This window comes from Panthera leo, chromosome C2 (assembly GCF_018350215.1).
Source record: "Panthera leo isolate Ple1 chromosome C2, P.leo_Ple1_pat1.1, whole genome shotgun sequence".
Classification (NCBI taxonomy): domain Eukaryota; kingdom Metazoa; phylum Chordata; class Mammalia; order Carnivora; family Felidae; genus Panthera; species Panthera leo.
In genome coordinates, this window is record NC_056687.1 from 67780604 (window position 1) to 67924782 (window position 144179).

The window sequence follows — 144179 nt, forward strand, 5'->3', positions numbered from 1 at the left end:
AAGAAGACATTCAGATGGCCAACAGACACATGAAAAGATGCTCAACATCACTCATCAGGGAAATGAAAATCAAAACCACAATGAGATATCACCTCACATCTGTTAGAGTAGCTAAAATAAAAAAACACAAGAAACAATTAACTGGAATTTTAAAACTTCTTTAAAAATTAAAACACACACACACACACACACACACACACACACAACAACAACAAATGTTGGCAAGTATGTGGGGGAAAAGTTACCCTCATGCCCTGTTGGTGGTAATGCAAACTGGTGCAGCCACTGTGGAAGACAGTATGGAGATTCCTCAAAAAATTAAAAATAGAATTACCATATGATCCAGTAATTCCACTATTCCCAAAGAATACAAAAACACTAATTTGAAAAGATATATGCACCCCTATGTTTATTGCAGCATTATTTACAGTAGCCAAATTATGAAAGCAGCCCCTTGATAGATGAATCAATAAAGAAGATACGGTATAGATATACCCAATGGAATATTATTCATCCCCTCCCAAAATAATAAAATCTTGCCATTTACAACAACATGAATGGAGCTAGAGGATATAACGCTAAGTGAAATAAGCCAGGGAGAGAAAGACAAATACCATATGATTTCGCGGATATGTGGAATTTAAGAAACAAAACAAAGAAAAAAAAAAGAAACCAAGAAATATACTGTTAACTATAGAGAACAAACATTGTTACCAGAGGGGAGGTGGGTGGGGTTGGTGAAATAGGTGAAAGGGATTTAAAAAAAGAGGAAGAATGCTGGTTACAGTAAGAGGAGGAAGAAGTGTTCTGTGTAAGGATATGAGGGTGAGGAAATTTTGGAAGCATAGGGAAATACAGATTTCAGAATAGGCAAGAGATAAATGGTGAGATTAGCTGGCCTTTACATTACAGAACTCTGAAGTCAAATTTGGGCAAAGTCACAGTGGATTCAGCCTTTATAAGAGCTTTTCTCTCTGCATAAAGTATTCTTCCATCTCTGCTCCTGATTTGCTACATCCCTCTTTCACCTACCTCTTACAAATACTTCAGGTTTCATCTTGAGTTTCACTTTCTTTAGAAGGCCTTCCTCCCAACCCCTGATTAATTTATTCCTCTCCCTCTTAATTTTTTCCAAAGAATCTGTAAATCCTCTTTTATTATACTCAATCATATAGCTGCATTTCTGATTATTCAGGCTGCCAGCTGCCTGAAGATATTTGCCTTGTCTGGCATCATGTCCCCAGTATCCAGAAAAATGGAACACATCTGATGATCAAGAAATATTTGGTGAATTAATCATTTGGCCTCATGATGCTTGAATGGCATTGCTTGATATGGCTGAATCCAAATATGATATCAGTAGAATATCAGCCTTTTGATGTCCTTCCACTTCGAATAATGTCATTTTACATATAACTTTTCAAAGCCAGTTACTCAGACAAAGGTGATTTATTTTGATATCTAAAACACTATATAAGATTATCTGGAAAATCCAAAAGCATCCTGCTATTACACTATCCATTTTAGAAACTAAAAAGGCTTGGATTGTATGCTAGAAAAATCCCTTCATTACACGTAAAACATTTTTGCTGTTACCTATAGTAAAAGAGGTGAAAGGACAACTTGAAGGAGAGGGAATGGTCCTGAGAGTGTTTTAGTTGGGATCTATCCACCTCAATACCAAGAGATGAAGACAAAGATGAAAGAACTAAGATGTGAGGATGTGGTGGGTCCCTTGAATAACACAATCAGTCCACATGGACAACCCATTTGACATATTCAAGCCACTCTGACTTACTGATGGTCATTATTTGGATAGTTCCTCCAAAGTAAGGACATGCCAGTTGTCAAAATGATGTGGAGGTTAATCAACAGAGGTTAATCAACAGAGCTACCACTTGAGAATCTTTCCCAAGGCTGCTGTGAAGATAGCATCATTGGTCCTGCTGAGTCATTCTGTGGTTGTACATGATCCTGGGTGCAAGTCCACAAATATCGAGGCATAGCCTGTGTGCCACTAAAAATAACAAAGGTTTCAGGGTTGGAGACATTGTCAACCACGCTGTCATGGCTATCTATGTCTCCAGGACTCAACGGTGGGGGGAAAATATTTAAATGATGACCCTGACAGAAGGAGCCTGTGAGTACTTCAGCTTCAAACACATAGATCAGTTCATCTGTGGCAGATGTATTCTTGACTTGGTATGCTAGGTTTTTCAGATTCTTGGTGAAGTATATACCAACTCCATATTTTGGGTCTGATAAAAGAAAAAAAAAGATCATTATGATATGTTGAATCATATTGCCTATTTGGGTACTAACATGTATACTCTCTCTAGTCCTATTACATTTTCTAGTAGCCACATAAAAAGGTAAAAAGAAACAGGTAAAACTAATGTAATTATTTTTATTTAATCTGTTATATTCAGTATGGTATCATTTCAACATGTAATCAATATAAAAGTTATTAAGGAGATATTGTATATTCTTTTCTTTGGTAGTGGTCTTTAAAATCAGTATATATTGGGGTGCTTAGGTGGCTCAGTTGGTTAAGCGTCTGACTTCGGCTCAGGTCTTGATCTCATTGTTCATGAGTTCGAGCCCCAAATCAGGCTCTGTGCTGACAGTTCAGAGCCTGGAGCCTGGAGCTTGCTTCATATTCTTTCTGTGTCTCCCTCTCTCTCTACCCCTACACACCCCCAACTCAAAAATAAAAAAAACCATTAAAAAAATTAAAAATAAACAAATAAAATCAAGTGTAATTAATTTACACTTAGAGCATGTCTCAATTCAGATTAACCACATTTTAAGTGCACCATAGCCACATGTGGCTAGTGGCAACCATTTGGACAATGCAGCTCTAGGGCTTAAAAAAATGACTAAGACATGATCCCTGGTCTCAACAATTCACAAAGGGAACTCCCCACATGTAAACACAATTTTATGTGGAGAGCAAATATTTTGAGATAAAAATCAGAGATTTATTTCCCGGGAGTTTCTTCTTGCTCTTGATTCCTCCACCCATTGAGTTCTTCCTACTTATTACTCAGGGAAAAAAGGATAGAGCTTAGAATAAGGTCAGTTTGTGTGTGTGTGTGTGTGTGTGTGTGTGTGTGTGTGTGTGTTTGTGTGTGTGTGTGTGTTTGTGTGTGTATAATTATATCCTATGTAATTAATTTTAATCAAAGCAGAGACTGTGGTCTTGAAAGTTAGGTTTTATGAGAGAGAAAAGGGTTTTCTGAACCAAAATCTAAAAACCTAAAGAATTCAGGGCGCCTGGGTGGCTCAGTCAGTTAAGCATCCGACTCTCTGTTTTGGCTCAGGTCATGATTTCATGGTTTCGGGAGTTTGAGCCCTGCATCAGGCTCTGTGCTAGCAGTGTGGAGCCTGCTTGGATTTTCTCTTTTTCCCTCTCTCTCTACCCCTCCCTCATTCATGCTCTCTCTGTCTCTCTCAAAATAAATAAATAAACTTTAAAAATAAATAAAAATTAATAAAAACCTAAAGAATTCATAGCATGGTGTTTATGCCATATGTAACAGAGGAGAGAAGGATGAAAGATATTCTCAGAATAATTTTCTCACTTCAAAATAAATAAAAATTCTTCATTTCACCTGGTAGGAAGAGAAGAACCAGAGAGGACATGACTAGAACTCTTGGGGATTCTGAGAAGGGGCTCACTTCACTGCTCCATTCCCTCAAAAGAGCCCTGGGAGTCAAGATGGGGCAGAACAACAAGAATCTTGGAAAAACAGGGACGGGTACTTCTAAAGTAGAAGGAACCATTGCCTGACTCTACTGGGTACAGCCCCCTCCTCCAGTCTGGCATCTAAGTGAAAAGTAGCAATGGCTGGGGAAGATGTCCAGAACAGTTGAGGACTGCTATATAAGACCTTGCACTTCAGCTTGGAGGATGTGCACACTCAAAAATTTCCTGTGCTCTAGGACAGGCACAGACAGTGGCTTGGAAAGGAATTCCCTCAGCATGAAAAACAGAGTGCCCTGTGGAGACACTAAGAGCAAAGGGCACCATGAATTTAAGCACTGGAGGGTGCTAATGACTGATGCCCAGGATGGCTTATCTAGCAGAGGACATTGGGAGGCAGAGAACAGATAGATGCAGACCATGAACCAAACCACCTTCCTCACAAATGCCTGTCCCATAATCTAAAGCACTCTCAGAAGAGAAGAAGGAGAACACCTTGCGGGAACTGAGTTTAAACCCCAAAGGGACTAAGAAAACTCTGAAAATGACTGAGTTCATCTTGAACCATCAAGAGTTTTCCTCATCTGCAGACATAGGAGCATGAGATGTAGGTAAAGTTCCATTTTACAGCACTAAAGAAGACAAGACCCACACCCAGGTTTTGTGGAACTGTAAATTTTGATACTTTTTGGAGTTACAGATGTGGTAACAAAGGAATATCAGAAGTGCAGGAGGACAGAAGAGGAAGCAAGTTCCTGGGCCTGCAGGAGTTAGGGAAGGTGTCAACCAGGACATGCCATTTGAGCTATGTCTGGAAGAAAGAATGGGACTTTGCGGGCTAAAAAAGGATGAGAGAGGAAGGCATTCCACATGCAAAGGCATAAAGGCAGGAAATCTCCAGCACATTTAGGAAACTCTTAAGCAGTTCATGGCTGAAGTGTTGAGGAACATAGTGACAAGGTGGGTGAATAATGTGGGGCTAGGGCCTTACGTGCTTTGCTAAGGGGTTTGGGGTTTTACCTTGTAGGCGACTAGAAAAATAGATATTAAACAAGCATGTATTTTGATGAGCTCTGGTACTTGTTTAAAAAACATTGCTATTGGTTTAACCCTTCTAGAAAAAATCTTTTAAACCTTAATGGAGATTGATTATGAAAACACTTAGGCACGCTCATCAAAATGGAGATATCATTTCTTTAAAAGTTTGGTCTTTATGCTCTTGAATTGAGATGGCTTTATAGCCTTTACAGTCTGACTCAGAACAAAATATAAGTTCACCTAAATTAAAAACTCATCAAGAAGAAGGAGATGAGTCGGATTTTACATCTGATAGTTTTGAGGATGAATCTTCTTCTGAAGAAATCAAGGCTATAGCGCCTGAGGAAGATACTTCACCAGAATGGCCTCTACCGCCACTCACAAATGATAACTTGGAGGCTACTGCCCCTCCTTACAATAAAGTATACCCCCCTCCTTTACCTGAAAAATTACCACTCATGTTAAATGCAAGACTGCCTATCCAGTCACTTCCAATCCTTTTTCTAATGACCAGCCTCATTCCGACTCGAGTATGAGGACCTTCACTTAATGTTTGCAGGCTCATCTTTTGCAACTCCGGCCATACTCCCTGCAACACATGTACTTTTTTAGGATGATAATTCTGGTAGCAGAGTAAAGGATAGGTTGGATAGGGTTGGTTTTGAGGCAAGGAAAGGACCTGATGATTGCCCAGGCCCAGGGGAAGAACAACAAAGGCAGTAGGAATAGCAAGGTGAGACTGGGCTGCAAAGGTCACCGAGAGAGAACCAGTAGGGCTGTGTGACTGCCTGGACATAAGAATGAGAGGAAGGAAGGAGTGGAAGATGGTAGAGTTTCCAGCTTAGGAGACCCAGTAGATAGATGGTCATGGTATTAGTCAGGTTAGGGAGTACTGGGGGGCAGGGGGAAGCATATTTCTCAGGGTAAAGTATGGCCAAGAAAAGAGTTCAGTCTGAGGTAGCTCTGGAACATCTAGGCAGAAATGTTCAAAAGACAGTCAGAAATATGGACCTGCAGGTCAGGGGAGAGGTAGGGGGTCAGAGTTACAAATTCATAAGTCATCCATAGAGGTAGGAGTTTGAAGCCATAGGAATGGGTGCAATCACCCAGGGTGACACTGTAGGGTTACAAAAGAGAAGGATTCCTTTTGCACTCCAGAAAACACGAACATTTAAAGAATGGGCAACAGATGGACTCACTAGATTATAAATTTTAAGGGTAGGAACTCTGTGTGTTCTGTTTACTGTGGTATTCCTCTCACCTAGCACAGGGCCTGGCTTATAGAACCTGTTCAAGAAACACTTGTGGAATGAATGGATGAACCCAATAAAAAAAATCGCAAGCATGTATTCTTCTTCTTGCTACATTCAGCCAAGCCCTACAAGCAAGAGATGAACTGGCTGGAATACAAGGCAATATAGAAAATATATACATACAACTTCATTAATAGAAGCCCCTGTGCCTATAGGTAGCCATCTGCATTGACCAAGAGTCCCATAATTTGGAACCTTGCAGGGTAAAAAAGACTTTGTAGTCCAAATGAAAACTAGGTTAGGGGCACCTGGATGGCTTAGTCAGTTAAGCATCTCACTCTTGATTTCGGCTCAGGTCATGACCTCCTGGTTCGTGAGATCAAGCCCCACATCAGACTCTGTGCTAACAATGCAGAGCCTGCTTGGGATTCTCTTTCTCCCTCTCTCTTTGCCCCTTCCTCTGCCCATGCTCGCTCTCTCTCTCTGTCTCAGAATATATGTTCAAAAAAAAAAACTAGGTTTAAAAAAGAGTTGCAAAACAATTTCGGGGTAATAAAATATCTCCTGTGTTTCTCAAGCACCTTTGGTGAAGCATGCTCCCCACAGACATGTTGGTACAGTCACATTATGGGTATAATGACTCTAATCATCTGAACTGCCTCAGGCAGTGGGTGTTAAGCTGAGAGCTAGGGACATGGACAGAGCACAGAGGCCAGTAGGTAAAAGACAAGAATCTTAAGGCTTAAAGACTAGATGGAGACAAGACCTTTAGCTGGGTTATAAAGACACAAACTTGACCAGAAGCAAACAGGTTTCCTGCCTGCTGAGGTTTTAAAGGAACTGTATTGCTGAAGAAACTGCAAGCCTGGCTACAGTAGCCTGAGAGCATTCTAGTCCCTGAGGCAATCCACGGACCCCTGATAGGCAGAGGGCCTAGAAATGACCAAGGGTGGCAACACATAAGGAAGATTCTTCCCAGAGTGGAAAACAAGGGTCTTACCACTCCCAGAATAGAGAATCCTCTCTATGCCTATCCAGCAGTATGATTAGTGGTATGGACCAGTGACTTTCCTTCTACCATTTAGAAATGGGAGGGGTTTTATTTTTAAGTTTATTTATTTTGTTAGAGAGAGAGAGAGGCAAAGAGAGAGGAGAGAGAGAATCCCAAGCAGGCTCCACACTGTCAGTGCAGAGCCTGATGCGGGGATCGAACTCACGAAGTGAGATCATGACCTGAGCTGAAATCAAGAGTTAATGCTTAACTGACTGGGTCACCCAGACACCCCTAGAAATTGGAGTTTTTATTGCAATTTTCCTGCTCCTTCTCCTCTCATTATATAACAAGTGGGTTAGGGCAATTACTTTGCTTTTAAGCTTTAAGAGAGGACTTTCTGGATTTGAAGCTGATGATGAGACAAGATGAGATTTGGAGGCTGTCTTCCTTGGGAGGTGGTGTATGTGTCTTTTAGGGAAAAAGACATGTACAGATGTCAGGCAGGCAATTAGCAGTGTCTGCCACAGGATTGAAAAGAAGGCACTACTGGATTTGAAAAATAGGACAGTGATGGTCTTAGAATAGTTTAGGTAAGGGTAGGGAGGGGGAGTGCAGAGAAGGCCAGTTACAATGGGTTTAGGAGCAAATGGATGCTGTGAATTTTTAAGACTTTGCCAATATCACTTTTCTAGTTATAATCAAAGACTTCTTGGTGGGGATTCACTTGTGAGTTTTTACCCCCAGGAATTTTCCATGTTCAATTTTTACTCCAGGTATTGCTTATGTTCTCTCTGGGGCAAAGAGATGATTTCTAGACACTTTGCTTTCTAGAAATCAAGAGTTGGAGTTAGCTTCACAGCAAGGATCATGCTATATATTTTGAAAGATAAAGATCAAGAACATAGTCAATAGATCAGGCAAAATCAAGCCTCATCGTTAGGTATCCATCACGATCATCACTAAACTTCTTAGGCTCCTTTGGAGACATCTGAAGGGGATAAAACAGCAGTTAAATATGCAATATTTTCATACTACTGAAAAGAGACATGAGAGCTACACATAGAAGCCCCATAGCTGAAAAGGATCTTAAGATGTTATTTACTTCCCCTGCCAGATATCTAATTCATTCACTAGCAGCCTACAGGAAATGAAGAGCATGGAAGAGAAAAGAGCAACTTTATGAAGTTCAGGAAAGTGCTCTTTTGATTAAGGGATGAGGTTTGGTAATGTTGATAATAATTTTGTGGAAATAAGCCAAAAAAAAAAAAAAAGAGAGAGAGAGAGAGAGAGAGAGAAAAGCTTCAGGGTGCTCTCTGCAGATAAAACACATGACCACAGAAAAGAGAAAAACAGTGAACTGTAGTCTCACCGTTCACTTTTGTCAACATTAAACCCATCAGCAATAAAAAATATGAAGGAAAAATAAAAAATATGACCCTTTCCAAATGACTTTACCACAAAATCCCACTTACAAGCGATCCCCTCACCACAGCAACAAATACTATTAGTGGTGAGTCATCTGCTGATGTCTGCTTACCAGTTCCCACATATAGAGCCCCCCAGTGATGAGGGGCTAATACCTACCACAGGGCATCGAGTACATTCTTTGAAAGCCAACTCTGCATACTGCTTCACAGAACTGGTAAGGAACTTGCTGAAACAACCTGTGGCTCACAGGATCCCTATGTGTTCTTTCTTCCACCATTTTCTTCTTTCTTTGGAAGACAGCCATGAGAAACACATTGTCAATTTCCTCCACCTATGACCCAAGGATATGAAAAACAGAAAAAACTGAAAAAAAAGGGTGAGAACCCGTATTTCAAGTGCCTGATACTCCACTTCAAAGATAATGGTTCTTACGTGCATATTACTTTGCAAGCAATTTACTTTTTATATAAAGTTTTTAAAGAGTCTCTCCGAGCCCCAACCCTCTCCTACTTTGACTTCTGTCTCTTCAAAACTCCCTGTCCCTTCTTTGATAAATCCATTTAATAAAAATTCACTGAGCACTCACCATATGCCAAGAAGTGGTAACGAATTGGTCAACAGTGTATACACATTCTTGGCCTTCTTAAGAGCCCACAGTTTAATGAGAGGTAAAAATAGGTAAACAATTATAATACAGTGTGGTATATGCTATTCCATTTCTTTCACTTTGCTTCAAGATAGGCAGATAACTTTCCCCCAAATCTTCATCGGTGCTTCTGTATATCCTGACATCATTTCTACCTCCTGGTGCCCATCCCTGCCCCACTTTCAGTCTTAATCCCAGGGTTCCAGGTCAATGAGCAGCTGGCTTAGAGTCATCAGCAGGTGAATTCTTCTTTTGGTTATAGACCCACGACAGGTCAAACCCTTCCCTTAATTAAGTATACCTTTATAACCTGCAAACCACAGCTTTCAAACTGTTTCTTCTGATTCTGAATTTCCTCAGTTGAAAGCTTAAGGCATTTCAGAAATGTATTCCTTTTCATTTCATCCTGGTTTTTTGGTTGCCAATCAGTCCATTGTCCTAAAAACGAGTAACACAAAACTTGGTCTCAATACTCTGTGAGATGAAAAAGGTTTGTAAAGAAATGTACTGAAACAAATTATAGATGTTTAAAGGAATAGATTAGCCAGTTTACACTGTATGCCTTACATGTTTAGGCATGCAAGGAAAGTATCATATAATGAGAAGTCATAGGATAAGAGAGGGGGCTAATAAATTTGTCCTCACATGATTTGGATTATGAGGCTGAGGGGGTGAGAGAAAAAAGAGCATTAGTATATACTTCCCCCATCAATGTTGTAATGATGATATAGAATTGTGTTGCCAATAGGTAATGTTTATATTTCTTGCCAGGATGCTCATCAACAAAAAGATACAGGCATAACAAAACATTAAGGAATGATGAAAAACAGTATGACATTTACATAAAACTTCAAGATTCTCAAAAAGATTTCATATCTCAACGTCATTTGAGCATTTTAACACCACCACTGAAATAATTATAATTAACACACTTTTACAACGAAGGAAATTGAAACTCAGAGAAGTTAAGTGACTTGCCTGATATCACATAGCTAATAGGTACATACCCAGGAGTATAAACCTGGCTTTCATCAGTGCCTTCTGTAAGTGGCAAGGCAGAATATTTGGTACATGTATCACTCATATGCCACCCAACCACAAAGAGCAAAATTTGGAGATTCAGAGTCTATGGTGTCCTGTCTTTCCTCCCTTCCTTCCTTTTTTCCTTTTTTTCTTCCTTTGTTCCTTCTCCCTTAACTTTCCTTCCTTCCTTCCTTTTTAAATTCAAGGGACAACCTGTTATTGCCCAGCAACTCCTTATTGGACAAAATACACAGTGGACAAATGGACCCCACCACCACTATCAAAAAGACTTCTCTTCTTTCAGTTTATTTTCAGTTTGACGTAAACCCAAATATACAAAAATGACAAAATTCCCAGCACATTATTTAATTGAGTGGTCTCAATTTAACCACAAAAAAGCAGATAATAAATCCTAAGAAAGTCACTAGAGGGGCCAAGTTGTAAATCTGGAAAGCAGGAAGGACAAAATTTCATAGCAGAGAAACTCCAAACCCAGGAAATTTCTAAGGAAGAGACTGTAAATTAAATCTCAAGAGCAATAGCTGACCTTAATAAAGTACAGTAATAGAATTCAGTTCACTTGAGTTCAGCAACTCATTTACTGAGCTCCTATTATATGCCTGGCCCTGGGTTGGGCACCGAAGAAGCACTCACCAGGAAAGATTTAAAAAGCAGCATAAAAGAGGAAATCCCTAACTTCTATTACTTAAATTTTATTGTTCTGACGGATAGTTGATGTTTCTTGTAGTAATAACTCATTGAAAATGTATCCATTTTGTTAATGAAAGTCTTAATCTGATTAAGAGAGGGTGAGTCTGTAGGAAACTCTGAAACACTGCTGTGGGATAATATGCTTAGTCATCACCTATCAAAAATGCCACCTTGCACCAGAACATGGGACTCACATGACTAAATTGCCAACTGCTGGGAGAGTGGATCAACCTTATGAATGCAGTTAAAGTAATGCCACAAGTTTTATAGGCCAGTGGTTTTTTTGCCTCTTGTTCTCTTGGAAAGTATCAGAGTCAATTTAAATATCCACAGTCATTACAATTCAAACTAAGTAGAAATGAAAATCTTTGGTCTTATCCTTGTGTATTATTTTTGTGCATGTTCTTTGACACTGGTTTTTCTGGGGAATGTGGATAAAACACTTATTGTATACTCCCACTCACTTTGACCACAACTGCCTGAATTATTTTTACAAACACAAGTGAAAATAAGGTGCCCTTTAAAATTTCACATATGAATTTTTGTACCAAACCCATCAACATCACAGTGATCTTTCTACAATACAAGTCTGACCTTATCTTTGCTTAAAATCCTTCAAGGCTCCCCATTTGTTCAAGAAAAACTCTGAACTCTTCCATGTGATTTATAGTCTTTCATAATCTAGACCCTGCTATGGTCTGATTGCTTGAAAAGTTTCTTTACCTTACTAATTTCTACTTCTTCTTCTTTTTTTTTTTTAGAGAGAGAAAGAGAGAGAGAGACAGCAAGCAGAGAAGGGGCAGAGGCAGAAGAGAGAAAAATCTCAAGCACACTCCACGTCTAGTGCAGAGCCCAAAGCAGGGCTTGAACTCACGACCATGAGATCTTGGCCTGAGCCGAAATCAAGAGCAGCACACTCAATTGACTAAGACACCCAGGAACCTCTCTACTTATTCTTCATTCTCCATTTATGACACCTTCTCTGAGAAGCCTTCCCTTGACCTCCCAAGTCTGGGTTAAGTGCCTAAATTGGTATCCTGAGACCAATTTCAAAGTCTCTGTGTGTAGGAGGGTTTCCCATATGTACAACCAAGCAATTCCACTATTGTCTATCCAAAGATAGCATCAGATTCCACAGGTTAGGGGTTCAGTCCTACAAGACTGCTCTTCAACGCACACATACTTCAGACACCAGTCAAAAGCCAGGTTGTCACCTGTGCTTCTGACTGACTAGCTACAAACTGGAGATTCCAATGACCTTCTCTGTGGATTTCAGGCACTATTTGCAAGTCCAGGTTGTTACCTGTACTTTTGACCAGCTGGTCAAAACATCTCCTCCTCAGGTTCAATCAATTTGCTAGAGCAGCTCACAGAACTCAGAGGAACATTTTACGTACTAGATTACTGGTTTATTATACAGGGATATTATTCAGGAATAGCCAGACAGAAAAGATGCATAAGGCAAGGAAGGAATGGGGACAGGGTACAGAGCTTCCATCCTCTCTCCTAGCAAGCCACTCTCCCTACATGCAACTTTTATATGCACTAAAACTCTCCACGTGCTCGCTGACCTGGAAGTTCTCTGAACCTGTCCTTCTGGGTTTTTACTGAGGTCCATACATAGTCGTGGCTGATTAAATCATTGGTCAATGACAACTGATTCAACCTCTAGCCCCATCCCTGGAGGTTGGGTGGGGGAACACTGAAAGTTCCAATCTTCCAACCACAGGGTTTGGTGTCCTAGTGACCAGTCCTATTCTTAGGGGCTTTCCAGAGTCACCTCTTTAACATAACAAAAGACATCTTTATCACTCTCAACACTCAGGAAATCCAAGGGCTTTGAGAGTTGTAAGCCAGAAATGTTGACGAAGACCAAATGTATATGACCATATATTTTGGTCATCTGAATGACCAAACATATCTTATAAATCGCAATATCACAGTGCCTCTCCGAGGTGCTCCCAGAGCACTTTCACCCTCCTCTTTCATAACTAACCTGCTTGCTTCTCAGTATCCTTACTTGGATTTTGAGTGGAAACAACGTCCACCTTATCACTGTATCCCCAGCACCCAGCACAATGCTTGGCACATACCATAGACACAATATACATTAATCAAATAAATAAATGAAATAAGTCTCTGTTTCTCAAGGTGGCATTTTCAATGGTATAATTTCTTAGCTCTAGGGCTATGTTAAAAGGATATCTCCGAACCCAAATTCCCAGTCATCATGATGAATTTTGCCCCGCTGCATGGGAGATACTTGAGTGTACTTCACAGTAAGAATGAATAATTTACTTTGGTGAGAGAGCTCAAAGTAATTTTAGGGTTTCTAATGCTGCTAGCAACAAATACATAAATGCAATAGAACTCAAAGAAATTAATTAATCAAGTGTAATGTGTTTGTCTAAATTTGAACATTCCATTTGTAGAATTAAGGATGTACTTTTTTCCCCAGAGCCTGGGCTTATGTTATCCTAGGCTTTTAACTGCTAGGCATTTAACTGCTTCTTAGGCAATCCATTTCATCATAAGTAAATCCAATCACTCACGTACGTGTGTGTGTGTGTGTGTGTGTGTGTGTGTGTGTGTGTGTGTGTTGATTTTCTAATTAACCTTGCTGGTAGAAAGAGAGCCAAAAAACAGTTATAAAAGTTTATGGCTTAACACAGAACCAGCATGGTTTGTTCTCTCTCCCATGCTATATCTTACCCACATATATACATGTGCACTCACACCCATAAGAAGGAACAGTTGGGAGAGCCGACTTTTCAACTCAATTGGAAGTTACTCACCTGACAAGCTCCAAAGGGCTAGCTCCTTTTTTCTTGCCATTTCCTCTTGAACTTCACACAGCATATGTTCAATGTTCATAACCACCTCAACGAGGCTAGCCTGGGCTCCTTTAATCTCTAAAATTACCTTTTCCAGACTGATAATCTCTGAGATAGAGACCCTTAAATTATTCTGAAGCTGAGTCAAAATGTCATGTTCCCTTTTTCCAAGGTAGAGTATATGATAATTCTCAATGATGTGGTGGTCCTGGAGGGTCAGTATCCTTCGGATCCACGCTTGGGCCTCCTTCATCTTTTCCATGTTGCGTCCCATCAGGCTGATGGCAGGAGATTTACTTTTGAGCCCATTTTCTCTTTTCTCCTCTCTGGTCAACTGGGGGACTGAAAAGACTATCATGAACAACCACAGAAGGCAGGTGGGCCTTAAACCGGAGCAGAACAAAACACCAATGCCAATATTTGCCCCGAGGATATCGTGACCACTGCCAGCAGCAGCAACTTCAATTAAGTGCCTAGCTCTGAGAGCTGTGTTGGATACAAAGGAAATCTAAATGTGTGGTTTACAGTCTCCTTGAGAACGGTGGAGCCTGTAAGGGGTTGGCTCTCTCATGTCTTGCTGCTGCTCTGTTGCATTTGTCAATTCACAGGTGAGTTCACCTTGATATCACCCTGGATGTTAACCAACTATTATAGACATACATGCAGTTTGGATTCCATATCACCGCAATAAAATGAATACTGCAATAAAGTGAGTCGAATGAATTTTTTGGTTTCCCAGTGCAGAAAAAAGTTATGTTTACACTATACTTTAGTGTATTAAGTGTGCATTGTGTCTATAAACCAATGTAAATACCTTAATTAAAAAATACTTTGTTGTTAAAAAATGCTAACCATCATCTGAGCTTCCAGTGAGTCATAATCACTGATCACAGATGACCATAACAAACATAATAATAGTGAAAAAGTTTGAAATACTGTGGGAATCACCAAAATGTCATATAGAGACACAAAGTGAGCAAATGCTGTTGGAAAAATGGTACCAACTGACTTGCCCGATGCAGGGTTACCACAAATCTTCAATTTGTAAAAAAAAAAAAAAAAAAAAAGCAGTATCTGTGAAGCTCAATAAAATGAGGTAAGCCTTTATTTCCTGCTGACTGGGAGTTTCCTTAACCTCTTGCTACTACCGAGTTTGAAATCAAACATCTCTGAAAGCCATAGAACTTAAAGAGTAAAAATTCTTTTTGAACAATATGAGTATTTCTGATTGTAAAAATAGTACATTTATTTTTGAAAAATTAGAAAGTTACCCAAGTATAATGAAAGGAAGAACTACTCATAATTCTACTACCTGGGATTCCTCTTTATATATCACCTGTATGGAAAAGGACATGTTACACCTCCACAGAATCTGGAGCTTAGCACTTCCTATTGCTTGACATGGTATATCCCAGCAGAAAAGATAATGGAACTTTATTCCAACCCATGTGGAATAAAGGGGGTACCCATGTGTACCCCTCTCTAAACCCCCCCTCCATAACAAGCAAAGATATATATAAAGAAGAAGAATCTCTTAAATGGAGTAGAGTGACCCTGAACCCAAACTGAAAAAAAAAAAAAAAAAAAAAACTCAGGGGGCAATGTACTAACTGAGAGGAAATTGATAGGTGAGGCAGTATCTAGAATGCATAAAGAATTCTCTCAAATTATCAAGAAAAAGAAAGAACCTAGTAGCCAGCCAGGCAAAAGATTTCACAAAAAAGGAAACACAAAGGGCCCCTATATGTGTGAAAAGATGCTCATCTTCACTGGTAATCAGGCATATGAAAAATTACCCACCAGGTTGGCAAAAATTCGTAAGCCTGACAATACCAAGTTTGTGGAAGGATATAGAGCAGGGGCTCCTGTATATATTCATGATGGACATAAAACTGGAACAACCACTCCTATAATTATATCTTGTAAAGAAATTCTTGCATGTGTGTATCAGGAGATATGTACAAGAAAGTTCACATTCTCATTCATAACAGCAAAAAACTAGAAATGACTCAATTGCTCTTCAACAATGGAATATTATTATAGCAATAAAAAGGAGTGAACTTCAGCTATTCAGAAGAATCTCAAAAACGTATTTTGAAAGGTAAAAGTAAATTGAGCACTTACCATGTTCTAGGCATTGCTCTAAGTGCTTCACATAAATTATTTTGTTCACTCCTAACAACCCTACAGGATAGGGGAGGCTGCTATTAACAGCTCCCTCTTACAAATGAGGAAACTTATTCAGAGTTATTAAGTAACTTGCCCATGGTTATAGGACTAGTAAGTGGTGGTCATGGAGCTAGTAGGTGTGGGCAGTCTGCCTCCCCAGGAGTGATCCCAGGTTAGTAGCGGTAATTAGCTTCTTTTACCCTTACATAACAGTTGGGTGGTACCAGGAACTATGAAATAGTACCAAGATAGACCTAGAAGTAAGAGAGGGAGGGTGGCTTCCTTTGAATAAAAATAAAATCCAATGTTTTAGACTACAGAAGTAACAAGAGTTCTTAAATTGGAGGCATAAGAGCTTGTCTGTTTGTTTTTAACCCTTGTTCTGCTGGGAGCTTATATTACTTTTTAGGAGAAAATAGAAGCAATACATGGTGATATTTCATTTATTCATCACTACCAGAAAAAAAAGAATTGTTCTTCTGGGTAACTACTGGTTCAGATCACTAAGGGATACTCTTCTAGCATCAAAACACATTAGTTATTTATTAGCTAAATTATTTATTTAATTACTTAAATATTTCTAATGAAAACACATTTCCCTGCCTTTCTTGTTCAACTTTTCCTTGTTAACCTGAGATCATCACCATTAACCCATTTTAAATGTCAATTATTGTCCTGTGCTATCATAATTCTTTTATAGTTGCCCTCAAAAATTACTGAAATAACGGGTAACCTCTGGCCCTACTATTCAGGCTAACAACATAGAGACATTTGTATGTTCCTTTTCCATATTATCTTCATCTAAGACTCCTAGCTACCTTTCTTAGATTCAGTGAAGTTCCCCATATATGCACTGCATTTATTTGCTTCTGTGGGTTTTCTTCACCTCGGGTGCCCAACCCCACCAGCTCTTGCCATTGAAAATCTGCCATCCTCAAAGCCTAACTTAGATCCACCTGTCCAAGAAGTCATTCTTGATCCCTTCCGGTCAGAAGGAATCTCTCCCTCCTCTGGGCCACCTGGGTTGTTTGTCCATCCTCTTGCTCATTATTCCATGGCCTTTATTTAATGCTTTGCATTTACAGAACATTTTTCATACATGATCTCCAATTATCCTCACAAAAGTCTGTCATTATCGTTTTACAGATAAATAAGCAGGTTCCTAAGAGGCACAGCCACAGACCACAGCTCTCCAGCACTGCTGGACCACAGCATATCCATAAGCAAACTCTTCTGTTAAAGGGTGTAAGCAAACCATTGTGACCCTACTGGGAAATAGCCTGAGAGTTTCTATTGCTGGTTGAATGTCTAGTGTTTTTAAGATTTATAGAATACTGTAGATTAATACTATTTCTAGAATACTGTAGATGTGTACTATTTCCGAAGTATACATCCTAGCTGTCAGGAGGCAATTCTAACTCCATCAACTCAAACTCCACTAAAGAAAAGGAGTTATGAGACAAAGTTAATCTTTCTCTAACACCAACCAGGATTAGTTTAGTCCTGTGATCCCCAAACCTAGTTCAGCAGCAAAATTGACTAGGGGGCCATTGAAAAATATACATGCTTGGCCCAGACCCAGAGCTCCTGAATCAGAATCTACACAGTTGGGGCCTATACATATTTTTGTTTGTTTGTCTGTTTATTTGTTTAAAGTTTCTGTTATGATCCCAGTGATTACCCAAGTTTGGGTAGCATCAGCTTAATCCATTTATTACTATTTGGTATTACCTAGATGTGTTTTCTAGAATGACTAATGAGTATCTCCATTTAGATGTAACCCCATTCAGAGCAGAAAGAGTAATTGGCTTCGTCATCTTATGAAGGGCAGAACTTTTTCTTAGGGAAAAAGTATAGACAGCTATCTATTAATGGACTACCCACACTGTGGATTACCCACTGTGGCTTAGCTTCTCTCTATTCCTATCATGAAACTGGCCTGAGCAAAAATAGAATCATGATCAGATATAAAGCAGGTTGGTGTCCAAGCAGGAGCATAGCGAAATATATTTGGCTTATTTCTTCTTCTCCCTTCCATTAGTTCAGATGATAAAGAAGAGAATGAATTTCTGGTGGGTAGAGTCTACTTCTAAGGCTGTAAATTTTGTACTCACCACTGTAATTATTGAAACCCCGTAGCCTGGACTTACTCTTTGCCATTTCAGCACTGAAAGCCTGTAAGAAGAAAAACAGGAGAGTCATAAGTGGGGCTTTCAGCCATTGTCATCAAAATCCCTCCGTCTACCTGCACATACCACACCTGACCTCATCCACTCTGTCAATCCCCATTCCCACTGCCACAAATCTAAAGCAGCCTTTTGGTAAGTGCTAGAGAATAGCAATTCCAGCCCCAAATTATGCAGTACCACAATCTATTAGAATATCTTGGGGAAACAAGAATAGAAAAACTGGAAAAAAAAACCAAAATCTGGTATATAAAAAAAAAAAAAAGAATGTGTATTCCAAGGCAAAATATAATCATTCATTCCACAAACATTCATGCTCTGCTTCTTGCATGTTAGACACTGAACTAAAGCTGTGGATGTGTCACTCAAGAAGAGAAATATAGGTAAATGTTCTTATAATTAACAAAACATAAATTCATTTAAAAAAGTTATATGCACACACGTTGTCTGTAGACTGAACAGATGATCAATTCTTGTAAAGTGCTTAAAACTCTACCTGGCACACAGTAAGCGTTCAATGTATGTTAGCTATTGTTGTAATTATTATTACATAATTCTATAGACAAAAAATTGTGTGTGTTGCCACACAGATCCTTTAACAGAGTGTCTTTTTTAAAAACTAATTTCTGCAAGGGTTTGGAGCCACTACCCAGTGTCTTCCTTATCTAAAGTTGATTCAATTGGCAGTAATTACTTCATTGGAAAGACAGTAAATAATGAGGTAAAGACTAGATTTGGCTTTGCACCTGAACTTTAACAATGAAGTTTCTTAATCTGTAGGACATTTTCTTCATCAATTGTATTTGCAGCTGCTATATCCAGAGCAAAAAGCCCTCAGTCGTACCACATTTAGTACCTGGAGAGGTCATGACAGGGTATTTCTTTTGCATCCCTGTCCAAGGACTTGGAAATAAAACAAATGGGATAGCATTATCTGCTGATAAATATAACATCTGTCATATGTAAAATGAATAGAAAACATCTCTCTCTAGAAGTCATTTTCAATACCAGGATGTGGGGCACCTGGGTGGCTCAGTTGGTTGAGCGTCTGACTCTCAATATCAGCTCAGGTCATGATCCCAGGATCTTGGGATCAAGCCCCACGTCTAACTGCACTAAGCATGGAGCCTGCTTGAGTTTCTCTCCCTTTCTCTTTGCCCCTCTCCCCTGCTCTCTCTCTCTCTAAAGTTAAAAAAAAAAAAAGTAAGGATGTTTTACAGGGTTAGAAACAACTAGGCAAGGCTTTTGAACTAAATGTGAAAGAAAATTGTTACTAAGTCAATGTCAATAACATAGAAAGTATGAATAGCAAGCAGATGGTCTGCAAGTGGTTTGGAAAAGTGGACCCAGACAGCAGGTATCTGGCAGATTCAGGGCTGCAGCAACTGTCCATAGCACCTAACGTGAAGGATGTCAGCAGCATGTCCCTAGAGAAGGTATTCCTTACTCTGAGACATTGTGTCTGGCGCAAAGTAGATATGCTATAAATATTTGTTAAATAGCCAAAGGAACGATGATCCATTGACTTTTATAGATACTCTGTTCCATCCAGTAAACCTTATCATCATGAAATACTGGTAGATACGAGTATTTCAGTCAGCTTGGGAGTCATTTACTCACTGTCATTCATGAATTGGAAATTTCTTAAGTGTGTGAATGTAAGTCTCACTTTATTGGAAGTTTGGTATTGGTTGATCTTCTTGAGTCAGGTCAACTCTAAATGTCTGACAAATCCATTCTCTGGAATGCAGGGACCTTGCCAAAGTAATGCCTCCTATAAGAAACTGTGTAAGTTGCTCTCTGCTCTTTCTGAAAACATACCCCTCATTGAAAGGCTTACTTAGGAATAAAATAGGTGCTTATCAGAAGGCTAGAGGTTTATACATATGTGTATACACAAGTCATATTCCAACATGGTTATAATATTGATGAAAACCTGAAGGAATGATCAATGTTCAGGGTATAATATAAATTACTGTGTAAGATATTCCTCACATGAGTCACAAAACTGAAAGATGTATCATCTCGCACGTTATTTTGGTTTTTTTTTAACTTTTTAAATGTTTATTCATTTCCTGAGAGAAAAAGACAGAGTGCAATCAGGGGAGGGGCAGAGAGAGAGGGAGACACAGAATCTGAAGTAGACTCCAGGCTCTGAGCTGTCAGCACACAGCCCGATGCAGGGCTCGAACTCACAAACCGCGAGATGATGACCTGAGTGGAAGTTGGTTGCTTAACCAACTGAGCCACCCAGGTGCCCCTCTCTGTGTTTTTGTTTAGTGGTTAAGAACATACAGGCTTTGAGGTGAGACAGACCCAGGATGAATTCTTGGTTTGCCACTTGCCTAGCTGTGTGCCTATTAACCTCTTTGTATGTTTTCCCGTTTGTAAAATGGGGGTGACAATTGTGGCTTCATCACAGGATTGAAGAGAGGATAAAATGAGACAGCTTCTCCTTAGCATAATACCTGACTGATGCAATACATGGCAGCTATTTCTATTATTAATCCTTAGGAGAGCCCTCAAATTGTGGTTGACCTCTCTACTTCATTTGAACCGCCATGCACATTCTTGTTTGTGTATTGAAGAGAATGAACCTTCTTTTCTAGCTGCAGTTAATTCCCCTTGTAGGGCTATGATACTTAATGAGCAATTCAGGGATATGGTTGGGGCATTTATCTGGGCCCACTGATAGTGCTCTGCTTTTAGGGGGAATTTCATTTAAAAGACAGGATGATTCATTTTGTCTGGAAGGCAGGCTACTTGGCTGGGTAACTCTCCGTCACCTTGCAGGTCAGCTGTGGATGAGACACAGTGGTATACTAGAGCTGGCTGACATTGGCTCACAAGAGCTCACTGAACATTTCTTCTCAACTCCACCTTCAGTGATCTCACATTCAGAGCCTGAAGTCGGCAACGAATATCAGCAAATGCTACAAACCTCCCTGTGTCTAGTCAGGCAGCAAAAGAAATAAGAACATTTACATTTGTTCCAGGAAAGAGCAAGCTAGAATAAGAATAAGTTCGTTTTCTTGTAGGGAGAGATAAAATGGCAACCACCCACATGGAGACAGGCTGGGAGGTGGAAGAGTGAGCAGTCAGAGGACTAGTGTTCGGAGCCACTCTCCCTGCCAGAGCTGAGCAAGGCCCTTTCTACTCAAAACCCAGACACATGCCTGGGAAGTTGCACTAGCACTTGGATGTTGCTATTGGCAGAATCAAAAACATGTCTTGAAAACCTATTTTAAGTTTCTGTATCTTATTTCACTTCCTTTTTTATTCTTCCTTAACATCCTGACAGTGTCTTCTCAAAGTGCCAGCTAAGCAAAAATAAAGCACAGAGACGGTACTTTAAAGGCAGAACAGCACAGCACTATATACTAATTATGCTGACTATATCAGGGAACTTTTCACAGGTTAGAAACTCAGCTTAATCTGTCCACTCTAAAACAAAAAGCTGAGCTGAAGTGAAAACAAAGGAAGCTGGACACACAGATCTCTGCACTCAGACACATGGACACCCTCTCCTACACACACATCCCTCCCTTTTGCATCAGAACACAACCAACTTCCCTCTGAGGTCATCTACATAGAACTTAAGAAACAACAGATTGAATTTGGGGACAGTACCAAGGACATGGCAAAAGCTGCCAAATATATCTGTGCCGTGAAAGAATTTATAATCTAATTGGGGAAAAAAGATAGCAAATGAGTCATTTAATTTAGTATACAGTTCAGCATTCAGTGTGTCACAGCCCCTTACAGCTGATACAACAACAGCGGACCTTCATGAAGGGCTTATCTGTATGCCAAGTACCGTTCTAAGTGTCTTATGTGTATATGCTCATTTAATGCTCACAACAGCTCCCTACGAGGGTAGTTATTATTCCCACTTTATTTTACTTTTTTTTTTTTTTCAAATAAGCTCTACGCCCAGTTCTACAGACTCGAACTCATGACCCCAAGATCAAGAGTCACATGCTCTACCAACTAAGCCAGCCAGCTGCCCCTATTATCCCACTTTAAAGATAAGGAAATTGAGGCACAGAAAAGCAAATTAACTTGCCCAAAGAAGTTGATTGGAGAGAAGATAAAGAATTTGTTTTAAATATGTTGGATTTAAGATGACAATCAGATAACCAAATGGAAATGAGAGAGGGTTAGGTGTACAGGTCTGAAGGTGACTCAGAAGACAGGACTTTGCAGAAGTCATGGTAGAAGTTGTAAGAATACTTGTGTTCTTGTAGGGAGAGAGAAGAGAGAGGAGCAGAGGACCTCATACTAAAACTAGAAACTTGCTTACCGTTGAGGAGCAGAGGGAAGAATAAATGTCAACAAAGGAAAAGAGGGAAGTTAGGTAGCAGTGAAAAGATGGCTTCTATAATGACATTCTTTACTAGGTCAGAGATGGGCAATTTACAAAAATTAAATTCACCAAGTTAGAATATCACTGTGTTGTACAGGTGCTTAGCTCATGTCTTCACAGGAGATACTAAACAGATGTTACTGAGTGAATGAATGAATGAATGAACGAACTACAAGACGTTTCTAAGATATTAACTTACATTATAGACCTCCAGTTCTTCTGGAAAGATCACAAACTTTACGGTTAATTGTTTTTTCAAATGGCATTTGGCAAACTTTAAAACTTCATTAAACATAATCTTAGCTGCTATATTCATCCATATACCAATGCTTCCAGTCCCAAGGGCAGGAAAGGAAATGGAAGTGATATTTAATTCAAGGCATTTCTGCAAACATTCATTCACTGCCATTCCCAGTGTCTGTAGGAAAAACAGATCAGCCTTTGAGTCAAAATAAAATTTCACTTACCCCTTGATTCCCCCATATTTTATAATGCCAACCTCCCACTCTCCCTCAGGATCATGTCCATTCCTCCTCAGAGAGCAGGAAAGGCCCCCACTCCATGGGGAACCCATTGCAGCCATAAGGTTAGATGATGATGAGATGATGAGAGGTTAGATGATGAGAAATAATTGAGGGTCTGTTTTATCCTCTTCAGGACATTTGGGCACTGTGATTTCTCCCAGTTAATGTAGCCTTGCCCATCTCCCCAGGTCAGGTCAGAGACCCAAACATCAGTTTATCCCCACTTACCTGCCACTTCCAGGTCAAAACAAAGAGCTCTTGGAAGTTTAATAAAGGAGACAGAGGGTAAAATAAGCAAGCAGCTTTATCCAGGGTCTTTAAGATACGTCCTAATGTCCTATGTAATTTCTCCTCAAGAAGTGCTAATATATTTGGCACATTTAAACTTTCCATCAACATTTCAACATCCAGACTGAATACGAGTACAGGAAGGTTGTCTGTGGAAGAGCCTCAGAAAACTGAGGGGTAGAGAGTGACTGGAGGACCAGTTTGGGTTTAGAGGGCTCTTACTCAAAGGACCAGAAATGGTGACAAAATAAAGTCAGAGAAGGGGACTGTTTGCCTTTCTCCACATCTGAGGGGGTACCCCCTACTCTTTAAATTTTATTTATTTATTTATTTATTTATTTATTTAGAGAGCAGGGGAGGGGCAGAGAGAGAGATGGAGAGAAAGAATACCAAGTAGGTTCCACACTATCAGCACAGAGCCCAATGTGGGGTTCAAACCTACAAACCATGAGATCATGACCTGGGCTGAAATCAAGAGTTGGATGCTCTGGGGTGCCTGGGTGGCTCAGCCGGTTGAGCATCGGACTTGGGCTCAGATCATGATCTCGCAGTTCGTGAGTCCAGCCCTGCACTGGGCTCTGTGCTGACAGCTCAGAGCCTAGAGCCTGCTTCGGATTCTGTGTCTCCCTCTCTCTCTGTCCATTCCCTGCTCATACTCTGTCTCCCTCTGCCTCTCAAAAATGAATAAATGTTAAAAAAAATTTTTTTTTAATTAAAAAAAAAAAGAGTTGGATGCTCAACCAATTGAGCCACCCAGGCACCCCATCCCCCTACTCTTTAATGTGTACATTGTATGTGCCTCAGGTGAAGAGCTGGCCAGAAAGCCAATCTCTCTCTACCACAGGCATAGGTGGGAAGATACCTTAGGTAATAGATTTACCTGGAATAATGCTGGAAGGGAAATCCCAGATCCTTCTGGCATTTAACAGATGGAGGGAAATATGGAGAGGCTGAATTCCAGGCCCTCTTACGAAAAGGCTGACAGGGTCATGGTGTGGTGAGGTGAGTGGGTGTGTAGACTGAGGGAGCCCTGCTCTTTCCATGTCTCTTTGCTCACTTACAATCTAGACACGGGTTATGTAATATTTTAAATTAAACTTTTCTTTTAATTTTTTAAATGTTTATTTATTTTTGAGAGAGACAGAGACAGAGAGACAGAGCATGAGCAGGGGAGGGGCAGAGAGAGAAGGAGACACAGAATCCAAAGCAGGCTCCAGGCTCTGAGCTGTCAGCACAGAGCCCAAGGTGGGGCCCGAACCCATGAACCGTGAGATCATGACCTGGGCCAAAGTCGGACGCTTAACCAACTGAGCCACCCAGGCATCCCTTAAACTTCTTAAGATAACTTGTGACAACACCTTTTCCATATTTCAGGGTGGTAGAAAATGAGGACTATCCCACTTAACAACGTTTAATAAACGTAATGACATGATGGAAATCCAGAAAGACTACACAGACTATGGAACTATGTAAAGACAAACTTATTTTGCACTTACTGTTGTCAGTTTGGGGTATCTTAAATGCCATAACACATGGTATACATATTGACAGGACAATTTAAATCCTTTTGTGATCAGTACCAACTGAGACTCTTGAGGTATCTCAGTAATTTTTTGGTTAAATTCCAATTCTATTTCTTCTCCTGCTTGTTGTAGAATTGATGTCGACACGGGTCCGAACTTAAGACCATACAGTGGATTTACAGAATTAACAATTACATCTGTCTGAAAAGAAAAAAAAAATGGATAGGAATCTTTGTTAAATTACTCTTTCTTAAATTTTATTTTGCTGAGGAGCTTTTTAAAATACTGTTGAAGACCCTAAATTCACAAAATATCATTTGACAGTGGATAGAAACTCTTAAGTCCAAAGAATGACCATTTGATTGCCATGAGTCCATTTGTCCGATTCAGAAATTAGGTAAAATGTATAAATGATACAATTTTTATTGCAAACATCTGTCAGCTCCTTGCTGCCTTATACACCCTATATTCCAAAATTCTAAGCATCTCCTGTGATTTGCTTTAACCTTTATCAAGAAATGGTTTCATTCCCTGCCCCATTTTACTATTTTTGTGTGAATTCTGTTTTGTTTTACAGAGAGTAGAAATAAAATTTCTCAGCAAATTTCTACCTCCTGATGTTTTTATTTATATTTTTAAAATTTTTTTAATGTTTATTTATTTTTGAGAGAGACAGAGTGTGAGTGGGGGAGGGGCAGAGAGAGAGAGAGGGAGACACAGAATCTGAAGCAGGCTCCAGGCTAGCAGCAAAGCTGGAACTCACAAACCTGTGACATCATAATTTAAACCCAAATTGGCCACTTAACTGACTGAGCCACCCAGACGCCCCCTGATGTTTTTATTTTTAAGGTAAGCAGTACATGGTTAAAGAAAGTACAAATGAGTTGAAAAAAGTCTTCAGTGGAAATAGGCCTCCCTCGTGCTGGGTTCCCTGGATGCCTCACTCACCCACCTGTCCTACAGGCAACTGCTCTTACCAGTTCTTTGTCTGTCCTTTCAGCAATGAGCTGCACATACACATGGGCTGTATTTTCAGTAAAATCACCTCCTAGGCATCCCTGAGAGCTGTGTGACAGGGGGTGGTGGCCTTATTTCCCCTCATGCTCAAATCCTCCTAAATCATCCTGATGGCTTTGGCCCTCTTTGCGGGCAACCCAGGTACTTTTCATGGATGTTAATGAATGCTTCGTTTTGAAAGTGCGATCGGAATTTCCAATCTGGGGGCACTGGCACCCTTTAAAAATTTTATAGTTCTTGGGGCGCTTCGGTGGCTCAGTCAGTTAAGCGTCTGACTTCAGCTCAGGTCATGATCTCACAGCTTGTGGGTTCGATCCCCAAGTCAGGCTCTGTGCTGACAGCTCAGAACCTAGAGCCTGCTTCAGATTCTGTGTCTCCTTCTCTCTCTCTCTGCCCCTCCCCAACTCACACTCTGTCTCTCTCTCTCTCAAAAAATAAATAAAACATTAAAAAAAAATTTTTTTTTAATTTTATGGTTCTTAATGGTGGTGGCAATAAGTAAATAGAATAAAATTTTAAGGTCCTTAATGGTGCTGGCAGTAAGTAAATAGAATAAAATTTTACTTTTATAAAAATAAAAGTAAACTGAAAGGGGTAAGTTATTCAACTAGGATATCTCCATTTTAATTTTAAAAAAGTTTTTTTAATGTTTATTTATTTGTGAAAGAGAGAGAGACAGAGAGCGAGGGAGACACAGAATCCGAAGCAGGCTCCAGGCTCCCAGCTGTCAGCACAGAGCCTGACACAGGGCTTGAACTCATGAACCGTGAGATCATGACCTGAGCTGAAGTCAAATGCTTAACCGACTGAGCCACCCAGGTGCCCCTCCACTTTAATTTTAAAGTGGCATATTAATGGGGCACCTGGGTGGCTCAGTCGGTTAGGCATGTGACTCTCAGTTCCGGTTCAGGTCATGATCTCACTGTTTCATGAGTTCAAGCCCTGCGTTGGGCTCTGCATGATAATCGGAGCCTGCTTGGGTTTCTCTCTCTCTCTCTCTCTCTCTCTCCCCCTCGAACTCTCTGCCCCTCCCCTGCTCACACTGTCTCCGTCTCTCTCAAAATAAATAAACTTAAAAAATTTTTTTAAGTGGCATATTAATGACTTATTGAATAAATGTTTCATCTTGTGGGGTGGGTCCCCTCAGTCTTCTTCTCTAATTGTCTTGCTGGCGATTTGGGGTATTTTCTCACTTATGATTAAGTCTATTTGATTGTGGCCATAGGAGAAACTTAAGTGTGACATCACTGGTCAGAAATAAAAAGAATATAGCCTTATATTCTTTCTCTTCCTCTTCCCTGCTGCCCCTTAACTTTTTCATCAATAATTTGCTGAACACCTAGATGCATGCATGCCCAGACTGGGCCCTGGGGCCACAGAGATGAACAAGTCATGATCCCCATCCTTAAGGTGCTCTGCCCAACAGGGGAGCTTCACTAACCCAGAAATATCCAGGTTCATGTTACCCTGATTGTCTCTCCTCCTTGCCAGGGCCCTCACTTTTGTGCCCAATGAGCCCTGGCTAAATGCTAAGTTACCCTCTGTATTCTCCACAACCCCTGACACATAGCAGTATACTAAGTATACAACTTACAGCTTCACCAGATCTCCTGACTGGTCCTGACCAGTCCTGACTTGTCTCGTCCATTATTTTCAGTCTGTCACCACTTCTGCGTCTCTCTGATCAAGTCCTTCTAAGCAGCCAGGCTGCCACTCTCATCAGTTTATACCCATCATAACTTGAGATCAAATTCAAAACCCATGTCTCCTGAAGTAATCTTTCTTGGTCTACTACATTCTTGTCACAAATTTACATACTCTTAAATACTGCGAATTTATTTTGTATTGAGACTTTTTTGTTTAATAATGATAGGTTGCTTCAGAAATGTTCAGATGGTTTGTTTCCCCAATGGGATTTTTCAAATAGAGAATTTTTTTCTTACATAAAAAGAGGATAATAGGGGCGCCTGGGCGACTCAGTCTGTTAAGCATCTGACTCTCGATATGCGTTCAGGTCCTGATCTCACGGTCGTGAGATTGACCCCCACATCAGGCTCTGTGCTAAGTGTGGAGCCTGCTTATGATTCTCTCTCTCCCTCTCTCTCTGCCCCTTCCCCACTCACACTCTCTCCTCCTCAAAATAAATAAATAAACATTTTTAAAAAGTATAATAGATTTCAAGTTCCTTGGAATCAAAGATTGCTCTATTTCCTCATGCTACCTAAGAATAATGACAATAATAATCATAAATAGTTATCATGTGCCAAGCTCTATTCTAAACATTTTATGTGTATTGATTCATGCTCTAAGATATAAGTGCTATGATTATTCTCATTTTACAGGTGGGGAGACCCAGGACCGAAGACAAATGAACTCGATTCGGATCACCCAGTTAGCAAATGGCACAGCTGGCATTCAAATCCAGAGGGACTGTCTCTGAAGTTCATACTCTTAGCCTTAACAAGACGCTTTCTAAACAGCATCTGAAATAGTATGTATTAAGAAAAATACCTGAGTGGTTCGTTTGGTTAAGTGTCCAACTCTTGATTTGGACTTAGGTCATGAACTCATAGCCCATGAATTTGAGCCCGAGTCAGGCTCCACACTGACAGTGCAGAGGCTGCTCAGGATTCTCTCTCTCTCACTTTCTCTGCCCCTCTCCCATTTGTGCTCCCCATACCTGCCTGTCTCTTTCTCAAAATAAGTAAACAAACATTAAAAAAAAATACTTGGTAGGTAACCAGGGATCTCCTTTGGCAGTGCAAGAGATCAGAAACAAAGACTCACCTCCTGCTGTTCAATGTAGCCCTGGACAATCTGGAGAGTCAAATTGTTTACAATAATCGTGTTGACAGGTGGGGTGGCTTCTTGGTTCACCCGGGCTCCTGGCTTGTTCACCCCTAGGATTACTTCTGAAGCATTTTTAAAGGCAACAACAGTAGGGTACTCATTGCTTACCAGGTGAATTTCTTTCAAATTACCAGCCAGTTGCTTCCTTTGGAAATAAAAACTGATAGTTTCCACAATGGTCTGTGTACACAAGTCCAGAGGGAACTGGAAAATCCCAGAGCTCAGGGCTGGAATCGCTACTGTCTCAACGTCTGACTCGGTAAGGGTGACATAATTCAGAATATTTCTAATGGCCTTCTGCAGCTTACAGACACATCTCTGACGATCTTTTGCCACCCACCGGGGCCCGACAGCATGGATAATTAACTTGCAGGGAAGTCTCCCTGCTCTTGTGATAACTATGTTACCAGTTGGTATTTTACCAAATCTGGAAATAAACCTTCGGCTCTCCTCTTGGATTTCAGGGCCTCCAGCATTCACCAGGGCCTGGGCCAGGCCTCCTGCGTGAATAAGTTCTTCATTGGCTGCGTTCACCACAGCATCAACAGTGTGTCTGGTGAGGTCATCCCTCCAAACAGATAACTCCAACCCAGGAATGAGCATTTCTCTGAAGACTTGCAGAGACTCACTGTTACCTTCTGGGGATGGAGAGATGAGGGTACAGATACAGTCAAATTTATTCTGAAGGACTTCACACAGCTGACTCTCATTATTTTTTAAAATTGTGAAGACATTGTGATCAATGGGAATTTGCCAACCATAGCCTTCTTCAAGAGTGGCAGTCTCTGGAAAAGGAGAGAGAATAAAAAATAAATGAGCAAGGGTTCCTTTGCAAAGGATGTAATTCCATTTCACACCAGGACACTGAGCTTCCCACGTGCAAAAGAGATGAACTTCCTCTCGCCCCCTTCCTGGTTCTCTTTTTCAACCAGACATGTAACTAGACCACGTATATACAAGAGTTGTTCATGAGAGGTCACCTATAAAGTGCTTAGTTTTGTGTCTGGCACACAGTAAGTACTCAGTAAATGGTAGGTTACAGTGATGGTGGTGAGAAAACTATGTGTATGGGGACTCCCGAATTCCTAAAATCCATGTAAATACGGTGATTCTGGGAACCCATGCTTAAGGCCTATGTATGGGAAAGGACCTAATTATGAGTCAAATATATATGGAGGCTTTATTCCTAACTTGTTTGCTTTTGTCAGTGTCTCAGTTTGGGTTCTTTTAAAGCAGGCTCTGAAATAAGGATTTGAGTGTAAGTTTATTCGGGAGGTGACCCTAGAAAACACCAGGGGTGGGTGAGGATGAGGAGGGTGGAGTGAAAAGGAAGTAAGACCTGCAAGGAAGGAAATGAATACAGGGTGTGTTACAAAGCAAATGAAGTTTCACTTCACTAGGGGGCAGTGCAGATCATGTGTCTCAGTTCTACTACCAGAGGGGTAAAACCTGATATTTATTCAACTTCCATCAGTCACCGGTTGAGGATGCTTCTGTGGGGGCATGGTCCAGCAAGTGTGTGGAGCACTGATAGTGCTACAGTAAATGATTCTTCATCATACTCTACTTTCATGGCACAATTCTGGTGGAATTAAACCTAAGAAGTATTTTTATTGTATGTGGCAGATAAGATGTGCTGCTCGGACCCCCCTCCCCCAAACTTCAATGCAGTTATGAAGGGAGGAATAGGGTAAGGTAACAGCTTCCAGTTGTTAGTCGTCCCTCAGGGTCCATGTCAGCTTTCCAGCCAAGGTCACAGTATCCTCAGGGTGGCACCCATCAACGGCTGAGCCCGGTCATTCACGTTCAACATAGGGCTTCTGTAATGGGTACTTTCAGGCTGGCAGAGCTCTGCCAGGTTTTCATTATAGTCTCCACCACCCAGTCTGGTTTCTTTTCTTTTCCTTTCACAATAAACCTTGTGTACCCCTAACTCCATCTCAGTTTCTGCTTCCTGGAGAAACCAACCTGTGACACTGTATTTCATGAAGCCTAAGCCATCATTATCACATGCCACTGAGAGAGGAAACAACGATGCCAGTTAAGCCAAGGCACTCTACTGACCGTTAGGGAGTAACCCTATTTCAGAGATGTGAAAAAATGTGTGTCACAAAACAGATAAAATAGTAAGTAATTACATTTTACTTCAACTCCCATTTTTAATCTGAGCCACCTAGAAAGATCTCTGGTGGCCTCAGTCTCTGGTGGCAGCATATGAATAGTCAAATCAAGTTGGCCTGTGCTTTGTTCAAAAATCTCACATGGGCCACTCCTGTGATTAGGCAGGTTCCATTCGGCTCATAAAACTTGCTAAGCACAAGGACAATCAGTGGGTCACTTCTGGCCAATATCAGCTCTGGGGCTGTGGTCAGTAGAGTCTCACATCTGGTGGGCAAAGCAAAAGATCAATGGGAGCACTAAGAGAATACGCCTGCTGGTGTCACACTGCCCCTGAAGCAGTCTCCCTTCTGAGGAATGTGCTGGGTCACCATGATGTCCTCTCACACCTGAGCACCTGGGAAGGGAGGACACATTCTGCTTCTAGATTCCCCTTTCTCCAAGGAGGAAAGGCCTAAGCAGAGATCCGTCGAAACAAGAGTGAGGTGATCCTACCTGATTTCTCACTGTAAGCCACTGCTCCAGGACCCTGTGATAAATAAAATGGTTTTTAAAAAATTGCAAATGAACGACTACAGAATTACTTATAACAATTACAGCCTAATAAATACATAGCAACAAAAACCCCACAAAAAGCACTAAGTTTGAGGGGGAAGGGGAACACGTGTTTGTTTAATCTGTGTACCTGACATACTTGAAATACTAAATGTCCCAGCAAACACTGACCCTACCCTACTTCCCTGAAGGCCAATGAACTTCTAATTCAGGGTGAGATGAAGGGTTGGAGATTAACACTTGAAAAGGTCCAAAGGTCACAAACCAAAATGACCCCAAACTCCCAGAGAGGCCTCCAATCTCCAAAGGTTTGCGGGGTTTCACTAGACAAAACAGGAGACATGGGCACATGAACCTCATCAGCTACACCTCCCCATCTACCAGTAAGGACCTACTTTCAATGGTTTATTTCAGGACACAAGCCTGAACATAGAATTTTCAGTTTAAACTCATGAGGTGCCTTTTCTCTATTCTCTGATTTTCAGTCCTCTCCTATCTTCCCCAACTCATCCTGCAAAGGCAGAATTGCTGAATGAGTAGATAGAATCAAAACGATACTGAGATGACATTTTTTTAAAAATCACCCATCCTTGGGGCACCTGGGTGGCTCAGTGGGTTAAGTGTCTGACTCTTGATCTCAGCTCAGGTCTTGATCTCAGAGTCAGGAGTTCAAGCCCCATTGAGCTCCGTTTGTTTGAAAAGCAAACAAACAAACAAACAAACCACACCCATTCTCATGTTGACTCTGTTGCTTACATTAGCACATTCTTGATTGCCCATCTCTCACATGGTGCAAGGTAAAAACTTTCATTGGGCTATTAAAACCAAAGAAGAATGCCAAGTAGAACTAAAGACCCCAGGATTCTGTTACAGGAAAAACTATTCACGTGCTGATCAAAGTTCATCATGTGTAGATACTTACACTTTCTACCTTGGAAAAGTCCATCCTCTAGGCCCCTGGGGTCTTTAACCGCTTATACTCTGTTTTGTGTTTCCAAGCATAAACTTGTCATTCCCAAATATGGTTGCCTGCTTCTAGGAATGAATAGAAACGATGAAATAAGCACGGACTAGTTTCTCAGGGAATTTGCTAAGAATACACCATAGGAAGACTAAATATGATTTCTGATCTTGAGTAGTTTTTAATTTCATTGGTGAAGAAGCACACATTGTTTTTGCTGCTGTTGTTGCTGTTCGTTCGCCTTCTATCCTTCACAGAGAGGTTCCAGTTGAAACCTTCCCCGTAGTTCAGAGAAAGAAAAGAGCTATGTGGACAACAGCAGGGAAACCTTTATGGGAAGAGGCAAGGGCAGAGCCAGGCCTTGAAACATGGAGCAAGCTTTTACATATCTAGGAGAGGAGGATGAAACCAAGAGGTAGGATTGAGAACTGCATTCAAAAGAAAAAAAAATGACGAAAAACCGGACTTACGAGTGCATGAAGACGCCTGAAGGGTATCTGAAGAAAGAAGAAATTGTGCTTGTGCCAGTGAAGAGTGTGTGTTACTAAGTTTGTGATAAATATCCTTGATCAAAGTACAAAGCGGAATGTCAGGGGCGCCTGGGTGACTCATTCAGATGAGCAGCTGGCTGACTCTTGGATTTTGGCTCAGGTCATGATCTCACAGTCGTGGGATTGAGCCCTGCCTGGGCTCCGTGCTGGCAGGATGGAGCCTGCCTGGGATTCTCTCACTCTCTGCCCCTCACCCACTTGTGGTCTCTCTCAAAATAAATAAGACTTAAAAAAAGGGGGGGGATATTCTGGATAAAAATCAGAAACTCTCAAAAAATGTATCTTAAAAATTGTCCCTCTAATAGGGAGGAATTGAAGACTGGCAAGTTTTAGGAGAATGATGATGGCAATGCTTGAAGATACAGTTGCTCACCTTTGTTGCCCACATAGTTGCCTTCAGGCCTCTGAAATGATTTCTAATGCCTCTGTTGCAGAAAACTTTTGTTGCACTATCGACAGCAGCACAGCACTATCATTCTTTTATTGATTTATTGATTTACTGATTTATTTATGAGAGTGAGAGAGCGAGAGAGCATGAGCCAGGGGAGGGACAGAGAGAGAGAGGAAGACACAGAATCCGAAGCAGGCTCCAGGCTCTGAGCTGTCAGCACACAGCCCAACGTGGGGCTCAAACTTACAAACCATGAGAGCATGACCTGAGTGGAAGTTGGATGCTTAACCAACTGAGCCACCCAGGCGCCCCCCCAGAGCACTAATTATTCTTAAGAATCAGGAAAAGTTGGGGCGCCTGGGTGGCGCAGTCGGTTAAGCGTCCGACTTCAGCCAGGTCACGATCTCGCGGTCTGTGAGTTCGAGCCCCGAGTCAGGCTCTGGGCTGATGGCTCGGAGCCTGGAGCCTGTTTCCGATTCTGTGTCTCCCTCTCTCTCTGCCCCTCCCCCGTTCATGCTCTGTCTCTCTCTGTCCCAAAAATAAATAAAAAAAAAAAAGTTGAAAAAAAAAATTAAAAAAAAAAAAAAAGAATCAGGAAAAGCAGCAAGTCCAATAGAATCCCAAAATGCAACGACAAGATACATTTCTGCCTTTAGAGGGCACTGCTGTTTTCACAAAAGAAGGATGGCTTCAGTGTCTGCTTGGCTATGGGCTTCCAGTGGGCTTTTGCTTTAGATGCTGTTGTACTTGTTTTTCCTTCAGATCTAGGGATTTTCCTTGAAGACCTAGGGATAGACTTGGCAGTGGGAGTGGGGTTCACTTAAGCCCAAAGAAATTAGAAACAAGGAACATATTGCCCCATTCAGTCTCTTCCAATTTAAAAACAACAGTAAGAACAAATGCCTTCCCGATTTTCCATCATTGGTTCCTATTCTTTCTCTCCGTGGGTAGTATGAAGGAGTTGGCTCTCCTCTTATCCATCTGCACGCTCGGCACACTGTAGTCTGGCTCTCCATCTCACCCCAGCACTCCTCCATATGGTTAATCTCAGCAGTCTATCTTTTGTCTTAATCTTTACTTGACGGTTCTCTACAGCATTTCATTCTTTGTTTCCTGAAACTCTGCCTTCTTGGCTTCTCCTATGCCAACTTCCCTGGGTTCTTTTGTTACCTCTCACCTTGCCTTTACAGGCCTTTTGCCTGGATTCACTTCCATGGTCTACTCTTTAATTGAATGCCCCAGAAATCTGTCTGACCGGTGCTTCTCAGCTCATTCGACCCACTCTCCAAGGGTGATCACATCCACTCTCAAGGCTCCAACTCACCAGTCACAAATATGACTTCCATACCTATCTCTCTCTAGGCTATGCTTCTCCTGATCCTCAATTTTCAACTTCACCTGGATGTCCCATAGTCCCCTCACACACAGCCTCTGCAAAACTGGACCCATAATCTCTCCCTCCCTACTCCCTAACCCCTACTGTTCTCACCAGCCCCTCCAAAATCCACACATTATCTCCTGGATTCCACAGTACAGTAAATGATATACCATTTTCCCACTCAAATCAGAAATCTAGAATCTTCTCCATTGTGCCATATTCAACCCATCACTGGGTCCTGACCACCTAAATTACTTTCACATTTGCCCCTACTCTCCTTGCCCACTGACAAAATTTCATTTCAGGGCCTCAGAGCCTGTTGCCTTGAGGCAATACATTCTTTTTAAAGATTGAAATGTAGGGGCTCCTGGGTGGCTCAGTCAGTTAAGCTTTAAGCATCCAACTCATGGTATCAGCTCAGGTCATGATCTCACAGTTCGTGAGTTCAAGCCCCACATCAAGCTCTGTGCTGTCAGCACAGAGCCTGCTTGCAATTTTCTCCCTCCTGTGCATGCGCGTGCACTCTCTCTCTCTCTCTCTCAAAATAAATAAATAACCTTAAAGAAAATAAAGATTGAAATGTATTCAAGTTTACACTTTATTGTTTGAGCAGGTATAATGTTTACTGGTTCACATTTACAACAAATTGAAAAGTCTCCCTCCTGTACCCCTAAGCTTCCTTCCCAGATGCAATCAATGTTATTAGCTTGTCGTGGATCCTTTCAGAGGCATTTTTACACACAAGGTAGCATCTTTTACACACTCTTCTGCATTTTGCCTTTTTCATGTCATGTATCTTTGAGATCTTTCCATGTTACCACATAAAGGGTTTCTTCATTCTTTTTGCTGCTTTTTACATTCTATTGTATAGATGCACTATAAGCTATTAAACTTTTAGGTCTCCCTATTTATGGATAGTTAAGGAGTTCCCAATCTTCTGCTATTGTAATAAAGGCTGTAAAGAACAACTTTGTACTTAGGTCAATTGACACAGGTGTTAACTGATCAATGAGCATATACTTTTAAAAATATGGGTACTAAAAAAACTTGAAATTACCTACATACCTCCTATCCTATTTCTATTGGTCGGCATTGACCCAGACACTTCCTCTGTCCCATCTCACCTCCTCCAAGACCAAGTGCCCCTCCCTCTGTGCTTCAGACCCAGGGATCCTAGTGCCTCAGATGCTCCCCACCCCTCACTCTTAATTAAGATTCTGCTTCCAACTTACTCTTGGAGGCCTTCAAAAGATTTTGCTTCTTTATTCACAAGTCCACCTTCCTTTCCCAGCCCCTGAGGTCAGGGCCTCTGCTCTCATCTTTATTCCCTGGTACTTAGGACGTTACCCAGGTCGGTACTGTTAGCCAAATCGAGGCCTCAGGGTACAAAAGTCCCAAGGGCCACTCTAAAGATAGAGTTGGAGGGAGATAACTGCTGACATGTCATAATGCAGGTAAACAAATTCAAATTTTAAAAGAAATGTAGGTACGTTTTACCCGAATTCACGATGTGAATTACATTTTCGCCGCAAATAATAGTAACAACAAGAAGAGTTAATAAAAGGAATCATAAACACAGGAGAAACTTAGTTTGACGTAGAGCTCTGCGCCGTCCCCATCCTCACAAGGGGACGCAGGGCCCTGGGAACCCCCACCCCCACCCCGCCCGAGCCCGCAGGAGAGAAGCGGCAGCGCCCCCCGACCCCAGGCCGGCGGCGGGTCAGGGGCTGAGGGGCTTGGACCTACTCACCCGGCGGGCGGGCCACAGCAGGGAGGGCAGCCCAGAGAGGAGGGGGAACGACTCTGCAGAAACGGGGAGGGATTTCCGGAAAAGCGAAACTGAAACTTTGCGGCCCAGGGCGGCGGGGAGCGGCGCACTCGCGCCCCGGCCTACACGCACCCCCGGAGCCCGACGACGCCGAGAGCCATGGCCTCGACCCTCCGTTCTCCGTCCCCGCTGCTGGTGCGGGTGTCCGAGTCCAGTCCCCGAACACGCTTGAAGCTGGGAATCTACTTCCAGAGCCAGAACTCTGGCGGCGGGGAGTGCACCGTCCAGCCCCTCGACCCCAGGGACCAGGTCACCTTCCAGGTGACGTTCATGGAAAGGGAAGGTGAGCATCGGGCCGCTGCGGGTGCAAAGGGACCCGGCCCTGAGGGATTCCAAGCAGACCCAGGTCAAGGTGACGTAGGAGACAGAGGGCGGGAGAAAGCACAGCACCGGATCGTGAGCACGGGGTGAAGGTGCACACAGGAATTGTGTCTTTCCACAGAGGGTCAGCTTTATTCGGCATATATATAGCAAAATTGACCACAATTATAAAGCAGGTTCAGGATTCCACACTCAGTGACATTTCACCATGTGATTAAACTTCACTTCTTACACAGCACACGGAGCGGGACAGAAGACCAGCCACACAACAAAGTAACAGAAGGGTGTAGGAAGTTAACGAACCAAAGGTGACATCAGTCTGTGAGCGCGCAGTTGAGATAAGGCCTCTCTCTCGTTGGGGTCAGCTCTCAGCACTTACTGCTTATTATTTTCAAGCGGTGAAGGATCTCAGCTCTCTTCGTAGATCAGTGGGGCAGGACCTTCCTCTGCAGCTGCCTTTTTTAAGTGGTCCGACATAGAGAGGTCATGTCTGAAGAGTCTGACAGTTTGCTACAAAAATCCCCTCCTGCTTTTTAAAGGGATTTAATTGGTCTTGGGCCCCTGCCGACCTCCTCTGCTTCTGCTTGTTATCAGTTCTGGGGTGTCAGCTGATGCTGGGCCCAGCGATGTCTCTTACCTGCAGTACCTTTAACTACTTGTGTCATTGCTTGACCCAGGCCCCTGTTTGACATAAGAGACTCCGTTTTGCTTGCTACACACTGTCTGGTGGGGAGAGGAATGGTGGGGGAGGGCCTCTTGCTGCCCAAAGATGCAACCCAACAGGGAGACGAGAGCCCAGTAGTGCCCAGTTGGTTGGTGATCTGATCTGACTGCATTTTTTTAATCAGTTAATTTATGAGAGAGACAGAGACAACATGAGCAGGGGAGGGGCAGAGGGAGGGGCAGAGGAAGGGGAGAGAGAGAATCCCAAGCAGGTTCCGTGCTGTCAGCACAGATCCCGATGTAGAGCTCAAACTCACGAAACCGTGAGATCATGACATGAGCCAAAACCAAGAGTCAGATGCTTAACCAAGTAAACCACCCAGGGGCCCCTGATCAGACTGCATTTTAAAGTTGATGCTTTCCAGTATCCTCATCCTGACTCAAATTTCTTAGCTCTGGGAAGAACACCTTTCCCTCCCCTAGATACCTGTAAACTCTTGTCATTTAGGAATTCTATTTTTGATTCTTGCTCTTTTCACTTAACTTTATATAATGAACATTATTCCATATCATTAAAATGGGAAGTTGGAGACATTTTCAGAAACGCGACTTTTAAAGAGTAGCCTGTATTCCATTATCATGAGCTTTCATTTCTACAGCTGCCCCCGTTAGAGTTTGAATAGCTCCCGCACAGATGCCCTGTCATCAGTCCACCATTCCAGGATGCAGGGAGCAGCCTTCCTGGGAAGCTGCTGGGGCAGGGTACAGATGCGCGAATAAGAGGTTTATTTGAAGCCTTTCCCATGGGTATGTGTGTGTTAAATGTTTCCATTGAAGCTAAAGAGAGAGTCTTGAAGAAAGAAAAGCATCAAATTATGGTTGACAACAAACTTGTGACTGTTTTTCTGGAGCCCACTGAGAATCCGACAGACAAGAATGCAAGACCCAGAACATCTTCGCTGGCACAGTCACAAGATGCTTCTGGTGAGAGGCATCCAAACAAAGAACATATTCCTAATGCTGTGGATTCCTGTGTCCAAAAGGTGAGGACTGAAAGAAGGAGGTGGGTATGTTCCTGCACCTTCTTCTCCATTCACCATATCTTTCATTATTGATCCAACCACCACTTGCTGAAGACTGACTTGGAGGCAGGTACTCTTTTAGGCCTTGGGGCATAGAAGTGAGCACAAGAGACAAGGTCCCTGCTGGGTGGGGAGGTACATAGAAAGACAAGAAGCAAGTAAACAAGATAAGTAAAATAATTTCAGGCAGTGATATGTGCTATGAAGAAAATATAATAGGGTTTTGCCTTAGAGGGTGACAGGGCCAGGGTGAGGAAGGGGAAGGGAGTGGTGCTGCTTCTGACCAGAAGTCAGAGACAGTTTCTCTGAGGAGATGACGTTTGGCCTGAGACTTGAGTGATGAGAAGGAGCCAGCCATGCAGTCATTCAACCAATCAATATCAACTGCCTGCTGTGTGCCAGGCACTGTCACAGGATCTGGAGACCACTGTTGTAAATAAGATATCAGGAAAAAACCTCTCAAATGAGATAGTGTCTGAGTGGAGACATGAATGAAGTAAGGGAGCTAACTAAGTGAGGTAAGAATGTTTGAGGCAGAGGGAAGCACAAGTGCATAGGCACTGAGACAGGAGCTTCTATCCTCAACCCCAAGGCTTCAGGGAGGGAGACAGGTGTGACTAAAAGGCAGTGGGCAAGGAAGAGAGTGACAGGAAAGGAATTTGGAGAAGTAGCCAGAAGTCAGGTTTTGGGGGGATGAAGGTAGGGACTTTGGATTTTAACTTCAATATTAGGGGATTCATCTGATCAATCATTTTGAACCAGGGGAGTAGGGTGATCTGATTTACATTTCTAAATGTAATGTAATGGTTGCTGTGTGGAGGACTGAGTGTCCTCAGAAGGGGCCAGAGCAGAAGCAGGAGGTGAGAGCCCAGTTAGGAGGGCTTGCAGCAGGCCAGGAGCAAGATGACAGTGGCTTGGAGTCTGGGTGGTCCTGATGGAGGTGTAAGAAGTGGCCGCATTCAGAGAAACATTTGAAAGAAGATCTGGAGGAAGGACGTTACATGTGGAGGAAATAGCACATGCAAAAACCTTGAGGGGAGCAGATCATAGAAATCTGGCTTTTCGATTACATTCAATTTGCCTCTGTCCTTTTTAGCTTAACTGCTGTTTTTTTGTCCTATGTTAGAGCTTCTCAAAGGACAGGATTTAGAGGGCCCAGCAATACTGCATGCAGTTAGGTGTTTAATTTTTGTTTTTGTTTCTGTTTTTAAAAAGGAGGGGAATTGAAGAAGTGAAAAAACTGAATAGGAAAAAAAAGAATAGGAAAAAACATCCTTTTCAGATTTATGACTCCCTTCCAAGGTCACAGACTCTTGTGAGAACCACAGCTGCTGGCCCGAAAGCAGAAGTACCTTCCCTTCACTCCATTCCCCAATAGCGGAGAGAGTGGGAGGCTCTAGAATCCGGAATTCTCGTCCACGTCACTTGTTAAATACGCCTCGTGCCCAGGCTCCACAGTTACATCAGACTCTCTGGAGATGGACCTGGTCCTTGGCTTGTTTGCTTGTTTGTTTGTTTGTTTGTTTGTTTTTCTTTTGCTTTGTTTTCATTCCCCAGGTGATTCTAATGTGCAGACAGAGCTGAGAACCTCTGGGCTGTAGCATACCGCACCCTCCGCAAAAAGGGTTTGAAAGAAGTCACCCTCTCTGCTAAGGGAAGACATAATGGCTATTTGTCTGGTCTCTAGACACTGTCCTGACAGGAGACTACTGAGCTGATGTCTGAGAGATTTTGTTTGTTCCTTTTAAAATTTCAGATCTTCCTTAGTGTCACAGCTGACCTGAACTGTGACCTCTTCTCTAAAGAGCAGAGGGAACACATAACCACCATCTGCCCCAACATCAAAAAGATGGAAGGGCACAATGGAATTGAGAAGGTGTGTGGTACCTTCGGAGATATTGAAAAAATACATCACTTCTTGAATAAGCAACTCCGGGAAAGGGGGCAGAAACATGAATCTTCCTCTTTGACAACAGAGAAGGAGCCAGTCCATCAGCACCAGAACGGCTGCCCTTATTCCCCTGAACCGAAAAACAGGGCAGAAGAAAAAAGTGGCCATTTTGAAATTCCCTTGCCTTTCTTTGAATACTTCCAATTTATCTATCCTGATAAAATGGACTCAATACAGAACAGATTTGGTGTAAAAATAATAATCCAGCAGAGTTCGAACATAGTCTATTTAGACTTCACCTCGAATCAACCAGGTGACCTCAGAGCAGCTCAGGAGTTTTTTGTCAGTGAATTTCAGAAAACTGCAGGACTTCTGGAGCAACAATGTGTTGCTTTCGCAGACAGTAAGCAGGCAAATAAAATCAAACAGGAATTGAATCATCGGTTTACAAAGCTCCTTATAAAGGAGAAAGGAGGAGAATTAACTCTCCTTGGGACCCAAGATGACATTTCAGCTGCCAGATGTTTTTTTGCTCTGAAAGACTCTAAAAGTCTTGTCATGGGACCTGTGAAAATATCAACTCCCAGATGCATGATGAATGGAATTGAAGTTGATACTTTTCAGTATAAGCTTTTAGAAGCTGAAATACTCCAGGAGATACCAAAGATAGAAAAAAAGTATGACACTCAATGTAAGGTTTCAGGAAACACTGAGAAAACCTGCATCCTATTTGAACCTAAGGACAAGGAATTAGATCTGTCTGCCCATGCTTATGCAAGTTTCATTGATGTCTATCAACATGTGTCATGTCAGGTGATGAGAGAAGTGCTTTCACTGAAACCTTTGGGCAAAGAGAGAATGCACTTACATGGGACCAAGTTTGCTGATGGCTTTAGGAAAAAGCATCCAAATGTACACTTTGTACTGAATCAAGAGTCAATGACTTTGATTGGATTGCCAGATCACCTTGCAAAGGCAAAGCAGTATATCTTTAAAAAAGTGGGGATGTCCCCATTAGCTGGAGACAAATGGGATGAGGACCATGAAACATCCGTGGACATTGACAGTAATGATTCAAAAACAGCTTCACCCACATTCCAGCACTCTGCCGGTTCTGGGGCGTCAGGCATGGACAAGGAAGAGGACATATGTAGCATCTGCATGGACATGATTAGTAACAAAGAAGTGCTACCCAAGTGCAAGCATGCATTCTGCTCCCCTTGTATCAACAAAGCCATGTCCTATAAACCGGTCTGTCCTGTGTGCCAGACTTCCTATGGTATCCAGAAAGGCAATCAGCCAGAGGGAACCATGACTGTCACTGTCGTAGGAGACTCACTTCCAGGTTATGAATCCTGTGGCTCCATTGTGATTAATTATAACATGAAAGGAGGCATTCAAACAGTAAGTGTTTCTTGAGGTGCATGGGTTTCTTTCCAGTATGTTAGAATTACAGAGCAAGAGGCTGTTCTCTTGCCAATTACTGGATTTCCCAGGGTATTATTTTCATGGTTATATATGCAAGGGCTTTAAATAGTGATAAAGGTAGCAATGTTTGCTTATAACTTAGGTCTCTTTTGTGTTTATTAAGGCAGAGAAAGAGTGAGTGGTGATTATGTGTTAGAATGGTGCAAATCAGAAGATGAATAGTGTTTCCAGCATGAACATAGGGAGAGAGGAGAAATATGAATTATTGAGAATATGCACAAACCTTTAATATTTTGTTTGTTTTTGATTTTCCTTATCTACAAATGAGCATGTCTATCTGTAGAATAAAATTTAGACATGGGAGTGTTTTCAGGTGATATTTTCTTGTCTTCATACAGGAAAAGCACCCAAACCCAGGAAAGGCATACTCTGGAATACAACGAACAGCATACCTGCCCAATAATGAGGAAGGAATCGAAGTTTTGAGACTGCTTCGTAGGGCCTTTAACCAAAAGCTGATTTTTACGGTGGGGGAGTCTCGAGTATTAGGAATCTCAGATGTCATTACATGGAATGACATCCACCACAAAACATCCCGTTCTGGGGGCCCGCAAAAGTGAGAACCTTCTGAAACATAATGATTGCTAAATAGGATTTAGAGGTTATAAAATACAGCAATTTGAGGATGTGGCTATAAGGAGACTTTATAGCAGTGAGATTGGATACAATAAAGTCTTTTTTTGAAGTATAGTTGATATACAATGTTATATTAGTTTCAGGTGTGCAGCTGTTGATTCCACAATTGTGTACATTAGGTGGTGCTTACCACAAGTGTAGTTAGTTACTATCACCATACAAAGTTGTTAGTCTGACTATATTACATGTATATACAATATATATGTTATATACATAATATAATGTATATTATATACATTATAGACGTAATATTTATAATATCTTGACTATATTCCCTGTACTTTTTTCATCCCTGTGACTTAATTTATTTTACAATTGGAAGTTTGTACCTTTTAGTCCCTTTCACCTCTCTTGCCTATCTCCCCCAACCAGCAGCCTCCCTTACTCCAGCAACCACCAATTTGTTCTCTGTATTTGTGACACTGTTTCTGTGTGTGTGTGTGTATGTGTTGTATTTTAGATCTGATGTGTAAGTGAAGTCATATGGTGTATTTGTCTTTCTCTAACTTATTTCACCCAGCATAATCATCTCTAGGTCTATCTGTGTTGTTGCAAATGGCAAGATTTCATCCTTTTTTAAAAAATTTTTAATATTTATTTATTTTTGAGAGAGAGAGAGAGCTCAAGTGGGGGAGGGGCAGAGAGAGAGGGAGAGGATCAAAGAGGGCTGTGTGCTGACATAAGCAAGCCCGATGTGGGGCTTGAACTCACAAACTGTGAGATCATGACCTGAGCCAAAGCCGGGTGCTCAACCAACTGAGCCACCCAGGTGCCGCAGATTTCATCCTTTTTTATGGCTAAGTAATATTCTATTACATAGCTATAGAGTGTATATACATATAGATAGATAGAGATACATATCACATATTCTTTGCCCATTTATCTATAGATACTTAGGTCACTTCCATATCTTGGCTATCATAAATAATGCTGCAATAAACATATGTGCATATATCTTTTCAAACTAATATTTATGTATTCTTTGGGTAAATACCCAGCAGTGGAATTACTGGATCATATGGTATTTCTATTTTTGACTTTTTGAGGAACCTCCATACTGTTTTCCGTCATGACTGCACCAGTTCACATTCCCACCTGTTGGGCTCCCTTTTTTGTACATCATTGTCAACACTTTGTTTCTTGTTTTTTAAGATACTAGTCATTCTGACAACTGTGAGGTGATATTTCACTGTGGTTTTGATTTGCATTTCCTTGATGATTAGTGATGTTGAGTGCCTTTTCGTGTGTCTGTTGGCCATCTATATATCTCTGGAAAAATGTGTATTCAGGTCCCCTGCCCATTTTTAAATCAGGTTATTTGTGTGGGTTTTTTGGTGTTGAATTGTAATAAGTTCTTTATGTATTTTGGATGTTAATCTCTTATCAGATTTATCATTTGCAAGTACCATCTCCCATTCAGTATTTTGCCTTTTTGTTTTATTGCAAAAACTTTTTATTTTGCTGTAATCCCAACAGTTCATTTTTGCTTTTGTTTCTCTTGCCTGAGCATATCCAGAAGAAAGTTGCTAAGACCAACATCCAAGAGATTACTACCTATGTTTTCTTTCAGGAATTTTTTGGTTTCAAGTCTTATGTTTAGGTCTTTAATCCATTTTGAATTTATTTTGGGGTATGGTGTAAGAAAGTGGTCCAGTTTTATTCTTTTCCATATAGCTGTCCAGTTTCCTCATGGGTTCGAGCCCCACATCGGGCTCTGTGCTAGTAACTCTGTGCTGGCAGCTTGGGGCCTGGAGCCTACTTTGGATTCTGTGTGTGTGTGTGTGTGTGTGTGTGTGTGTGTGTGTGTGTCTGCCCCCCCCCATCCACTCACACTCTATCCCTCTCTCAAAAATAAACATAAAAAAGAACTTAAAAAAAAAAGGAATGCATCCTGAGACTTTTGAAAATTTACCAAATTTGAAAATTCTCCTGTAGAAAATTATTATTCTCCATAAAAATATAGTATAGAATGACTTTAGGAAAGTGACTGCTTACCAATGAGCTGAAAATGAAAACATCTTGTTGGAAGGCAGATCCTGGGCAGACAGCTAGGCTCACTTACCAGCTAAATGACTCACCTCCACACACTTACAAGTGATTATAAGTCATCTGTCTTTAAGATTGTTTTCAATGTTTGCAACACTGAATGTTAATGCCAGGAATCTACTGTACAGATTTCTTAAGACCATTTGTGAAGAAGCTAAAGGGCTTTTTCCTTCTGCAGGTTTGGCTACCCTGATCCTGGTTATTTGAAACGTGTTAAACAAGAGCTGAAAGATAAAGGAATTGAGTAAGAAAACTGCTGGAAGGATGTCTTGAGCCAAGCTTTCAAAAGACACAGTTGAAGAAACATCTTTAAATTTTTTTTCATCTCAAGAAGTGGTCTGTTTAGAAGTAAGAATCTACTAGTCTGTCATTTCTGGAGTGTTACTTTTTATGGAAGATAAAAGTTCCAGGGGCGCCTGGGCGGCTCAGTTGGTTGAGCATCCAACTTCTGCTCAGGTTGTGATCTCACAGTTCATGAGCTCCAGCCCCACACTGGGCTCTCTGTTGTCAGCATGGAGCCCACTTCAGATCCTCTCCGCCCCACCCCCGTCCCTCCCCTGTACTTTCTCTCTCTCTCAAAAATAAACATTAAAAAAATTAAAAATTAAAGAAAGCTCCAAAATCAATGTGATTTTGCTGCAGAGGTGTTGTGCCTCATTCTTGTGTCTTCTTTGGGGAGTAGGGAGTGGAGTACTGGGGGTCTGAAATAGTCTGTGTTCTTCAGTTGAAATAGTAGCTGTCAATTGATCCTCTTTCTACTGCTCTCTCTGACATAGCCTTTTGGGGTTTTTTTGTTTGTTTTCTCTTTACCCTAAAAGTAAAATCCTAGTATGAGTGGCAGAGGAAAGGGCTTTGGTTATGGAAAATTAGAGACACACATTTTCCTCCCTCCCTCATGGCCAAAAAAGTGGCCAGAAGCAGAGATTGGGCAACAAAGGAATAAGTCTATTATTTTTCACAGTACAGAGCCTGGTATGCAGTTGGTGCCTCATAATGCTTTGCTGCCGGACTCAGGTTACTAATAACCCAGCAGAGGGTTATATGCTCCCTGAATCTTTGACAGAGGCAGGAGTAAGGAAGCCATATCTGGAGACCTTACTACTGATGTGGAAAACTGAGTTTCTTTACTCCAGAACACTTAACCTCTAAACTCTGAACTCTGACCAGTCCTCTAACTTGGTCCTTGCTCCTTCCTGAGTTTTATAATCTGCCATATGGGGTGCATTTGTCCTGTCATACTAATGCTACACGTTTCTGAACATTTTTTCCTCTGGATATCACTATACTTTTTAAGTATACCCTGCTTCCAGATAAATAACCTTTCCTTAGTTTCCACAGACTACCATTTTCTCAGTTATGTAGCCCCCATAATAGTTTTTCCATTCTTTTACTAAGTCCCACCAAGTCCTGTTTTCTTCCTTAAAATCTCTCTCCCTGGTATTATCTCTGGACAGAGACAAAGCAAGTTGAGCCTGCTATTAATATATGACATGTCAAAATGCACTTTTAAATGGTTTTCCAAGTCAGAAGAAAATTATACTAGCAAATTATCTGGTTATCCATGTCCCAGCCCCTCTCCAAAAAAGATGGAAGTCTTTTTCTTTTCCTAAAGATACACATACACACACATATACATTTTTTATAATCATATGGTAATAGCTTAGCTAATATTTATTATAGATTTATTTTATCCTCTTTTTAAGGGCTTTATTCCTGGGACTAATACTATTACTATCCCCATTTTATAACTGAGAAAACTGATGCACAGAGAGGATAAGTACTTTGACAAAGGTCACATCGTTTATAAGTAGAAGTTCTGGGATTTGAAGAAGGTAGTCTGGCACCAAGGCTTCTGCACCCCAGAGCTACCCTGCTCCAACTGGGCAAGCTGAGGAGTCCCATGATTCTGGGCTTCTCTCAGAAGTGGATTCCTGCACAGTGCCCAAAGTAGATTTCCTCCAAGTTGGTCCTATATGAAGAACTTAAAAACCCAGAATCTTTTCCTTTGTCCAGAGAGTTAAGGGATAGGTCTTTTTTAAAAAATCAGATTATGCATTTAGTTTTTGATGATTCAAATTTTTACTATTAGGATTGTTTTATGTCTACAGATCTTTTGGCTAAATTTGCTTCAAAAAAGCAAAAGTTTGGTTCCTGCTAAGTTCTGGATCTTTGACTGCAATGTGTGCTCAAAGGCAAGTTTCATGGTGCCAGCGGTTGAGAGCCTTTGGATTACCGCTCTTGTTCTGTGATGGTATTATCATCTGTATCTGCTTCATTATTTTTTTGTATCTGCTTTAAATAAAGTTATATACAGGGTGCCTGGGTGACTGAGTCAGTTAAGCCTCCAACTTCAGCTCAGGTCATGATCTCACGATTCGTGCCATGAATCCTGTGTCAGGATTTCTGCTGTCAGCATGGAGCCCACTTCAGATCCTCTGTCCCACTCCCCCCATCCCCTCCCCTGCTGTTTTTTTCTCTCTCTCAAAATAAACAAACAAATAAATAAATATAGTTATACATGTATTAGGAACAAATTGTGTTATTTCCCTACTCCTTTTTTCTTTTCCCTGAGGAAAGAATTGAAAATAGTATTAAGATATTTGATGTTTTGGGGCACCTGGGTGGCTGAGTCGGTTAAGCGTCCGGCTTTGGTTCAGGTCATGATCTCGCGGTTTGTGGGTTCGAGCCCTGCCTCAGGCCTATATGCCCCTCCCCTACTCGTGCTCTTTCTCTCTCTCTCTCTCAGAAGTTAGTAAACATTTAAAAAAAAAATTTTTTTTAAAGATATTTGATGTTTTTCTAAAGATAGCTTCTGCACCCAATTTCCATGTGTGGGTTTTCCCTCCATACATACAAGCAATTATCTGACACCAGTTGGGTGTCCTATAGCTCAACTCAATTCAGACATTCTCTACCCAGAGACATCATCAGATTCCCCAGACTATGGGCTCAGTCCCACAGGACTTCCCCCCCACCCCCCTTTCAGATGCCAAAAGCAAGCCTAGGATGTTACCTGTGCTTCTGACTGAAGGGCTATAAATCTCTGGTTCTCCATGACCCTCTTCTTGGATTCAGTTAATTTGGTAGAGCAGCTCAAGCAGTTGCTGAAACTCCATTTGTTTCGGGGAAATTCCCGGTCTTCTCTTGCCTGATGTGGACTCCGTATTTCCACTTTGGTGGAAAAAACATGGCGTCTGTTCCTCTGTCTGAGTTAAGGTTTTGAATTAGGTTTTCCTTCTCTGCCTTCTACTGGCACCTTGCCTCTTCTGCCTTCCGCTCCCCCTGCTGTTTCTGCACCAACTTGGATGTGGTCTACATAATTGGGTCCTGTATCCCCCTCAGTGCCTCAGGCACCATTGGTTCCTCCTCCCATCCTCAAGGTCAAAGAGTAAAGTGCACCCCTTTGGACATATAAGTCTTTTCCAAATAGAATGAATTGCTAAAGCTTTGATTACTGAACATAGGTTTGTGTTTTTAACTTCTTGTTGCAGAGAAATTAAGGCTATTTGAACCTATTGGAAAACATGCTTTGTACTTAATTGGTTCATGAATTTACCATCTAAAAAAATTCTGATGGTTGGTTACTAAGTTCTCAATTGGAAACTAAGGTTTCCGAAGAGTTAAAATTCTGCTAAGTGTGCTTAAGACTGATGGAAATAAAGAAAGCAACCCTGTATGTAGGAAAGTAGAAGGTATGTAAGAAAGATATAAGGAATGGAAATACATTTTTGTTGAGGGTAGAAGAAAGTAATTTTGTCCTAAATGAGACTGGTTATTTGGAGAGAAATGGCTTTGGGACAAAGTTTGAAGGCAAAGCAAAGTTGTAGAAGGTTCATGAAGGGGAATCTTTGGAAAGGAATTTTATGTGTGCTCAGGATGGACTAAGGTTGAGATGAATGGAATTTTACAAGTACACTGGTATAAGGTTGAAATTCTGCTTTTCTCTCTGCTCAAATTACAAAGTTTTCTTGGACTGTTGATCTGTTCTTGATAAGACAATGCAAACAAAGGTTTGTCTTCCAGGAAAACCAAAGTTTCAGGTCTTTGATTACTTAGTTAAAACTTCTCAATGTTAAAGGAGCTAGGTTTTGGTAACAACTATATAATGCTATACATTCACCATTAGGATCTTTTATTTTCACCTTGATTGAATAAATAAAGTTTTAAGATTTGTAATGATCTGTAATCCTATTTGGGATGTACTTATAACTTCCTAAGGTTTTAACAAACTTCCCAGGATTTAAATGGTAAATGAAGTCTTTTTTTTTTTTTTTTTTTTTTTTTTTTTTTTTACCAATTAGGCCCTTTTATTTGGGATGCTAAGTTACTTGGAAAAGCACTGTCATACAATGGTAAACCTTAGGTTGTATTGCACAGGTAAAAATGCTGTAACTGCCCAGATATATATGCAAGTCCTAAAGTTATTTAATGTTTTGGTATAAGGCCATCACTTAATATTCTGATTACTTGAAATGTTATGTGTCACAGAAATAACCGAATTTCTTTGTCAATTGCATCATAATGAACTCTCATCAGATATTTAACAATGTCTGTGTCTGAGATTTTGTCATTTATTTTATTTTATTTAAAAATAATTTTTTTAAGTTTGTTTATTCTTGAGAGATAGAGACAGAGCGCAAGCAGGGGAGAGGGGGAGAGAGGGGGGAGACACAGAATCTGAAGCCGGCTCCAGGCTCTGAGTTGTCAGCACAGAGCCCAATGCAGGCCTCAAACTCACGAACTGCGAGATCATGACCTGAGCCAAAGTCAGACGCTCAACTGACCAAGACACCCAGGCGCCCCGAGATTTTGTCATTTATAATTGTTTGTTTTCTCTCACAAAATGTGTTTCTTCTTCAAGGAGATTTATAAAAAGGAATTTGGGGGAAAATACAGGTATTCGACATATTTAAGATTAATACTAAAATGGGTAAGAATTTCCAGAACTAAAAAGCTGAATTCAAATTGAACAAGAATTAGGAACATAGGATTAAATGAACTAAGGAAGATTATAGTTTTGTGATTCTTGTTGAAAATATTGCTGGTTGTCTAATGTTTGCTCTTCCAGATTAAGGAAACTTTCTCTTAAGATATCTATGATATACAGAAATGTCATAAAGTATTCATTTGTAAACTGAAGCATTTATCTTTTCTCTCTACATAACTCTCCTGAAATTCAAAAACTCTCAGTGAGTATTCTTTATTTCATGACAATTACAATTGTTTGCATAAGTTCAATAAGAATCTGTTCATCTTGTAACAGATCACCATTGGAAATACTGGTTATTTTGCCAAGGCTTTGACTGGAATGTCATATTTGAGAGTGACATTCATAGACTCAGATATGACCAGACAGGTTTAAGGAACTATGGTTGGCTTTATGAAACATGGAGCCATAAAGCCCCTTTGAAGTGTTGACCTGATACCTTGCTTACAGAGTTCCCAGCGGCTTCACCAGGTGAGTAAAGAAGGTCATTTCCTGGCAGGTGCAGGAACCTCAGGATATCTTGGGGACCTCATGAAGAGGAATTTGCCCAATTCTACAGGTATTGCAGGTCTGCCTGATGGCAGGTATTTGGCTTGGCTTCTGGCCTAGAGAGGCTACTAAAAGTTCAACCTGGAGATTCTTTATAAAAGTTTCCAGAAAAGCAAACTTTAAAAGATCCTCATGATAAATCGCTATTCTTGCTGGGCTTACGTAAATAATTAGGCCAGGTTTGTTAAGACTGGATTTGTTCTACAAATGCATTGGTCTCAATTTGGCTATCTCTGGAAAGGGGGGTTTCTAGAGAGAAAAACTATGTTTCAACAATGCACCATTATGGATTTTAAATTCTAGTTATGATTGTCTTTAAATGTTTGTTGTTTGCCTAAACTAGACAACTTGAGGTAAATTTCAGAAAAATTGCCACAGTGTTTCATGCATAGACAATCTTCTGTGTTTGTTATTCTGTAGGGATAATAATAAGACCCCATGGGCATATGAGTATTTAAACAACTAGAAAACAGGATGGATCTCTAAATATGCAAACCATATCTTCCCTAAACCTGATCTGACAGTTATCAGAAACCTGCCCCTTTTGAAGACTTGGAGGTGGACTTTACAGATATACAACCAAATAGAGGATTCAGTTTCAGGTATCACCCCATGGGTCCATCACTCCAGAGTTAAGAAGGCCAACTCAGGGGAATCCACAACCTGGAGAAGTGATCCAGATCCAATCAACCCGCTTAAACTGACCCTCAAAAAGACACTGGCCCCTGAGATCTCCAGCCCTGCTCCAGCCACACCCCAGAAGCTGGCTGGCCTGTGCACGGCAGAAGCTTGAGGAATCAACGTGTGGACTGAGCCCAGGGGTTCGGATGCAACTCTGCCAGCCCTTGCCCCTTACTGGTGTCATAGCCCTGATCTTGCTTCTTGCTGTTGGACTGAGAGAGACTGCACCAACAAGCTGGACGTGGAACGGATGGCAGACTCCCTGGTAACCTGACAAAGCCAAAAAAACTCCCTGGCAGCAGTGTCCCTCCAAAATAGGCGAGCCCTCGATCTCCTCACTTCAGAAAAAGGAGGGACTTGTATCTTTCTGGGGGAGGAATGTTGCTAATTTGTAAACCAATCAGGAATAGTCAGGACTAAAGTTAAGGAACTCAAGGAAAGAATTCAACATAGGTAACAGGAAAATATCAGTCAGTGGAGAAGATGGGATCTCACAGACTGGGCACCCTGGCTCCCTGCCCTGGCAGGGCCCCTCCTTTCCACAATTTTACTTGTATGGACCATTGGCTCCTGCATACTAAATACCCTGGTACATTTTATTGAAAACACTGTTGCTCGCCAAACTGCAGCACATATCTTAGCCTTCCCAGAGTACCAACCGCCAGAGCTAAAAAGTAATGCCTAATAAAAGATTTTTAAAAAGGCAGCAAAGGGGGGAATGTTGGGAAAATGAATAAAGTTTTACACCATAAGATGGCCTATGGGACTAAAACAAGCTCTGGTCTCTAGCTTAGAGACCCCTCTTCCAGGTTCTTCTTGCCCTGTTTGCCATGCGTGAAAACTCGCCATAGATATGGAAGCTGACAACTATAAATTACCCTTCCCCCCTTCATTAGGAGCTCAGATCTTTGGAGAAACGGTCCCCTCTGAGCCCGCCAGTGTTAAATAAATCTCGGATCCACCAAGATCTCCGAGTGCCACTTGGTTTTTCTGCCAGCATTCCAGCCTGGTTCCGTAACACTTTCCTCCAAACTTGTCTTCAAATTACAAATCCCCTATTTCCTTGTGTTCCTAATACTTTATACCTATCTTTATTAATACAGATGTGCTATCAAAATCCACTACCTTGGGACTGCATCAACTCCATTCTGTGCCCTGATTGTTGGTTAGGTTCAACAATGGTAAGTACCAGAAAGAGATAGGAAGGTAGGGGAAGCTAGTGGTTGGGGGACTTATTTCCCTTGCTGTCTCTGGAAAGCAGCCATGGCTCCCCTGGAATGGCTCTCTCCTGTAGGTATATGGCTCTTACCAGGTTTGAAGCCGTTGCCTCTGACCCTCCGGCCAACTTAGTAGTCTAAGTTTTAGCAAGTACATTTAGCCCGTGTGATTGATTAACTAAATCTTTCTTGGTATATCTATAGATCATGCATTGTTTCCTAGAAAGACTGGAACCAAACCTTCTTGCACAACCCAGCCCCCACACCAAAACACAACCACTATGAGAACTTCTGTGGCTGGCACCATTGAGTCTGCATGCAACCAAGAAGTGTTACAGGGGCACCTGGATGGTTGAGTCCCACAAGCTTCCGACTTCGGCTCAAGTCATGATCTCATGGTTCCTGAGTTCCAGCCCTGCATCGGGCTCTCTGCTGTCAGCATGGAGCCCCCTTTGGATCCTCTTTGCCCTTCTCTCTCTCTCTCTCTCTCTCTGCCCTTCCCTCCACTCGTGCTCTCTCTCAAAAATAAATAAAAATAAAATAAATAAAATAAAATAAAATAAAAAAGAATTGCTACAGACTACAGACCACTGTGCTCTCCTTTTACTGATTAACTTCTCTAAAGTTCCTGTAAAAATCTATCGGCCAGGCAGAAACCTTGAGGTAGGTTTTCAGACAAGAGTCTGCCTTCTCCCCAGGTGGTCAGCCTCCTGAATAAAGCTTATATTCCTTTTCAATCAAAACTCCTTTCTTGTGTATTGGCCTTTCTAACCAAGGGCAGTCGAACTTGGGTTCCTGTAACAGGTGTAGAACACACTCCTCCCTTGTCCCTTCAGTCTAGATGGTAAGGGGAGGGTGAGGCTGCTTCAACATTTCTCACCAATTTCTGTTAACCCTTTGCCTCCACCTATATAGGTAATTACTTTATTAAACTCTCTTCGATTACCCATTTTGAGTATACATGTGGCCCGAACCCCTTTTGGAAAGCTCACCTTTAATGTTGTCCTTTCTTTCTTTCTTCCTTTCTTTCTCTTTCTTTCTTTCCTTTTTTTTTTTTTTTTTTTTTTTTTTTTTTTCAAGTAGGCTTCCTACCCAACTTGTGGCTTGAACTCCAGACCCTGAGATCAAGACTGGTATGCTCCAGGGACTGAGCCAGCCAGGTGGAAAGTTCACCTTTACAGACACTTTGCTTTTATGACAGACTTACATTTCTTTCTAATGCAAAGAAATTCGAAGAGTATTTCATACTTTGCCTCATTTAATCGCCATGATAATATAAAGTAGCTATGCCCACTGTTAACAGATGCAGTCGACTGGGGTTCCACACCTGACCAATCGCAGAGCTCAGAATCTGGCCACCAAATTTGTGACAGCAATGTCTGTCCCCAATGGATGATATAATCTTTAGGCAGCTGTTCGCAACCTCAAGACCACAAGGAAGGCAGAAGTGCTTTTCACAGAAAAGAAAGTGAAAGAAAAGGCACACGCCGGTTGGGTGGGTCCGGGGTGGTGACAGTGGACCGGCGAAGCTGGGGAGAGCTGCGCTGTGCTTCTCCGGGCCCGGACACGCGAAGAACTTGCGCACCAACTTGTGGCTGTGCGAACAGAGCCCAAGCGATCGGGAGGCCGGGAGGCCGAGGTCGGCGGGGAGCCCGGCAGCCCGACCCGCTTCCTGGCCCCCTTCCTCCGGGAGGATGGTGAGGGGCGCCACGGGCGGGGGTGCGGAGGGCGGCGCGCGACACAGCAGCACCAGGCGTCGCGGAAGACTGCTGGGCCTTCGAACCCTCTCTTCCTAGGGAGGAGCTTACCGCCGCGACTTGTTTCGGAAGAGAGTAGAGTGTCTCATTTTCCTGGGAATCTTTGGTCTCTTTGCTCTCAAATTTCAAAAGTTCCTTATCAATCAGGGATATTAATCTTTTATCTGTGATAATAATGTTATCACTAATGTTATAACTATTACCTTTCATTTGTCTTCTGAGTTTGCTTATGGTGGCTTTTCCCCCCCATGCAAACGGTTTTTATTTTTATAGGAAAATTTACCAATCTTTTATTTTATTGCATTTGGAATTTGGGGCATATTTTAAAAGCTTTCCTCATCGCCCAGGTTATAGTCCTGCATTTTATTTGTAATGCTTTATTTTTTACATTTAGATCTTTGATACATTTGGAGTTTATTCTTGTTTATGATTTGAGGAATGGATAAAACTTTTATCTTTTTCCCAAATGGGTATCCACTTGTCCCAGCACTATTTATTAAAAAGATTAGCACTGCTTCAGTAACTTGAGATACAACATTTATCATATACCAGATTTTTATACGTACTTTGGCTGTTTCTAGAACTTCTGTTTTATTCCATTGACATGTTTATTCATCTGCTGCAGAGAGGCTTTGTTATATATTTTAATATCAGGGCTAGCTCCCTTAAGAGCTCTTCCTTCCTGCTGTTTTCCTAGCTATTCTTATGTGCTTATCTTATAAACTTTAGGATTGACTTCTGATTTATGATCAGTGTCAAAAAAAAAAGCTCATTGGGATTTGTACTGGATTTGCATTAAGCTTATAAATTACAGACAACTGACATCTTGAGATAGTGTTGAGATGTTCTAATCAAGAACAAAGGATATCATTTCATTTGTTTGGGTTTACTTTTGTGTCTTTAAATTTAGAGTGTTTATAGTTTTTTTACATAGAATATTTGTTAAGTTTGTTCCTAAATACTTTATCTCTTTTTTTTTTTTGCTATTGTAAATGAGATTTTTCATTCATTATATCTTCAATTTGTGTATATGAACGCTATTGACATCCTTTCATTTTTAAAATTGAGGTACAATTTATATACAGCAAATTTATAATTTTTAGTATACAGTCTGTTTTTTGACAAATGTACACAATCGTGTAGCAACCACAAGGTATAAAAGATACAAAGACAGAAAGATAGAAAAAAGAGTTTCATCACCCCTGAAAATTCCCACCAGTTCCTTTGGAATCAAGCTCACTCAAGGTGAGTCCCTGGCAAATACTGGTCAGATTTTGGTGCTGATAGTTCCAGAATGTCATATAAGTGGAACCGTACAGCACATAGTCTTTTGAGCCTTGCTTCTTCCACTTAGCATAAGGCAGTTGATTTTCATCCACAGAGCTGGAACTATCACTAATTTGCTATTGCTTTCTAATTTAATTTCACAGTGGTTAAAGAACATGCTTGTGTTATTTGAATCCTTTTAAATTTATATACTGAGATTTGTTTTCTAGACAGAATATGGCTATCTTGATAAATTCTGTGGTCATTGGGTTAAGTGTTCTATTGATGTCAGTTAGATTAGGTTGGTTGAAAGTGTTGTTCAAGTCCTCATATCCTTACTTATGTTATGACTAGTTGTACTATCAGTAATTGAGAAAGGATGCTGAAATCCCCAAGTATAATTACAGATTTATTTCTCCTTGAAGTTCTATCAGTTTGGGCTTCATATATTTTAAAAATCTATTATTAGCTGTACACATACTTAGGATTATTAATTCCTCTTAATGAATCTATTTGTTTGTCACTCCAAATGATGTAGAGTAAATGTTCTTATATTTACAAGCATTTATAAATATATAAATATAGAATCTATATATAAATTAATAATATTACAGATTATAGATTACAGATATCACATTATATATAGATATTACATTGTGGATTATAGATATATATTTATATATTATGAATTTATAGAAATATATAAGTATAGAACCTTTATTCTATTACTTTTAGAGTGTTTAAAATTAACATTTAAAAAATTGTGTTAAATTTTTTCAACGCTTATTTTTGAGAGAGAGAGAGAGAGAGAGTGTGAGTAGGGGAGGGGCAGAGAGAGAGGGAGACACAGAATCTGAAGCAGGCTCCAGGCTTCAAGCTGCCAGCACAGAGCCCGACGCGGGGCTCCAACTCATGAACCGTGAGATCATGACCTGAGCCGATGTTGGATGTTTAACTGACTGAGTCATGCAGGCGCCCGGTATATGGGTTGTTCTTTCTCTGACTGACTAATTTCACTTAGCATAATACCCTCCAGTTCCATTCACATAGTTGCATTGGCAAGATTTTATTCTTTTTGATTGCCAAGTAATACTCCATTGTATTATATATACCACATCTTCTTTATCCATTCATCCATTGATGGACATTTGGGCTCTTTCCATACTTTGGCTATTATTGATAGTGCTGCTATAAACATGGGGGTGCAACTGTCCCTTCGAAGCAGCACACCTGTATCCCATGGGTAAATACCTAGTAGTGCAGTTGCTGGGTTGTAGGGTAGTTCTATTTTTAGTTTTTTGAGGAACCTCCATACTGTTTTCCAGAGTGGCTGCAACAGCTTGCATTCCCACCAACAATGCAAAAGAGATCCTCTTTCTCCGCATCCCTGCCAACATCTGTTGTTGGCTGAGTTGTTAATGTTAGCCATTCTGACAGGTATAAGGTGGTATCTCATTGTGGTTTTGATTTGTATTTCCCTGATGAGGAGTGATGTTGAGCATTCTTTCATGCATTGGTTGGCCATCTGGATGTCTTCTTTGGAGAAGTGTCTCTTCATGTCTTTTGCCCATGTCTTCACTGGATTATTTGTTTTTTGGGTGTTGAGTTTGATAAGTTCTTTGTAGATTTTGGATACTAACCCTTTATCTGATATGTCATTTGCAAATATCTTCTCCCATTCTGTTGGTTGCCTTTTAGTTTTGCTGATTGTTTCCTTCACTGTGCAGAAGTGTTTTATTTTGATGAGGTCCCAGTAGTTCATTTTTGCTTTTGTTTCCCTTGCCTCCAGAGCCGTGTTGAGTAAGAAGTTGCTGCAGCCAAGATCAGAGATTTTTGCCTGCATCACATCATCTATTCTTAATTTAGAACTGTTTAGCTTTATAATTACTACTTAAAGATACATTTTTAAAAATTGGGCAGAGGATACAGAAAGTTCCCATATACCACCTGGCCCCCCTCAATTTCCCCCACTATCAACATCTCACACCAGAGTGGTACACTTGTTACAATTGGTGAGTCTACATTAACATGTTATTATCACTCAAAGTTCATAGTTTACATTAGAGTTTACTCTTGGTATACTACATTCTATGATTTTTGACAAATGTTTAGTAACATATATCCACCATTATGGTACCATACAAAAGAGTTTCACTGCCTTAAAAATCTTCTGTACTCTGCTATTCATCTTTCCCTCTCCTCTAATCTCCAGTACCCACTGCTTTTTTTTTTTTTTTTTTTTTTTTTTTTTTTTTTACTGTTTCCATAGTTTTGCCTTTTCCAAAACATTATTTAGTTGGAATCATTTGTTAGCCTTTTCAGATTTGGCTTGTTTCACATAGTAATATACATTTAAGTTTCCTCCATGTTTTTTTTTTAATTTTTTTTTTAATGTTTATTTATTTTTGAGACAGAGAGAGACAGAGCATGAATGGGGGAGGGTCAGAGAGAGGGAGACACAGAATCTGAAACAGGCTCCAGGCTCTGAGCTGTCAGCACAGAGCCTGACACGGGGCTCGAACTCACGGACTGCGAGATCATGACCTGAGCCGAAGTCGGCCGCTTAACCGACTGAGCCACCCAAGCGCCCCAAAGTTTCCTCCATGTTTTTAATGGCTTGAGAGCTCATTTATTTTTAGCACTGAATAATATTCCATTGTCTGGCTGTACCAATGTTTATTTATCCATTTACCTATTGTAGAAGAACATCTTAGTTGCCTCGAAGTTTTGGCAGTTATGAATAAAGTTACTATATCCAGAATTTCTGGTATACTTCCTATAACATCATCTATTCTTTTTTTCCCCCATAATATTATTATTTTTTTATTTTATTTTTTATTTTTTTTTAATTTACATCCAAATTAGTTAGCATATAGTGCAACAATGATTTGAGGAGTAGATTCCTTAGTGCCCCTTACCCGCTTAGCCCATCCTCCCTCCCACAACCCCTCCAGTAACCCTCAGTTTGTTCTCCATATTTATGAGTCTCTTATGTTTTGTCCCCTTCCCTGTTTTATATTATTTTTGTTTCCCTTCCCTTGTGTTCATCTGTTTTGTCTCTTAAAGTCCTCATATGAGTGAAGTCATATGATTTTTGTCTTTCTCTGACTGACTAATTTCACTTAGCATAATACCCTCCACTTCTATCCACATAGTTGCAAATGGCAAGATTTCATTCTTTTTGATTGCAGAGTAATACTCCATTGTATATATACAGTACATCTTCTTTATCCATTCATCCATTGATGGACATTTGGGCTCTTTCCATACTTTGGCTATTGTTGATAGTGCTGCTATAATCATGGGGGTGCATGTGTCCTTTCGAAACAGCACACCTGTATCCCTTGGATAAATGCCTAGTAGTGCAATTGCTGGGTCGTAGGGTAGTTCTATTTTTAGTTTTTTGAGAAACCTCCATACTGTTTTCCAGAATGGCTGCACCAGCTTGCATTCCCACCAACAATGCAAAAGAGATCCTCTTTCTTCACATCCTCGCCAACATCTGTTGTTGCCTGAGTTGTTAATGTTGGCCATTCTGACAGGTGTAAGGTGGTGTCTCATTGTGGTTTTGATTTGTATTTCCCTGATGATGAGTCAAAATCTTATTTAATTAATTTAAGTCCATTAGATTGAATGTCTTAGTGTTCTGGCCTAAACTAAGTTGTCATACTCAGATTAATTACTCCTAGAAGAGAAGAAGGCAACTAGGATCGTAGACATGGTAAATCACTCATCACTGGCAGAGGCTATTGATTGATATTTGAGTATTATTTACCTAAAATGTTCAGTGATACACTGTTGGATGATAATATTTGCCCATTTTAAAATCAGGTTGTTTTCTTATTGTTGAATTGTAAGAGTTCTTTATATTTTTGGATAACAGCTTTTTTTTTTTTTTTTTTTTTTTTTTTATCAGTTCTGTCTTTTGCAAATATTTTGTTCCAGGCTGTGGAAAGATGCATTTTAAAGTGTAGCAGGCCAAAGTCCCTTATCATTTCATTTGGTATTATCTTGTTTTTTAAGTTATATTTGCTTCCATTTTGTCAAATTTTATAATTTATCATGTCCGTATCTTTTAAATTTTTTTAAATGTTTTTATTTATTTTTGAGACAGAGAGAGACAGAGCATGAGCAGGGGAGGGGCAGAGAGAGAGGGAGACACAGAATCCGAAGCTGGCTCCAGGCTCTGAGCTCTCAGTACAGAGCCTGATGCAGGGCTCAAACTCAAGACTGTGAGATCATGACCTGAGCTGAAGTCGAACGCTTAACCAACTGAGCCACCCAGGTGCCCCAAGGATTTAGGATTTTTAACACCTGAAATTTGGGGGCACACATTCTCTCCGTAGCATTTGTGAACAAGTTTTTGTGTGGGCATAGGTTTCATGTCTCTTGGGTATATTCTTATCTGGGAGTAAAATGTCTGGGTCATAAGGTAATTCTAACTTTTCGAGGAACTGCAAAAGTATTTTCCTAAGTGATCGTATCATTTTATACTCCCATGGTATGAGGGTATGTCAAGGTATGAGGGTTCCAATTCCTCCACATCCTTGCCAACATTTGTTATTGTCTGTCTTTTTAAATTTTAGTTATTCTAGTGGGTGTGGAGTAGTACCTCATTGCAGTTTTGATTTGCATTTTCTTAATGACTAACAATTGAACATTTTATTATGTCTTTATTGGCCATATATATATCTTTCTTGGAGAGGTATCTGTTCAAATCCTTTGCCTATTTTTAAATTGGATTATTTGCTTTTTTATTATTGAGTTGTAAGAGTTCTTTATATATTCTAGATACGAGTCCCTTATCAACTCTGATTTACAAATATTTTTTCCCATTTTATGGATTGTCTTTTCATTGTCTTCATGGTGTTGATGATTTTAAAATTTTTTCATAATATGTGGTTGTAGTATTTATAAAGAATGACTATTTTGGATATCTTTTCCTTTCTATATTTATCCTCATTTCTTTTCACCACCTTATTTTGATGACCAGGAAGAATTCTGAAAAATATATCAAAAATAGAAGTGGTAACGGAGCACATTTTTAGTTTTTGTTTTATTTTGTTTTTCACATTTCTAAGGAGAGTGACTGTCATGTTTCTTCACTGTGAATACTGTTAACTTCTGAGTTCAGAGTAAGCCTCTTTATCATGCTTAAAGTTCCTTTATTTCTCTTTCAAGGGTTAAAAACAGTGAAAAATGAAAGCAATAGTCTCTATTCTCCCCATAAATGTCTACCCCATACCCAGTCTTCTTTGTGAATGTGTAGTATTTTTGTACTTTGGTTATCTGTAGATTGCCCTTTCATTATGCAGTAACAGGAACTTCTTTCTTTTCAGTAACAAGTTATAGCTCTAGTAATTTATGTCAGTGGATGAGCACCATCATTTATTGTCATGTTTGTGTGTTTTTTTTTTTTTCCTTGTGATTTGGTGAGAAGATCTGACCTTACAAAGAATAATATTTAATTTTACATGATCATTTAGCCAGAGTTACTATTTTCTTTTCCTTTATTTCCTCCTTCCTTCCTTCCTTCCTTTCTTTCTTCTTTCCTTGCCTTTTCTTTCTTTCTTTCTTTCTTTTTTTTTTTTAAATTTTTTTTTTTTTCAACGTTTTTTATTTTTATTTTTGGGACAGAGAGAGACAGCATGAACGGGGGAGGAGCAGAGAGAGAGGGAGACACAGAATCGGAAACAGGCTCCAGGCTCCGAGCCATCAGCCCAGAGCCCGACGCGGGGCTCGAACTCACGGACCGCGAGATCGTGACCTGGCTGAAGTCGGACGCTTAACCGACTGCGCCACCCAGGCGCCCCTCTTTCTTTCTTTCTTATAAGGCAATGAGTGAAATCTATTTTCTTCCAAAACAACATCAGAAAGTAATATAAAGGCCAAAGCCTTTCTAACATCTTAAACATTTCTGTCTCCTTAAAAATTGCTAAGTTGGAAGACCTCAGTATAAAAGTAATACTTTTCAGAAGAGTGGATAAAATGGATGAAATGGAAGAGGATGAAATAGAGGAGTTTTCAAAATACCCTTTACAAGCCTCCATTTTGATTGTATTTCACAATATCTAAGACACCATGCCTGAGAATGTGCTCTCCTTGCTTGTGGAGTTGATTAGTGGCCGGTCAGAAGCCAATGGTGACTTCAGGGTGGAAATAATACCCAATATTAAAGTTGCTGTCATGACTTTTCTCAAAAATACTGGTAAGACAGACAATATCTTTTAACCTTTCATTTGAGAATTGTGTTTGTATCCTACTTTGAGATTCTAGACATCTCACAGTGGGTTTTGTTTAAAAGTTGTGCTCTTTCTAACTCCCAGTAAGACAATTGCAAAGGATTATGTATTATTATTTCTGGTACTCCTAATAACTAGCATTTATCAAGTGCTTTGCTCTATGCTAAGCACTGTGCTAAATTTTTACTTGCTTCTTCTTAAAACATATAGCACTATGAGATAGGTACTGTTATTACTGCCATTTTACAGATAAAGAAATCTAGGTTTAGAGAGAATTAAATGATTTGGTCACAGTCACACCGCTAGTAACATTCTGACTTCTGAGTGTATTTTTTTTCTTTCCTTTTTTTACTTTAGAGAGAGACCATGAACAGGGGAGAGGGGCAGAAGGAGAGAGAGAGTGAGAAAGAGAGAGGGAATTCCAAGTAGGCTCCATGCTCAGCACAGAGCCTGACACAGGGCTCGATCCCTTGACACTGGGATCATGACCTGAGCCAAAATCAAGAGTTGGACACGCAACTGACTGAGTCATCCAGGCACCCCCTGAGTGTATTTTCTTAACCACTGTGACTATGCCCTCAAATTTCCTATGAGCATAAACAAATTTATTCTTATGACAATGACATGTCCAAATAGAGACCAAGATATGGTGAAATTGGGGGGGGGGGGGGGCGGGCAGAGAGAAATTAGAGTGAAGAAACAATATCATATTATAATCATTATTATTATCAGCTTACACAATGGCTGCACATACTTGATTTCATTTAGAGAGATAGCTGTTGATACATGTTCCCAAAATGGTCTTAAGTGGAGGCCAGTGTGCACTCATGCATTCTCAGTAAGCAACGTGGGATAGGTTGAAGTTGATACTGTGAAATTTAACTTTATGTAGAAATATAGTATCTAAATTTTAATTCTTAGTTATGGCCTCTAAATCAAGTTACTATTTAAAATCTGTTTTCTTTTCCCATGAAATGAGATTATAGTACCAATAAACTGATTTTTATTTGTAGATGACAAGGCATTTGTTAATGTTTGTGTCAGACACTATAGAATTCAGCAATTTCAGATTTTCCCAAGACTTCTGGAACTGACAAGAACCATTAGGATTGAAAATCTGCCACCTCATGTTGATAAAATTACATAACAATTTTCTTGGAAAACCCCACAAATGGAGGAGAAGGGGTAACCAATGCACAGCTTTTCCCAGAGAAGAGTTCAGCCCTGGTTGAGTTTTCTGACTACCAAGGTAATTGATTCTCTTCTTTCTAAATCTTTACAGTTATTATTAACCATTTCATGCACAAATGAAGTCAAATTAGAAGCCACACAAGTGGTTAGGAAAACCATCAAAGCCACCCATTCTTACTGGAATATGCCATGAATTAACTCAAGGCTTTGAATAGGTCTTTGTGAAGACCTAGATGAAAGAATTGTTTTTTGTGCAGTTAAAAAAAAAAAAAAAAAAAAAACAACAAAAAAAACAGAAAACAAAAACTTCTCTTGACCTCAATTTCTCTGCAGTTACTGCTTCATTTTTGGTTTCCCTTTGCAGAAAAATTTCTCAGGTGAGTTTGTCATTACTCATCCCCATTTTCTCTCCTCTTACTCTTTCTCAAATCCATCCGAGAGGAGGCTTTACCCCCACTATTCCATCAAAATTGCTCTCGTCAAGGTCAGCAATGACCTCCTAAACTAAATTCACGAACCAGTTTTCAGGCTTAATTTTACTTGATCTCTTCATAGCATTTGACTCAATGATAAATAACTCTCTCCTTCTAAGTGCACTTTGTTCACTTGCTGCTAGGATGCCACACTTTGTTCTCCTACCTCGGTAGCTGCTAATTCTCATTCTTCCTTCATTTTACCTTTTCTTCAACTTTTAATTTAGAGCTCGGTTCTTTACTTCTTTTTGTCTACACTCAGTTCCTTGGAGATCTGGTGGCTTTAAATACTGTCTATGTATCCATGACTTTCAATTCATGTCTCCAGTCAAGACTCTCTCATAAACTCCAATGTCAGTTTTCACTGCTAGTAGACCTATTCACCTGGTTGCCTAAAAGTATGTGACATAAATATAACATGTCCAAGACAAAACTCCCAGTCCTTCTCACCTTATGCCACCAACCTGCATTATCCACAGGCTTTCCCATCTCAGTTGATAGCAGTTCCATCCTCCTAGTGATGAGGGAGCTTGAGGCAGGCTGAGGGCAAAATACAGACTAGCACACACCACACACACACCCTAGGTGGGACATGTGTGATATTCCTCAGGCACTGCTGGCTACCCTAGGACAAAGGAGAGGAAAGAAAACAAATGACTAACTGATAGAAACCACAGTCATATAGGACGTGGGTCTCCATCAGTTTACAAATATCTTGGTAAATTACAAGAAAAAGGCAATCTTGTCAATAGACTAATCTCCAGAAACCTATAGACTCTGTTTCCTGGAGCCCCAGCATCACCCCTCAGTAGTGATATGGGAAACAAAGGCAAGAAGAAAATGGCAGGTAAAATTGAATATCCTCATAAGTGGCAGCCCATTGACAAATACTTAAGGCAAATACAGAGTGTAGCATTTCTCCTGGAACCCCCTACCATCCTAATGTTAATGCCTTAGTAGAGGGAAAACAAAGCTTGACAATAGCAAGGCCTCAGGTATCTTAGGAGTCCTCTTTAGCATATCAAAGTCCCTCTGGAGACCTCCCTTTTGACTTTACGTCCCCAACTCAATAGTATAAAACCAGCCATTCTTCACAACCCCAGTGCAGCTCTTTCTGCCTATGGGTCCTGTCCCTGTGCTTTAATAACATCACCTTTTGCACTGAAGACGTCTTCAAGAATTCTTTCTTGGTCATTGGCTCCAGCCCTCTTCCCCTCCCCTCCCCCCCCACCCGCCCCCACACTTAACCCCAAAAACTCATCATTTTTTGCTCAGGCCAAAACCTGGGAGTCTCTCATATCCCACACCTAGTCTTAGGAAATCCTGTTCACTCTAGCTTCAAGATGTATTCATAATCTGATCACTTCTCAAAGAGCATGATAAGAATTTGGAAAATTAAATGAACCATTTTAAAGGTAGTAACAAACTCCCAAAGAGCTTATGCCACAGAGTAGTTTATATTTTAGATAATATGACTAAATAAATACCATTATTAATGGCCATATTTCACCTGCACATCCCCTCCTAACTATGATCCTTAGGAAGAGTTGCTAAAGCCAAAAAATATCCCTGAAACTGTAGGTGGAGATAGAAGGCTGGGGGATGGAAATGAATGAGGTCAAGAGAAGAGAAGCAAAAATTAGGATCTTTCTCACATAGCTTGGAAGGAAACCAGTCAAGCAGGACAGCCAAAAATTGAGATCCTCTCTAGAAAGAAAAGGAGCTTAACTTTCAATAGTGGTTTAAGAAGCTAATAGTCTTAGGACTAGACTGAAATAATATCTGATTCTTCATATAGCAATGAATTGATACCACTGGACATTGTTTTTAATGTTTATTTATTTTTGAGACAGAGAGAGACAAAGCACGAGCGTGGGAGGGGCAGAGAGAGGAAGACACAGAATCAGAAGCAGGCTCCAGGCTCCGAGCTGTCAGCATAGACCCCGACATGGGTCTTGAACCCACGAACCGTGAGATCACGACCTGAGCTGAAGTCTGACACCTGACCATTGGAGCCACTCAGGCACCCCACACCACTGGACATTTTTAATTGGCACTTTATGAGAAGACAAATGTTTAGTGTGGGTATCCCTCACCTAGCAGACATCTACATTTAAAACGGTATAATTCTTAGGACTCATACTAACCTCTCAAAGTTGCAAAATATGAAGGTCCCATCTCTCTTGCGTACTTGTCACCTAGTCCTTAGCTAGTGTTGACATCTGAAGAGCTTTTTTTTTTTAACAGTTAATTATGGTTATACTCTGGTAAATGGCTAGTGGCTAAGCACAGTCAATGTCTCGAGATAATGTGCAAGTTGGGTTAGCTAAAAGCCTGAGTCTGCACTCCAACCATTGTGAGCTAAAGAAGCCATCAGGAGAGGCAGAGTGATATAGGGTGTAGTGCAGCATTTTACAAACTTTTTGTAAACCATGGGGCACCATAAAAATAGGTATTTTATATCTCAACCCATACCTTATGTAAAAACAAAAACATTTGTTGCAATTTGGAAAAAAAGTTTTGCCGCAATATGCATTTCTTGCTAAGGAACCGTTATACTCTGTTTTCTATTATATTCTGTTTTGTTTTTGTTTGGTTGGGTTTTGAGGCTTTTGTTGTTGTTTATATTTTTTTGTTAAGACCCTTAAAATTCATATTGTTGCATAGTTATCAGAGGTTGGCATTCAGCAATGACTTTGACACAAAGGATTAGGGGGTAGGGGTTTTAACCTTATCTCCTCTGTCTCCACCAGCCTGCCTCTTCAAGCCATCCTAAATAAGCATACGGTCTGTGTTAGTTTTCTATTGCTCCATACCAAATTTAGTGGCTTTACATAGCAACCATTTATTATCCTACTTTCTGAGGGTGAGGAATTTGGGAGCAGCTTAACTGGGTGATTCCAGATAAGGATCTCTCATGAGGTTGCTATCAACCTGTTATTTGGGGCTGCAGTTATCTGAAGGCTTGATGGGGACTGGAGAGTTTCTTCTAGGCTCACTCACATAACTGCTGCCAGAGGCCTCACTTCCCTGCCTTGAGGGCCTTTCCATAGGGTTGTTCGTGATGTGGCAGCTGGCTGCCCCCAGACTGAGTTATCTGAGAGAGAGAGGGTGGCAGGGGAGGGGGCAAGGGCTATAGTGCCTTTTGTCATCTAGCGTCAGAAGTGACACAGCATCACTTGTGCCATATTCTGTTGGTCACAGAGACCAACTTTGATACAAGATGGAAGGAAGTTATAGAAAGGCATGATTATCAGGGATCATTGGTGCCATCTTACTTACACAATCCAAGGAAATACAGCTTTAAGACAAGTTCCACATACTGCCCCCTACTTCTAGCCAGATTGTCACTCCTAAGCCTTCTATATAGAAATAGAGCATCACTGGCCTTTAGAATCCCAAAGATACGTATTTAAATTCTAGAATTTACTAGCTGGATAGTGATAGCAATGTCACTTCCTTACTCTGTTTCCTCATTCAAAGTGGGTATAAAACCTATCTCTCAGGGTCGTTATGAAGATTAAGTAGGATAATATTTGTACACTGCCTGACACAAACCAGGTATTCAATAAATAAAGTTATTATAACTATCAAATTAGGAAAGAATGGAAAGCATAAGTTACTAATTTGATGGGAAATAATAGATATGAATTGTGTTCTAGATAAATGTAGGTCTCAGCTGCTACAGGATAAAGTGCTATTATTAAGTGATGTTTGAATAGTTCGGTGTCCTTCATTCTGATACTGTTATCACCTCTGACATAAAAGTACTGTAATAAACTATTTCTACTGGGTAACATGTATTTGAAAATAGGCTAGTCAGGGCACCTGGGTGGCTGAGTCGGTTAAGCATCCAACTCCTGATTTCGGCTCAGGTCAAGATCTTAGGGTCATGAGATGGAGCCCCACAGCAAATTCTTTTTCTCCCTCTCTCTCTGCCCCCCATCACTCCTGCACACCTGTGTGCTCTCTTTCTCTCTAAAAAAAAAAAAAAGGAAGGAAGGAAGGAAGGAAGGAAGGAAGGAAGGAAAAGAAATAGGCTAATGAATTTAATTTAGAGAAAAATCTCCCCTGCCCCCGCAAAAAGAAAAATGGTTGTCTTAGATGTAAAATCACATCCCTAAGTGATGGTCCATCTTCTGCTTGGCTGGGAACTCATTGTCCCCCAAGTTGACCCATTCTTCCTTAGGACAGTTCTAATTATTAAAAAAATTTAGCAGCATATGAAGCCCAAATATGTTTTACTTATTAGTCCTTGTTATTCCTTTTAAAGTTGTAGAAATAAATCCTTTATAAGATAACCCTTCAAATGTTTAATGACAACTATTACGTGCAGCTCCCTTCATCTACTTATTATCTGTACTTCTGCAAGTTAAATATATTCAGTTCCTCTTATATATCCTCATGTGATGTGGTTTTGAATCCTTTTACAGCATCAGTTTCCCTCTTCAGAACGCCATAGCTAGTTTTCATAATCCCTTTGCAATGTTTGGCACCTTAAACTAAGAACCATACCCCAGGTATTGCCTATTTTTACCAGTCAAAAGTAGAATAGGGTTATTTATTCACCATACATATTCTTGTTACTATGTTTTTTTTTTTAATTATAGCCTCAAATCTCATTACTACCCTTTTAAAGATGAACGGACTTTATTTTTAGAACAATTTTAGGTTTATAGAAAAATTAAGCAGAAAGTAAGGAGAATTCCTCCTACCCCTAGTTTTCCCTAGTATTAACATCTTGCATTAGTGTGGTACATTTGCTACAATTGATGAAAGCGTATTGCTACATTATTATTAACTAAATTCCATCACATTAGAGCTCACTCTTAGTGTTGGATGCTTCTCTGGGTTTTGACAAATGCATAATGTCATGTGTCCTCAATTATAGTTTCATACAGAATAATTTCAGTGCCCTGAAAATCCCCTGTGCTCACCTATTCACCCTTCCCTTCCTCCTCCAAACTGCAAGCAGCCACTGATATTTTTACTGTCTCCACAGTTTTGTCTTTTCAAAAATGTCATGTAGTTGGAATCATATAATATGTAGTCTTTCAGATGGGCTCCTTTGCTTAGCAACAGGCATTATATTTCCTCTATGCCTTTTTGTAGCTTCATAGCTCATTTCTTTTATCTCTGAATCATATTCTGTTTTATGGAGGCATCATATCCATTATGTATCCATTCATTTATTGAAGGACACCTTGGTTACTTCCAAGTTTGGGCAATTATGAATAAAGCTATATTGCTACTATAAACATTCATTTACAGGTTTTGTGTGGACATAAGTTTTCAAGTTATTTGGATAAATACCATAAAGTACAAATGCTGGATCATATGGTAAAAGTATGTTTAGTTTTGTAAGAAATTGCCAGACTGTCTCCAAAGTGGCTGTACCATTTTGCATTCCCATCAGCAATGGATGAGAGTTCCTACTGCTCCATGTGCTTCCCAGCATTTGGTGACTTTCTTTTTTCTTCTTCTTTCTTTTTTTTTTTTTTTTACATTTATTTTTACTTTGAGAGAGACAGAGATACCACGAGTTGGGGAGGAGCAGAGAGAGGGAGACAGAATCCCAAGCAAGCTCTGCACTGTCAGCACGGAGCCTAATGCGGGGCTCGAACTCATGAAACTGTGAGATCATGACCTGAGCCAAAATCAAGAGTCAGTTGTTTAACCGAGTGAGCCACCCAGGCGCCCCCTTTTTTCCTTCTTAAACACAGCTACATCACTGTTGATTTATACAGAATTTACTGTCAACCGAAATCCCTTAGATGTTTTTATACTAGCTGCTAAGCCACACTTTCTTTCTCCCAAACTTGTGCAGTTATTCTTTGGACTTTTCTTAGTGCCCTTCCTTTCTTTTGGTGCTTCTCCAAAAGTCCTGGGGTCTCTTTTATTTATTAGGTTCTTTCATAATTCAACTGCTATAGGTATTGCTGTGAAGGACTCACAACCTTCTCCAGAGAGATTGCCTTCAGGAGACTAAAGGCCTGGGAACTGGAGGTATCTGGGAGTTTACATTCATCACCCAACCAGGATGACCTGTAGACAATAACTGACTGGTATGAGGTTCTAAAACCCAGCTCCCTGTCTCAAGGTTGGGATAACACCATAATGCAATTTATATACTCCAGAGCTCCTTGCAGGATTAGCAGAAGCCAGGCTTAACCTGAACCACATTCTCTGTCTTTGTCTCTCACATCCTACAGGTTTTTCCTGAGGGTACAACTTTAATAATTCACATGAATCCTCATCTCAGGCTCTGCTTCTAGGGAATCTGAACTAATTTTATGAATTTTTTTTATTACAGCATGCAATTGTTTTTAACTATTTTTGACTATTACAACTATTCCTTTAAAAATGGTATTGGCTTTACTTCTAACAGTTCATTTTTAATTGCTCATGCATTATTGTTTGTATTTATTGAATCTTTAAGAGCCAAGTTTGTTTGTTTGTTTGTTTTTTCAGAAAAAAAATCACCTCCCCAATATTGTAATGAATGTCAATGGGAATACCAGATTAATTGTACAGACCTTCACTACAAAGTAAACATGAATGGAATAGATCTATTTCATTCAGTGCGAATTGGGTCCATTGCATTCATGAATGTCACATCTTTCATTGAGCTGCCTGACAGTGGTGGTACCATTTTAGGGAGATATACTATATTGCAGAGTCTCATTAGTACCAGGATTTCTTTTTGTGCCAAAGATTTTGTCTGAATACCTACCTTTTGCTTTTTCTTTTTTTAGTGGTGGACACCTACTTGGCCAAAAAGCTTGTCTTCAGTGAAAGGCCCATTACTGTGTTTCCATATTATGTGACTTTGGGCGTAGCCTTATATGGAAAGGAGAAGCCCCTGAGAAAGTTGCTAGCACCATTTTGGGTGGCTCTGCATCCTCTCATATGGAAGATCATGCAGAAGAAGCATCGCCTGATTGGAATGATAAATTATAAAAGGGGAAGGTGACACTCTGAGGTAACATGGCACCAAGTCAACTGTAAGAGGCTAGAGGTAACATTCAGGTCTGCGACCACTGAACTCACTCAAAGAAGAACAAAGATCAATGTCATCAAGACTTGGAAAGAGGACATTTCCAAAAACTTCTGCCATATCATCTTTAAATATAAAGTCACCGAGTTGAATATGAAACCAGCAGTATGGGAAGACATAAAAAACAGCATAGAGGATGATAGGACTTCAACTGAGTCTCATATAGTCAAGGAAGTGGTCATAATAACAGGTTGTTTGTAGGATGTGAAAAGAATTTAACACAAGACACCAATCATAACATTGAAAAGGAAAAAAACAAAATTTGATAGAGAATGTGGCTGGTTCTTCTGAAAGGTTTTCTAGTCTTCATATCAGTGCTTTGAAAAAGTCTATACCCGAGGAATTCTCAGGGTGGGAGATCGAGGTCATTCTTTTGTTTGTTTCAAGTTTTTATTTAAATTCTAGTTAGTTAACAGAATGTAATGTTGGTTTCAGGAGTAGAATTAGGCAATTCATCACTTACATATAACATCTATTGCTAATCACAACAAGGGCCCTTCTTTTTTTTTTTTTTTTTTTTTTTTTTTTTTGAAATTGATTTTTTTTTTATTTTATTTTTTAATATATGAAATTTACTGTCAAATTGGTTTCCATACAACACCCAGTGCTCATCCCAAAAGGTGCCCTCCTCAATACCCATCACCCACCCTGCCCTCCCTCCCACCCTGCCCTCCCTCCCACCCCCCATCAACCCTCAGTTTGTTCTCAGTTTTTAACAGTCTCTAATGCTTTGGCTCTCTCCCACTCTAACCTCTTTTTTTTTTTTTTCCTTCCCCTCCCCCATGGGTTTCTGTTATGTTTCTCAGGATCCACATAAGAGTGAAACCATATGGTATCTGTCTTTCTCTGTATGGCTTATTTCACTTAGCATCACACTCTCCAGTTCCATCCATGTTGCTACAAAAGGCCATATTTCATTCTTTCTCATTGCCACGTAGTATTCCATTGTGTATATAAACCACAATTTCTTTATCCATTCATCAGTTGATGGACATTTAGGCTCTTTCCATAATTTGGCTATTGTTGAGAGTGCCGCTATAAACATTGGGGTACAGGTGCCCCTATGCATCAGTACTCCTGTATCCCTTGGATAAATTCCTAGCAGTGCTATTGCTGGGTCATAGGGTAGGTCTATTTTTAATTTTCTGAGGAACCTCCACACTGCTTTCCAGAGCGGCTGCACCAATTTGCATTCCCACCAACAGTGCAAGAGGGTTCCTGTTTCTCCACATCCTCTCCAGCATCTATAGTCTCCTGATTTCTTCATTTTGGCCACTCTGACTGGCGTGAGGTGGTATCTGAGTGTGGTTTTGATTTGTATTTCCCTGATAAGGAGCGACGTTGAACATCTTTTCATGTGCCTGTTGGCCATCCGGATGTCTTCTTTAGAGAAGTGTCTATTCATGTTTTCTGCCCATTTCTTCACTGGGTTATTTGTTTTTCGGGTGTGGAGTTTGATGAGCTCTTTATAGAACAAGGGCCCTTCTTAATACCCATTTATCCCACCGCTCACCAGGGTGGGAGGTCATTGATAATGCTTGCAGCAAACATACCACAGTACATGCAGGAGAGTATAAAAAATGAAATTCTTGATCAAGTGAAGAGGACTGTTCAAGCCCATTTCCAGTCCTTCTGGAGTTTCCTATTTGTTATAGAAAGTAGAGTGTGGAAAATTCTCTAAGATTATTTTAAGCAAAGAAAAGTCCCATCCTTTTTGAGTTAGATCAGGCATGGAAAATACATTTCATTTCATGGGTTACCTCTGATCAAACGACAGTTGTTGCCTGGAGCTCTGCGTTGAGCAAGATTCTGAAACTATCTGCATTGATTGAAAAAGAGTGTTGATACCAATTAATGTCTGTGACAGATGTGGATGACAAGGTTTATGGGATGGGGTGGTGATGTATCCCATGTTTTTACCATTGGTAAGTGTGACAATACCGTCAGGCAGATCAGCTCCTCTTGCAGATTCCGTGAAGGGCAGATTCAAGGATTGTGTCCTTTATCAGCTAATAATTTGACTTTAAGTAGGTGGTTTCATCTCTTTGTACACCGGTCACCCCCTCCCCCCCCCCCCCATGAAGTTTCTGTACTGGATGATCTGTGACGACCCTTTAAATTCTAAAATTCTATGACTGATGAATAGTCAAGTTATAAATGCGTTGTTGTGGAGAACTAAGGGGTGTTTCTTAGTTTGGGTTCCCTCAGAAGAGAACCTGAGACAGGATTCAAGTGCAAATGATCTAAATAGGGAAGTAAAAGATACTGATGGTGTGTTTTCAAATCCATTACCACTAATCTCACTGGGGAAACTCAGAGTGAGGCCTACCTGGAAGGCAAGGTTGCTGGGGTGGTTTTACAGGAACTCCTATCAATCATTGGATGAGGACTTGAGAGGGGGTGGTGGGAGGGCTGGTTAATTTACCTGCAATTCCTCTCTGCTACACCTGCAAGCAAAGCAGGCTTTGGCACTACAGAAACTCCTCTGACAAGGAATACAGCTGGAGGGGTGCCTGGGTGGCTCAGTCTGACTTCGGCTCAGGTCGTGATCTCACAGTTTCGTGAGTTCTAGCCCTGTGTCAGGCTCTGTGCTCAGAGCCTGGAGCCTGCTTCAGGTTCTGTGTCTCCCCCCCCCCCCCCCCCCCCCCCCCGCCGTCTCTCTTTCTCTCTCTGCCCCTCTCTTACCCGCTCTGTCTCTTTCTCAAAAATAAATAAATAAATAAATAAATAAATATCATTAAAAAAATAAAAAAGAAAGAAAGAAAAGAAATACAGCTGGAAATAAGACCCAAGTGCCCTTAAATAGTAAGAGCTAGGGGATATGAGCAGGTTCTCCTAAGCTAGAATTCTTGGGGGAATAAGTAAAAGAGCTCACTGGCATTTGAAGTGTTAAATACATTGTGGTAATACATTATTTGCTTTTGAATCTTAGGGTTGGCTTATGAGTTGAGTTAGAGAGATGATGAATCTAATAGGTTCTGTTTGGACACCTATGAAGAAAGTCTCCAGATAGCATTGCCTGGTAATTATTTTTACTGTTTTCTCCACAGTCAAGAGACCAAGCCAGCTGGAAAAATGATCTTTCCAACAGACATGTGATAGCCTCAACCCAAACCAAAGAAGGTCTAAAGCTTGTGATGATAAGTGGAGATGTTATTTATTTCCAGGTAAGTGGTACTATTTAGTAAATCCATCAAGAAACAATGGCGTCTAATTAACTGGTTCTGTGATTTAAGGTCAAAGATGAAGACCATATAAATTTGGGAAGTTAAACCCACCCGAGGTTCAAGCAGGGCTATACTCACCATCCCCTGCATTCCATGTGTTCTCATGTGAAGAGATCCAAGCTGACCACAAACCAGGCTGTGCATATGCACCTCTTTTATTTCTCTATAACTTATCTTTACCTATTTTCAACCCAGTTCTGTTTTTTCTCTCCTGTTCCAATCGACATTTATGGGGAGGACATATACACATCCTATTATAATATTATCCTTCACAAATACCCTGTTGCTCCTGTCTGAGCACTTTCTGAGACACAGGCAGAATGAGAAAGGATAAAGATTACCAGTACAGGTACTAAATGCTCAGCCTGGCTTTTGCTGCCTCCCCTTCTATTGCTCCCCCTCCCCTCCCCTTGGAATCACCAATTAGCAGGAGGTGCAGGCACTATACCCCATCTGTAGTTGACATCCATGATACTCAGTGCTGGCTGCACATCCGAATCATCTGGGAAGCTTTTAAAACTATAGATGCCAAGAACTTACCCCTAGAGACTCTGATTTTAATTGGTCAGGTATGTGGTGGGGGGGAGGGATCAGTAGTTTTTAAAAGAATTCAAGGTGATTCTAATATGAAGAGATTTACTGATGTGGATTCTTCTTCAGAATTCTGTAGTTTCCACCATTTTGACACTTGATATTTACCAGATGGCATACACTCAAGATTAATGAAAGGAGAATTCTTCTGAGAAATTTGGAGACTCATGGATTATAAGCCACTGGAAATATTCTTTGCTTTTGCTGCATCTAATGAGATAGCAGCAGGGAGGCAGCCAGCCAGTTTCTTCATGTTCTCTAGAGTAGCTAGAGTCGTTTTTGTCACATGGTTTCAGGACCTTGACTCAGAGCTTCAAGGTGAAAATTTGAATCTTATAATTTTACCCAGAAAGGTGGCACTAATCAAGTTCAGAAGACTTATTTATAAAACTGGAATTATAATTATTTAATTTGCAAAGAGGAAGCTAATTGCCATGGCTGTGGGTAATAGAGAGCTCTGTAGCTGCCTATTATGAGATTGTTTGGTGAGCATACTCAGACCAGAAAACAACTGGGTCACGTAAAAGTATAGGAAGTTTCTTTTTCACTCTAGAAGGCATAGTGTAGTGGTTATGCAGACCAACTCCAAAGTTAGTCCTGGCAGGGTTCAAATCCCACTTTACCACTGACCAGCCAATGATCTTGGTCAACATTCCCCCTTATGTCTCAGTGTCCTTACCTGTAATTATGGATGATGACAATATTAGGGTTCCTGTGCGGTAGGTCAAGTAAAATAATCCACACAAAGCACTTAGCACCTTCTTGGCACATAGTGAAGACTCAAAAAATGATAGCTATCATCATTATCCACTTAGGACAGACCACTTGAAAGTTTACCTCACCCAATCAGTGCTACAATCTGAGACAGATATTACATACCCTCATCTTATAGATGAGGAAACTGAGGTCTTTTCATGACATAGTCTGTTGATAAACTCTCACCAACCCTGTCAGGATACCTATTCTCATGGTTGGATGGTGCCATATAAACTTTGGAGCCCTTTAAATCTTTCTTCTCTGAGTTCCTTTCTCTATCCAACTGGTTTCCCAGCCTCCTTGCACACTGTCTCTTGTACATGCCCTTTCCTTTTCATTCCCACAGTCAACTCGTCTTTCAGCACCCCCAGTCACCCCTCTCACCCTCCTGTCTGTTCTCTCCATAGCTGTTTGATGCATATTTATCAGGTGCTCCCTACTGCCTGCAGCATAAAGCCCAAAAAAATGTGAGCTTACGAAGTCTTACATCATCTGGCCCCAAATCTCTTTCCAGCCCTGTCTCTTACCATTAATACTCTCTGTTCACTAAATTGGACTGCTTTCTGACCTTTTGCAATTCTGTGTGTGTTCTTAAATATTTACCCACCTAGAATGCTTACTGCCTTCTTTTCCCCTGTCCCAGATTCATCCCTTATCCTCTTTGTAAAGACTCTATTAACCAGTCCAGTCTAAAGGATTCCTGCTTTTTTTTGAAATTCTATAGCAATTACTAATTGTATTTTTAACACAGTTTCTTTTGATTATCTTGAACTGATATAAACATTAAGACTATTTTGCTGTTTTACATGTTAATATATTGCTTCCCCAAACTGTGTAGGAATCAGTAACCAGGGAGCAGGGTGAAAATGGGCTGAATCTTGTTTTTTTGGAAAGCTTAATGACTTTTTTTTTTTAGTTTATTTATTTATTTTGAGAGAGAGAGAGGTAGAGAGAGAGGGAGAGAGGGAAACCCAAGCAGTGCAGAGCCCAATGTAGGGCTCAATCCCATGGACTGTAAGACCATGACCTGAGCTGAAATCAAGAGTCAGATGCTTAACCAACTGCCCTGTGGAAGGCTCACTGACTTTTCCCTGCAGGAAGCTTCTCAGGTCCTGAGATTAGTTTATGTTAACTAACCTCATACAAGACTGAGGTGGACCCATGATAGTGAGAAATATAACTGTTATGTGGCCCAAAGACATATACACCTTTTAATTTACAATGAAGAAGAGCTCCCAAGGAACCAGGCTACTCAAAATCCACATGAGCAAAGCATTCTGCCCTCTAAATTTGAATACAAAATAGGAATAAATAGAATTGGATGAATTGAATATTTAACATCTGTCGGCATCAGGTCATGACCCCATCTCACCAAGGGGATGGCCTCAGCAAGCTTTGGAGATCCCCATACCCCTGGAATGGCTTGAGTGGACACTGCCTACCTTCACTTCAATGACCTTCCTTTGTTTAGGCCTTTAGGGTATACCAGAATCTGCACCCCCTCCCTGCCCCTGCCCTTCAGATGGACCCATTCTTTCTTTAGGTATGTTAATCAAGTCAGAACAATTACTCTCAGTTCCTGCGAGCCTGAAAGATACTCTTTCTTCCTCAGTGGTCTCTTTCAGAGTTCTGTTTTTGTTTCCATCTGTCTAGCTATCTTTCTGTTTCCGCTTCTACCTTTCATTCTGACTCTCCTTTCTGTTTGCTCATTTTCGTAGCCCTACTCTGACTCATCATATGTTAACTTAACAGTAGTGGCTGATATATTTCCTTAATTTCTAAGTTTTGGGGCTCACCTCATTACAATACCTAAGTACTAACAACAGATTGTAAGCCTCTTGAGGGTAGGGCTGGGAGGTCAGTATGATAGACAAACGTATCTTGTGCATTACCTCATAATACTTGGCAAGTCATAGGTGCTTAATAACTATGGATTGGAACTCTAACAAACATGTTGCTGTTTTCCTTAAGGCCGATGTCATTGTCAACACTGTTCCCATGAATCTTCAGCTTGGAGGAGGACCACTATCTCAGTCTCTTTTGCAGAAAGCTGGTCCAAAGCTCCAGGAAGAGTTATATGCCACCAGGCAGGGAACAGAGGAGAAAGTGGGTAGCATATTCATGACAAGTGGCTGCAATCTGAACTGCAAAGCTGTGCTCCATGTCGTGGCACCAGGCTGGGATAATGGAGCAGGGTCTTCTCAGCAGGTAGAGAAAATCCTTAGTTCTCTGCTACATTGATAGCTCTGGTAATCTTCTGGCAGGATATAGATCTGTGGTTCTCAAGCAAAGTGAATTTATTCCCCAGGGGACATTTGGCTTGTTACACTGGCTACTGATAGCTAGGAAGTGGAGGCCAGGGATGCTGCTAAGCCTCCTACAAAGCATACATGAGCCTTCATAACACAGACTTTTCTGGCCCAGGTTGAGAAACCCTGGTATTGACTGAGCCTTGTCAATTTACTGAAATCTTTATTACATTCCATGAACAGTCCATCACAGCTACCAGTTATTACAGTATAACTGACCTTGAAAGTAGTAACAATCCTTGGGGTTCTCCGAGAATGATATCTGAAAATTAGTGTAATGATCCTTCAGCATAACAGAGATGCAGGTAGAGCTGTGGTAAAGGATGAAGGGTCATTGCCCTTCTTTTGATGACTTCTCACCTCTATTCCCAGCTTAACTTCCACTTTCTTTTTTTTTAGAATATAAAAGTAATACATGTACATTGGACAAAATACAGGAAGTACAAAGACAAAAATAAAAATTATAATCCAGCCATCTAGAGATAACTTTGGTGAACATTTTATTGTAATCCCTTTGAATCAATTTTCTGCATACTTATTTCTTAGTTGAGACTCCCTTCCAAACATTTTTTTAGTCCTGCTTTTTTTTACTTAAACATTTCCCCGTGTTGTTAGAAACTCTTCATAAACATCGCTTTTAATTGCATCAAGACACCATTGTTTATGTGACCATTCCCATACTATTGGAACCTTCTTCCCGCATGAGTTAGAATCTCCCTGGAATGTCCTCTTCCCTCTTAGGTTCCCTTTCTGACACCCCAGACCTGGACAAAGCCAAGAATAGCAGAGAAGCCCTAGTCAGAGTTTTTGGAGCTGTAGCTCTCTCTATTTCTCACCAGCTTAAGCCCTAACTTACAGAAATGTATTTTGTACATTTCAGATCATGGCAAATATAATCAAGAAATGTTTGACAACTATGGAAGAGTTATCTTTTTCATCAATCACATTTCCCATGATTGGAACAGGAAATTTGAGTTTTCCCAAAGCTACTTTTGCTGAACTAATCCTTTCAGAAGTGTTCAAATTTAGTAGCAGTGCATGGCTGAAAACCTTACAAGAAGTTCACTTTCTGATACATCCAGGTGATAACGAAATCCATCAGGTACGGTTACGTATCTCGTCTGGTCATTCGGGCAAGTGAACCTAAGTGCAGTCAGATGTCTTTGTAGATCTATAAATAATAATGTTTTCACTTCCCTGTCCATAAGTATTGGTTACTGATAGGGAGTTGTCGTAAGACTTATAACACTGAGAACTCATATAATCCTTCCCAGATAGTTTAGCAAGAGGCAAGATAATTTGTACTTAATAAATTCTTAGGAAAAAGCAGAAATCTATTGGCATAAAATTGGCCAAGGCATTTTAACACTGACTGAATGAAAGCTAAGTCATGGCTTTATTTATAGGGAAAAGACCAACTGAGAGAAACCTCAAGAATTTAGGGTATTGTTGGTGTTGTTGTTTTTGGGCTAGAATATAGCCAGTCTATCCAAATCCAGGAGGGTCTTAAGCTAGAAACATCAGTAGAGTATTCAGTAGTAGAGAAGCAGTCAAAGCACAGTTAGTAAGTACTTAACCCCTGACACCTGACCTCGTAAGATGACATTCCTTGAGATGCACTCCTTAGCTGATTGGCCCACTCTGAGTACCGAAATCTGTTTTTCACTCTTGACAAAGTTATATTGATTTTATATAAATTGTGCTTAGTTATAGCAAAAATGCAAGCAATATGAAAGTACAAAGAAGAAAGTTACCGCTAGGTTTGCATTTCAATTGTGCCATTTAAAGGTTGAGTGAGGCAACCTCTCTGAATCTCAGTTTTATCATGTGTAGAGTGAATATGACAATAATGCCTTTTCGAGTTGATGCGGGAATTAAGAGAAGATGTATTTGAAATGTTCTGCATGGTGTCTAGCATATAGCAAGCATCAAAACTGGTTGCAGAAGTAGTTATTATTATCTTTTCATTACCTGACTTTAAGGGCTATTGCTATAAACTACTAACATGAGTACTTTAAAAAGATATCAAATATAGTGTTCTTTTCTAAGGTCTTAGTTATTCTCAGGTATCTGAGATAGAATTGTGGGCTTTCCTTGAAATAAACTAAATCAGCACTGATATATACTGCGAAAATTCCTAGGTTGAACTGTAATCCTTTAATTAAAAAGTCTCTGGGTAAGTGGAAATCTAGGGAGAACTATTGTTCCTAAATGATGTTTGGTGATCAATGCTCCAAAGAATTGGATTAATATTTTTACAGAATATTGTTGTAGTCGGTAACTATATTTCTATTTCCAGGCCTTTTTAGATGAATTCACTAAATGGTCAAGAGGAAATCCTGACAAGGACAGGATTCTCATGGCTGGAGATGGCCAAGGTCTGGCAAAGTTGTTCTGCTGAGGAAATTACTTCCCTCTGCTTCGTAGCTCTTCAGTGGTAGCTTACGGCCAACAGAAGGAGACAAAGCTAATTCACATGAGGAACAAATCAGTGATGGAGAGGGTATTACAGCATGTGTTAGAGCATGTTCTGTTGTCTGAGCACACAAAGAATAAATCACAGACACTATGCTACTGCACCCCAGCAAAGTCTAAGCCTAGGGTGGTTGTTGGTCCAGTGAGGCCAAAGAAAAGAGACACCAACTGGGACATAGCTTTACTGGGGAAACTTATGTACAGGGAGTCCGGGAGTGGCTGACGGGATAAAGGCTCTGCTGCTAGGATCTATATGCAGCAAGTTTTCATATCACAGCAACTTACCCTAGCAACTATCAGTGGCCCTTCCCCTCCTTGTGTGGCCAGCATTTCCAAGGAGATCAAGGCCTGACACTTGGACACTCTTCATTATAAGAGGACATTCAGGGTTGGCCAACCCCCGACAACCAGCCCCTGGCTTTGAACACTGAACAACATGCTCCTCTGCACATTCTGCCTGATGGGAATGTAGAGGGAGGACAGGATCTCCACATTTTCAAGATAGTGATTAACAGGGCCATTCAGGGGATGCTTGCACAAACCAGCTATCCAGCATGTACCATAAGGATACGAACCAAATCCCTGGTAATGAGGCCAGGGTTTCTAAGGTATGATAATTAAAGATAATTGAAGATGGAGGAACAAGACAGAGGCCAGGAGTGGGACCAGCGACCGCTCCGTGGCTTCCTTGATTATCCCTGTGTGCCGCTTCACCCGCGGCAAAATCCTCACACCAAGTGGGAGGCCTACCTGGGGCCGCTGCGGGCATAGTACGCTGAGGGGGATGCCCTGGATGTGCTGGCCTGAAGCACTGCTCTTGCCTCCACGTGCTGTTGGCACACATGTATGTGATAAGAGGCCGTGCCCCTGGAGAAGTGAATGTGCTAGAGCCTGCCTTGCCTAGAGTTCATTCCACTGAGGTGTGGGTAGCTGGGAGCAGGACCTGCCCACAGCCTCCTGGGCCTGTGTCCTCCCACTCTGAAGGACTCATCCAGTAAAGGCCTTTGAAGAACCACACACACGCATACATAACTAAAATGCGTACGACACACTAAACTTCACTGATTGCTTTCGTATATTTTTTAAAAGTTTTCTTATGTTTATTTATTTATTTTGAGAGAGAGAGGAGTGGGGAGAGGGGCAGAGAGAGAGAGAGAGATTGAGAATCCCAAGCAGGTTCTGCACTGTCAGCACAGAGCCAGATGTGGGGCTTGATCTCACAAACCATGAGATCATGACCTGAGCTGAAATCAGGAGTCAAAGGCTTAGCCAACTCAGCCACCCGGTGCCCCTTCATATATATTATTTAATCTACACAATGGCTGCCTGGGCAGGTGTTTCTGTTGCCACTGTGTCATGTTGAAGGGGAGACCTGAAGAGCTTAAGGGATGAGTATAAATGGCGCAGCTAAGTTGTAAAGCCTCAGAGTGTAGAGTGGACGGTGATGTGCCAACACAGTCAAGGTAATTTCCTCCAAGCAGCCTCGATATGGCTACCCCAGGGAGATGTGAGGCAACAGGAAAAGCTCATGTTTGGAGATAGTGAGCTGTTGTGGAACATGAGACAAATGACCTAGCCACTGAGACCATTTCCATTTCTTTTTTTTTTTTTTTTTTTTTTTTTCAACGTTTATTTATCTTTGGGACAGAGAGAGACAGAGCATGAACGGGGGAGGGACAGAGAGAGAGGGAGACACAGAATCGGAAACAGGCTCCAGGCTCTGAGCCATCAGCCCAGAGCCTGACGCGGGGCTCGAACTCACGGACCGTGAGATCGTGACCTGGCTGAAGTCGGACGCTTAACCGACTGCGCCACCCAGGCGCCCCTCCATTTCTATAAAATGGTAATAAAAGGGGCGCCTGGGTGGCTCAGTCGGTTAGGCGTCCGACTTTGGCTCAGGTCATGATCTCGCGGTCCGTGAGTTCGAGCCCCACGTCGGGCTCTGTGCTGACCGCTCAGAGCCTGGAGCCTGTTTCAGATTCTGTGCTTCCCTCTCTCTGACCCTCCCCCGTTCATGCTCTGTCTCTCTCTGTCTCAAAAATAAATAAACGTTAAAAAAATTTTTTTTTAAATGGTAATAAAAGAATCACTGGAGGTACACACTTTCAGTCACGAGATGAATAAATTCTTGAGACCGAATATGTAGCATGGGACTAAGGTTAATAATAATGTTTCATATTCTTTTAAAAAAAAATTTTTTTTAAGTTTATTTATTTTGAGAAACAGAGAGAGCAAGTGAGGGAGGGGCAGATAGGGAGAGAGAGAGAATCCCAAGCAGGCTCTGTGCTGACAGCATGGAGCCTGATGTAGGGCTTGGACTCATGAACAGTGAGATCATGACCTGAGCCAAAATCAAGAGTTGGCCACTTAACAGGACGACCCAGGCACCCCTAATGTTTCATATTTTTGAAGTTTACTAAGAGAGTAGATGTCAGGGGTTCTCACCTCTCCCGCATGCATGTGCACACATTCACTCACACACACAAAGTGTGAGGCGATGGGTATGTTACCAGCTCAGTTGGATAATCCTCTCACAATGTATGTGAATGTCAAAACGTCACATTGTACACATTAAATACTTACAATTTTTATTTGTCAATCATACTTCAAAAAAGCTGAAAAAAAGTCCCCAAGAGGTGTAGGGATGACACGAGGGAGCATTTTGCCCTCTATCCTTCCTCTTGCCTTTCTTATAATGTTACAGCAACTTTTGCAGATTGGCAGATGGACCAATCAGATGTTTCTGCCTCATCCTATTTAACTCAGAAAATGATACTCCTACTGCTACAAAACATTATTTTCTAATTTCCTCAAAACAAACAAACAAACAAACAAACAAACAACCCAACAGCTTAACAGGCTGGGAGGCATGTTACTGTTTGGGTTTATATAGGAGAAAGAAAGAGGACTGGGAAGAGAATAAGGCCCCATTCTTTTTGTTCTTTCTCCAGCCACTCTTTCATTTGCTTGCTTTCTTTTCAGGAATCTTCAAGACTGTCTCTGACCCTGGGTTCACAGCATATGAAATGAAAATTGGTGCAGTTACTTTCCAGATTGCTATTGGAGATATTACCAAAGAAAAGGCAGATGTGATTGTCAACTCAACAACAAGGACATTTAATCTGAAATCAGGTATTTTATTTAAGCAATGTAGTTGACTGTAACTATTAACATGACTCACGTCTGGGAGGGAAATTGTGGCTAATGTTGCCTCAGTAGATGGAGCATATAGCAGAACATAGGTAAGCCCTGGAATTAGAAAGACCTGGGTTTGAATCCCTACTATGCCTCTTACCATTGTGTGGCCTTGGAAATATCATTTAACCTCTCTGAGCCTCAGTTTCTCTGCCTGTCAGATGTTGATTTCCCACAGGAGGATGAGACAGGGTGTAACCATGTAAAGGTGAAGTGTAACTGACATGTCAGATTTAGTCTCTGTTAGCTCTTGTCCCCACTTTAGCCCTATCAAAATGCCACATTTCTAATTTAATAAGTTTAAGTTCTATTTTTATTTTCCATTTTTAAGAAAGTTTTATTTATTTTTTTAATTTTTTTTAATGTTTATTTCTGAGACAGAGAGAGACAGAGTGCAAACGGGGGTGAGGGTATAGGGAGAGAGGGAGACACAGAATCTGAAACAGGCTTCAGGCTCTGAGCTGTCAGCACAGAGCCCGACGCGGGGCTTGAACTCACAAACTGTGAGATCATGACCTGAGCCAAAGTCAGATGCTTAACCGACTGAGCCACCCAGGTGCCCCTTTTATTTCCCTTTTTATGTAACTCAGTTGGCACTCATATCTCACCTCTTGTAACTCTTCCCTTCTCTATGTCACACTGATCCAGAAATGAAACTCAGCCTTTTCTTGATTTTTCCTGGAATATCTGACCAGCTCCATTGATGTAACACCTCTGAGCATGCCCTCTCCACGTCTATTTGTTTGTAACTTACATACATATAAGCTTATGTTAATATATTTTTAATACAAAGCATTAAATTTGAGATTAAAAGGTAAGATAATACATAAATAGAAATAGAAGTTTAAACATTTCGAAACTGCAAAATATCATGGAACTTACTATGTGGAAGTGAACATGTATAATATCCATCCAATGTATTGGTCATTCAAAATGTAGACATAAAGAACATTCAGTTATGTGCAACATGGTAAATTGAACGTACACATTTGTTCCTGCTTCCTTGGAAAATTCTATTGAAGCAACAGTAAAGGAGGGGCGCCTGGGTGGCTCAGTAGGTTGAACGTCCGACTCTTGATTTTGGCTCAGGTCATGATCTCACAGTTCGTGGGACTGGACCCCATGTTGGGCTCTATGCTGACAGTGAGGAGCCTGCTTGGGACATTCTCTTTCTCTTTTCTCTCTCTCTCTCTCTCTCAAAATAAATAAATAAACGTTAAAAAAAAGCATCAGTGAAGGAAATAAAAGGGCATAAACCCACAAGGAAAGGGAGAGTCAGAGGGAGACCAATAATGAACAAGAGACAACAATGTACTTTTAGAATATGAGAAGCAGGGTGGTGAAAGCTTAGCATCAGCAGGAGAGAATGGTAGACCCTAGAGACACAAGAGTTGGAGGCAGCAGGTACCTGGGAAGGCAGAGGACAAGTAAAGAGATGAAAACAGAATTGATGCAATTCTGGGGTGCCTGGGTGGCTCAGTCAGTTGGACGTCTGACTTCAGCTCAGGTCACGATCTCACGGTTTGTGGGTTTGAGCCCCGCATCGGGCTCGGTGCCAACAGCTCAGAACCTGGAGCCTGCTTCCGATTCTGTGTCTCCTTCTCTCTCTGTCCCTCCCCCACTTGTACTCTGTCTCTCTCTGTCTCTCAAAAATAAATAAATGTAAAAAAAAAAAAAAAAAAAAAAAAAGAATTGGTGCAATTCTGTATGAGTAGCACTCACATCCTTCATTCTATCCTCCATCCATCCGATGCACCAGTAACTTCCCTTGCTCTTCCTTGGCCAGAGATGGGAGGTTTATTCTCTGGAGAAACAGAACCAGAGAGATTCTGGACTTAGAGCAGGAAGCACAGGTGAGATGAAAGGGGGAGCTGGATAGTATTCAAGTGAAAGTTTCTGTACTGAACCGTGAGTGCCCAGCCCCTGTCCTTGTGGGGCTCCCAGAACAGCACACCGGCTTCTGCCCTCCAAGGCATGAGATCGGCGGAGCCTTCTGGGGAGAAACCGGCTGCCTTTAAGCCTAGTATTTACTGCCTGCTTACCTTACACTAAAGCCTACTAGTCAGCAAGCGTCGTTTACATGGTCCTCCCAAACTCACTCTTAAACATGAATGGACTGGTGAAGATCATCTGACATTTGAAGAACACCTCCATTATTGCAAAGTCAGAGACCCACACATACTAAGAAAAAAGGAATTTTTAAAAAAGAGACAATTCATAATGCACACACAGAATCAAAGAGACACAGTAGATAGATAGAGGATAGAAGATAGATTGTTAAAATGATAAAATAACTGATAATTATTCAATGCTTTCTGTGTGCCAGATTCCAAGCTAAGCATTTTGTATGCATTGCCTCTTTTAATGTTCAAATAACCCTGTGAGGGAAGTACTGTGCTAGCCTCTGTATAATAGGTGAGAGAGTGACTAGTCACATATTAGCTGGTAAATGGTGGAGGCAACTCTACCAGTCTGTCAAAATGCATAGTCTGTGTTTTCAGCCATTCAACTCGGCTGTCATTAGTGGTGACCAAAGTGGTGAAGCCACAACCTTGACTGGAAGATTAACAGGCCTGAAGGCAGCTGCCTACCTGTGAAAAACAAAGCTAAACAAAACAAAAAATTAAAACCAAAAAGCTTATGCAAAATGCTCAGTTTTATTTTAGTTTTGAGATCCATGCTTCCCATTAGCATCAGAACTTTCATTTTTATATTTTTCAATTTTATAAGATAGTAAGGGTAGAATGCAAACAATTTCACATAACCGCAAAACTATCCCTGTACAAATGGAGCCTGTAAAGCTGCAGACACAGGAGACTGTCAGCTGTTGGGCAGTGCCATCATGCTGCAGCTCAGATTGTTTATTGATCAGCTACTGAATGAAGGTTGCTATTGAAAAGGTGGGTTTTTCTGTGGGGGGTATTCATGAATTACGCACCAAGGGGCGAGCTGAATAAAAGTTTAAGGTACAAAAGCTACAGTCTTGTATTGGATTTTAACTAATGCTTTTTACCACTAACATGTCTTATTTAGGGGTGTCAAAAGCAGTTTTGGAAGGTGCCGGACCAGCTGTGGAAAGTGAATGTGCTGTACAAGGTATGGTCACATGTTACTTTTGGCTACAATCTACTGCAAATTAGAGGGCTGAGTACTCTAATAGGACCTACAGGAGGAGTGTTGAGTGCTTTGGAAAAAGGTCGATTCCCTGTGAGAGCAGATACAGGTGGTGTAACTGTGGCCGTGTGGAAGACGTCCTTTCTCCCACCATCTCACCTGTCTCTTCCTGACTATTAAAAAGAACTGGGTCCCAATGGTCCAGGCTCAACCTTTTACTGAGGGCTCCTGGGCATGCCATCTAATCTGTCAGAGCTTTGTTTCTCTCATCTGTAAGATGACTCTACTAAGGAGGGGTATGGTAATGGCTGGCTCACACGTGGTTGTGAGGATCAGGACAATGAGTGTGAAAAGTTACGTAAACTGTAAGTGCTGTATAAATTATCTTTCAGTTTTCCCAACCCTGTTCTACTTCCTATAGCGCCACATCTACTTGCTGTGAAGAAATGTGGAGCCTGGGTGGGTCTGAGGTGTTTTCTGACCCCAACCAATTCTCCAATTCTAACACTATGTACCTGTAGAGTTAGCATTGGATCCCTCAGGGTAAAGGGCTCAGTCCCGCAAGACTCCCCCGCTTCAGACACCAGTGCCAGTCCTAGGGGCTACCTGTACTTCTCACTCATCCTCTATAAATTCACGCATTCACAAAACCCCCTTCTCAGGTCTGGCAATACCCTAGAATGACTCATAGAACTCAAGAAAACACTATTTTTTTTTTTTTTTTACATTTACCAGTTTATTATAAAGAATACAACTTAGGAACAGCCAAATGGAAGAGATGCAAAGGGGAAAGTATATGGGAAGGGAGGCAGAGCTTCCCTGCCCTCTCCAGATGCAGCACTCTCCTGGTACCCAGATGTGTTTACCAACCCGGAAATTCCCCAATCCTGTTTTTTCAGCAGTTTTTATGGAGGTTTCGTTATGTGGTTACAATTAATTAAATCATTGTGTTTTTGATGGAGGTCTGCAGAGGTCAGAGGGTGGGACTCTGACCATGGCTTGGTCTTTCTGAAGACCAGCCCCCATTCTGAAGCTATCTAGCCTCACAACCCTCAAGAGTCGTCTCATTTGCTTACAAAAGACTTATTACTCAGGAGATTCCAAAGTGTTTGAGGAACTCTGAGCCAAGAACCATGAACAAAGATCAAATATTTGTATTTTGTTATACCACAGTGGGGAACCTGTAAGAGTGATGCTAAACTATTTATCCTTCAAAGTCAGGACTCATGTCTTGCCAAGGAGACTATCAGCTACGAGTGTGATTTTAAAAAGTCACAAGGTCTCATGTTTGACAAACAGTCCCACGACTGACTTGCTTTTGTGCCTCAAAGTTCTATCTTGATAGCTCTCCTCTGATTAAGACGTTTTCTCTGGAATGAATGTATTCCTGGAGAGGGGTTAGAGGAAGGGAATACTGACCACTAACATGAGGATGTTAGCAGGAATTTGTGGGTTGGAAAAGCTAGCTGTACCTTGGAAGGCAGAAGCAGAGAATGAAGCAGGGTATCGAACAAGCTGGAAACCGAGGCTGCCTGGGATGGGATAGCCATTGGGACACCCGAGGGGCAGCAGGGAGTGCCTGGGCAGGGTGGGGTGGGCCCACTCTCCTCCTCCTGTATTTGCCAGAGGCCCACCTTCCTCAGGTACTTACTCAGTGCCTTAAAACAAGCTCTGGTGATTTCCATGTGTTCAAGAGCTTTCAGGGTCGAGAGAGAGGGAGGAGTTTTCATCCATTCACACCTCCATACCAATGAATACATTGCTTTTGTCTCCTAGAAAAATTGATCTAGCTAAATGAGCACTTAAATTGCTCTTCTGGACAGCAGCTTGGGGGTTAAGAGCTCTGGACACTGACTGCTTAGGTTCAAATCCCAGGCAACCTTTGCTAGGGACCTTACTTCTCTGAGCCTCTGTTTAATCTGTGAAATGGAGAAAACAGTACCTACCTGATAGCCTTGTTTTGAGGACTGAGTGGATTAATGCAGGTACAGTGCTTTTGAAAAGCACCCCAAATATCAACAATATAGTTGTTGAGTAAAAGAATCCTGCACACCAGTCAGAATGGCTAAAGTTAACAACTCAGGCAACAACAGATGTTGGCGAGAATGCAGGGAAAGGGGAACTCTTTTGCGCTGCTGGTGGGAATACAAACTGGTGCAGCCACTCTGGAAACCAGTATGGAGGTTTCTCAAGAAATTAAAACTAGAACTACCCTACGACCCAGCAATTGCACTACTAAGTATTTAACCAAAGGAGACAGGTGTGCTGTTTTGAAGGGACACATGCACTTCAATATTTATAGCAGTGCTATCAACAATAGCCAAAGTATGGAAAGAGCCCAAATGTCCATCAATGGATGAATGGATAAAGAAGATGTGGTGTGTATATATATAAAATGGAGTATTACTCAGCAATCAGAAAAAAAAAGAAATATTGCCATTTGCAACAATGTGGATGGAACTGGAGGTTATTATGTTAAGCGAAATTAGTCAGAAAAACACAAGTTTCATATGACTTCACACATATGAGGAATTTGAGATACTAAACAGATGAACATAAGGGAAGGGAAGCAAAAATAATATAAAACAGGGCTGGGGACAAAACATAAAAGACTCTTAAATACAGAGAACAAACTGAGGGTTGCTGGGTGGGGGATGGGCTAAATGGGTAAGGGGCATTAGGGAAGACACTTGTTGGGATGAGCACTGGGCGTTATACACAGGGGATGAATCACTGGAATCTACGGGAAATCATTATTGCACTGTATGTTAACTAACTTGGATGTAAATTTAAAACTAAAAATAAATTAAAAAAAAAAAAATAAGGGCGGGGGGAGAATCCTGATTGTAAAGAAAATGAGCCTGTCACAGTCCCAGTGAGGGAAACTAGCTGGATGGAGGGAGGCTGGACTTGGTCAGGAATCGTCACGGCTTTTCTGAGTTCAGCTGTTTTCATTTCTCAGTGGTCATCGTGTTGCTTCCTGTAAGTAATGTGCTATGTGTTTCCTTCTTTCTTTTGTTCCAGCTGTACAGCCTCACAGAGATTTTATAATTACACAAGGTGGATACTTAATGTGCAAGATAATAATTCATGTTCTTGGGGAAAATGATGTCAGAAAAACGGTTTCCACTGTTCTGGAAGAGTGTGAGCAGAGGAAGTACACTTCTGTTTCCTTTCCAGCCATCGGAACAGGTTTGCAGCCTCTCATCACTCAGAGATTCTGAATAATCCAGATTCCTTTAGACTTAGGCTCACTGTTCATGAACTCCATGCTGAGTCCAGGCAGTGATAGTGATATTAAACCAGAGTAGGCAAACTTTCAGACCCTGAGGGCCATCTATGGGGCCTATGCCTCTCTCATACATCTTTGTCCTTAATTGTATGTTCCCTAAGTATCTTTCCATGTTTGGTCCTTAACTTCATGGTTTTCTTATTGTTCATTTTTTTTTCCTTTGGGGGATTTATTTGTTCTTATTATATCAGTTGCCTTTTCTGCACTGACTCTCAGATCAGCATTTCTCCTTCTCCCAGACCTCCTCTGGGAGATTTCTGTTACCGGAAACTTTATATCAGAATCCAGATTCAACATCATCATCATCCCTTGCAAACAGCCACTTTTCTTGAGTTGCATCATTTCCTGGTTTCCTCCTGCAGGGGTGCCATGATGCCCCCAGCTGTTCTGTACCCTGCTTCTTTGTGCCCCCAGACCGCACAGTCAGCACATTCTACTAAATCTTCCAGGGGTTGTTCTGTTTCAGCCTTCCTGTTTATTTCCAAAGCCTTAATACCTCCCCCATTGGGTTTACAGCAGCATCTCTCACTGGCTCCTCATTGGCACATTCACTAGATTGCAATGCTCTTTCCCAGGCCCACTGCAAATTCCTAGGGATAAAATCAGTGAATAGGATGCAGTCGCCATCCTTTAAGCAACAAGTTCAGGTCTGTCCTGCTCACAGTTTTGAGGAACACTTTCCTCCCCCATCTCTATCATAGCATACAGTAATTTCTTCTCAGTTGAAGGTGATGCTAATGACCCACCCATGATTCATTCATGCCCAATTACACAGGTTACTTATTTAAAAAATTTTTAACATTTATTTATTTTTGAGAGAGAGAGAGAGAGGCAGAGAGCAAGGGAGACACAGAATCCTAGGCAGGCTCCAGGCTCTGAGCTGTCAGCACAGAGTCTGACGTGGGGCTTGGACTCATGGACTGTGAGATCATGACCTGAGCTGAAGTCGGAAGCTTAACTGACCCAGCCACCCAGGTGCCCCTACACAGGCTTTTTAAAATGGACTGAGAGGGCCCTAATAAAGCCATCACATGGCTATATGATTTAGTAAAGCTTCAGAAGTAAGGCATTTTAACCACTATGGGTTAGGATCACTGTTTCTTCCCACTTTGACTCCTCAGACTTTTCCTGGCACTGGGCATTGGAGAGGCTGCAAGCATTTTTGGAATATAGTTAAGGAAAGTTGACTTGAGAATATGATTTTCAACATTTTAAAATTTATACTTTATTGGGATTTCTTTTTTTTTAGTCTAAATATTCACTTATATGCATAATTTTATATTTTTATTTTGTTTTATTTTCCAAGATGTATAAGTTTCAAATCGTACAAAACCTGGACCCACCCCTGACTCCTAGTTTTCCCATCTTGCAGATAAGAACTTAAAGTATTAAAGCACAAAGTCATATAGCTAGTGAGCAGTGTAACTAGGTTCAAATCCAGGAAATCTGGTCTTTACGTTGCAACCATTACATTTTTTTTATGTTATGTGGGTTTTGTTACCATTTTGCTCTTCATTACTATATTCTTAGCTGCCACGTCCTTATGTCTCTTAGCTATTACCTTCTATTATCATCTCAATTTTACAGATGAGCAAAGTGAAGTTTGGAGGTGTTGTGGGCTGAGTTATGTTCCCCTGGCCAAATTCATATGTTGAAGCCCTAACCTCTGTACCTCAGAATCTGACTGTATTTGGAGATAGGGTCTTTCAAGAGGTAATTAAGTTAAAGTGAGGTCATCAGGGTTCTCCTTCATCCAATACGACTCGTGTCCTTGTTAGGAGATTAGAGCACCCATAGGTACAGAGGGAAGACCACGTGAAGACATAGGGAGAAGACCACCATCTACAAGCCTCAGAGAGAAGCCTCAGAAGAAACCAATCTTTCCAGCACCTTGATATCAGACTTCTAGCCTCCAGAATTGTGAGAAAATAAATTTCTGTTGCTTAAGCCACCAGTCATGGCAATTTGTTATGGCATCCGTAGCAAACTAATGTAAGAGGGATCAAATGACTTCCACAAGATCACACAGCTAATCAGTGGAGAACCAGGGCATAAAGCCAGACCTTCTGCACCCAAATCACCTGTTCCTTTCTCTGTGCTTCCAAAGCCCTTTAGTCAGAGACCACCAGGAGCACGCACTGTAAAGAACCACACAGCATCTCACCAAGGGGTTGTTAAGGAATCATTGAGGGATGTGAGCTTGTGTTGGGTGACTTTCTGGCAGTCTAGGGTAAGTGGGGTTTTGCTCTGGATTGGATACTTGAAGGAAGCAGACATAGTTCTATGACTGGGTGTCTTACCTGGAACAGGAGAAAGTGTGGCTGAAGCCATGATTATAAATGAGGCAGCACTTGCTCCTATTAGTCAAGATGGAGAGTGTTTGGCCATTTTTGTGATTTGGCTGGTGTTCGTGTTTTTATCTGTGGTCAGACATGATTATCCAGCGGTGGTTTTTGACTTGACTCATCACAGCCACAGAGTGGTTACATTTGATGCTGTTCTATGAAGTTGTTTGAGTTCAGCCAGAGAACGCCAACACCCAGCTATGAGCGCCAGATCTGTTCTGGCTGTTAGGGGCTGCGTTCTTTCTTGGCACCAAAAACTGCATCTGCCAAATATTATCACTTGACTAACACCAGCTAAAGCTTCTTTTTGTCATCTAAAAATTTTTTCTTTTTCAGGCAACGCCAGAAAAAACCCAGTCATAGTTGCTGATGACATGATCAGTGCTGTTGTAGACTTCGCCTGGAAACATTCCACCCCATCATTAAAAAAAGTTAAAGTTGTCATCTTTCTGTCTGAACTGCTAAATGTATTCTATGACAACATGAAAAAGAGAGAAAATTCTGCATCACCCGTCTCTCAGTCCACATTCTTCGAGACTGCATGTAAGATGTTCTTCTTTAAAAAGATCATGTGGTTCTCTCTCATATCACTTAGCAAATGTTTAGATATTGATGCTCAGTGTTTTATCAGTTTTAGGATTTTACAGACAGCCTCCTATAATATGTGGGGAAAGTGCACGAACTATGGAACGCAGCCTCCTGTCAGCTGATTATTCTTCTGTGGGGCAAAATTACTCCTGGGGAAACAGGAATAGCAAAGGAACAGGAAGAGGATAGAAGTGAGAAAGCAGGAAGAGGAGGATAGGCTTTGAAAATCCTAGCTAGTTGTCTCATTATATACTTATTGATTAGTGTTAACTCTCAGTGTCCCTTGTAGCTGTGAACAAGTGGACCAATACTGGTTTATTGATTATCCACCACCAGACAAGTTAGCCTGAGAATAGAAGCAGATGCAAGAAGAGAGTGGTCAGGGTCATTTGGTTGTGCTACTTCATGAGCAGGCAGATTCCCAGCTGCTTCTCTGTAAGGTATGTGTGTATGCATTATGCTTAAGTATCTGTGTTGACCTGCCCCTCTGTCCCCCATTTTGTGGCTTCTGTACTGCCTAGAAAAACAGCCTCCTCTTGCGATCACTGTTTTTGTTTATTTGGAGCACTCACTCAAAGAGCACTGTGAGTTTCACTAGTGATGAAATGTACCTGTCATCAGGAGCCTCCCTAAACTGGAAATTGTTTTCTGACACGACCAGTAGGAATTTCAGTGCTCTCTACACCTATTTTCTTTTTTTTTTAATTTTTAAATGTTTATTTATTTTTGAGAGAGAGACAGAGCACTAGTGGGGGAGGGGCAGAGACAGAGAGGGAGACACAGAATCTGAAACAGGCTCCAGGCTCTGAGCTGTCAGCACAGATCCCAATGCGGGGCTCCAACTTGGGAACTGGAAACGGTGAGATCATGACTTGAGCCAAAGTCGGACACTTAACCGACTGAGCCGCCCAGGCACTCCTACACCTATTTTCTGACAACTGTTTTTCTCAATGTGCCTCCACATACAGCATATGTAAGAGTTACACACACACACACACACACACATGCACTAAATAGAAATGAAAATAATAGTTGGATCTGTTAATACTCTTGTAATAGCAAATAATAGAAAATCCAATTTAAACTGGCTTATGCAAAAAAATGGAATGAATTGACTCACATGACTATAAAGTTGACTCATACCTGGCTTCAGGTCCAGTTTGATCCTGGTGCTCATATTATATAATCTAGACCCTGACTTTCTTCATCTCTCTCTCTCTCTTGTCAGCTGTGTTGTCTTTAGGCTTAGGTTTCACATGGTGAAAGATGGCTGCTAGCAGCTTCAGGCTCATATCCCTATATGGTCAGGTCCAATAGGAAAGAGTATATCCTGTGGCAATATATACTTATCATCAGGAACATGATGCCTGGGAACAGAGGTGTTCACATATAGCTGAAATTCTGATTGAATCAACTTAGGTAATGATTGCAGCGAGGGAACTGGAATTACACTAATTAGCAATACAGAGTCTATATGCTCTATACTTGAAATGAAAGGGATCACTCTCCGAAGCAATGGGGAAGGGTTGTTCACCAAAAGAAATTCAGGATGCTTTTATCAGAAGAAGGGGAAAAGGCTGCTGGATAGTTAAAAATTATAATACCTACTAGAGTATCTAGGGATATATAAATTAACATGCCCCCCACTTTGGTCTTTGTAGAGGAAAATTTGTATTTAAATACAAGAGCAATAAGTCATTATCAGTAAAGTAAAAAATCAAGTGAAACTGGTTCATCCATTCCCTGCTTACACCGAGATTTTAAATTGACTTATGAAATTTACAAAATAGACACGAAAGTTAAAGGGACAAGCAAACAAAAGCTAACTAAAATGAGTAGACCAGTGACCCTATGGCACTTGGAGCAAAAACAAACAACAAAACTGCCTTACATAATCTTCGTTGTTAGATGAAAGTAATAATGCAGATAAAATGTCAGATAAAAGGAAGTTTGTTGGCAGACACCCAAACTTGAATTTTAATAAGAATTTATCATGTGGACTTCTTTAAAAAAGAATTTACAGAGGACAACTTTGAGTTGCATTTGAGCCTATGGTCCACAATTGCTTTTCCAATGCACATTAAAGCTTTGATTGATTCAGAGAGCTTTTACTGAGCACCAGCTGAATATCAGACACTAGAGACATGGACTTGAGAGTCGTGTAAGTAGGTGGGAGTTGAAGCCATTGAGTGTGGACTGGATTATCCATGGAGACTGTGAAGGTGGAGAGAGTAAAGGCTGAAAGCAGAGCCAGGATTCTTGGTGTATAATTCCACCTCCACCTGTGGAGAGGAAACTGAGGCAGGGTGCACAAGGAGAGGTGCAGGGGGGCATTTATCCCAAACATCAGGAATGGGAAAGTAGAGTGACATTTATCTTTTAAAAGAGATTTATAGGAAAAGCACTTGGGAAAGTGACTGGTGCATGGTAAACACTTAAAGAAAAAGAGCCATCGTGTTATTTCCCATGAAGCACTGGGCTGCAAGTCAATAGAACACAATTCTGTTCCTTCTTTGGATGGAGGCCTTCCATGTAACAATGGATGTGTGAATATTCAGCCTTCCTGGGACTAGGTTTTCTCATCTCTAAATTGTCCAACCACAGTCATCTTTTGTCCACAGAGTAAGGTAGCACGGTTTGGTGTGGTTTAAGTGTGTGACTTAAGCTGTAGCTCTCCATAAGCTTTACTCCCCTTTAATATACCTCTGGGATGTAGGAAAGATCAAGATTAATTGTTTTTTTGAGAATAATAACCATGTTAATAAAGGACTTGGCATTTCCTAAAAGTGCTTTCACACCCTTCATTATGTTTTAAATTTGAAACAATCCCATGAGGTGATAGAGCAGATTGTGTCAGTTCCATTTTGCAAAAGAGAGCATGAAAATTCACTCAGAAGTGGTATTACTTGTTCCATGTCTTATGGCTGGTCACAGGTTGAGGCTGATCAGGTCTTCTGATTCCAAGCACTGGTATTTTCTGCTCTGCAAACTCATGACATGAAAGAAGAGAGAGCCCAAAGAAAAACTTTATTTACTTCCCAGGCTTGCTTGCTGTATTCAGAAAAAAGAATGTAGCAGGTCCAAGAGGACTCTAAGACCTAGGACTAGACATGATGAGGCCAAAAGATCTGGAGGGAGTGGACAGTGGGAGAAAGGAAAGAATTTTATTTGCAGAAACAACACACTCTGTTGCTTAAGTAGTTAAAGCAGAATTTGAAAAGAGCTTCTAGATTAGGGTTTGATGTTTCCTTTTGTCATCAGAATTTCATTCCCTGGATGGACTCGCTAAACAGGAAGTGAGTTCCTGGATTATTATATCTTTCACTAACAATGAGCAAATTCTGGCTTTGTTTGTAAGGAGAAATCCTTTGGCCTTTATCTGTGGTATTGTGCCATTTTCTGGCATTTTATTCTCTACTACAGTCTGTCCATATTTCTATTCATCAAGCCATCTCAGCAACTTGGTGTGTAGCCTCAATGTGTTAGAAGTTTCCGGAAGCCATTGGAAAGCAAAGGAAAATTTTGAGCATCATCATCTCATATGAAAGCTTTCACTTAGAATTTCCACTATTTTCTTTATATAGTGCTTTCTCTATTTCGTGTAGAAGATAGGGTACAAAACAATGTGTTTTAAATAACTTTGGCAAGGTACATGTTTCAAAAGAAAAATAATAAAGGACCACGCTAAATAAACTGATAAATATGAAGACATCAATAAATCGGGTTTCATGTTTATAATCAATTTCTTATGGAATTAATTGCACAGCGCTGTCTAGGAAAATTATAATTTCAAGCTATAGTGAACCTAAGTTTACCTAAATATTTTAGCTAGGCATTAATATATGTCATGTTAGCGTCAGAACCATTCATTTCATCTGTGTTTGACAAATTGAGGATGATAAAAGAAGCAACTATGAAATGTGTAGCTTTTTGTTTTGTTTTGTTTTTTCTCAAAGACCAGGATTAGATGAATGAGAAAAAAGAGCATAGGAAGTGCCCTGATTTTCAATGGTCCCTGGAAATGGATATCGTGTTTTCACCAAATGTTAACTTTCCAGATAATATTCCTGAACACTGGACTGACATGAATCAGCAGCTGTCCTGTGTGATCGAACTACAACCCGGACAGTCAGAATATGACACCGTAAAGGACAAGTTCTCTGAGACTTGTCTTTCCTACAAAATAGAGAAGGTAATATTGTGCCTAAAAAATTACTTCCTTCAAATATTGAAGAACTAACATCAAAGATATCTTTTTAAAATAACACTCTTCCTTCCTTTATGCCTTACTAGATTTATTTTAATTTGACTCACTCAAGCTCCTAGACTTCAAATCTCATGGTTCCTTCCTTAGCAGTAATGAAGAAGATTCCCAAAAGCGACATATATATGTTTGGATCCTTTCACTTAACAATTTACAAACAAACTCACTCAAACTGATTGAACAAGAAGAAATGTATTTGAAATTAATGGAAAGTCCAGAAGTAGGATGGTCTTTGGAACAGTTGAATCCAGTGACTCAGTGATGTCTTGGATCCAGTTTCTCTGGCTTTGTCACCTTCATCCAAAGGCTGGACTCCCTTCATAATTGTGGGATGGCTGCTGGTGGCAATCAGGGGGTCTCTATGTCCTCCATTCACATACCACAGAAGGGATACAGCCACTGGATAAGAGTCCCAGGCTTTGTGTTGAATGTACCACTATAGCTAGTCTGTGTTGGGAGAGTGCTATGTGCTGACTGGCTTATACCTGGGCTATCAGATGCCATCATTGTGTGATCCCATCATGAGATTATCCAGATTGGTTAAACCCAATTAGGCTGCACCTGGGAGCTGTAAGTGAGGCCATCTCCACCCAACCAGGAGTTGCTGTACAACGGGAATGAAGTGGAATGGATGTTCAGATTCTCACAACATCCACTATGCTGCATAAAAATTTTAGCCGGTACAGGAATTTATTAGGTCATTATCATACCATGTATGTCAGAGCAGGGTATGGAAATTGATATTTCCATCCTAGTCATTTAAAAATCTAGCTGCTACTTCCATACAACAGCGTACTGAACCATACTATAGCACTTAAGAAATTGTGCTTTCATAAGCTTTCACATGCCTGACTGCTCCATTAGACAGTGGGCTTCTTAAGGTAGGAGCTGCATTCCTCGTACATCGCACAGTAGCTAGCATATTGTAGGACACAGTACCTACTAAATGAACTTAATTCCTGAGAAAGAAAGAGAATCAAAAGAGGGAGACTCTTGCAGAAAGGAGAGAATTTAAAGGAAGAGATGCTTCATTGATGTTAAAAGATGTTGAGAGTACAAGAACCTCGTTCAATTGTGTTTACCCAATATCTTCAACTTTCTTGGCTCTTATCCTTCTATCATATCCATTTTGAAACACCTCAGCTTTGGATTAATTCCATAGCCTACTTTCTCTCTTGCTGCCCCTGGATAAAATCATTATTAATTCATGGTCCCCAACCTCTGCAGCACTGTCCGGGTGCCTGAAATTTTTATTGCTTCCTCCAGTCAACTCCCTCACGCATTCTCCATTGCAAAATTTCAACACTCTCCTTGAGGTCTTCATCTGTCTCAAAAAAAACTTTCCCTCCTGCTTTTATTACTTGGCTTCTCCTCAACATCTGCTACAGGTTACCACTCCATTCTTCTTATTTATGTATTTGTTTTTAATTATTTACTGAAATTGAGGAATAACTGAAATATATTAGTTTCAAGTATATAACATGATTTGATATTTGTATATATTGCAAAATGATTACTACAATAAGTCTAGTTACCATCCATCATTATACATAGTTATGAAAATTTTTTTTTCTTGTGATGAGGACTTTTCAGATCTACTCTCTTAGCAACTTTCAAATATGCAATTCAGTATTATTAACATAGACACCATTCTGAGCATTTCATCCCCATACTTATTTCTTTTATAACTAGAAATTTGTAAATTTTGGCCCTCTTCACTCATGTTGTCTACCCCCCCAGCCCCTGCCTCTGACAACCATCAAACTATTTTCTGTATCTGTGAGCTTTGGTTTGTTTTTTGTGGGTTTTGTTTGTTTTAGATTCCACATGTAAGTGAAACCATATGGTATTTGTCTTTCTCTGTCTGACTTATTTCACCTAGCATAATGCCCTCAAGGTCTATGGCAAGATTTCATGCTTTTTAATGGCTGAATAGTATTCCTATTCCTATAGTATGAATTCCTATAGTATGAATTCCTATAGTATGAATATAGGAATCCTATATTCCTATAGTATGAATATATATATATATAGTATATTCCTATATATAGAATATACATATATAATGGAATTATATATATAATAGAATTATATACATATATATAATTGAATTATATATATATAATGGAATGCTATTATGAAAAAAAATACATATATATATATATATATATATATATATATATATCACATCTTCATTATCCATTCATCTATCAATGGACACTTAGGTTGATCCCATATCTTGACTGTTGTGAATAATGCTGAAGTGAACATGGGGGTGCACTCGATTCTTCTTGAACTCTCTTCTTCTTTTGTTTCTAGAACATCATTCTTTCAGATTTCCTCCTCTCTCCCTATACCTAGATTATCTGGATCCTTTTCTTATGCTTTCATACTCCATGTGTATTCTCCTAACCCATCCCTTATCACTCTGGGAGGTAGTGATTTTTTTTTCTTGTGTTTTTCCCCCACTAGACTGAGGGCAGAGATCCAACACAGTGCTTGATCCATAGTAGATGTTCAATAGATGATTACTGGATGTATGTTAATAAGTTCATTTTCTAGAAGGAAATAGAACTGGAGGGAATGATATTTTTAAAAAATTTTCAAGAAAGACAAAATTTCAAGGAGGGGATGATTTATGGTTTGAAATGTTATTGAAGGTCTAGAAAGAAATAGTCATTAGATTAGGCAGTTATGAGGTAATTTGTGACCATAATCAGAGCAATACAAGAAAACTGTTACTGGAAGAAGCCAATGGAATGGGTTTAGAGATCAGAGGGAGTTAAGGAAATCATTACTTGACAAATTTTTGAGTAGGAATTTGAATGTTAGTAAATCTCCAGGAATTCCAGGTAAACATTTTTATGTAAGTTATAAGTTCTGTTATATAAAGTAGATAATAATCAGCACTATTACAAAGTATAGGTACTCTTAACCTAGCCTTTTTCTAAAGGTGGAAAGCTACCTATTCTCTGAATTTGCTGTTTATTTGCATTTTATTTTTCTTTTCCTTCTCATTTCCTTCCTCCAGTCCTCCTGCTTCTCTTCTTCTCCAAATTGCTTTTTAAAAAATCTACAACAAACACAATATACTGAGCTCTAAAGTCATTTTCAAAATGTTTTGCTTTTTTGTCATTTGCAGATAGAGAGGATACAGAATATATGGCTCTGGAAGAGCTACCAGATAAAGAAAAAGCATATGGACATCAAGAATGGCCATACAGATAATGAGAGAGTCCTATATCATGGGACAGCTGCAGACTCAGTGCCATATGTCAATCAGCATGGCTTTAATCGCAGTTATGCTGGGAAGAATGGTAAGGAAGTGAGTAATCTGGCCAACCAGAGTGAGGTGAATGATAGTTCTAGCGTTGACTATTCACACCCAAGCAGTGTAGAATCATGTGTGGCAGCCATATTGTCATTGTCAGGATAAGGCTCATTGTGTGTCACCAGAAAGGAGGATGGCAACCTTCTGAGGATAGATGGAGTAAATTTTAGAAATGATGAAACGTGGTTTTGGTGGGCAAGAACTACATTAAAAAATTTTTGTGTCAGGTTTGGGCATGGTTCTACATACTGTGATAATTTTATGTTCTTAGAAAGGCTTTTGTGTTTCTCTTTACAGCTGCAGCCTATGGAAAGGGAACTTATTTTGCTATTGATGCCAGTTATTCTGCTAATGATAAGTACTCCAGACCAGACAGCAATGGGAGAAAGCATATTTATGTTGTGCGAGTACTTACAGGAGTCTACACACTTGGATATGCAGGATTAGTTACCCCTCCATCAAAGAACCCTCACAATCCCACAGATCTGTTTGACTCTGTCACAGACAATGTACAACATCCAAGCCTATTTGTGGTGTTCTCTGATAATCAGGCTTACCCAGAATATCTCATAACTTTTAGGTGTTGAAAAATAGGGGTTGTTTTTTTTTTTTAATCTCAAAGAGATGATTTAGTCGTCTATTCATAAAAACAATTTATAGGGGTTTTGTCTTTGCCTTTGGCCTGTTTTTATAGATAAAAATCTGTCAGGTGCTAAAATGCTGAAAACAGCCTTTTAAAAATGCTCTATTGAAATTTGTAGCATACCTCTCTTCAGAGCACATTGATGGGTGGAAGCTAAGAAACGTAGATGACACAATTATAGCTACAGCTATTTACAGGCAGCAAGTCTGTAGGAAAAAAAGAGCACATTACTTTTTTTCTAGCAGAGAAGACATAAGATGAATCACTTTAAAACCAAGCTGTTGTCCTTACAGAACATGTTAAGACATCAAACTGTGTTGAGCCCAACTGTACTATTAAATGAATAGGCTGCTGTTGTGCATCTGTAATAACTGTGAATTTTGCCTCCTTAAGAATACTTATTAGCAATAGCTCAGCTTTTAATGACAGAATCAAAGAGTATTACCTCAAATCTGTTGTGGAACAAATCAGGCAAAAATGTGTTGTACCAGTATCTAATGCTACATAACAAATTACTATAAAATTTAGTGGCTTTTTGGGTAAGGAATTCAGGCATGGCTTAGCTGGGTCATTCTAACTTAGGGTCTCTTGACTCAGGAAGTTGAGTCAAGATGTTGGCAGGGGATGCAGTCATCTGAAGGCTTGACTGGGGCTGGAAGAGCTGCTTCTATGGTGAATCACTCAAATAGCTAGACAGCTTTTGCTGGTTGTTGGCAGGAGTCCTCTCCTCTCTAGACTGCTTGCAGCTGGCTTACTCTACAGTCAGCAATTCAGGAGAGAGAAAAGAAGAAGCCATGATATCTTTTATGATCTAGCCTCTGAAGTCATACTCCATGTTTTCTATAGTAACCTATTGGTTACATAGATCAGCTCATTCAGTGTAAGAGGCAATTACTCAAGGGAATGGATCCCAGTAGGGATCACTGGGGACCATCTTAGAGGCTGTATAAATGAGTGAATGACTAATACTTTGATAAAATGTTAGCAGTGAAAAGGACTCTAGAGGCCATCTAGGACCACTGTCCTCTCATCTTTCTCTCTCACCTTCTCCTACTCCCAGGGCCAAAAGTCCTTCAGCCTTTGCTTGACTGCTTCTAACACTCCACATCTTAAGGATATTCCATTTGAGACAGTTCTAATTATTGGAAAACTATTGTTTACATTGAATTGATATCTGTTCTTCTGAGTCTATTGCCTGCTAATCACTGTTCCACCTTCTGGAGGACGCAGTACATATCTCATTCTTTTTACAGATGGTGGCCCTTCAGATTCATCTCTTCCTTCTATTGGAGTCAGGCAAATTCTTGAAATGTTTAGCAGCTTATTTATCCTGAAGCATCATTTTTTAAGAATTGAAGACTTTTAAGATGGGTTTATATCATAAATAAGCACATGCACATTAAAAAGAGTGACGTATAAAGAAAACAGCACTCTTCACCATACTCTATCACCCATAACTGCAACATTCAGAGGAAACCACTGCCAACGTTCTTATGCATTCCCTTCTAGTTTCTTCTACATCCACCTTCAACAAAGTCAAAATCACACTTTATTCAATTACTTAATTATACAATATTGCATCTACCTTTTTTTCATTTAACATTGTATTACTCTCATGTTATTAATTTTTACTATAAACATAATCTTAATCGCCAAGCTATTCCACTATATATTTTCCTTCTATGTATATATAATTATAAAGTCTTAAAATGTCATAGTCTTTCCTTATAGTTTAATAATCCAGTTTTTCTTTTGTAATATATCTGTATTATTTCCCCCATGTCATTAAATATCTTACATATAACTTTGATGATTGCATAGTATTTCATTGTATGTTTCTACATAAATGTCATGTCAAAGTAGGGTGCCCTATATTTCTAGAGAAACATATGGTTGGATTATGAGGTGCAAAGGACCATAATCTACCTTCAATGAGACACCACCTCCTGAACTTCTTGAGGGAAATAAAGACCTAGAGAACAAAGCAAGGTTAAATAACGCTCTGCTACTACGTGGGCCTTGGCTCCCAGCTCCAGTGTAGAATCCTAGTAAGCCGGGTTGAAACATGGAAGGACTCTTTTTACTTAGGTTAGGTGGTAGTACTGCAACTACATTGCAGTTGACTTGCAGGCTAAACTGCTGTCTTCTGTTTCCTCCAATATTCAAGGACTCCCCACTTGATTTTGCTATACTCCCACTTCACAAGAAGACATAGAAGTCTTGAATATAATACACCCATGCTATTAAAGTTGTGATCGTTTCTTGAGAAACAAAATATAAGCCAGTCAATTATTATATAGTTATTATATTTTTGAAACAGAGAGAGAAACCAAGTGTCAGCAGGGGAGGGGCAGAGAGAGAGAGGAACAGAATCCAAAGCAGGCTCCAGGCTCCAAGCTGTCAGCACAGAACCCGCAGTGGGGCTCGAACTCATGAACTGCGAGATCATAACCTGAGCCAAAGTCAGACGCTTAACCAACTGAGCCACCCAGGCTCAGACACCCCAATAATTATATAGGTATTATAAAGTCTACCTTCCATCAGTCTGAAGCCAAATCATGTTTTTCAACCTTTTATGTCTCTCTCCTTCCCAGTTGGCTTAACATTCTCTAAACATATGACTAGAATAGTCTCTACTTCTCTCTTAATAATGCACTGTTTCCAGTTAACCAAAATTGGAAGGCTTTAAGTTTGCTAACTACTGATGAACTAGGTTTCTTTTCTATGGATTTCCAGAGTTCAGGCTGATGGTACCTGATTGATCTGAGACCAGAAAACCTAAACTACAATTGTGACTGGTAGATGGCTTTACTCTCCCATATATCTTCTCTCCTTTTCTCTGTTTACTTCTTTTAGCATCTTTCTCCTTCTCATTCCTTTCTTTTCCCTCTAATCCTTCCCCTTACTTGTGGGAGGATGAGGACACACATTCTGCTTGAATGAATCAGAGGAAACATTTTATTTTTTTTTCTTCTAGAGTAGAGAAACAGATTCCATGTAGTATATATGCTGACAGGTTAGTTGAACCCAGGATTTGTGAATTCATTTTCAGCTGGTAGGCTAATTATCACAATGCTGGTAAGATTATTTACAGCTAATATGAACCAATTCAGTTTCTGCTAAACTGTTTATTAGAACAAATACTGTTTCTTATAGTGAACATGCTTTATGAGCTTAACTGATTGAATTATCACATTTACAAGCTGTGTAGGAAAAACTGTTGCTCTCTATTTCTCCTTTACTTACGCTTCCACACTCAGAACACTTCCAACAACAGATGTATGGGGTCTTTCCCAATATAAATAATTCTCTACAACATTATATGGGGGTCCCACAATTTAACTCAATTCTGACACTACCTACATGGAAATAGCATCAGATCCCACAAGGGCTCAGCCCCATGAGACTATCTCACCTCCCCATCACTTCAGATGCCAATCTCAAATCCCAGGTTGTTCCCTGTACTTCTGACTGTGCTTCTACTGATTTATACTCAGTGTGCCCACATCCCCCTCCTTGAGTTCGATAACCCAGGCGCTCTGAAAGCTCCAACCTCCTAATCATGGCTTGACCTTTTTAGTTGACTGATTCCAAATCCAGGAAACCAGCAAAAGTCACTTCATTAGAACAAAAGTTACTGCCACACCCAAGAAATTCCAAGGTATTTAGCAACTCTGTGTCAAGAAATAGGGTCAAAGACCAAATTTTAGAAGAGAAGATGAGGCCTTAGGTACTATAGCAAAAACAGAGGAGTCTGTGGCCAAATGCATAACAAATACTAAATCCTGAGAGGACAGCTCTCCCAAAGCCCCCTTCCCTGTTTGACTCCCAAAATAGCAGAAGCCAGACTTTTACTTTTCAGGCAAGACATTGGACGTTTTTACTTTGCACCTGTCCACATCAAGAGGAAATTTTACCCTAAAGATACTGACAGCAGGGGCTCCTGGGTAGCTTAGTTGGTTGAGCGTCCAACTTCAGGTCTGGTCATGATCTCGTGGTTTGTGAGTTCGAACCCCGCATCAGTGCTGTGCTGATGGCTGGGAGCCTGGAGCCTGCTTCAGATTCTGTGTCTCCCTCTGTCTCTCTACCCCTCCCCTGCTCATGCTGTTTCTCTCTCCTTCAAAAATAAACATTAAAAAAAATTTAAAAGAAAGAAAGAAAGAAACAAGAGGGGGAACCCGAGTGGCTCAATCAGTTAAGTGTCCAGCTTTGGCTTAGGTCATGATCTCACAGTTTGTGAGTTCAGATCCTCTCTCCCTTCTCTCTTTGCCCCTCACCCACTTGCTTGCTTGAGCAGGCTCTCTCCCTTTCAAAAATAAACTTAAAAAAAAAAAAAAAGAAACAAGAGGTCTTGAAATTAAAAAGTGTAATAACATGTGAAAAATATGGGAGATAGAGTTGAGGAAATTTCAGAAAGTAAAAGCACACAAAGATGGAAAAAAGGAAACAAGGATACAATTAGGAGACAGCTCCAAAGGGCCCAACATTGTATTAATAGTAATTCCAGAACCAGAGATCAGAAAGCACAGAAGAAATCATCAATGAAAGAAATTATTCCCAAAATCCCCAAACTAAGGGACATGAGTTTCCAGATTGAAAGCCTGTAGTTAGTGCTTAGTACAACAGCAAAAAAAAAAAAAAAAAAAAAAAATAGACTAATCCCAAGGTATACCATGGGAAATTTTCAGGAACACTAAGGACAAACTACCAGAGGGAAGAAAATAAAACATACAAAGGATCAAGAATCAGAATGGTTTCAGATTTCTCAACACCAACACTGGAAGCTTAAAGACAGTGAAGTGAATGATTTCAAAATTCCAGTAGAAAGATATTTCTAACAGTCAGTATTGGCAAAAGAGCCTTCTGGTCATCGTAGTCTACAATGCAGGAGAAAATACAAGTCTGCGCAAATAAGAGAAATTCTTCCAAATGTTAACACATGTTTGGATATGCATAGAATATCTCTGGGAGGATACACAAGAAGCAATAACTGTCAAAATCACAAGTGCATTATCCTTGACCCAGCGATCTGACTGCTAGGAATTTGTCATACAGATAAAAATGAGGAGTGATAGGGCGCCTGGGTGGCTCAGTCGGTTAAGTCTCAGCTCAGGTCATGATCTCACAGTTCATGAGATCGAGCCCCATGTCAAATTCTGTGTCGAGCTCTGTGTTGCACTCCATGCTGGCAGCACAGAGCCTGTTTGGGATTCTCTCTCTCCCTTTCTCTCTGCCCCTCCCCTGTTCGTGCTCTGTCTCCTTCAAAATAAATAAATAAACATTAATGTTTTTTTTCTTTAAAAGTGAAGGATGATTGATATATGTACAAGGTTACTTAATGTAGAATCATAGCATTTTTGCATTGTCTTCTCTGCAAGGAAGGAAACTAGATGGCTAGATGGGATAGGAGGAGACTTCACTGCATACCTCCATACTTTTTGAATTTTGAATCTCACAAATGTATTACCTATTTAAAAAAACAAATACTATACCTTAAACCTTAAAAACTTCTGTATGATAATTTTAAAAAGCAATAAATAAGGTAAAAAAAAAAAAAAAAACCACCGGAGGATTTGTAATGCAGACAACCAGTAAAGGACTTATATCCATGACAATATCAAGAACTATGCATCAACAGAAAAAGCAAGAATCTCTACAAAAATATGAACAAGACCACCGAAAAGGCAGTTCACAGAAGAGGGAAACTAGAATAATCAATAAATAGATCGTTTAAATGCTCAACATCATTAAAACAGTAATGACGTATTATTTCACATATATCAGCTTGGGAAAATTTAATAATGTCTAACAGTATCGAGCATTGGGGATGTAGAAGAATAAATTAGAACAGCCACTATGAAAAGCAAGTCAGGGTGTGCAGGTGTACCATAGATAAGGCCTAATTAAAAACATACCAAATAAAAAGAGGAAAGATAGAAGAGACTGTACATTTAGAAACCGTAAGTAAACGAATTCCCAAATTAAAGAAGACAAAGTCTCAACTCGGATTCAACAATTCTTTGCCCTTAGGAGAATTTCCATTTCCCTTCCACAGAGGGTAGAGGCTGTTGAGGTAATTTGACCTTATCCAAACACTGGCACAGTCATCCCCCAGAGTGGGCTCTGTTCCCATTGAGGTGCTCAGGTTTGTCACTAACTGGGGAGGTGGGAGTGAGAGAGTTACTTTATTCCCCTCTCTTTGTGGGGTGAACACATGTAGGCCACCCAGTGAGGAATGCTCCAAATGCTCGTTACTCCTGGTTCCCTAGGGGAAGAAGCCTCACTGTAGGGGAACAAGGAGATCACATACATCTGATATAACTCATCCCTAGGGACCATACATGCAGTGTCCTCATCCAGACCTTCATCAGGTGAAGCATGTAAAATAAGGAATCCTCCTCTCCTCCTTACGCTGCCTCATTCTCCCCTCTTCCCTCTTCTACTCCTCCCAACTTTGAGCCTTCCCTCCTTTCCCAGCCTATGGCCCTTTCCCCAGCAATTAGCAAGGCCCATGCTTCCTTTAGTGTCTGCAAAATCTTCACAACCTATGACACTGGTTGGAAGTCATAGTCATTCCTTCTCCAGCCCTGTTAGGCTGCTGCATAGGAGGAGGAGCTGGAAACTGAGTGCCTGAAGGTGGAGGGAAGGAAGACGATGTGAAAGTATTTTTTGCCCTGAGGGAGGTGATTCTTTAAATTTTTTTTAGTGTTTATTTATTTTTGAGAGAAAGAGAGACACAGCACAAGGGGCAGAGAGAGATGGAGACAGAATCTGAAGCAGGCTCCAAGCTCTGAGCTGTCAGCACAGAGCCCGATGCAGGGCTTGAACTCACAAACCGTGAGATCATGACCTGAGCCAGAGTCAGACGCTTAACTGACTGAACTACCCAGGTGCCCCTGAGGGAGGTGATTCTTATCCTTCCTTCCTCCCCTCCTTCCTTCTTTCCTTCCTTGTCTTTCCCTTCTTCCTTCCTTCTTTCCCACTTATCTATCACCCTAAAGTATTTTTTAAAAAGAAAAGAAAAAGAAAATATTAAATGTAGGCATGATTAATTTTTCAGTATATATAAGTGTCATATCTGTCATAACTTTTAGACCATATTTTGCTAAAAGAGCTTCCAGGTCATTTCTACCTTCCAATTATAAAAGTTAGAAAAGCCCTTCACTATTAAATTTACTATTAAAAAGCCTGGGAGGCACACAACTGTATTAGTCAGGGTTCTCTAGAGAAAAGGAACCAACAAGATGTGTATACAAATATAGAGAGATTTATTTTAAAGAATTGACTCACACACTTGTGTAAGGTTGGTGAGTCCAAAATCTGCCTGCAGACTGGATACTCAGGGATAAATTGCAGTTTGAGTCCAAAATCAGTCTGCTGGCAGACTTCTTGCTTTGGGTAGGTCAGGCTTTATTTTATTAAGGGCTTCAACTGATTGAGTGAGCCCCTGGCCCCACATGGTGGAGAGCAATCTGCTTTAATCCATGGATTTAAATGTTAATCTCATCCAAAAAACATCCTCACAGAAGAATCTGGAAAATCTTTTACCAAATACCTGGGTGCCATGGCCCAGCCAAGTTGACACATAAAATTAATCATCACAATAAAAATCACTCATTCCAGTCCCTGAGTTTGCCACCTCTAACTATAATGGTTGGGGGAAGCACTGCCGTGTCATACAAAACCAATTTATTTGCTGCTTAGGGTTTACATAAATAAAGAAGCCGGGGAGGAAGAGAGGCCAAAATTTAAAAGTTGATCAAAGTATAGCAATCAAATGCAAATATATTTTTCAAGTCAAAAAGCAGTAAACTAGATCTTTGATGATTACTAAGCATATGGCTAAGTAAATAAGTTTAAATTTATAAAAAAAAAACAGGCAAAAAATATGAGGCATTAGAATAGAAAAAACAATCCGAAAATGCATGAAGAAATTGAAAGAAACTGATCTGAATATCATTCATTAATTCAACAAATGATATTCATTGATTCATTCAATAATTATTGACTCTATGTCTGACATTGTATTAGGTACTGGATATCTAACAATAAACAAGATAGATAAAGTTCTTGCCTCCAAGGAGCACATAATTTAGCAGGGGAGAGAGAGACATTAAAGGAATAATCACATAATTAATTCGTCAAAATTGCAATAAGTATTAAAGAGGAAATAGGGAGTGCTGTAAGATGTACTTAACTGAAGATTTAACCGAGTCTCAGAAGTCAAGGGAGGCTTTCCTGAGGAATGAAGGAAACCAGAAGGTGACCCCCAAATAGCCTTTTGACGTAAGAATTATCTTGAGCTGAAGACAATTAAGAAGCAGCAAGTGCAAGTAATAAGAAAAGGTCTCCACTCTTTCCCTATTTGCCTAAAAACAGGGTATATAAATTAACAAAGGCGTCCCTTCCCTCTTTACTAGAAAGAACAAAACTCAATCACTGGAAACATTAGACCCTTCTCAGCCTGGAGATGGCACCAGGGGAATCCATGAAACAAATTTTACTGCCTAGTCTTTAGTTACCAGTAGTTTCCCATATATTTGCCTTCCCACGATTTTCCACCCATAGAGACTCAGGGTCTTTTCCTTCGTCCTGTTACTTCTCGAAAAATTTATTGTTCCTTTGCTAGGATGATATATAAACTCAAGTGCTAACCAAATCTTTGAGTTACTCATCTCTGGGTACATACACCCGTGTGACACATGGGTAACCCATGATGCACGGGTTAATAAACTTGTTTTTCTCTTTTTAATCTGTCTTTTGTCAGTCCAATAAACAGGGCCATGGGTGGAAAACTTAAGAAAGAGGAAGAGACTTTTTCCCCCTTACAGGGATATATCAAACAGAAGTAAGACTTTAAGGTGTTACTAATGTTACTGTAGGAATCACATTGCAATATATAAATGTATCAAATCAACCCCTTATATACCTTAAATGTACACAATGTTATATGTCAACTATATCTCAATAATGAAGAAAAAAAGAGGATTTGATTTTAAGTGGGGCGCCTATATGGCTCAGTTGATTGAGTGTCCAACTCTTGATTTAGGCTCAGATCATGATCCCAAGGTTTGTGAGATCAAGCCCTGCATCTGGCTCTGCACTGGAAGTGTGGAGCCTGCTTGGGATTCTTTCTCTCCCTCTCTCTCTGCCTCTCCCCCACGTCCTCTTTCTCTCTCTCTCTCTCTCAAAATAAATAAATAAGCTTAAAAAAAAATAGAAGGAAGGGGGGGTGGGGGGGATCAGATTATGATCTCAGGGATTGTAAGTTCGAGCCCCATATTGGGTGTAGAGATTACTTAAAAATAAAACCTTTTAAAAATTAAAAAAAAAAAGTATATATATATGAAGGTAAAATGAAAGTGTTTCAGGTGAAATGAACCTCTGTTTCCAAGTAGGATGGATGAACTAGTGACAGACCAATGCTCAAACCACGAATAACCAAAAGTCCAAACAAAAGAGAGATCATCTATTTTAAGGCAGAGGAGAGCTGCTGAGTCACTGAAAAGGGGAAAAGCTCAGAGTTCAGAGGAGAAACTTGGTGAGGGAGAAGCTGCCTCCCACAACCACTTTACCCAGGGGTCGTTGCTGCCTCCTGGGCTGAGCCAGAGGCTGGCCATCCAGGGCCTCATGCCCATAGAACACCACTACCAGAGAGAGACCAGCAGAGCTACTGGAGGAGATTTGAAAGTTCCCTTCAGAATGTCTGTTAAAATCTGGGGATGCATGAGGCTGGGGTTTAAAAATAAAAGCAGGGGCGCCTGGGTGGCTCAGTCAGTTGAGCGACCCACTGTGGCTGAGGGCATGATCTCATGGCTCGTGAGTTCGAGCCCCGCACTGGGCTCTCTGCTGTCAGCACAGAGTCCGCTTTGGATCCTCTGTGTCCCTCTCTCTGCCCATCCCTACTTGGCTCTCTCTCTCAAAATAAACATTAAAAAAATTTTTTTTAACCTTTTATTTACTGTTGAGAGAAAGAGACAGAGCGTGAGTGGGAAAGGGGCAGAGAGAGAGGGAGACACAGAATCTGAAGCAGGCTCCAGGCTCTGAGCTGTCAGCACAGAGCCGGATGCAGGGCCCGAACCCACGAGCCCTGAGATCATGATCTGAGCTAAAGTTGGACGCTTAACCGACTGAGCCACACAGACATCCCAAACATTTTTTTTTTTTAAACAAAAGCAGAATCCTCCAGAAGCAGAAGAGAGCTTTCAAAAATCTTGTGAGACAAAGATTAGAATTCGAGATTTAACCAGGGGATTTCTGCTGAATATCCTGAAGAGACAGGAGTAAAATCAAGGTAAACTGAGGCCTAACCAGGGCTGCAACTCAGCCTCAACTCAGCACAACACATTATTGGATTCAGGTGACCAGCCACTATTTAGAAATAAGATGCTTCATAACATTAACATAATTTTTATTTACATAGGAAAATAAATAGGCCAGAATGTCAAACAGTATGCCAAATTCAAAAGGGATTATGAGGAGAATTTGTGCTAGCAGACATTAAAATGTACTGGTAACCAATTTGAGACCCTTGGTGCACAAGAATATCAATAATGAGAATATTCAAAAGACCCACACTTTCTGCCATACTCTCCAAAAAAAATTCCAAGTGATTCCAAAGTTAAATACTTTAAAATCAAAATAAATACACTCCCACATATGTGGACAGACTAGCATTAGTGGGGGGTCACTTTTCGACTATTGATGGAATAGAAATGAAAAAGAGATGGACAGGTTCATTCCTTAGATAGTTTTAGCTCTGATGGTGGGAATACCAATAAAGCTGAGAGTTAAAAATTCAGAAGAATGGAGAAAATTCTTGCCCATAAACACAGAAGTCTAACGACTAAAAAGTACGAAGAGCTCATATAAATGGGTAAAAATACCAACCATCCATTATACAAATGATTAAAAGACAGTTTACAACAAGAAGAAACGTGATTTTAAATCATGATTTTTGAAATATCCAGTCAACCTTCTTGGCAAAATAACTGCAAATTAAACCTTCTGTGAAGTTTCATTTTGTACTTGAAAAAGAATTAGAAAAACTTCTGAGAAGTGAAAGACCCCAAAGCCTGCAAGGCTTCAGGAAAGCAGATATGCTCATGCATTAATGATAGCAAGGTAAATGAATCCAGTTTTTCTGAAGGGCAAATGCTACTTTATTGAAAGAATCATAAATATGTCTAACCCCTGACCAAGGAATAGAATGTATCCTGAGGAAATAATGTTTAATAAAAACCAAAAGTATACATATACAATGTTTATTTCATGATTATAAAACACTGGAAGAAAGCAAAGAGCCCAACAATACAGAAATATAGAGATTAATTGTGCTGTATCAAAATGATATACTCTAGTGACACACTAAAAATGATAAATATGAAGATGATACAGGAAATAGAGAATATTTGGTGAAATCATGTTACATAAAGGGATGAATACCAAATTATGTATACATATCCATTATAACTATCATATAACCATGAATATGTATAGGCCAAGGAGGCAAAAGGACAGAGTAGGGAATGTTTCAAGTTGGGTTAAGATCAACGGGCTTATAGTGAATTATCCTGTAAGGTTGTTAAAACTAGATTTTTAAAGAATTTAATATTGTTATAAGAGAGAAAGATTTTTCTTTAAAGGACATTTCACTGGCTTATAGAAATACAGTTATTTGCTGCCTGCTTAACTAGACAAGATGGAAAGATGATGGTGTTTCCAGCCAGTCATGGGAACCTTACTGAAACTAATGTTTTCATAGAAAAAAGGTCAGAGGTAAATGATGGCTACGGTAGGTCTGCTACTCCAGGGCAATGTTCTGTAGTGGAGGAAAATTAATTTTTCCTCTACCCTTCTGAATTCTTGGCTGAGATCCCTGTAATATAAGACAGATTAGCAAGAGAAAAGCAAACAGACCTTTATTATTATGTATACTTCACGTATACGTGGGAGATACCCAGGGAGAATGGATAACTACCCGAGGTGGCTCAGAATTCAGACTTAAACACCATTTATTTTAAATGTTTTATTTATTTTTTTTTATTTTAAAATTTTTTTTTTTTTCAACATTTTTTATTTATTTTTGGGACAGAGAGAGACAGAGCATGAACGGGGGAGGGGCAGAGAGAGAGGGAGACACAGAATCGGAAACAGGCTCCAGGCTCCGAGCCATCAGCCCAGAGCCTGACGCGGGGCTCGAACTCACGGACCGCGAGATCGTGACCTGGCTGAAGTCGGACGCTTAACCGACTGCGCCACCCAGGCGCCCTTGAGACAGAGAGAGACAGAACATGAACGGGGGAGGGTCAGAGAGAGAGGGAGACACAGAATCCGAAGCAGTCTCCAGGCCCTGAGCTGTCAGCACAGAGCCCAACGCGGGGCTCAAACTCATGGACTGTGAGATCATGACCTGAGCTGAAGTCGGACGCTCAAGTGACTGAGCCACCCAGGCGCCCCCTTAAACACCATTAATAGGGAAAGGGGTTGGGGGACATAGGTTTCTTAGAGGAGAGTAAATCTGTCCCTTCTTTAGGACAGATGAATAGGCCCTTAGAAGAATAGATGGGAGGTATGATAGTTTGCGACAAAGTTTGTCTTGGTGTGGTGTTGACTTCTAGTCTTACCTCCTGTGAAGTCAGTCCTCCCCAGTTAATGAAATTCCTTGGGAGGGGATTTATGACAACCAAGTCCTTTTTGGAGGATCTGTCTTTAGGTAGATAAGGGGAGTTCAGAGAAAGCCTCTCCCTGCATTTGTTGTTCTATAAATGCTCAAAATAATCAATATACCAAAGCAGCATGTTTTGGGAGTGGCATGTCCTGAATTTCTACAGTCATATTTTGAGGGGGCATACTGCAACTGAGAGTTTAGCAAAAAAGAATGTTTTCTAGTTAGTGAAAACAAAAGAACTATTAGGTCCTGGCCACTTCCGGAAAGTGATTTGAGAAGTGAAACTGCAGTGGGTAGAACTGTGTCCCTCCCCCAAAAAGATACGTTGAAGTCCCAACCCCCATATCTGTGAATGTGATATTTGGACACAGGGTTGTTGCAGATGTAATCAAGCTAAAATGAATTCATACTGGATTAGAGTAAGCCCTGACCTGATGACCACTGTCCTAAATCGAAGATGTGAATGTGGACACAGGCAGACACTGGGAAAACAATAGAACAATGGAAGCAGAGAAAGGAATGATGTGGCTGCAAGCTAAGGATTGGGGGGCAAACACCAGAGCTAGGAGAGAGGCACTGGAACGTTCTCACCCAGAGCCACCAGTAGAAACCAACCCTGCAGATAACCTTGATTTCAGACCTCTGGCTTTTAGACGGCAAGAGAATAAATTTCTGTCATTTTAAGCTACTTAGCTTGTGGTGCTTTGTTACAGCAGCCCCAGGAAATTAAGACAGGGACTAAATATGTATGGTAGAAATACTATCTAAAACAAAAAACTAACTGCAGCTGACTCCTGGCTTCCAAGGCAGTGGCAAAATTCATATTTCATTATTTTTAGGGAAGCACCTTATATGGAGTCCCCAGCCCTGTCATGGGAGGTGGTAAACTGTCCTGCAAACCAAATCCAGCTCACTGCCTACAAGCTAAGAATGGTTCTTACAGTGTGGAAATAGCAGCCAAGAAGCAGATTTCAATGTGGACTTTCTCTAGGAAAATGTAGTCCTTTGAAAAGTGGTATTTTGGAGAGGGTTCTTGACCTTCCTGCAGTGCACTGGAGGGGAACTTGGGACATTTCATCTGGATAGTAAGTGAAGAATAATCCAAACAGGATAGAGAACTTGGGAACTGAGTAATGACCACACAGCAAGCCCTCAGTAAAGTCGCTCTTATAACTACCTGTTGTTTTCTGGAATATATATGAAAACATATATCACTTGGCCAGGATGAAATACCTACCAAGAAAGAAACAAAGGAAACTCAACTGCTTTTCAGCTCAAAAGAAAAATGTAGGGCAATGTGATGGTTTCAAACACATCTGCAAGTTCTGAAACACTCCTCCCAATAAGAGGTGGAGGTCCAATTCTCCTCTCCTTGAATATAGGCTAGGCTTAGTGACTTGCTTCTAGGCAATAGAATGCTGGAGAAGTGACAGTTCTGAGGGCTAAGTCATAAAAAAGGATACCCCTTGGGTTTCTCTCTCTTTGCCTGTCCCCACCCACTCTTGAGATGCCTTAGTTACTGAGCTTCCCTGGAGCCGCTGCCATGTTGGGGGGACCATGTGGTAAGCCCACACTGGGAGAGATGCCAGAGGAGCTCCCGGTTGTTTCAGGTTGTCCCAGTCTAGCAATCAGACAGCTGAGTAAAATGGCCTTTGAGATGACTTCAGCCTCAGTCATAGTCCGATTACAAACCTCAAGAGACTTTGTGGGAGACTGCCAGCATGAGCCAGAATGTCGAGAGATAATAATAATAAGTGTTTGTTGTTATTTTATACCACTAAATTCAGGGGAGTATTGTTCAGTAGCAAAAGATAACAAATAATTTACTCATCTCCTGCTGTGCCAAGAATGTTTAAAAGTGAGGTTGGCTGCCTGATACAAAAGGAGAGTAATTTATATTGAGATTTCTCTATGTTTAAGTCTTTATTTCACTGGCAGATTATGGAATTTAGGGAAGAAGTTGAGATGTAAGATGAAGGTTTTATTTATTTTAATTCAGGCATATGACTAATTTATGGAAACAGAATTTACCAAACCTCTTTCACAGAGCAATGACTTCTAGAATGGAAGGGCCTTGAGATATCCACCTTATTGTACGTAGAAAAACCCACAAGACTGTACTTTCAGACTGATGATAGATATAACATCCAAATACCTTGAATCTGAGCTGCAAGGCAGAAGGACACTGGGATTTCTTCAGAAGGTGCTCTGGTTGGGCTGTGAAAGACACACGGATTGAGCAGATGTCACTTGTTCCCAGTTGCTGATCTGCCTTCATTCAAGAGAGTGAAAAGATGCTTTAAAATGTCATACCCAATTATGTTATAGGCTGGCTTCTCTAGGGATCAGACTCTGATGTGAAATGTAATGTGCAGGATGTTTATTAGGGAGCGCCCTTCCGGTCAGCACCTTTGGAAGGGAAACAGAGGAAGCAAGAATGGGAAAAGAGGTCGAGTTGCCGTGGGGGCTTGACAACGGCCTCAGTCGGCTCTAAGGGTTGCTTGAGCACTAAAAGGGCACATCCGAGTTTTTCCACGTTGGGCTGGAAGGGCTGAATCTCTGTACTCCTACCAGAATCAGTCATTGGAGTGGGGACTGCCCCAGGAAGGGCATGACCTTGGGCAAGGTAGCTGTGCAGCTGATGCAATCCCTAATGGGCTAAGAGCTAAAGGCTGTTGACTGAGCACTCCCAGTAGCTGAGTCTACAAGTCCCTCCTTCTAGGGCACTCTTTGTGGTTCATCACTGCGACCACCACAAGTTGCTAAATACTTCAAAAGAGGTGAAAACTTTGGCTTAGTGTGGATCATCCATTTTGTTTCTAAGAATGTCTTTGGAGTGCAAATGGCAGGGTTCAAACCAGGGCAATCAGTTCAGTGGAACTGACTGAGCTTTCAGGAGACTCAAGAAGATGACAAAGTCTCCCCAGAGGTTTAGGGAGGATTTTATGACCCTCTGAATTATTCTAAAGTTTCTGGCTATGTGGCCAAATTCTAGTCAAAATTTGTGCCAACTCAAGGCTATGGGTATATTTTAGGTTCTGGCTATGAACTACATTTCTACAACTTTATTTGGCTGAGTTTGGACTTGACCACATCTCTCACTGCTCACTGGACTTGAAAAAAGTTTTTGAGTAAAATTACTAAGGATGCAGGATTTAATTGAAAAAAAAAAAAGATTTGGATGTTATATTGTCAAAAGCCACTTTTCCTGTACCCTATAATTTAATTATAGAAAGCCTGTAATCCCAGGTGATCACCTTGTATTTCGAGTTACTACTTTGAAGAATATGGCTTAATCCAATTGATTTGATAGGAACATGCTTGTGTAGAAAAGAATTAACACAGCAAGCCTGCTATCTTTAGAAAGGCCTGCTTGCGAGAGTGGCCCCTGGCTGGCATCTGAACTTAGGGAGGGTTCCCCCAATTCCCTAACTGATAAGAGAATTGGCTCTCAGAGTGCCTAAACTGTTTGTACAAACACCATGGTTTGTGCTGAACATCTGCTTTCCTTCAGGGTATCTGGAATCTTGGTGCAGCCTTGACAAAGACTGCCTACATGACCAGCTTCCCAAAAAACCTTGGGCAATGAGTCTCCAAAGAGCTTCCCTGGTAGATAACCTTTCATATGCATTTTCACAATTGGATGCTTGAGGAATGAAGCATATCCTGTGTGACCCCTGAGAATCTCAAGTCTGGTTTCCTTAACCCTCTTCCCATACACCTTTCCCCTCTGCCGATTTTGCTTAGTAGTCTTTCTCTGTAAGAAATCACAGCTGTGGGGTGCCTGGGTGGCTCAATCAGTTAAGCGTCCGACTTTGGCTCAGGTCACGATCTCATGGTTCATGGGTTGAGCCCCACATCGGGCTCTGTGCTGATAGCTCGGAGCCTGGCCCTGCTTCAGATTCTGTGTCTCCCTCCCTCTCTGCCCCACCCCTGCTCATGCTCTGTCTGTCAAAAATAAGTAAATGTTAAAAAAATTTTTTAAAAAACCACAGCTGTGAGTATGACTACATATGCAGAATCTAGTGAGTCCACCTAGAGAATTACTAAACCAGTGGGTGGTCTTGGGGACGCTGAACACAATGTTATTGTAGATATAATTAAATCATTTTTTCCATTTGACAGTCTACACGTGTAAATCGTAAGTTCTCAATTATGCTTTTTCCTTAACGAAGCCAGAAATATACATATTTACTCATAAAATTAAGCGAATGAAAGTTTTGTGGTTAATATAGAAGACAAGGGCTAACTATGGAAATAGCTATATCCACTATTAGCCATTTCCAGAGAACTGATGCAGACTGGGACCAAGAATCTCTAACCAAGAATTCTAGTATGTTTTCTTTAAAAAAATTTTTGTTTTATGTTTATTTTATTTTTGAGAGCCAGAGAGAGCACAAGCGGGAGAGGGACAGAGACAGAGGGAGACACAGAATCGAAAGCAGACTCCAGGGTCTGAGTTGTCAGCACATAGCGTGATGTGGGGCTCAAACTCATGAACCATGAGATCATGACCTGAACTGAAGTTGGACATTTAACCGACTGAGCCACCCAGTTCCCTCTCTAGTATGTTTTCTAAGGAGCCCCAGAAAGAAGCCTTCACTTCATCACTCCTCATCACCCTTTCCTGCCCTCCACCTCAAACAAACGGTGAGATAGATGCTTATATTTTTATTTATTTATTTTTAATGTTTATTTATTTTTGAGAGAGAGAGAGCAAGCGAGCGTGGGTGGGGGAGGGGCAGAGAGAGAAGACATAGAATCCAAAGCAGGCTCCAGGCTCTGAGCTGTCAGCACAGAGCCTGACGCAGGCTGAATCAGACACTTAACTGACTGAGCCACCCAGGCACCCTGATGCTTATATTTTTTAAGAAAGAGAAAGATCTCAAGACAATGGTATAAACTTCTGTCTTACCAAACTAGAAAAAGAGGAGCAAATTCAACCCAAAACAAGTCAAAGAAAGGAAATAAAAGAAAAGCAGAAATCAATGCAATCAAAATTAGAAAAAGAAAGAAAAAAAATCAATACATCTAAAAGCTAGTTTTTTAAAAATAGTAATAAATTGATAGACCTCTAACAGACCTCTAGCAGACTAATTAAATATAACAGCATAATTTAAACTTATGAGTCAGGTACTACCTAGTGCTGTTTATATACTTATCTGTTTATCTTATATAATCCTGAAAACACCCTATTCTAGAAAGTAACATTATATCTATTTTTAGAGATGAGAAAACTAAGATTTATAGATTTTGGTTAATTTGCCCAAGGTCACCTAGCTGGTAAGATCCAGAATTAGTTTTGAACCCAAGTCTATCTGACTTAGGCCTTCACCACCATATTACATAAAGGGGTGTCCATCCAGATCCCCATTTTAGGAATATCTTTTCTCCCAGCTGCTAGGACTATCTGCTGCTGACAGGTCACAGCTGCATCCCTCACTGTAAACTGATCTGAGCCTGCAGACAACTGCCCCTCCCATAACTGTCTGATGCAGAGATTCAAACGAAAAGATCTCTTTCCTCAGCTTGGGACAATTACAAAACCTGTTTTAGTTCCACAGTTCCTCATAGGTTGGGCTGAGGCTTCAGCTGCACCTATATTGCAAGTCACTTTCTCCCCATGCCCAGATCTGTGTTACCCAATTCTTTACAGATCTGTCTCCCTAGAGGGCTCCTTACTAAACCTCTGCACTCACCTCTCTGTCTCAGAGTTTGCTTCTAGGGGACCCAATTTGCTTCTAGGGGACTCATATTGTGGTTTGCTTCTCTCAATAAAATTAAGTATCAAAAAATTGTGATAAATTAATACCGTTATACATTATGGAAAATAATCACATCAACTACTTACTTTCAAATTGTTCAGAAAAAAAAAGTTCTTTGTATTCCTCTTGCTCTCACTCCCTCTCTCTCTCTCTTTTCTGTAAAGTAAACGTTATTTCAAAATTAAAAAAATCTTTAAGATAAAGACATTTTCAGACAAACAGAATGAGAAAGTTCACCATCCATAAGCTCTCAAAAAGAGAACTGTAAAGGGTAATTGTCTACATTAGAAAGAAGAAAATTGAGTGAAAAAGAAAGGAGAGGGCTTCAAAAACAAAGAAATTGCCAAACATGTTGTTAAATCAAAATATATCTTGATTATTTTTAAAAAGATTAAGCTTTTAAAAAACAGTTAACATGGGGCGCCTGGGTGGCTCAGTCGGTTGAGTGTCCGACTTCAGCTCAGGTCACGATCTCACGGTCCGTGAGTTCGAGCCCTGCGTCGGGCTCTGGGCTGATGGCCCAGAGCCTGGAGCCTGCTTCCGATTCTGTGTCTCCCTCTCTCTCTGCCCCTCCCCCGTTCATGCTCTGTCTCTCTCTGTCTCAAAAATAAATAAACGTTAAAAAAAAAATTAAAAAAAAAAAAACAGTTAACAACAAAAGGATAGCAAGATAGGGATATATTTTTCTCAGGTTTGAGAAGATGTATTGATTAATTTTAGACTATTAAGTCTAAGATCTGCAAAAGAATAGGTATAGAATTTGTTAATTCAAACCAACTAGAGAGTGAAAGATGGAATAAAGAAAAACTATCAATCTAATACAAAACAAGAAAGGAAGAAAAATAAACAAGGAAAAATCATAGGTAATTAAAAAAGTCATGAAACAAAATGGTAGGAATAAGACCTACTATATTAGTCATATATAATGTCTATACACTTATATTTACTAATTAGAAGAAATTGGATTAAAAATAATGCAGCCATATTCTGCTAATGAGAGATACAAGCAAACTAAGGACACAGAACATTTGACAAAAAGGAATTAAAAAGTTATTCAGGTATATCAGAATGCTTTCAGCTGTAGGCAACTGAATACCTAACTAAAATAGGCTTAAACTACAAGAATGTTTACTGACTCATGTAATAAGAAATATGGAGATAGGTAGTACTAGGGCTGGTTCTTTAGTTTAATGATGCCATCAAGGACTTAGGCTCTATCTCTCCAATTTGCCATTCTCAGTGTTTCTGAGGTATCGGGCTTCACGCTTACAAAACGGCTGCAGCATCTCCCATGATTACATCCACTTGACAACATTTTTAAAAAATAGGGAAAAAGGATTTCTCCTAAGTGTCTCTTTATGGAGTAAGAAAATATTTTCTAGGACAGACAGCATACTTCCCCTTAGATCTTTTTGCCGAATTGGGTCACACGACTATGTTTAAACCAATCCCACCAGAATGTAATTAGATGACTAAAACTGGCTTAGCCAAATCATAAGTTGAGTGTGGGTCTGAAAGGGTATCTACTTTACCTAAGCACTTCGCCGCTAAGTATCGAAACAAAATTGAAGTTCTCCTGACAAGGAAGGAGAGACTGCCCTTGTGTCTAACCAACCAACCTACTCGAAGTGTCTGTCACACTCAGCAAAGACCAACCAAATTAAAGTGGTCAGAGCAATATTAATATATGACAATGGATTTTTAAGGCAATGAGAATCAATAAAGGAGAAAGACAGGCACACATTAATGATGAAAAGGAACAATTCACTTGTATATAAAAATCTGAAACCTAAACAGGTTTGAGCAAAAGAAGATAAGCTCATAAGGTGGCAAAATTACAAGGAGAAATGAACAAATCACCCATCACACAGGAGAGACCCCATTTCCCCACAAGCTCACTACCCCAGCTTTGTTATTGAGGCCACATAAATACAATATGATTAACTTGGCCTGGGGGTAGAGCTGGACTCAAATGTAGGAGACAGAAATATTCTCTGCGATGAGGAAAGGCAAGGCCAGTGAAGGATACTGCTGTGAGATACTGCCGTGAGCTGTGGACAGCGAATATTGCCAACAGCTAGAGAACTGGTTTATTACCCTGAAGAAGGGATCTTAGTAGAACGTCACTACACGGGTACAGCATCATGTTAGCTTGGGTTTGTATTCTAGCTTGACAATTTTTTAAAAATGTTTATTTATCTATTTTTGAAAGAGAGAGAGAGAGAGAGAGCATGAGCGAGTGAGCATGGGGGAGGGGCAGAAAGAGAGGGAGAGAGAGAATCCCAAGCCAGCTCCATACTGTCAGCACAGGGCCCAAGGCAGGGCTCCATTTCACGAACCGTGAGATCATGACCTGAGCCGAAATCAAGAGTTGGTCACTTAACCTACTGAGCCACCCAGGCGCCCCCCTAGCTTGACTATTTACTAGCTATGTGAACCTGGGCAAGTATTTAATCTTCCTGTGCCTCAGTTTCCTCATAGTAAGATGGAGTTGATATTAATTTTCTTAGAGATTGTTGTATTAATAATTACATTGACAGAAAAATGCCAAAGACTGCTAAGTAAAAGAAGCAAATTGTGTATAGTACCTAAAATTTTCAATAAATGTATGTAGTATGTGTAGAAAAACGTATGCTGTAAACCATTGACAACATCAGAGTTTGGTGTGTTATTTCATGCATAAGGTATGCCTGTTGTGATTAGATTCTTTGAAGCATCATGTGTTTGTTTTCATGAACAATTACTTAAGATAATAACTGAGCCCTTTACATTCAGCAGTAAAATTAGGATAGAGAACATCAAAAGTAAAAAGGAATTTACTAAAATCTTCCATAGAGGGGGGAAAACAGATCACAGAGAAGAATAGGAATCAATAGTGCATAAGACTCACAGACTCACATAACCTAAGAACACAATGGAGCTCTCTGCAAGGATCATCGTCAGCAAACTATTAGCAGCCAGAATTTTTAGAACTTAGATATTGATAAGAGAAAGAAGCAAGCCATTTAGAGAAGAGGAAACTCAAACGACCAAGAAATACATGCAAACATATACATTCCCGCAAGTAACTGGCGAAATACAAATTAAATCTGTCGTAAGGTACCAACCCGTATGCATCAGACGTGGCATTCTCACCAATACTTAACATTGTCAGCCTTTTACAATGTTAGCAATATTTATTAAGGATGAAGACACACATACTTTTCAACCTAGCAGTTTCACTCATGGATAAATACCAAGAGAATACCTTCTACATATCTATCTAGAGATTTATACAAGAATGTAGCAGCAATCTAAGTGGTCTGTAATACACTTAAATAACTATTGATAACTATTTGGGGACAATATGGGAGGAAAAGTGGGCATAGTGGTGTAAGAGCTAAATCCTCATCTGTCATATCAGGAAATCACTAATATGTAAAGTAACAAATTAAGATGTGACCAAATAATTATTTGCGAAAAAACAGCAGAAGAAACTGCTAAAAGTTAAAAGCCATATATCTGGAGAACTAGGGAGGATGTGGGGCAAGAGACTGCTCAGGTTTTTTTAATAAACTTTAAGAGTCTAAAAATATTTACACTTCTTAAGACTTAAGACATGCATTCATTTGAAAAACTACCAAAGTGGGGCGCCTGGGTGGCTCAGTCGGTTAAGCGTCCGACTTCGGCTCAGGTCATGATCTCGCTGTCTGTGGGTTCGAGCCCCGCGTTGGGCTCTGTGCTGACAGCTCAAAGACTGGAGCCTGTTTCAGATTCTGTGTCTCCCTCTTTCTCTGACCCTCCCCTGTTCATGCTCTCTCTCTCTGTCTCAAAAATAAATAAATGTTAAAAAAAAAATAAAAAAAAAAAAAGAAAACCTACCAAAGTAATTAATGGGGGTGGGATGGGGAGAAACATGAAGACGATAACTACCAGAAGGAAAATCTAAGAGAATAGAAATGCTTGCCAATGAAAAGGACAATTGAGGTTGGGGAGACTGCTGTTTTTACTGCAAGACTTTTGGAACCATTTGATTTTATGCAACCATTTTCAGTATTTCCTTAGTAAAAACAATTCTTCCTTAAATGAGAAGTAAAATAAAATAAAAATAGATTATATTTTTTAAAAACAATAAATACTGAAAATTCATCATTTCCTAATTATTTTACTACATTTTATTATTGTCTATATTTGAGTTATTTCTGTCTATTGTATCTGTATGGTAAAGTATTATATAATGGTGTGTTACTGTTTATCCCTTCTCAACTCTGCATTCAGTGACATCATGTTGGGAACTCAGGTCAGCCATAGTGGGAATATTTACACCATAGAATTGGCAAACACCACAAATCAGGGCTTGATTTATTGTTCTGTTGTCTAGACTTAAGAAAACGATGGAGAAGATGTTAATAAGGCAGATTAAATTGAAACATTTCTCATGTCTGCATCCATTACATTTATTTTTATTTTTGAGAGAGAGAGAGCAAGCACGTGCAAACGGGGGAGGGGCAGAGAGAGAGGGGGACAGAAGTGGGCTCTGTGTACACAGCAGAAAACCCAATGTGGGGCTCGAACCCACGAACCATGAGGTCCTGACCCGAGCCGAAGGCAGACGTTTAACCGCTTAACTGACTGAGCCACCCAGGCACCCCTGCATCCATTACATTTTAAAGAGCACAAATGAAGAAATATTCTTCCAGCATTTGAAAACTATTATCCAATCCAGCAAAGAAGGAGCTCATGTCAGTGACAGATAAGAGTTCTGACACATGTCTTCCTTGTTTCATTTTCATCTCACTTAATGTAAACAGAAGCATCAACCAACATTTATGTAAGAATTATACTCACTCATAATTGCAACCATAGGCTGGCTACAAAGATAAGAGTTGGGCAAAAATCTTTGAAACGTTCTGTGAGGATCAACTGGTTATTTGAAATTTACAATAAAGAGGATTATATATTTAATTATTATTTGCAAAGTATGTGCTATGCAATCTTTATATCCACAAAATGTATAATAAACCAAAACGTATGTGCAAACTATTTTCTCCAGAGAGCTGGTTGTTCAATATTTAACAGCACGTCACTGGAGGAAGTCATGCATTGTATGATATGGGAGTAAAATATTTATGTTTTTCTTTTAAAATATGATCTAGAGTGTATTATCTCTGAGAGTTAATGCCTGTCTTGAGACATGCATGTGTGTCTGATTCAGTGGCCAGGAAGGATTGTTGCTTTGCTTTACTGTTCACCTCGCACAGACTTGTTAGATCTAGACTACTCTGAACTCTTCTGCAGAATCCTCCCTCTACTTCCCACCCAATGATAATGTTAGTGAACCTATATGACTCCTATTTGGGAAAAAGTACCATTAGGGGTTGTTACTATGCTGGCAGGGCGACGGGTATTAGGGACTTACCCTGTGGAAGTTCGAAGAACACAAAGCTTCTGAAGGGGACCTGAATACAGGGAGTGAGGCCAGAAACTGGGTGTGTCCCTTTGGTGACTCCCCCTGAGGACTGAATTTGGAGTGGCAACAGAGGGTGGCTTGCCTTATTTCTGATGTCACATTCTATTGTAGAGAACTGGGCCAGGAGCCTCAAGACCAAAGTGAGGTGGAGAGATGAGCATGAGGCACTCACAACTCACTGATTCAAGGACGGGAAAGCCACCCTTTCCCCAAAATACACTTCAGTGGGAGAAATGGGGGCCTGATGCTTGTTTGTAGAGAAGTTGAAAGGAGCCTGATGCTAAGTTATAGAAGTCTGCAGAGAAGCTGAAAGGAGAAATTTAGATGAAGTAAAGAAAGGGAAGTTAGCCCCAAAATGCAGATGTGGGTTTTATAGCAAGATCAGCTGAAGCTATGAGGGGTGTTGACCAGGAAAAGAGGCAGAGCAGAATTATAACAAAAGCATTTATTTGGGGTCTTAAAATTGCAATTCTGGCAACACAGATTTGGGCAGCAATCCAAATATTGTTTCCCTAGGGAGCAAAACTCTGGGGTTTTTAAAGACAAAGCATGGAAGGTTGTTATGTTGTTTACAAAGAATTTTGATTGGTGTTGGTGGCAGAAAACCAGTCTTGGTTAAACCTAATTGGTTGCTCAGACTATCTCTGAGCAAAAGTCAGCTATGTAGGAAGTTGTAGGTGTTTATGCAGAGTCCGTGGAGTATTTGTGGTTTGTCTTAGTTCAGAAGTTCCACCCAGTGAGGGCGGGCATAAGGCCTACCTCCTTAGTGGCCTCCAGCTCCAATTTAAAACCCGACATAAATGATTCCATTTCGTTTCACCTTTCATAGGTGGACATAGCCTCTTCTATGCTGGCCACTCCCACTTCCCTCCCAGGCCCAGAGAGGACTTGCTTCCTTGGAAGGAAATGAGTTTCAGGAGATAGAGAATCGAGAGAGGATAAGCACACAGTGGGAGGGGGTAGGGTACAGACTCAACAAGTGAATAGGGACAAAACCATTTAGGATAAAAGACAAATACTTCAGGGGCTGATGATGAGCAATTTGCTTTTCCTAGAACTTTCTTTCCTTGGTTTTCAAGACCTGCCATCCTGATCCTCTGATAACTCCTTCCCATTCCATCCAGGGATGATGAACAGGCTTTGAGTCTGAGCAGCCCTAAGACATTGCTGATAATTAAGGAGATTCTTTTTTTTTTGAGAGAGAGAGAGAGAGAGAGAGAGAGAGAGCGAGCAGTGGGGAGAGGGGCAGAGGGAAAGAGAGAATCTCAAGCAGGCTTCACGCTCAGCATGGCACCCAATCTCACGACTGTGAGATCATGATCTGAGCTTAAATCAAGAGTCGGATGCTTAACTGGCTGAGCCACCCAGGTGCCCCAAATTCCTGAAAAAAAATCCAGAGATAGCCAAATAAAAATTCCACTATAAATTAATGATTTCAGTTTCACTCTATTTCTTGTATAATGATAATGTAAGGAAAAAAAGATGAACTGCCCAGTTCTGGAATCCCAAACTCTGGGGAAAGAAGGGTGCTGATTTTAGTTGTTGTTTGGGGTGAGGCATCCTGGGGCAAGCAGTCACCACAGTGTGGTGAGAGCTATGCCTGGCCCTTCTGTGTCCTCCCCACCTCCCCTGCTGGGGTTCAGGGTGCGGTGGACTGGATGATGTGCGCCACCTGCAGGTAGAAAGCTGGAGGCAGGAGAAAACACCCGCCTACAGTTCAGCATTGTTACTTACTGAGCAGAATAAAAGCCCAGTCAGTAATCTCTTTTGGCCCATCCTTGATTCTCTTCACCCTGAAATTTAGTTTCATTGTGATTAAAATACAACATGTGAGGTCCAATCCTGCAGGGGAAGCCGCTCTAATTTTGGCTGTGCCTGAGACCTCACCACCTCCTTCAAGAAGCAAACAGATCCCCCAGGGAGAATCCCCATAGCTTCCCACCAACAGTCAGTCAGAATCACCTACTTCTTTTTTGTTTTTTAACTTTTCAAAATTTTTTTTTTATTTTAGGGAGAGAGAGAGTGCGAGTGGGGAGAGGGGCAGAGAGAGAGAGAGAGAGAGAGAGAGAGAGAATTTTAAGCAGGCTCCATACTGAGCATGGAGCCTGACACAGGGCTCTATCCCACCACCCTGGGATAAAATCAAGAGTCAGATGCTCAATGTACTGAGCCACTCAGGCACCCCCATAGTCACCTACCTCTGTTCTCCACCTCTTCCTGTCCTGGTGCAGTGAGAAAAGTGTTACCTGCCTGAAGCTAATGCCTCCAGAACCCCCTCCCACCTTCTCCCACAACCTGCATTTTCAACCATCCCTTCCTTCGTTCCACCAGTATTAAACATGCTTAAGACTCTGCCATCTTAAAATATTTTTAAAGCTAGAAAACAAAAACAACAGCTCCCTGATCCTATAATCCTATACACTGCTAACTCCTTCACAGTCACACTTCTGGAAAGAGCTGACTATGCATGCTGCTTCTACTTCCTTCCCTTCCTTTCAGTCCTTTGTCCACTGCCATGTCCCTCTCCTCCCTCCTCACCAGGAGACAGTGCATGTGGTCCCCGCAGTCCACGAGATACTTCCTTATATGGTGGTTTTTGAATGATAACTGCTTCTTCTCACTTGACACCCTCTTTTATTTATTTTTATTTTATCTTTAAAGTTTATTTACTTATTTTGAGAGAGGGAGAGAGAGTAGGGGAGGGGCAGAGAGAGAGAGAGACAGAGAGAGAGAACCCCAAGCAGGTTCTGCACTGTCAGCACAGAGCCCAAGGCAGGGGTTGGACCCAGAAACTGTGAGATCATGACCTGAGCCTAAACCAAGAGTCAGACGCTTAAGTGACTGAGCCACCCAGGTGCTCCGACACCCTATTTTATTACGGGTCAAAGGTACATACATTGCTAGCCTCCCTCCCACATTCCTGGCCACAGGTGATGCTCCCATCTGGTTGATGCCCTTATGTCTAGCCAGTTGCTTAGGCTGTCCATGGACGACCATGGAGTCATACCTGAGCATCTTCTCCACTGTCCACATATTTCAGCAAGTCCTGCATCTGTGCCTTCAATGTCAAACTGGAATGTCACCCTTTCTCAGAAGGTCTTCCTCTGCCAGCATCCTGCTCTCAACCACCCTTAACCCTCCTCGGGAAACCACAGTAGCTACTTGGCTGACCTCCCTGCCTCTACTCCAGCGACTACACAGCCAGAGTGATCCTATACAAGTAAATTACATTATGGGAACCCCTCCCTTCTCAGCCCTCCAAGGTTATCCCCCTTTGAAAATTAATAAAGGGAAACCTCACTGAAATGGAGCTGGAAGGCCAGAAGGAAGAGCTGTCTCGGCATATCACTCCATGTCAGTCACAGGCAGAATTGTCAATTACAGACCCCAACAGAAGAATACTCAACAGGAGAGAGTTATCAGTGAGGAGCCCCAGCAGGAAACTGACTACCCCAGCCACTCAGCCAATGAGAAACTGTCATCACCCTGAACTCTTGCTTTCTCCAGTAGCCTTGTGTGCAAAACAACCCCTCCCAACTTCCTCCTTCTTGTCCTCAGTTTTGTTTGTTGGACAAACAGATGGTTTTTGCAGTAGTTTGCTTGCCCTGAATTGCAGTTCTCTGCTATTACCAAATAAACCCATTTTTTTCTGGTTAAAATAATTGACTTTTACTTTTAGCATCAATACCCCCATCATCCTTTGGCCTCGGGTCACATGTCACCTCCCCATAAATTCTCCCTGAGCTCTTACACCGGGCTAGAAGCCCTCCTAATTTGTTCCAGGAACACCTGTATATTTCCTCCTGAAGCACCTACTGCACAGTCATCATTCCTATGTCCCCACAGCTGTGTGAACTCAATGAGGGCAGGAACCATGTTCGTTGAGACCATCCCAAGGGCATGGCACCTACTAAATATTCCACAAAGAACTGTGAATGTATGGCCCTCCCTTTCTGAATTTCTAGACATATAATATTAACAGATCAGGGAACAAAATGCAAAAGAAAAGCAAGGTAAAATTCTTATGATTTGTTTGGGGCCTATTTGGGGACTTCATTACACATTTTAAAGAGTCACAGTTTGTCAATACATTCTATTTTCTTGTAAAATGCTGGCCTCCAGAAAAAGTGAAGCTTTCTGTTTGCGAAGGTATTGTGCGTGACTCAAAGACGCTGGTTTCGGCTGTGACTTGGGTGAGTGGCACACAGTGCCCGAGCTTTGGGACGCAGGTGCACAAATGGAGGAAGACCAGATGCTTGGAGTGGCGATGCCCAGCACTTGCTGTGGGCCAGACCTGAAGGTGAAGAACTGGGTGGGCGGCGGTAAGTAGTTCAATCCTGGGACAGCTGTTCAGAGCCAAAGGCCAAAAACTAAAGACAGGGAGGAGTCTTCTGGGAAACGAAACCGAAAGGGGCAAAACCAGCCGCCCTCTGCTGGGGTGGGTCGGGCGGCAGAGGCAGCCTAGCGGAGCTGACCATGGCTGTGTCAGGCTCCGTCCCGCTGTTGGTCGAAGGGTCCTGGGGCCCCGACCCCCCGAAGAACCTGAGCACCAAGTTGCAGATGTACTTCCAGAGCCCGAAGAGATCGGGAGGCGGGGAGTGTGAGGTCCGCCAGGAACCGGGCAGGCCGGGGCGCTTCCTAGTGTTCTTCCATCGAGAGGACGGTGAGGGGCGCGAGGGATGGGTGTGAGATGGGACAACCAGGGTCTTCCCCCAGGGTAAACTTGGGCTTGGGGCCTGCAGCGGGAGAATCCTCCCGGCTCCAGCAGCAGCCATGAGGGAGGGCGAGGGGCTGCCGGACCGACGAAGAGCGCGCGAGGGGCGCTGTGCTTCTAGGCGCTCCCGGTGTTGCCTGAAGGTGGCGGCAGAACCGCGCAAGTGAGTTCAACATGTAGCACGGAGAAACAGAAAGGAGTTGACAGGCTGCTTTATTCACCTCACTTTACAAGGCTACATAGTGTGTTAGTGGCAGAGATGCAAGTCCATTGCAGTTTTTTCCTTCCTATTAAAGCAGCTGTTCTAGAACTCCAGAGGTTAATGGGAGCACAATTTTAAGGGAAGAGAAAGCTTCCGGGGAGAATCACATGTAAACTGATTCCTGAGAGCCAGTTCAATTCCTGATAGGAAGATTGTTGGGGAAGGCTCTTCAGATGGGAGCACGTGGGCTGCAGTGCAGGGGGCAGGAAAGCACAAGGCATCTTCAGGCAACATGCAGGGTGCTCTCTGGGAGGTTTGGCTTGAGTAGCGAGTCTACTAATCCCTGTGTACAAGCAAGGTCTGCAGACTGGGTCCTAAAATAACACGTGGGGTCTGGGAAATTTCATAAGGTCATGAAGGAGACACCTGTATTTTAAAAATCTTAGGCCTTCTGTTATTAAACCTCCTTCTTATAAAACGGTAGGCAGGAAATTCAGGCCAAGAGAAAGTTGAGATGGTAGGGGGCCTTGTAGGATACCATAAAGAGTAGGAATGCCCTCCACCCCCTTGGCAGGGGAGAGGCATGTCCAAATATACTTTCAGGAGATAAATTTGGTTGAAAATAAGTACTTTGACTTCTTTTGGGAGAGAGCTTGGAAATCTGAACTTTTAGGAGAGTCATGCAATATTCTAGGTGAGGACAAGCAAGTCCTTGAACAATGAAAATCAGCCTGGGGATGGAAGATACGTATTTGTGTGGTATTCTGGATTTGGTAACTGAGGTCAATGCTCTGAGAGAGAGGGAGGGAGAGAGAGAGTCTCTTTTCTTCAGTTATTTTTTTAGGTGAGGAGTCATAGGGATTTTCTCCCAGTGTTTCTGGGGTCACTTGGGGGCAAAAGTGCTGCCTAAAATCACATTGGGTGTAAATATAGAAAGTTATTGGAGGGAGAAGGTCGTGTGCTGCTGATCAGCACGCAGAATCTTTGTTGAGGGTGCGTTGGTACCTCTTCCCTTGGTTTCATGGTGGTCCTTGGCCTGGGGGTAGGGGTGACATTCTGAGTTGATCTGGGTTGGGAGTTTTGAGCTTTGTGGGTGGGAAGCTTCCTCCCCACAGGCAGCTGAGTGGTTGAGTTCGTCCTCCTCCGGTTTGTTGTCACCCTTAGGAAAGGGGGCAGATAAGCACCCACCAATCTGCTTGTTCAAAACACTACCGGGTCTTTACTGAGAGGCTTGTGACCTGTTGTTCCCAGAGCATTCGCTTTTTCCTTTGGACTCTCATAGGAAATGATGTGGACAACCCCTGCTTCCAGCTTCCTGTCGCTGGATTTGGACAAGTATTTGATCCAGAGGAGAGGCAATGAGGCTTACATGTGAGAAATTGGAATGCTCTAGGCAGAGATCCAAAAAGGAAAGAATGAAACCCAAAGAGAAGAGGGGTCCACAACTAAGTGTGTAAAAGGCGAGGCAGGTAGGAGACAGGAGATCTGTTAGGCTCACAGCCCTTATGAAAACAAAGTACCAAGTTTTCCAAGGATTAATTTCACCAAAGAATGCTGAGAAGGCAACTGTGCAATGTAAGCCGTGTCCCCTGGGTTTCATTTTCCTCAAGGAGTTTTACCACTTTGATTACAACTGTCCACATCATATGAGCCTGGCCCTTAGGGACCCTTCTTCCTTCTCCTTTAGAATCCCGTTATCCTTGTGAGTAGTTCAAATTGGGGCCACAGACCTCTGCATCTGACTCACAGCAGGCTAAACAGACACAGTCCCAGCTCTCTCTTAGAGATTTAGGAAACCTGGGTTTGGGTCAGCGGGAATCTGCACATTTAAACAGCACCCCAGGTGCCCCTGGTGTGCTAAAGTTTGAGAAACCCTGTTGTTTGTTGACAACCCTGAATGAATGTGATTACAGAAAGTACAAATGGCATAAAAAAGAAAGTACAAATGGCATAAAAATATCAACAGTGCAAAATACGATTTTGTGTCGATAACATCATTCTCTTCCAGCCCTGAAAACAGAAATGGGTTCAGTGTCCCGGCCAGGCTTCTTTCCTCACATTGCCCAGCCCACTACCCCTACCTCCATCCCCAGGCTACAGTAGTGGCCCCTCTCAAACAGACAACTCAGACTTAGTACAACTCAAAACCTTTTATGGACAAAGACCCTGGGTGGGTTGGGGGGAGGGGGAGGGTTCCTATTCAGTTTCAGTTTCCTACCAGAGGAACCATTGCCTCTGTAACAGGTTATCAGAAATTTGCCAACAATGGTTGACCCACCCTAGTGGGTCCTTCGGGTGTTCTTTCTTTTGCAGGAATTCCCTCCACCCTCCACTCTAGGAACTGGCTTCAACAGGTATAGGCCCACAGTGTAGCACAACTTTATCCATATAATTCACATAATAAGAATGAACCCAACAGCACTTCTCTATAGAAATTAATGCATAGCAAACAGAAGTATTCAGAAGCTATATCTTACTTTTATTTATTTGTTTATTTATTTTAAGTTTATTTATTTTGAGAGAGAGAGAGAGAGAGAGTGTGTGTGTGTGTGTGTGTGTGTGTGTGTGCACGCGCTCACATGAGCAGGGGAAGGACAGAGAGAGAGGGAGAGAGAGGAGAGAATGAGAATCCCAAGCTGACAACGAGGAGCTGACCCTGATGTGAGGCTCGAACCCACAAACTGCAAGACCATGACTTGAGTCAAAATCAGAGCTGGATGCTTATCTAACTGAGCCACCCAGGCACCCTGCTGTATCTTACTTGTAAATAGTTCACTCAATTTCTGAAACATCAAGTATAAATTGACTAATACGATTTTAATCCGTGTTTCAGATGTGTGCATTTATCATTCTTTCTGGTCATAATTTGGCTCCTGATTATTTTCAGTCTCTTTGGGGTAAGGAAACCCGTCTCCTTAAGTAAATTAAATGTAGGTGGTCTGAAGTTAGTGCAGAAGGGAGGTTGTCCACAGGGGGTAAGGGTGGCTGGACATCAGAGTTTCAGCTCTTTTTCCTCCCAGATTCACCTCTCCTTGTTGCAGATCACTTACTGATATTGCTCCTGCCTGCTCTCTTGAAATAATGGTGCCGTACATATTGTGCACAATCTGAGAACAGGCTTTGGCATTTAGATGCCTAGATAGGACTCTACCAAAGTCTAAGGAATAATAAAAGGAATGCATCACAGAAGCCCACGACTCTAGACAACTTGGCTTATAAAACTTGGCTTGTTCTAAGGCTTCAGGGGTCTTATCCAGTCCTCAGTCCTCACTCTAGCTTAGGACAGCCCCTTAAGAGTCCGTGTGAAAATCTCTTCTGCCTGATAAAGAGCGAAATTAGAGTCTGGCATTCCTTCTCATGTTGTTAATGGGGCTTGTTTTCCAAGTTAGTATCCAGTTAAGGCCTCACTTCTCCTACCCCTTCATGGATACGTGAGGTGGGAAAGTTATTCAAGCTCCTCTTAATGACTCCCTATATCCTTGGCCTCTCAGACCATCCACATCAGAATACAACATGGTAGCCCAACATTTGTGTCAGAGCTACATCTGTGAGTAATAGGGCACTTTCAAAGGTTCCCCTTCACCCTGACCTCTTTGCGCCATCTAACTATTTTGACCACACCTCCTCTCCTCTAAAGTCACTCATTCCCTATTTTCTGTGGCCTTAGGTACAGATTTTCCTTTTCTCTCTCTGGCTGTTCCTCATAATTATAACCTACATTTGCATAACTCTTGTGGGTGTTACAAAATTCATTCACAGGCACTGCTTTAAGGGAGGAAACAGACTCAAGAAGTTAAGATATTTTCTCAATGTCACTCATCTAGTTTTTGGCAGAGTTGGAATTTGAATCCAAGTCTTTGGACTCCTATGTTCATTGGTCAGTTTTTTCACTACAGCCCAGCTGCCTGGAATGCTAATTCTATTTTTTTTTTTTTAATCTCTCACCTCCCTTCTTTTCTACTCCTTTTATTACTGGATGTGAGGGTCTTATCACAGGTTAAAGAACTGAGTGAAACATCTTTTGCACTAGGCACTTGGCCATTCTGCTCATGGTCACTCAAGTCGCCTTCCTAAAACACAGCTGTCATCATGCCATGTCCCAGCACCCAATCTTCACTGGCTCACCATGAGGCATGCTTTGATTACTTTCCTTCACTTGTGGAATAAATATTGCTACCTTTCTGAGTGCCTACTGAACATCAGGTACTGAACTAAGTTCTTTATAATGTTTTTTAACACACAACACTTGTACAAGACAGTCTTCATTAATAACTTATTATAGACAAGAGACTGAGGCTGTGTAAGTAAGACTTATTAAAGAACATGCCCAATGTTTAAAAAAAAAGTAGGTATAAAGATGGAATTGAAATCCATGTCTACTTGCTAAACTTTTCCTCTTTTCACCACACAAGGACTCACTTGGGAAAATGACCAAGCCATTGAATGATGATGATGAAACCCTCTGGAAATCATGGAGTAATTTTGTGAATAAAAATTTCTTGACAGTTTTTTTTTTAACTTCAGTTCGGCAAAAAGTTCTGGAGAAAAAGAACCATGAGTTAATATGGCCAGGAAAAGGAACATTCAAGTTAACTGTCCAGTTGCCTACAGCCCCAGACAAGGTCCAGGATGCCTTTGAGGAGGAAATTCCAACAAAGGTAAGTCAAAACATGAGTAAAAGGGAAGTAGGATGTTCTGCCGAGGTGTGTGGGAAGGGAATCACAACATGGGGAATACGGTGGGATGAGAAGTATAAATCAAATTGGAGTAGAAAGCACCTTACAGATGTGGAGGGAGTGAGAGTGGTCATGAGGTAGTTATGGAATAATGAAGGAGAGGGCGCTTTTTGTTTGATTTTAGGCACTTTCGGAAAGTCAGAATTTTCAGATTGTAATAAGGGTGGTTTGAAGGTATAAATTTTTGGGTTTGTTTGTCCTGGGTGCTTTTAACCTGGAACTTGCTCTGTTTGCTTTCTCTTTACATCACTTTGAGGGGACAGTGATCCATACTGCATGTACTATTTCCTTGACTGTCAAATGGGATAGTCATAGTATCTACCTTGTTGGATTGTTGTGAGGATTAAAGAGACAACCTCTGTAAAGCATCTGGCCCGGTGCTGGTTAATAGCAAACACTCAATACATGTTAAATGGGGGGAAAGATTTAGGGCTTACTCCATACCCCAAACGCTTGGTGTTAATTGGAATTTCTGTTATTTGTGACTCATTTTACCAATGATTTTGGAGCTAAGTAGATATAACACTATGCATGAGGTGCATTCAACAGCATAATTGCTAGAGCTTTTTATTATTGTTTCTATTGACCCTATGCCTCCAGGCCAGTCCCCAGGGACAGTTTCTCAATGTAAGGAAATTATTAGTAATTTATTGATGCTACTCTATTGTCTATTGGATTTCAGGAACCGGAAGGCAAAGAACATGTCAAAGAACCAGGTAAGGTCAAAGAACTGAGACAGGTGGCCTTCGCCAGCAGTTTTGCTTTCATTACAGATGGCACCTGCAAGGGTCATCCTTCTCTTCTTGACTTCACAAAGCAGGGTGTGCTCAGCTTAGAGACGCCTCAGGCTGCCTTATCTACATATTCTCGGCCAGTTGTTCTCAGGGTGAGCATTGGGGAAACCCCCTGAGAGCTTAGGGCTCAGGTAGAAGCATGGAAACAGCTCTCTCTGTGGGGACTGGGAGACACCTTACAATTGAAGGGAAGCAAAGAGGTGCCTGGGAGATGGTGATAAGCCAACCTTTAGAGCCCATCAAGAAGCAAAGACATGATGTGTCAGTGGGTGCCGTATGTGGCTAAGTCTGTTTCTGAGCACTGAGTGTGGAGGGTGCTGTCCTCTGGAGCCACAACAGGAGGGTGGACAAAGGCTTCTAAGTGCTGGGTGCAGGATGTGAGTGCAGCACCCCCCAGGCCAGCAGCAGCTCTTTTCATCCCATCTGCTGTAGGAAACGGCCTGCAACCTAGTAGCTGTTGTGGATCCTGCTGCTTCACTTGTGTCCGGATGTTGGCCTGTAGTACCACCTGCCAGTTACTAAAGAAGCAATTAGTTTTCCTGGCTAAGCATGCTGTTATAAAGGGGAGGGATGAGGACCTATGCTGAATGGCTGACTAAGAGAGATAAAATGATGTATATACCCAAATCTTAGGCAAAAGGAATCCCAAAAAATGTATAAATTATTGTCCTCTAAAATTGAAATTGTCTTGAGAACATGTTTAGAGGTTTGCAACCTTCTCTTTTGAAAATAGCACTAAGCTGAGGGCTGCCTTTACTTGGCAAACCGACTGGATAGGGATGTATAGATTGTTTTCATCTAACATGCTATTAAACTATAGAATCTAGGATGCATGGTTTTCTTAGAAGCTCATGATTCTTATAAGATAGGAATTTTTTTTGTCTGTTTGGAGTAATTCCTGCTTTCTATTCTTCAGATATGGAACTGGCTTATACAACTCCCGGTGTTCATTGTGACCCCCTAAATCCTTATCTATTCTTGGAAAATGCCTTATGTGTTGTACCCTCAAACTCAATTTTAGACCAGGAAGTGGTTTTATACTGGTACATTTATATCTGTACCACTTCCTGGGTCTAGAATTAATCGAGTCTGTGTTTCTTACGGTTTCATAGATTTTACCCTCACTGTGTCTTAACTGATTTGTCAGCACTATTTCAGATTCACTTATAACCCCAAGTATAAGTGAATAAGTATAAGGAAGAGCCATCCAGACCCACCCACCAGTGGAATTTTCATCATACTGGAGATTTTAGATTCATTGGCTAGCCTGTTTTTACATGACCCAGACTCTAATGATAGTCACCAGCCAGGAAGTTGGGCAGTCTTTGACAAAATACTTAATGGTCCCCTTTAAGAGACATAAGAGGAGGTCCTTTGTTGAATGGTTACTCCACACTGAATCCTAACAGTGAGCCTAAGGCTAGAACTCTTGAAATTAATTGGGATGGTATAGATAGTTTTCAGAACGAGCAAAATCAGGGTGGAAGGTGGTTCCCTAATAGGTCCCGTATTTCAGGAACGATAAGAACGGAGAATGCTGCCCTGAGAGTGCATGGGGCATGCACGAAATCCTGAAGTTGGAGATGGACAAGCAGTTGACAGAGTAAGGATAGGTCAATCAAGCCACACACCAACATCAGGGGATGTGAGCCCTGAGCTAATGTTCGATTCCCGGCGAAGCAGAGTTGGGCTGGGTCTGAAAGGTGGAAACCAGCAGTTGGAAGAACCTGTAGAAGAGAGACACGCAAGAGCAGAGAAACACTGGCCCTTGTGGTCAGCAAACTCTGGCTTTTTCAAATCTATATTTCCAGCCTGGACTCTTCTAAATTCCAGACCTTGTGTCTGATCTTCCTGTTGGAAAATATGTGAGAGCCACCATGTCTGAAGCTACCTGTGTCATCTTCCTCCTCCTACCCTTTCCGGCTACCTTATTTCTCTTGAAGTACACAACCAGTCTGCCCGTCACCTACTAGAAACTTCAGTCGTCTCTCCTCTTTAAGCCTTCACAGACATCGGTCACAGAGACGATCAATGTAAGTTTTCCTCATCTGTCCCTCCCTTATGCCAGACTCCCATTATTACCTCACAAATCCAGTATGGCAGGAGTGCCCTGTATCTGGGGTCTCTCTGATGTCCTTCCCCTGAAATCTGACCAGCCCTTTGTACTATTGCTGAATATCCTGTCACCCTTATCACAGAAACCTTCCACAACTCACTCTTACTACCAACTGCAAGATAAAGTCCACACCACATTCTGGACAAAGACGATTTTTTTTGGCCTCACTTTTGTCTGCACACAAGTGCTCCTTGAGCTTCATCAGTCAGATCACCTTTTCCTAAGTAGTTTGGGGCAGTCACAGCACCCTGCCTGTACTTCTATTGCTTACGACCCCTTCCATCCCACTTCTCTCTACCTACACTCTAGAGAGCTTTCAAGATCCACTCAGCCTCCCCTTTTCTCTGAAGGCTTTCCAAGGCAGCCCAGTCCGATTCATTCTCTCTCGGACTCCTGGATGGATTGTTGATGCTCTTTATTTGGCAGTTAACCAAGCCTCAAGCCTCTCTTGTGATGGAGCTTCTAATAGTCATAGAAGCTTATGTCGCTGGAAAGGCTCTAACCATTCGGTTAATCCAATACTCTTCATTTTGTAAAGAGACATGCCTGAGGTCACATGGCTAAAGAGTGGCTGAGTCAGGGCTTGAACTCAGGCAACCTCATCCCCAGCTCAGCAGTCCTCCTGCTTCATGACATCTGTCTCATTGAAAGATAATTTAGGTTATTATTGAATCCTCAAGCCAATTTTTATTTGGCATGAATGTGTATATGTGTGTGTGGTGTTACATCTAGCATGTAACAGGAGTATGTGTGAGGGTGATCCGACTGGGGTAACAAATCATAGGTCGATATAGTTGGCAGCTGGGGAGTGGGGGAGTCTAGACTGCTTCACAGTCATTCAGGAATCCCAGATCCCTTCCATCTTTTGACAATATTACTATTGATATGTGGCCTCCAAAGTCACTGCAAGGGAGAATGGAGAGTCACATAAAGGAGATTTGTACTGGCCAGGCTTGGAAGTACACTTCACACTTCCACACGTATCCCATTAGCCACATGAGCTTGACTGTGGGGAGTCTGGGAAATGTTGCTCAGAGAGAAAACAAAATGGATTTGGTGAGCACAGAGCATTTTACTCTGTCATAATAAACCTTTACAAATGTCGGTTCCCTTTGTCATTTTTCTTGTATGCCTCCATGAGAAAAATCTGTAAGTTCCTTATCTCATGTTTTGTGTATGCATCCCTCTGTACACCTCTAGTGCCTTGAATATAATAAGGGCCCCAACTGAATAGTCACTCACAGAACGTCTAAAGATCTTATACACATCATGCTGCAGTGAGTGAGTGAGGTCTGAGTGAGACTGACCTGATACAGAGATGGAACTCACTTAGGGCCAACAGCGGAGAGGAATAAGCTGGCTGGGGTGATTGCTGTTCAGTGAGCTTGACATATACATACAGCTCTCTAGGCAATTTTACTTTCTATGTGTCTTCCTTGGTCATTCAGCAAGTATCCTTTTTTTCTCTTCGGTGATGAAAACTTAATACTTTTCAGAGCATAACGTGTTACATGGGCATCGTAAGATATTCTCGCTTTCCTCCAGTGGCCCAAGCAGTAAATCTCCAATTCAGCAAATGCTATTGAACCTCAAGAATATACTATGTGCCAGCAATACAGGATGAATAAATATATCCCTTGCTTTTGAGAAGCTGACTTCAATAACTATAATAAGGTGCTTGATAGAAGCATGTGTCAAATACTACAAAAGGCAGGTTCCTCAGAGAGACAAGGCAGGAAAGGATATAATAAAATCAAACTTAATAATAACAATAGACTGTTAAGTGCTCCATTTTATTTATTTAAAAAAAATTTTAATGTTTACTTATTTTTGAGAGAGAGACAGAGAGAGAGAGAGAGAGAGAGAGAGAGAGAGAGTGGGGGAGGGGCAGAGAGGGAGACACAGAATCTGAAGCAGGCTCCAGGCTCCGAGCTGTCAGCACAGAGCCAGATGCGGGGCTCAAACTCATGAACTGTGAGATCATGACCTGAGCCGAAGTTGTACACTCAACCAACTGAGCCACCCAGGTACCCTGCTCCATTTTACTTTTAATTACATTAAGCAAAAAGCTTTCTAAAATCTGTTTGAGTTAGCCAAGAGAATGAGAAGGAAAGAGGACAGTGTCTTAAGATAATTTACTTTGCTAAGATCATGGTAGATTAATATAACATCTTGTATCTTTTTGTCCTTCTAAAATCAGATGTGTCAGAAGAATTGGATACAAAACTTTCTCTCAACAGAAGATCAGAAAAAGTGGAAGATACCTCAGAAGAATGTGAAAATATTTCCTCTTTGGTTGCATTTGAAAATCTCAAGGCAAATGTAACTGATATAATGTTAACCTTGCTAGTGGAGAACATAAGTGGCCTGTCCAATGCTGATTTTCAAGTGGAAGTAATACGAGATTTTGATGTTGCTGTAGTTACCTTTCAAAAATGTATAGGTAAGATCAAGTGATGCTGTATTTACCTATCTTTCTTTGCACCACACTTTGGGATTTGAGACATCCAGCTAATGTCTTTGAAAGTTGGACTCTTTCCAGTAGCTAGTAGGAGAGGACTCCAAGTTAATATCGATGCTTTTTTATTTTGAAAGAGAAGCAACTTTGTTTTAAAACTAAATTCTGATATATACAGTAAATCAGACTTTAGTGTATGAGTGGGGTGTGTGTGTGTGTGTGTGTGTGTGTGTGTGTGTGTGTGTGTGTGAAAGAGAGAGAGAGAGGGACAGAGACAGAGACAACACACCCAAATAGAAATCTAAAGTCTAAGGTTATTAAAGTGATTCCACCTGGGTGGCTCCGTCAGTTAAACGTCCGACTCTTGATTTCAGCTCAGGTCATGATCTCCTGGTTTGTGAGATCCAGCCCCACATCGGGCTGACAGCACAGAGCTTGTTTGGGATTCTCTCTCTTCTTCTCCCTCTCCCTCTGCCCTTCCCCCACTCATGCTCTCTCTCTTGAAATAAATAAACATTAAAAGAAAAAAATTAAAGTGATTCCAGGCAGAGGAGTCCGCATTTTCACATGTGTTATCTTATTGGGATAAGTAAATATTGATACGTGTTACCAAACTGGACTTATTGGAAGGTAATAATAATAGCAGGCAGTCATATAGTGATACTATAAGTCAGGTACTATGGTAAGCTCAGTACAGGTATTTATTTCTTTTCAACAACCTTTTTTTTTTGTTTGTTTATTTACTTTGAGAGAGGGGTCTAGGGGCAGGGAAAGGAAGAGAGAGAGAATCTCAGGCAGGCTTCACACTGTCAGTGTGAAGCCCGATGTGGGGCTCGAGCTCACAAACCAGGAGGTCATGACCTGAGCGAAAATCAAGAATCGGATGCTTAACCAACTGAGCTCCTCAACAACCTTTTGAGATCATTATTATTATTCCTCATTTTACAGTTGAGGAGACAGAGGTGCCAGGATGCTAATAAATTCTTGGATTTGAACCCAGGCAGCCCTGTTCACTTATCTCCTTTACAATATATTTTCTTAGTACTTTCATGGTCATCACGTAGGCGGGAGGGTAAGTGGATGGGATGCAGGAAATGAATGCTTTTCAAGGTCTGTGGGAGGAGTCGTCTTCAGAAGGACAAGAAAATTTCCCAATTCCAAGCCTTCGCTATTCCGTGGCCATAGTAGTAGAATGGTTAAATAAGAGCACAGGTCACAAAGTCAGAACTCTAGCTCCAACATTTGACCACTTATCTGAGGTTGTCTGAGTTACTACCCTCTGTGCTTTACTTTTCTTATCTGTAAAATGGAGAAAGTAGTAGCTACCTGAAATGATTTCTAAGAGGATTAAATGAGATAATGTTTGCAAAGCTCTTAGATATAGTATCTAAGACATGATAAGGATTCAAGAAAGAGCTATTCTTATATCAAATTTATAATTATTTCTTATAAAGGTAAAACTAAATGGCCCTGCTTTTGTTCATTAATCAAAACTCTTAAATATCTACTATGTGCCAGGCTAGGTGCTATGGGTACAGAGATGAATAATTCTTGGTTCCTGCTCTTGAGGACCTCAAATGGAGTTGGAGACCCATATGTAAATGAAAAATGGCAGATGCAAGAGGTGAAGCCATGAGCAGCAGGCTGTGGGGAATGGGAGGAAGGGGAACCCAAACAAGGTGGCTTGGTTTTGCCTTTGCTTGCCTATGAAGTTTATACTCCAGTGATCCCAGTCTGCCGGGTCCCTGGTACACTGTTGTTTCCTGCCACTGCTCTTCTCTCTGTCTGAAATGTTTCCTCCCCTTATCTGTCTGCTAATCTCTTCTTTATCTTTCAGAATTCAGATCAGCATCCACTTTCTCTGGGGATCCTTGCGGGATTCCCTGTATTTGTCTTCCTGCCTCATCTGATCCTACAATAGGTCCTTTGTTTGCTTTCAAGATTCCTTCCCTCCTAGGTGGTGAACTTTCAAGGACTTGTTACACTCATTTCTTTATCCCCAGATCCTAGCAGAGTACCTGTCACATTGTGGGTCCACCATCAATATCCATGAATTTCAAAGAGATAATCAGGCTGAGTCCTGAAGGAGGAATAGGACAAGGATATTTTTTTTTTAAATCAGAGAAGGGCATTTCAGGCATAGGAAATTGTATATATGGAGGCAAAAGGGAATGAGGATTTCAAAATAATGACTAGGTTTTTTGGCAGTATGGAAAATAAAACGAATGGCAGAGAATAACCAGAGGTGATGTTTGGAAATTAGTTTAGACTCAAATAGCCAAACAAGGGCATTTTTAGCCTAGCTGAGGAGTGTGAACTGATGCTTGCTGCCTACAGGTAATGGGGAGCCAATGTAGGACTTGAGAAAGAAGTGAAATGAGACGATTTGTATTGTAGACAGAGCTCTCCGGTAGGGGTAAGATGTCAAGTGGGGTGAGGGAGGGCTGTGACTGGAAGCAGGGACACAGCTCAGTGGCAGTAATCCAGGTAAAACATTCATATGTGTATCGCTGTTCAGAGACCAGGAGTTTTAAGCATGTAAATCCTCATATAAAAATAAAATATTGCCTCTAAAAATTGAGTGTTTATCTATCTCCTTTATCTCAACTAATATTCAGACAGTTTCTTCTGTATAATATAAAGATATAATCATAATTTTCTGATTGATTAATTTTGATTTGTAGATGCTGTGAAATTTGTTGATGATTGTGCCAGGCACCATTCAGTGAAACAACTTCAACTTTCTCCACGACTTCTGGAAGTGACAAAAACAATCAGGGTTGAAAACCTGCCACCTGGGGCTGATGACTATAATTTGAAATGTTTATTTGAAAATCCTCTATATGGAGGAGGAAGAATTGCCAGGATTCAGTGTTTGCCTGAAGAGAGTTCAGCTCTGATTGAGTTTTTTGACAAAAAAGGTAATATCTATGAGCTTGACATTATAAACCTACCTGACATAATCTAAACTGTTTTAGCGGATCTTAATAGTTATCAGTTGAGTTCTGATGCATGTTATTTTTTATTCATAAATTTCATTGGAAATCCAATTAGTAATCCCATTCATCTGGGATATCACAGTTAATGGGCCCAGTGATTTAAACATTAGAGAAGCAATGCTGAAGACATAAGGAGATTCTCTCATGAGTCTCTACCTATAATGGAAAATACATAATTCTTAGAATCTTTGAAATACTGTATTAAAGAAGAGGTGATCTGTGTTTTAGCTGTATACTTGGTAGAAATTTTCAAGTTAATTTCCACAAGATTAGGTAAAGAAATGCTCAGAAACACATACAGTTCCTATAAAGTATCACTACTTCCCCTTTCACCTGTCAGTATCATCATTCAGAAATTAATAGGGGTGGTTAGTGGCATCCATTGGATGCCTGCTTGATAGTTCTTTGCAGCAACCCTGTGAAAACCATGTCCAGCTGAATCTCAGGGAAACACTTCTGAGGGTTTTGTGGATATTAGATTGCCAGTTCTCCGAGGCATGTGCAAAGTCAGCGCAGAGATTCCACTTGATGCTCAGAGGTGAAGGCTGAGGAGTAGGAATTAGGGGGTCAGACATTTTAGGGAAAGAAGGAACAGTGAGTTTGGGATTACCAGGGGGAGCATGAGACAGGATCACGTGGTATTCCACCCACTGAAGATAAACTGCTTCATGGGCATAGGGGAAGGAAGCTCCCTTGGGCTTTGATGAGTTAGGGAAACGGGTGAAGGTATGGTTTAGATTAAAATGGAATGAAATTCCTAGTATTCCTTGGACAAGGGGACAAAAGAGGAGCTTCTGTCACAATTTCTTTAAATCTCCCTGAGCCTGGGTTTGGGATTAACAGCTGTCTACTCTAGAAGTTAACTTCCCAGTTTATGGTGGGGCTTCCAACCTCTTGAAGGCTTGGGCAGTTGACTGTGTCCTCAGAATGTCTACATTACATTCTGTATGGCTAATAACAGGAACTGCTTAATCTGGGTTACTTTATGCAGAGCTGCATCTGTGAACAGCAGGGTACTCTCAGAGGTTCCCCTTCACCCTGACCTCTTGATGCTGTCTGACTGTGTTGACCATGCCTTTTCCTCTAAACCCACAAACTCTGTGTTCTCTGTGGTCTGAGATATACTGATCTTCCCTTTCTTTCTCTGGCTGCTCCTTCTCGTGATGATGACTTACATTTGCATAACCCTGCAAGGTGCTACAAAATACATTCACAGGCACTGCTTTATGGGCATTGCTATTACTGTAATTCCTATTTTACAAATGAGAAACTGCAGCAGAGAAATGTCAAATAACTTGACCAAGGTTACACAGCTAGTACATGATAGAGCCAGGATTTGAACATGGCTAGACTGGACCCTAATCTATGCTCTTAAATTCTCCACTCTTTCCTAATCTCCCGCTCACCTATACCATTAATTTTTCTTATGGGCCATCTCACCACTTACAACAGGTTATTAGTAATGAGGCAAACTGTAGCTAAAGCTGGATTAAAAGGATAATTTATTTAGCAGTCTACATTTTATGCAGATTATTTAAGAGGAATAAGTAAGGCACTTACTCTAAAATTATTTTGTTCAATTTTACAAAGCCTGATTCACAAAATCTTAAGGAAAGGAACTCTTTTTTTTTTAAGGAGAGGGGAACTGTTCCAGACTTTTAAAAAAATGTTTATTTATTTGTTTTGAGAGAGAGAGTGAGCAGGGAGGGGCAGAGACCAAGAATTCCAAGCAGGCTCTGCATTGCCAGCACAAAGCCCAACTCCTGAACCATGAGATCATGGCCTGAGTCAAAACCAAGAGTTGGATGCCTAACCAACCAAGCCATCCAGGCGCCCCTTAAGAGAAGGAACTCTTATTGAATACCTGTTATAGGTGAGATCTTTTGTTGTATTTTCTATCACAGTATTTCACTGAATCCTAGTAATAACTTACATATAGTTACTTTTTCTTGTACAGAGAAGGAAACAGGGTGGAGAATTTAAGCCACAATAAGGAGTCATCTGTGATGATTCTTGGGTCAGACAGATCCTGGCTTTGATGCTTATTAGCTTTGTGATCTTGGGCAAATTACTTAATTACTTTATTATTTTAAATATATTTTTTATTGAAATATAGTTGACACACAATGTTACATTAGGTTTAGATGTTCAACATAGGGATTCAACAACTCTATACCTTATCCTCTGCTCACTGTATGGTGTAGCTACTGTCACCATACAGGGCTATCGCAATATCACTGACTGTATTCCCTATGCTATAC

General features: G+C 40.9%; 4 protein-coding genes and 1 long non-coding RNA gene across 11 annotated transcripts in view; 4 read left to right on the forward strand and 1 right to left on the reverse strand.

The window, feature by feature from the left end:
• Window positions 1-708: 708 nt before the first annotated feature.
• PARP9 (poly(ADP-ribose) polymerase family member 9) lies at window positions 709-63422 on the reverse strand. 4 transcript variants are annotated; one of them, XM_042903731.1, is made up of 11 exons: window positions 63279-63422; window positions 32152-32264; window positions 31170-31203; window positions 28494-29341; window positions 24663-24890; window positions 22554-22772; window positions 17917-17977; window positions 13595-13975; window positions 9367-9503; window positions 8576-8750; window positions 709-2258 (listed from the first exon to the last, which is right to left on the reverse strand). In XM_042903731.1, exons 2-11 carry the CDS (start codon window positions 32173-32175, stop codon window positions 1879-1881), a joined length of 2487 nt encoding a protein of 828 aa, XP_042759665.1. In that variant the 5' UTR covers window positions 32176-32264; window positions 63279-63422; the 3' UTR covers window positions 709-1878. The 4 variants fall into 4 exon arrangements, with proteins under 4 accessions (XP_042759665.1, XP_042759666.1, XP_042759664.1 ...); XM_042903732.1 differs by lacking the exon at window positions 63279-63422 and adding an exon at window positions 36261-36471 and having other exon boundaries at window positions 32152-32261; XM_042903730.1 differs by lacking the exon at window positions 63279-63422 and adding an exon at window positions 36261-36471.
• On the forward strand, window positions 25499-29106 carry LOC122198875. The gene is made up of 3 exons (XR_006193196.1): window positions 25499-25538; window positions 28049-28197; window positions 29021-29106. It is a non-coding gene; the product is annotated as an uncharacterized LOC122198875 (long non-coding RNA).
• On the forward strand, window positions 36384-44940 carry DTX3L (deltex E3 ubiquitin ligase 3L). The gene is made up of 5 exons (XM_042903734.1): window positions 36384-36621; window positions 38160-38365; window positions 40161-41699; window positions 42122-42339; window positions 44644-44940. The coding sequence occupies exons 1-5, from the start codon at window positions 36438-36440 to the stop codon at window positions 44711-44713; spliced, it is 2217 nt and encodes a 738-aa protein (XP_042759668.1). The 5' UTR covers window positions 36384-36437; the 3' UTR covers window positions 44714-44940.
• A 14470-nt stretch (window positions 63423-77892) lies between the features above and the next one.
• Window positions 77893-102313, forward strand: PARP15 (poly(ADP-ribose) polymerase family member 15). The gene is given in 9 exon segments (XM_042903735.1): window positions 77893-79050; window positions 79053-79146; window positions 82226-82375; window positions 85472-85534; window positions 88577-88744; window positions 91526-91732; window positions 95836-95969; window positions 99184-99358; window positions 99670-102313. Coding segments are annotated over 9 exon segments (1335 nt in total). The 5' UTR covers window positions 77893-78996; the 3' UTR covers window positions 99960-102313.
• Window positions 102314-128289: 25976 nt separating this feature from the next.
• PARP14 (poly(ADP-ribose) polymerase family member 14) overlaps window positions 128290-144179 on the forward strand; it is a 42288-nt gene continuing 26398 nt past the window's right edge. Inside the window, exons 1-5 of one of the 4 annotated variants that reach the window (XM_042954795.1) lie at window positions 128290-128562; window positions 133340-133473; window positions 134234-134267; window positions 138662-138904; window positions 141604-141840. In XM_042954795.1, the coding sequence (XP_042810729.1) occupies window positions 128376-128562; window positions 133340-133473; window positions 134234-134267; window positions 138662-138904; window positions 141604-141840 (835 nt within the window). In that variant the 5' untranslated portion in view covers window positions 128290-128375. Of the gene's footprint in view, window positions 128563-133339; window positions 133474-134233; window positions 134268-135581; window positions 136379-138661; window positions 138905-141603; window positions 141841-144179 lie in introns of those variants that run through there. The other 3 variants (XM_042954792.1, XM_042954794.1, XM_042954793.1) reach the window with 3 other exon arrangements.

Coding starts and splice junctions, on each gene's coding strand:
- PARP9 (XM_042903731.1), bottom strand. CDS start 32,175: ATGGACTTTTCCAAGGTAGAAAGT. Junction 22,773..24,662: donor GATACCCCAAACTGACAACA/GTAAGTGCAAAA, acceptor TTTTTCCTACAG/ACACTGGGAATGGCAGTGAA. Junction 17,978..22,553: donor AAGAACTGGAGGTCTATAAT/GTAAGTTAATAT, acceptor TTCTTCTTACAG/GCTTTCAGTGCTGAAATGGC.
- DTX3L (XM_042903734.1), top strand. CDS start 36,438: ATGGCCTCGACCCTCCGTTCTCCGTCCCCGCTGCTGGTGCGGGTGTCC. Junction 38,366..40,160: donor TGGATTCCTGTGTCCAAAAG/GTGAGGACTGAA, acceptor TTAAAATTTCAG/ATCTTCCTTAGTGTCACAGC. Junction 42,340..44,643: donor CGTTCTGGGGGCCCGCAAAA/GTGAGAACCTTC, acceptor TTCCTTCTGCAG/GTTTGGCTACCCTGATCCTG.